Below are 121,896 nucleotides of genomic sequence, written 5' to 3' on the forward strand. Positions count from 1 at the left end.
TAGGGACTTGTCGCGAGACGCCGTTGAATTCTTCCCCGTGCGATTCACTAAATAGACCTGCGCTTGTTTCGGGGCGTGCGCTCCACTTCCACCCGTGACCCTACGTACCTTTTACTGCGTAGACCAAAGCACGTAGCGACAGAGAAGGGGAATGTCGGGTTTGTGAATGATCGGTTTTTGAGGCGGCAGGCAGGGAACGTCAACATTATGGGTGAGAGACTGCTATAAAAACCTTACTGTTTAAAGTTGTAGCGATGCTTAAACGTTGTTTGCTCCAGAGTGCTGGTTTTGGGGAGTTTTGGCAGTTGGCATGTATTTTAGCCACTACTACAGTTGTCCGAGCAACCAACGCCCAGTCGTCCCCCACTACTTGGATGTGTTGCTAGCTAGGCTAAATGTTAGCATAGCCGCTAACCTAACGGGAGTGTCATTTCCTGTCTCTTTAGCTAGCCTTACTGTTACACCACTCTTGTGTTTGTTGTGGTACTTGCTGTTTACACACTTAATTTACGCCGAAGCTGCTGTTAGATGTTGCAAAGGTCCCTGGCTGAGTTGTCTTAGTTTAGTATGGTTGGATTAAACGGCTAACATTATTGGTAACTTGGCTCGGTCGAGGGGCTAACTAACGACATTTCGCTAACGTAGCTACACCATAGTAGCTAACGCAACGGTTGATTGATTGAATACTTTAGTTGAAGTTTGCATAGGAAAAGGCACAGGACAGTACAGATCACTGATACAACTAGGTCAACTAAAAGGATAAAGACCACAAGAAAGCGCAATGGCTTGTTTAAATTGGGGTCCCTTTGTACTCAATTCATACAACTTTGGCTGATTCGGATAATCGGGGTTATTTTAGGTGTCCTTTCTACTGTAAATACCCGTTATTTTGCTTTGTGTTTTACGATAGTATTTTTCTGCATAGTTCTGTGTTTTATTTGTCTATCATCCTATGTTAAAAAGAGACCCCAATTGAAACAACCTCAAAAGCTTTTTTGAGGTATCCTTTTTTTAGTTGACCTTGTACCAGTGAACTTTACTGTCATGAAACTGCACCTTTGTAAACTTCTAATAAAGTCTTCAAACAATCAATGAATTGCAAAACTTTAGGAGATACTATGGACAGTATCAGGCCTGTCCATGTGTAAATAAGCCAAGTGCTTTTCTATGCTCTCATTTTAGTTGATCTTGTACCAGTGAACTGTACCGTCATGAAACTGTACCTTTTCCAATGCAAACTTCTAATAAAGTCTTCAATCAAAGCCTTTAGATCAGGCATTTTCCTTTAACTCTCCGTGGTGGCTGTCTGTCCGTCCCCCCTCAACCTGTGTGTGAGTGATGTGTGAGTTGTGCCCAGGTTGTGCCCTATGATTTGGGAAAGATCAGAAGGTTAGAGATTTCCATTTAATCTGGATTGTGCGGGATCTCGTACCTGGGCCCATTTGATAAGACAATTTTCAAAGGAGCTTTATTGGCATGAGAAAACATACGTTTACATTGCCAAAGCAAGTGTCAAAATAAAATAAAAACAATTGAAAATGGGGAACATATTAAATGCAGTTGGAGGGGGTACAGCATTGTGTAAACAGTCACACTCAACCTGTACTTCAAGAAAATGGAGTGCTGTTGATGAGGAACTAATCATGATTAAACTCATCATCCTCCACCTCTGTTTCAGTCTTACACCTCTCACCACTTCCTCAGACGTGCTATCAGTCATCATGCCTAACCTCACTGAAACCAAGAGTGTCATTTCACAGATCTTCATTTGTGTTCTGTTGCTGTGTTTCAAGTGGGATTGAAGTTTACCCTCTGTGCTCTCTGAGAGATTTCTGCTCTGTTGAAGAGTAGGTAGTGTTCCACTAAACTGATGCTGTAAAATGCAGCACATCCTGTCAGCTAGACACTGCATTAAAACACGTGGGCTGCTGTGGGGGAGAGAAAGGTCAGCAAGAGTCAGAAATCCTCTCCCAGCCTCCGGCTAAGCAAACGGTAATGGTAAATGGGCCTTGCTTGATGGTGCCCGGCATTGACATTAAAAGACCTAGTGGACTGGAACATTGTATCACGCTAGCCAACTATCTGCACTTTTATCCTGGCCAAAGCGCACATCATTTAACTTATTGGCCTGATGGCTTGTGAAACTGATTCCAAAAACAGAATTGCTTGTTATTTGTCAGATGTCTTATTATGTCTTTGACTTTGTGTTCTCTCCTAATTGCTTTATGACCCTGGAAATTCTGCCCTCTCTGCATGTTGGAAACAAATTGCCAAATAGCAGTGAGTATTGTATTATTACTATTGCATTGCCTTGCCCTGCCTTTTTGTGGAATGAATGACAGGACAACATAGAAAATAATCTAAATTCCAGTTTAAGAAATAATAATAATAGCTGTTGAAAGAAATGTAATAGTCGCAACACCTAGAGCATAACCCAAGGTAATAATGTTAAATGTTACGATGATCCTGATAATAAAGTTTGTTTTTCTTGCTACCTTTCAGCAACAAAAGAATCTGGAGGGATATGTGGGCTTTGCAAGCCTTCCCAACCAAGTGTACAGGAAGTCAGTGAAGAGGGGCTTTGAGTTCACTCTGATGGTTGTGGGTAAGAAGTGAACACACGCTATACAGCCCTGACTTTTCCCTTGCTTTGTTTCAATCATTGTACTCATTGTGGTTGGCATTTTAAAGTCTTGTGCTGTGGTTTGTTATTTAGAGTGTGTTTGTGTGTACTGTGTTTGTCTGTCCACACATGTGTTTGTACTGTTTGTGTGTGTCAGGATGAAAGTGAGAGTATGCCGTTGCCGACAGTCGTACACGACTCTGGATTGGTCACTGGTAACTGTCGTGAATTGGTTCAGGAGGAGAACATCCCGGTTCCTTTAGTTGACTTAATCTTGACTTCAGCTCCTTGACTTCTCTTCCTCTCAGAACAGAAACATTTACATTGACTATATCCAGAACTGCCTGCCCCCTCTGCAAGTTAAAATACAAGCATTCTTTTGCAGCACTTGGATGTGGTGGTTGACACAAGGCCAAGACCTTCCTTGGCTAATCAGCCCCTGTTTGGAGGGAAAATGTTTCTTTGGGTCAAAAACCATTTCCTGTGGTGAGATGAACAGAATGTGTCCCCGCCGCGCCTCTAAGAATAGCTTGTCTCCCATTGCGCGCCGTACAGTCAACTTCTGTTCCAGCCTATTGGTTTACAGTGGCACTTGTTAAACGGGACCAATTCTTTGTGTGGCACTCTCATCATTTCGTGTAACCAGCCGCATGCACGAGAAATGGCTTGTCTGTTGCAAAGCTCACATCCTTCGAATTTGCCTTAAAAGCAAATGAGCTGGATAAAGGCTTTGGCCTGTTTGTTTGACATTGACTATTATTAGCAGAATGTTAATACACAGAAATACATTTGCCACTTATTCAGGAAAAAAAAGAGAGGAAATGTTTGGAGCCATATCAGAAATTGGGAGGGGGAGGGGGGAATCACACCCAGTGTGAAGTGAGCTGTGTTCTTTTATACGTTCATTTCATTAAGTGTCCCACGAAGCTTGGCCAATTAGACAAGTGTGGGGGCACGGTGGCGCAGTTGGTAGTGCTGTCGCCTCACTGCTAGAAGGTCCTGGGTTCGATTCCGCCGGGGGACGCTGGGAGCGTGTTTCCTCCTCCGCATCATCAGCGCCCACACCCTAGGTGGAGTTGGCGAAAGGGCCTTTCTGTGTGGAGTTTGCATGTTCTCCCCGTGTCTCCTAAGGTAGATACCCTGACAAAAACATGGCAGTAATCCTGGTTTCTATACTGCCTCCCCCCTGGCCAGCCGAGGCTCCCCAGGCGTGACAGAAACCAGGATTACAGTTTAGGCAGTTGGCACTGGGTGAAAAAATGGGTTACAAAATCGTGGGATACAAATTTTAAAACAAACAAAAAACAATTAGACAAGTGTGGGACTCAAGTGCTGTCACTTTATCTTAGTTTATCAAGTCTTTTTGAGCTGTGCTAACTGCTCCTACATCTGGCTTTATTTGTCCCGTGTCTGTTTGTACGCATGTCCCATCCCACATTGGCCAAGCTTCGCTGGAAGCTTAATGATATTAACTCATAAATAACAGCGCCCACTTCACACTGGGTGTGATTTATTTTATTTATTTATTTTTAGAATTACTTGCTCTCTCTCGCATTCTTAATTTGCAACACCTTGCATCAGCTGGGTGGTGTGAAAGAAGAAAGCTGAGAGAGCTAGAACGGGAAGGTGCAGCACTCGGAGTCGGCAGCAACTGGCACATCTCACCATGCCTCACTGAGCACATGACACATCAACCTGTTTAGTTCCATACAACTCCGAGTGGTCCACTAGAGCAACTAATTTAGAAGCAACTAGAAAATAAAATATCTTTCAAGTTGCTTGAATTTGCTCGCTGGGTGTTGGGGAGAAAAGTGTTAATTTGTGTGTTCAAATAATCGCCTCTTCATGCTTGTTGTCAACACTTCATATACTATGGAAACGGTACCAAATTCTAAATTGAGAAAATAAGAAAGATTGAGCAACTACATGTTGTATTATTTCACGACAAAAATGCATATTGTAATACAATCAAGCTGTCAAAAAAACACACAGACTGTATTTTTCTCCATCATGGCCGATGGTTCCATTTGTATACTCTCTTAGTTACAAAAACACCAAAAATACCAAAACACCAAATACTGCCCATTACTATTGAACATAATTTCGTGTTTTAAGTATGTAAATGACAAAATAAAGTGGCTCTTGCCTGTAATCATGTCAGATACGCAAAACGATTAACATCCATGTAGTGGCACATTGTTATATGCACCATGTATGGACAATAAACTCAACTGTTGCAGTGTGCAAACAGTGAAGTTAAATGCAACCATTTTAGTAAAGGCCCAAGGGTGGCTCTTCAAATATTGACTCATGGCTACAGACCAGAGCGGACAGTCGGTGCCAGTGGTCATTTCCATCCGGCTAATGATCCCATTCATTGCGAGCTCGGAGACCAGGCACAGAATAGCTGGGCATGTTTGAGAAGCCCTGCAGACCGCACAGCGAGCCATTCACTGTGTTATGTTGTTGTCTTTGCCCGTAAAGAAATGCCACTGGCTCCTCAATTAAACTGAATGGACTTTCAGTTGTTTTTATGTTTGGTCTTGGATGATTTATTTAATTGGTTTCCACTCCAAAGGCATGTTTTCACTACAGTTCCGGAATTTTTCCTGCAAAATAATTAGCATAATCATTTTCAACTTGCCGGGAGTTTTGTTTTTTGGGTGTTTTCACATGAGCAAAAATGCTGGCATCGCCATAAAATACATCGTTTTCACTACTAAACCGTCACGGAATGAAAATCCGTGTTGCCAGACTTTGCGAGAGAAATAAGCAACCAGGTGTACGAAAATAAGCCCCAAAAAGTGATATTATCTAGGCCACAAAAGCAATTTAAAACTATAAGCATCGCCACATCAGCTACTTGACAATTACCGATCTAAAAGATCACAACAAATAAAAAGCAGCCAGAAACGATCAATACATACAAGCAACTTTACGGAAATCAAGACCATAGTCGCTTATAATTAGCAAACATGGCAACCAGTGCTTACCACACCGTCTGCGTCTGGACGCTTGATCGCTTGCTAAAGCAGCAGCGAGTCACGTCTGTTCGTCTCTCCTTTTCTCTCTCACCAATGGATTTAACAAGTTACGCTCTTTGAGTTGGTAGCTTCCAACTTTCATCACAGCATAGGCCAAATGAGCGCATTGTGTCTCACTCAGACAAAAAATAGGCTATAGCACCGTAAAAAAAGTTGGTAAAGATTCCAGCTTTTATCACATTACGAGCGCATCGCGCTCCTGTCTCCAGAGCGGACTTGTATCAAAACCCACACAGCTTAATTACAAATAGGCTATAGAATAATTTTGAACCATGCATTGATCTAGCATTAAGCTTGCATTTCTCGAGTCTGTCTTCTGTGTTTGGCTGGCTTACATAACATTCGAATGCAATATGGATTCTGAAGCTTTCAATCCCAATTACAATGCTTTAACTGTTAATATTGGCTCCTTGCGTGCACCTGCTTGTCCGAAAAAAGTAAAAATCACGGTATGCCGTTTTCACTGTGGGGATATTTCTATTCTGCCGGGACTTTAGGCAAAAATTACTAGGTATTTTCCCATCACGTTTGGGACACCAAAACTCACGGAAGACAAAATAAGTGTCCGTTTTCACATGGCGTGAATTTCAAAATTGCCGTCATTTTGGAAAAAACTTCCAGAAGTTTGACTCAGTGAAAACGGGGCTCTATTGTAACGTCAATACTGATCTGTGATTTTGTGTAATACAGATACAATGTATCTTTAAGGAATTCACTTTTTAATTTTCATATGTGTAAGTGTGTTTGAGCGGTGGTCACACCACTCCTAAGTGTGAGTGTGTGTGTGTTTGTAGGTTTGTTACTTTGTTACTACTAGCCCTTACCCGTTCAAAGATATGAGCTCCGAAATGATGTGCAGTGTGTGGGTTATGGGATGTGCACTGTGCACACAGTATATGAGGGATGGAAAGTAACTTCAACTGGTGCTTGCATGCTAATATGTAGGAGCATCAATGTAAGAAATACCCGTGCCATTTAACGGCTACAGAGATACTGTGTACCGATCTGCATGTTTCCCCCCCCGTGTGTGTGTGTGTGTGTGTGTGTGTGTGTGTGTGTGTGTGTGTGTGTGTGTGTGTGTGTGTGTGTGTGTGTGTGTGTGTGTGTGTGTGTGTGTGTGTGTGTGTGTGTGTGTGTGTGTGTGTGTGTGTGTGTGTGTGTGTGTGTGTGTGTGTGTGTGTGTGTGTGTGTGTGTGTGTGTGTGTGGGTTTGTGTGTGATTGTGCATGGCCTGAACAACAGCGCCCCTCCCTTAACATGTGTGGTCACAAAAGGTACTGTAGGCTAAATAGATATAGATACACCATAAAAATGCTAATATACAGCATACGATTTGTGAAAGTGACAAACGGGCTTCACAGTTATGTCAGGTGTGTTCATATGCTTATGGTGATGCGATTTCAGATCAATTGCTCCAGCCACTGAGGAGAAACGCTGTGACAGACACTCACTCACTCAGACATTCGCAAAATTATAGTATAGATAGATGTGTGTATGTAGCTGAGCATGAGCTGCAATACCGCTGGTGGCCAAGTGGCTCTCACACACAGTCACACACGCATGCCCTGAAATTAACTGCCACACACGCGGCCACACACACACACACACACACACACACACACACACACACACCCCACCACTCACTTGAAACTTGGTTTGATTTTTTACATAATGAGAGATAACAGTTTTTCCCAAATCCTGATCTGGTTTCCTTCTCCCTTTTCTATTTTTCCAGGCGAGTCGGGGCTTGGAAAGTCCACATTGATCAACTCTCTGTTCCTAACAGACCTGTATTCAGCAGAATACCCTGGACCTTCACATCGAGTTAAAAAGACTGTACAGGTAGAGTGCAAGTAAAACTGCATTTGACCTATTACACTGCGGCTTTTGGGCAGATTTCGTTTTTTGTCAAATGATTGCTTTACTAGAGCTTGTAAAACGATCACGCCATGTATCCAGCTTTTGAGAGAGGATTGAGACATTGCCAAGATAGCTTATGCCATCCACCATTGTGCTAGTGTGCAATGTGCTAAATACAGATACTGTACACAGAGGTGAAACTCCTTCCAGTGTTCCAGCACTGCACTGCAGTGAGCTGAAAGAGCTTATGTGCCGAAAAATTGGCGTATCCCTTTACGCCTCCAAGGCCAATATGTTCTAACCACAGATCATGGCATTCCGTGAAGCTCACGAGTAGGTGAAAGTTGAAGCATTTGGCTTATGCTCTGCATTTGAGATTTAGACAATCACTTCAGATTATTATCCCTGTTTTTTTTTCTTTTCTTCTAACTGTTGGCCAGACGGATGTACATGTCTTTGTTTATCTTTCCTAATGACATAACACGGCCCAGAAGCCTGGGTGTTTCAAGTGCCAGACACTCAAGTCAACGTGGTCTGTCTGGTTCCTGGCTCACAGCACTGCTATTTCCAGATGCTCATTTGCTCCTCTGGTTCATCAACATAGTTGGCTAATAGCACAGTATTGCAGTGCATGTCAGCACACGTAGCCCAGGCCCATCGTCATTGTTTTCTGTGTCATGTACACATGTTATACGTATTGTACATGCCATGCAAGGGCAGGGATATCTGATGGAGGGACAGTTTGGGACTTTAAAGCCAGACTTTGTCATTCATTGCTATGCCTAATTCATACTTAGTCATACGATGGGTGCGACACATTGAGTTTCTAGATCTGCTACTTTCGGCATGGGAAACCATTGTACAAGGTGCATTCAGACCGGAAGATAAAATATCTTTCTTGTTGCTTGAATTGTGTCATTGTGGTTGCTGCTTGTTGCTATGAGAGAAATGTGCTAATTTGCGTGTTCAACTAATCGACTCTTCATGCTTGTTGTCAATCACTGTACAAAGACTGTACCAAATTCTAAAATGAGAAAATAAGAAAGATTGAGCAACTACATGTTGTATAGTTCATTTACAAAAATGTATCGATACAATCAAGCTGTCAGAAACACACACCTACTGTGTATTTTTCCTCATCATGGCTGATGGTTCCATTACACTCTTAGTTACAAAAACATCCAAAACAAATCTTTTAAGAGCATACTGAAGCACTGAGTGTTCACGTCAATTCAGCCACACTCGATGCAACACTGAACCAAGTTGTGTCTTTGCATTTAATGTACAGTATGTAATCTATCCACTGCCACTCAAACAAATATATTCACGGCCGCTGAGAACACACCTTAAGGATAATGTAAATTCAATGTCACATTTTTATTTAAAAATGTCATGTGTTGACAGAATAATAATTCAAATGATATTTTGTCCTTTCTCTTGTCCTAGGTGGAGCAATCCAAAGTGTTAGTAAAGGAAGGCGGCGTCCAGCTACTGCTCACAATAGTCGACACCCCAGGTTTTGGAGATGCTGTCGACAACAGCAACTGGTAAAGAGCGCCTCCATTTTGTCCCATTAATCACTGGTCAATTTGGCGTGTGGGTGGTTTCAGTTTCCTGACTATGGATGTAATGTGTATTGTGCAGCTGGCAGCCAGTCATCGACCATATAGACAGCAAGTTTGAGGACTACCTGAACTCTGAGTCACGGGTGAACAGGCGACAGATGCCAGATAGCCGAATCCACTGCTGCCTCTACTTCATCGCCCCCTCGGGCCACGGGTGAGTCCGGGAGAAGCATTGCCTTGAAATAGTTTTATCAGTGCACCTTCTGATGCACTCAGACACATCATCAGGTTCAGGATTGTGCACTGGAGTAAAGAAATATAGCCTATCACTTCTCTGGAGCAGTTCAGTGGCCCCCAGTAGAAGGCTGTGATAGTACTTGGCAGCTTCTAGTCGAGTGTGTGAATGTGTTTATTGTGCAGCCCTCCTGGAGGCCATTGTAAATTGTGTGTTCCAAGTCAGATGGCCTGGTGAAGTCAGGGTTAATAATGATCTCACACGAGGCATTCAGAGACAGAGATGACATGGCAGTATTTGTAGCAGATGATAGTGATGCCTTAAAGTTTTATAGATTTCTTTATTAGTCCCAGTCAGCCAAACCTTCTGTAGTTGTACGTCAGCTCTGCTATTACAGCGCTGAATAGTCACTATATGAAAGAGGCTGTACACATTGAGATTGGATCTCTTTCAAGAGGTGTTCAAACTGTGCACGTGGCTGGTTGTAAATCACATGTAGAGTTTCTGAATTTGAGTGCATGACATGTAAATGTACAGCTCAGCACTCACACAGTAAAATCCTCAGTATTAATTAGCCATCCATCTGATCCATTTATCCAATTCATATAATACAGTAAACAGTGATGAAGCCTATGTCCTTTCTTTCTCCTCACTTCTCTCTTCTCTCTCTCTCTGCATCCCTCCAACCTCAGTCTGTGTCCTCAGTAAGACATTGTGTGTACTGTGTACAAGCCTGCCCTCTGTACCCAGACAAGCAGCACTCTAGTATTGAGGATGGTCAGCATATGCTTACTGCTTACACAAACACACAGTCATGCACCAGCTGACCGCTCTCTCACACAACCACACGCAGGGTTGTCAACATTGGACGGTCAGAATCCAGGAGATTAATTTTTGGGGGGTGCGCGGAACTCCCCTACCGGGGTCTGGGGGTCCTCTCCCCAAAACCTCTTAACAGATATATATAGGCCTATTTTCCTGTGTTCTGTTGAATTTTGTGCATGTTTGATACTTTTATCAGGCTTGCTTTACTAGCACTGGTACAATTTCAGCCTTAAAATGCCAAATGTAGGTGAATAATAATGACTTCTCATCTTTAAGTCATTACACGCATATGATCTTTCTTGCATGCATTGCCCCCAACCCTAAAGTGGGGGGTCTGGGGGTCCTCCCACCGAAGGAATGTAACATAGTAGATGTAATTTCCTGTGTTCTGGTGAATTTTGTGCATGTTTTATACGCATGTATTGATGACTGAACCAAAGGACATCTTTAATGATGACTTCTAATTTTTAAGTCATAACTTAAATATGAATGAATGAATGATTTTTCTTGCATTCATTGCCCCACCCCTAAAGCTTGTAAAAATGTTTTACATAGTAGATGTAATTTCCTGTGTTCTGGTGAATTTTGGGAGTTTGATACCAAATCCAGGAGAAATCCAGGAGATTTGCCAATCCAGGAGACTCCCAGGAGAGGGGTTCAAAATCCAGGAGACTCCTGGGAAATCCAGGAGAGTTGACAAGCCTGAACCACAGTAACCTCATGTTACTGAGCGCCAGGCTCAGTACAGACAATCTGGATATTGAGCAGAAAACTGTATTCTGCTCTCTGTGTTCCCTGGAGTTCTTTTTCAGGAATCCGTTAGTCATCTTTAAAAATGGCTGAATCAGACAGGTCTATTTGGGCTAACTGGTTACTATGAGTGACCAGCAATGCTTAGCTTTTGTTTTTTCATATGTGCCATGACAAAGGTCAAGATTTAAAGTTGGCTTCTTCATTGAGTGCATTTATTAATTCCACTGTCACATTTAATACCCTAGCTAGCATCTCATTTTAGTGTCATTGCTGCTTGAATAGGAGTTTGTTCTGTACCATGTCCATTGCTATTGTGTCTGAAAGCCTAATCAAAATGATATGAAGGTAGTTTATTATTATTATACTTAGCTAAATCTTGACTTTGTTGGTAAACATTTAGATGCACCTGACACAAAGCATCATAATGCAGTTTTATTGTACTGCACTATGACCATGATTTAAATAATGATTGAATTAAGAGTTAGTATACAAACCTGTTTACAAGCCTGTGCCTTTGTGTCTTGCAGCCTGAAGCCTCTAGACATTGAATTCATGAAACGGTTGCATGAGAAAGTTAACGTCATTCCGTTGATCGCCAAAGCAGACACCCTCACCCCAGAGGAGTGCACACAGTTCAAGAAGCAGGTGAGTGGTTTACAGACACAGTGTGGTTTTGAATAAAGCCCTCACAAGAAATGAATTAGCTATTTAACCACATAAGCCCTATACCAGGGGTGGCAACCTTTTCGGGCTTACAATCACCCAGTGTCAGACAGTGCTTTTACATGTTATTACTAATTAGAATATTAGAAGCATAGAATATTTTTTATTTAATAATTAAACCTAACAAAGAATGAGTCAATAATTAAATATGAACAATTAAGGTAAGCTATCTGGGGGAGACATCAAACCGTATTAGCGATTGTATTTGGTCAACTCAATTGATCACCTCAGAAGCCCAATCTGATCGCCTGGTAATGGGCAGTTGCTCACCCTGCCCAAAACGTCTGACCATGGTCATTTGAAATTGTTTTGTCTAGGGCAGATCTGGATATTACTGCTGTGTACTGTAAATATCCTCCTGACAACAGGAGCTAATTTGAGTGAGCGTGATATTGTGCTCTAAAAGGGGCCGTACTTCAGTAAGCAATTAGAATTACAATGTATTGTTTAATGAAATAAATCTAAATCTATCTATACATCACCCTTTAGAAAGCATTGTTTCATAGACCATGGTATCCTTTTTCTAATTTATGTTTCCAAACATGCATTAGTTGGGGTGTGATTGAAAGAAACCTTACAAAAAAGACTCTCTGTCCACATGCTGGCCACAGATCATGCGGGAAATCCAAGAGCACAAAATCAAGATCTATGAGTTCCCAGAGACCGATGACGAGGAAGAGAACAGGCTGGTGAAGAAGATAAAGGTAAGTGACTTGGTGAGGTCTACACACATCACGTTACGTGTTGCTTAGTGTTATGTCTTTTGTCATCTAGCAAAAATAAATGTTTTCATACTGCATATTTGTTCAAAGTATTGTTAAAGGACAACTTTGTTTTTTACAACAAGGGTTCATATTTTATGCAAGTGGCTAAATATGTATTTTTAGACACAATAAGCCCATTCCCAAGACACAACGCAATCTTTCATGGGCAGATGTAACTTATGGGGGCTGGTGTAACGAAGAAATTGCCGGCTTATTACGTCTAAAAAGACATATGTAGCCACTTGTACGCATGCCCCCACCCACTGAAATCAAAATACTAAAATCGCTAAAACAATAGAAAGCAGTAAATGAAAACATTTTAACACTCATCTTTTCTTGTCTCTAATTGCAGTCTAAAATATGAACCCTTGTTGTAAAAAAACGAAGTTATCCTTTAAGCCTTTACATTAGTACCGAAGATCAACCAAAGGCTGCATTATTTAGGCAGTATTCTACCAACTACTACTTGTTGTTGCTGTTAGATATCAGTATTTCGGAAAGGACAAAAACTTTGTGTCTTGGGATCAACCAAATGTTCATCAGCTAAACTTAATTTCCTCCCTTGGTCACACGTTAAGTTTGTTTTGTTTTTTGTCTCAGGACAAGTTGCCACTGGCTGTAGTGGGAAGTAACACCATCATGGAGGTGAATGGCAAGAGGGCCAGGGGAAGACAGTACCCCTGGGGCGTGGCAGAAGGTAAGACCAGAATGAACAATAGTGTACTTAAAACTTGCTTTAATGCATGTTTAATATAAAAAAATAAACATATTCAACTCTTGAAAAATTGTAATAAAAAGAAGGCACCAATAACCTTACAGCAGCTGGTCTCACATGATCACAGAGCCGTCAGTCTGAGAACCACTGATTTTAGACTTAATTCCATTCCATGTTAATTGGCCAAGTGAATGAATTAAAATTGTGATGTATTTGTTTTTTCTTCCTTGATCAGTTGAAAACAGTGACCACTGTGACTTCACCATCCTCAGGGACATGCTCATCAGGTAATGACAAATCATTGCTCTCTGTCATCCCAAAATGAACGTAGAGAGTATACCATAGATTATGCCTGGTGCTGTTTAGTACACTTCAACATCTGCCTTTTCCTGCTGAATAAACTACCAGAGGAAGCATCAGTGAACTGTGTGGGTACACTGTAAAACTCTTGAGAGTTCATTTAACTCAGAGAGGTAAACCGAGTGCATTTGGTGCTATTTGTACACACTCCCGGAAGTGTCCATTTGGTTCCGGAAGTGTCCATTTGGTTCCATTTGTATGTTTGTGTCTAATTTATGTTGTGCGATGGTGTCATGGGGCAGAGAACGGCTGAGAATAGTGCTTCAAACTATGTATGAATCAGACTTTAGAGTTGTTTGTTTTTTTACCCACTGTTCTGATTGTCTCTTTGGCTTCTCTCCAGAACTCACATGCAGGACCTGAAGGACGTCACCAACAACGTCCACTATGAGAACTACCGCAGCAGGAAGCTAGCAGCCGTCACCTACAACGGAGTGGATAACAACAGGGCCAAGGGTCAACTGTCCACTAAGTAAGTCCTTGACTGATGGTGTTTGGCCAGAAAGAAGTACATGGCAAGAATTAACCTACAACTTTTAGCCTACCAAGACAACATGGGGCGTGGGCGTACTCATTTACCAATACAAAGGCAAATTCTGTATCCTAAAGAAATATATTTCAATAACTTTCAATTATTGTCCCAATTTTGGGCACATTAAGTATACCGTAGGTGAAGATATAAAAATGTATAGTAGATTTGTAGATCTATTTTCCATGTGAATACAGGTGTGCTTTGAGATTTTGAATTGCTTATTTGTGTGCCTTGGGCACAAAATGTTTAAAAGCCACTGGAGTCCGTAGACCACCTCACCAGGCATCAGGATAGATTACCACCTCTCGTTGGCCCAATGCGGGTGAATGTAGTGGTGATGATTTTCTACTTTATCTGACACTTTGACAGATGGCTATCCATCGTTTGGAGACTCTTGTCCGTTTTGAAATGAGCCCTTTTTCAAAATGTTAATTTATTTCCATGTTCAGGAACTACACATATTGCAACACAGTACATACAATATGTTTGAAAGATGTGCACACTATTAATGAAGGGCAGTGGTTCTCAAACCTTTTAGTTTCAAGGCCTAACAACTCTGAGAGAGTGTACAAATGGAACCAAATGGACCTGGTACACGCTCAAGAGTTACAGACCTGTGAAGGTCAATTTGGAACCCCCTCAAGGTCCTGGACACCACTTTGAGCACCACTGATGTATGGTGTCAGTGCTCTGGCTTTGAATACTTTAGTTCTCTAGATCTTTACTATTTGTTTGGTTTGAGGCTGAGCCAGAGTTTCAAGACACTTTGTTCTGGGTAATTGAACTATTAATGTGAGAAAAGGGAAACTATGTGCTGGATTGCACTGTTTAGTTACTACAGTTGGATTCATTGTTTTCCAGAATGTAGATGAGAAATGTATCTGTTATATGACTGGTTTAAAACATATACGGTACATTGGTTGGCTTATGACCAAAGCCTGTGCTGTTCCTGGTTAGCAGATGCCCTTTCACAGTATTTTATCAGATGGTTTTGTTTAATTTTTTTCATGTTTCATTGAATTATATACGTTGCATACAAACAAGATTTTCATTTGAAATGGTTATTCAAAAGGGGAGGTTTTTCTGCTTTCTAGTAACCGGCTATCGCTCACCAAGCTAAAACTTGTCTTTGTTGCTGAATAGCACTAGCAGCCTCATAATGCTGTCTTAACACACAGCTAAGCCTATTAAATACATTACTAATGTATCAGTTGACAACGCTCTAAAAAGAAACATTGGTATTATTTTTGTTCCTAAGCATTGGCTTTATTCCAATTTGAAGTGGAAAATCTTTTTTGAATCTTAGACCTTGATTGGTAGACAATAGATCTTCAGTTTTATTCTAGTGCATGATCTCATCACTGCATGCTATGTGTGTATTTGTGTTTGTTTTTTAGACTTGACACAGTTGAAGGAATGTAAGTGGTCATTTTTTTTGTTTGTCATTTTCGACCCTTGTTCAAGGTGTTTTCTTGTTTGTAGCCCGCTTCGATTATCTCCCTTTGTACGATTCAGAATGTTCTCTTTTAATGTTCCCCTTTGTATAATTTGGCATCCTTTCTTCTAATGTTACTCTTCATACCATTTGGCATTCTCTCTTCTATTATGCCCCTTCGCATCCTCTTTTTTTCCAATCTTATTGTTCTGCATTCCCCTCAACTTCCACTCTTGGTCGATGTTTTCATGGAACCATTACAAGGGAAATCAGTTGGGAACCAATTTCCGTAGTTATTCTTTTAGGTGTCTGTGTGCCTTTGTATTTCTTGGGGTTGCGTCAAATTTTAATCCAACTCCAGCAACCATCACCATTAGTCCAGCCTAATAACATCCATGCTAACTCTGCAAATGGAACTAGCTTGGTCATCACTAACATTTAATGCAAGCCTTTGCTAATGCGCTTCAGAGTTCAAAGATTTCTTCTTTGCTTCAGCTTTTCGGTCCTCATGCTCCCCCCCTCCCCGCAGGCCTGGTCGTTTGTTTTGGTCGGGTGTCCTTAACCTTGTCCCAGAACCCTGCTGGATCCTGTCACTCCTACAGCCCTCGTCTCGCACCGCGTCCCTTCAACTACTCCTACATGTTGCATCTATCCTGGGAAAGAAGGGCCAGTGTTCACTGTTGGTTCACAATATGTACCATCTAACTGGTGAGGAGGTCACCACTAGTGATGCACTCTAGTGCGAGTCTGATGCTGACTCTATGTGTGCGCGTGTGTTTCCCCTCTGCAGGAGCCCCTTGGCTCAGATGGAGGAGGAGAGGAGAGATCATGTGACCAAGATGAAGAAGATGGAGATGGAGATGGAGCAGGTGTTCGAGATGAAAGTCAAAGAGAAAGTGCAGAAGTTGAAAGACTCAGAGGCAGAGGTAAAACAAATGTTACCGTAGTTGGTCTGTGTCTGTTCTGTCTCTTTACTTTGATGTGAATTGTTGAGTGTGTCATGTTTGTTTGATAATGTTCTGCAGAACACTTCTATCTGTGTGTCAGAGTTTATCTTTAAGCCTATTTGGATTGTTTCTCTGTGTGATTATGAGCACATTGATTGATTTAAATATTTGATGATCAAATTGTGATTCTATGTGTGATTATTAGCACATTGATTATCAAATTGTGAGCATGAGTGATATGTGTACATTATTTATTTTATAATATACACAATGATTATGACTTGACTGCTCATTTTTGTGTGCATTTCACTCATGGTATCTACAAATGAGTTTGAAAGATGCATAAATGTAGGACAAACCTATAAAACCTTCTAACCTATATATAGACCAATATTCCCTCACCCGAAAATCCTTAGTATATTAATGCAACTCTTGTGAACAGGTGTTTACTGTGTATCCTCCTTCCTGTCCCTGCAGCTGCAGCGGCGTCATGAGCAGATGAAGAAGAACTTGGAGGCCCAGCACAAGGAGCTGGAGGAGAAGAGGCGTCAGTTTGAGGAGGACCGGGCCAACTGGGAGGCGCAGCAGCGCCTGGAACAGCAGAGACTTGATGCCTCCAGGTACGGAGGAAGCCATTTAGGCCTAGAATTATTTAACTCTCAAATACCTGGAACGCGCCCGAGTCGCGTTAGATTTGAACCACTTTAACCATTAGTTTATGCTTTAACTATTGAAAAATAGCAGATATACAAGCTCACAGCCCGGCACCGCTGCTATTTTTGAAAAATCGTGAAAATGTGTGCAAGTCTTTGAATATCTTTGACCCGACTTCTAAATCCTTCCTCTAAATCAGCTGTTCTCAAACTTTTTCATGTCAAGGACCCCCAAAATCACATTTTTTCGGCCGCAGACCCTTATCTCAAAATATGTTGTCCCAGGGACCCCCCAGAAGCAGAGATTTGAGTTACAAAAGTTTGCTTTGAAAAATATATATTGAAAAACTTGCACACATTTTCACGATTTTTCAAAAATAGAAGATCTACAAGCTCGCAGCGTCGCGCTGTGAGCTTGTAGATCTGCTATTTTTCAATAGTTAAAGCATTCAATAATTGTTGGCCTAAATGGGTTAATGCTTTAACTATTGTTAGCAGACATACAAGCTCACAGCCGCGCTGCAAGCTTGTATGTCTGCTATTTTCAATGTATCTTTGAGAAGAATTTAGAAGACATTTATAGAATCAAAAATATTCAAAGACTTAAACTAATGTTCATGATTTTTCAAAAATAGCAGATCTACAAACTCACAGCGCGGCACTCGGTGCTGCGCTGTGAGCTTGTATATCTGCTATTTTTTAATGGTTGAAGCATAGAATAATTGTTAAAGTGATTCAAATCTAAAGTGACACAGATTTGCGTTCAGGCCTAAATGGGTTTAAAAAAAAGCTGGTGTCTGTTCCGTCACAGACGACTACAAAACTGTTTATTTCAAATAATAGTTTTCATGGTATCATGAATGAATAGGTATCAGAGAACACTAAAAGTTGTCCTGATGAAGTCTGTATGACCACACCAAAGCAGTGACCTCACCCCTGGAATATAGTTGTAAAAGCTGATGAGTGTAAAACAAAAGACAAAATATTGCTAATAGCTCATGTAGCGGTATATTTTTGTTCCTGTGTGATCGCTGCAAAATGAAAAATAAATAAATACAGAAATATATATGCAAAACATGCAATTGATTGAACATTTATGCCATGCTACTCAATGTGTGTATACTCTAAAGACCTCTGCGTTAGATAGATACTGTAGATGGATACTGTGTAGATATATACCTTTATTAGATAGATTAGTGTAGTAATCCGACGCGGCACGTGTTGACGGACGCAGAAACACAAATTGACAATAGCCTCAGCCTAGCACTGCTATATTGGGTCATGGCTAAAATTCATCCCACAAGTTGATGTGTGGTCACAGGATAGAAAGAAGAATACTCTGATATCAAACTAATCTACGGAGATTTGGTTCCTCCATCTTTTCTTTGACAATTGTGCCACCATGTGTTGGTTCAACTGCCTAGTACATACTGTATGTACTACAAATGAACACTCTAGACATTTAATTCATTTTAATTGTGCTAAATTTACATTTTAAACTTTTACCTTTTTTAAGATGACACAGTAAACATTGTTTGTATCTTTCACTTCCCGCAGGACTCTGGAGAAAAACAAAAAGAAAGGCAAGATCTTTTAAAAAGCCAGTCAGTGGGGCCGCCTGATGACACCCCATGCCAACATTGCCAGTCGGGACACCAGTGTGTGGCACTGCCCCCAACCCCCCCTCCCCTCTCCTGCCCCTCTCTTTCTAATGTACCGCCACCACAACTGTGGTCCTGCTCCCAGCCACTAGAGGGGGGAGGTCTGCATGTACTGTCAGAACCACCACCAGAGAGCTCCGTTGCCTCGGGACTCATCCAAGGAATGTTTACCGTAAAACAGCAACAAAAGATTACATTATACCATTTTTAGAAAGGCCAAACCCATATTATTATTATTATTATTGTTGTTATTATTATTGTTATTACTGAATACTGTCCGAAATCCCACCACACCTCCCTGCTGCTCCATTTTGTTTCTTTCCCAAGGTTGCTATTTAATTAATGATGTCTACGTTTTTATGCAGAGCAACTCAAATAAAACACACACACAGACACACACACAACATGCCTAACTGTTGTACAATCATATTCCGGTGAGTTGTTTACTTAGCAGGTATAAAGAAAGGTGTATATGTGTACGCACACATACACACCTGATCTTCTATGAGGTATTAAATAGAGAAAATGAAAAGGCATTAACTACATTTTTATTGTTTTTAGTGTAACAGGTAAATCGTATCCTCCTACCATTTTTGACGCAGACTAATATGAAACTGTATCAGTGCAACATCTTGAGGAATCATGGAACTAAAAACAGCAGAAATGCACCTTGGGCTTTGATAAAACAGCTGAAGTTTTTATTTTATTTTCCTTTTCTTGTTTTCTCCAAAACAATGTAACTCTTTCTTTACTTCTGTTTAGCTACTTCCACTAGCCTCGGACCACCATTTATAACTTCATAAGTGTTATATTTCAGTTTAGTTTATTTTTATATATAAATATATTTACCGAGCCAGCTGAAGTAAAACATTTTGTAATATTAAGAGAACGATAAAGTGGTTTCTGCTGCAGAGCAGCTCTGTTTCATATAGATTCAGTGAGCCAGGACGAGAATATTTCGGTAAATCTGCACAAACGAGATCAGTGGGATTTGAATAAAATACACCACCACATTTTGCTTTGGCTATGTACTCCATCTCTGTATTTTTAATTTTATTTTTCATTCGTATTGTACAAAGTCACTTAATAAACCTGTGATGATACCAAAGTGTTGAATGGATTGATTATGAGTGTGATGCTGGGAATGGATAGTCCTAATTCACATCTATTGACAACAACCACTAGATGGCACTGCTATGTCTAGACATGAATACTGGCACTGCTATGTCTAGACATGAATACATTAATTAGCACTGGTTGATTATGATTTTATTTTTTTTACTGGCACAACCATTGGGAGGAAAAAATAATTAATGATCCTTTTCTTCACAGTCGATAGTCTTCAGGTAACACCTGTAAGGACGAAATCATCAATTTTCAGACGATCCCATATCAATGCAATGCTGTGTGTGTATCAATGTATCAATTATGCAATTAATCATACCATCCTTTTCCCCATCAGTCCCACAAAGACTTGAAACTTCTGATCTAGAACCAGAGGTGGAAGAGGTACTAAGCAGGTACTTTTAATTACATTAAGTAGAAATACTGTAATTCAGAAATGTAATAACATAAAAAAAAACATTAGCCTAAGTAAAAAAGTTCAGCATGAAAATATAGCCTACTTTGCTGCGAAGTTTAGCCGCCTTTAAGCTTTTACTGAACGGATTAGGCTTCTGTTTTTCTCCTTTCTAATACAGTTATTGGCTCATTTTTACATTTATTGAAATGGATGCATGTGGTAAGTTTGGAGGGAAAATCACTAGCCTATGGTCAAAAGGCAGAAAAGTTAAGATAGTGATACCGGTCAGGATACCTTTGATCTTACCAGACAGTCTGACTCTGGTGGATAGTGCTCTCTTCAAGATATTCACTGGTTCAGGTGGTTGCACATTTCTCTATGAGAAAAAAGTGTCATACATGAATGTTTTTTTTCTTTCTATCATAATAATGTAGCCTACTATCATGTTATTATTAGCCTATTATTAATACAAGAAAGGGTCACCTTATGGGCAGATAACTTATCAGCACTGTTAACCAACATGGATTTAGGCTATTTGGAAAATGTTGGCAAAAAGCTATATTGCTAAACTGCAACAATAATAGACTTACCTGTTTGTTGTATTCTCTCCAGACGTCATCGAAATTAACATCTTGGCAAAATACACTGGTCAAAAGGAGGAGCTGCACTACAGCAAGTTTGAGCATCATTGTGAAGCCGCAAACGGTATCCTACTCTGTGTTATTCCAAAGAAATGTAATGTACAGAACTCTGCACAGTCAGTCAGATGCTGAAAGACGCGTCTTCTCCTTTGGCTTTGATCCGGTCCGGCGTTGCAATGTTTGCGCGCGACCGATGCTTACGCACACTGGATGTGTGGCTGTGGCGTGCTCCTGCAAAGGTTAATAAGCCAATAGATGATCTCATCTCAAAGTTTTATGTCTGAGGCTCTTTGAATTTCACACTAACTTGAAACAAAATGTCCTAAAATAAGAGGAAGAAGTATAGGTGCGCAAAAGTCCTTCCTTATCCTTGAATAGGCAATAACGTTGATAAAGAAAGAAAATAATTGGGGAATCAATCAGGGAGGCGTTATGAGATAGGTGACACACTGGTGTCCCGACTTGCAATGTTGGCATGGGGAGTCATCAGGCGGCACCACTGACTGCCTTTTTAAAGTCTAATGATCGTTATAACAGTGTCCAGACAATCAAAAAATATGTCTGAATGTTTTATCGCGAGTCAATAACATTTATGTTGACAATATGGCACACAGTACACTGACTATCTAGAAAATAAAAACATGGCACTTCCGCAGTCCGCACTTAATTTCAAAAAGGTTGCTGACCCCTGCTCTGAGACTTTTTTTTTTTTTTTTTTTTTTACTTGAGTGGAAGGCAAGCATGTCTTACTACGAAACACAAACGCACGCTGCGCAACGTATTTTGCATTGCATGGGCCACCGTAGCTTAAGCAAGCATGCAGAGGGGGAAGAACGAATGGTGTGCACTGACAACAACACTGACATTCATTCTGAATTACTTTGACTTGCTGTGAGTGTGAACACAAAACATTTGTCATTCAGAATGAACAGACTCCAGGTTCCCGCATTGGGCTGATGAAGATTATTTTGTGGGATAGATAGGTCTACACTTGACTTGCCGAAGAAGAAGAACGATGTCTTCGAAGCTTGTTCTGTTTGGGTTTTGGTTTTGGTTGCTTGTTGTCACATGTCATGTGATTTCTACTCATGCCTCAGTGAAACCGTGGAAGCGTATGATACTGGCTGAAGATGACGAACAGGAGCAGCAGGGTACCTTATTATCCCCTCCGCATGCTTCGAACAACAACATTACTGTGGATTTCAGATGGAAGAAGCATAGAGCCCCCCAGGCCCCGGGCTTTGAGCCAGGGGACAAGGCAGCCCCTTTCAAAGTGGCGACTCTGGACGGAGAGTTCATTTACAAGCCGGCGGCTCTGCAGGGACCTCTTATAATTCACCTTTTCACCAACAAGTCGGGCTTTCTGGAGAGTCTATGGAGCTCTGAGTCGTCTCTCAGTGACCTGGTGCAGTCGCTTCCTCAGAGCGCTCAGGTGCTCTTCCTGTCCCTGGACGACTCTGCGGTCAGCGATGTTCTCTGGATGAGGGAGCAGGTCATCCGTGCAGCAATGCACAGGTGCTTATATAAGCCAGTGTTTCTCAAACTTTCACGTTTCAAGGTCTTACCTTAACTCTGACAGTGTACAAATGGAACCAAATAATGGAACCAAATTTGGACACTGTCAGAGTTACAGACTTGTATGGGTCAATTTAGACCCCCCTAATTGGCCCTAAAGGAAGTGGTGAACCCACAGAGTCCCAGGGATCCACTTTGAGAACCACTGGCTTGAGCTACTAGAGCAGTGGTTCACAAACTTTGACATTTGAAGTTCACCCCTTAACTTTGACAGTGTACCCATTGGGTTCCATTTGTACACTGTTACAGATTTACAGATTTGTAAGGGTCAATTTAGACCCACATAAAGGAACCTAGCTAGAGAGTCCCTGAAATCCACTTCGAGAAGCAGTGTTTCTCAAACGTTTTCATATCAAGGATACCCAAAGTAACATGTATTTGGCCGTGGAACCCCATCTGAAAATATGTTGTGCCTTAAAGTTTTTTAAGATGTGAAAATAGTAGATCTACAAGCTCACAACGATAAAAAGAACTAGAAAAATATTGTTCCTTCGAAACAATTGTGGGCTCGCTTCAAGCCAGAAAACAATGGCTATAAAAGCACAAAATGTCAAGATCGCAGGCAGTGCTCTCTTTGACGTTACTGACGTCAAAGATTGGTCCATTTTGTTCCAAAAATGTGTTGTGCAAAAGTTGACCCGCTGGTGGCGCTATAACAGGCCAATGTGAGAAGGTTGGTATCTGTTCCTTGACCTATTGGGAATGTGCTTGCAAGATTTCACGCACATCCCAGGCTGTGTTCATGATTTGAGGTGTTTTTGGCTTTGGACACTTTATCGCTGCTTGCAGCTATATTTATTATTATTATTTTATAATTTTTTTGTGTGCACTTCATAGGCATGTTAGATAAAGGTCCTTAGATTGCGTGTAGAATGTTTTATGCAAATTGCAAAAAAAATCCTAGAATAAAAACGGATTTAAGCGTTTTACAAACTGCTCAAAATTATATAGCGCCCCCCTTTGGCCATTTGGGGTAAGATTGGTTTCAGTGATATTTGAACTAACCCTCTACACTATTTTGTCATGAAAATGTGACTTTGCTTGTATGTTTTAGAGGCAGAAGAATAATTTGCATAAAAATGCAATATTGTTTGAATTATTTAAAAAAGCATGTTTCAATGTTAAAGAAATCCGATCTGACAGATCTTTAGATATCGGTCCAAAGTTCACGTAAAAAAAGTTTTGTGCACGTGACGCGAAAATTCCAGAATAAAAGCGGGTTTACGCGTTTTACAAACTGCTCAAAGTGGCGGAAAATCGAAGGGCGGAGCTTACTTAACAACGACACAGATGTCTTCCGCTTGAGTCAAAGCACGCGTGTAACAAGTTGCATGTCTTCAAACGAAACGAGTCATGACTTATGCCCGTTTGAAGTTTGAATTTTCAGACGCTTCGTATAGCGCCCCCCTTTGGCCGATTGGAATAAAATTGGTTTCAGTGATACTTTGACTAACCCTCCACATCTTTGCCAAATGCCATGAACGTGTAACTTTGCATGTATGATTTAGAGGCCGAAGAATAATTTGCATAAAACCGCAATATATATTGAATTATTAAAAAATTATATTTCACTTTAAAAGAAATCCAACCAGACAGTTTGACCGTATTGGTCCAAAGTTCATGTGAAAAAAGTTTTGTGCACTTGACGCGAAAATCCCAGGAGGAGATAGATTTTTACTGTTTTTCATATAATTCCGAATTGTGGGAGACCTAAAGGTCAGAGGTCAAAAGTTAGAGGGTAAAAGTTGTTCGGCATGAGAAGACGCATAAGTGTATACAGGTTTCATGGCTGTATGTATAACACAGCATGAGCTATACCTGTTCAAAGATCGCACTTTCGAAGGCTTCCTACAGCGCCACCATTTGGCCGATTGCTATAAAAAATAATAGCACACTTCGCCACTGTAAACTGAACACATTGATGTTTTTATTTTCATTTTCTCACTAAGTATGTAGGAGTAGAAAGGAACCGAAGTTTTGAGGAGAACTTGATATAGTATGCCTGCCTGATAGATAAATAATGACAATATCTAAAGTGTGCTCGCCTTATAGGCGAGCCCACAAATAGTCAGTGTATACTTGTATAGGGTTAAACTGGGGACCTCCTGGATCCCTCTCAAGGACCACAGGGGGTCCCTGGCTGAACCTCACTTTGATTAGCACAGGCGTAGAGTAGATAGATAGCTTTCAGTTTGTTTTGATGAAATGTATGAGAACGCTTGCTCTAATCATTTACTCTAGGATTGATGTTCCCCCATACATACAGCATCAATGGACCGAGTAGTCCAACAAGTTTTCCATGGGATATGAGTCTTGGATATCCGTATTCGGTACCATTAGAGGGGGCAACGGTTGCAAATGATTTTTGTATTGCTTACATTTCTGATGATTATGAAATGATATACATGATACATTTTCACATTTGGTCTTATTCTGATTGAAAATGTTCCGTATCCTTTTACTCATTGTGCACTTGGGTGGGTGAGTGGAGTGGGGGTCCTTAGTCTGAGGCCTCTGTGCCAGGGGGCCCATTCCCATTGTCTCATAATCTGCCTATGATTTACAGTCCACAGGAGGTGCTGTCCAGGTTGCACTTCTCTCCTGTGCCAGTTTTTGCCCTGGGGAACTGGATTCCCCATGTATTCTACTCCTGGAGCTGCACAGGACACAACTGTGGCCTTTCTCAGACTGTTTTCACCTGTGAGGGTAAGACACAGTCTTTGCTAAGAATGTTTGTGGTATAGTTTCTTCTCTTTGGAGACAGTCCTTTTGTGAACGACTTTTGGACCTAGCTTGTGTCAGTGATTCTCAAAGTGCAGTCCTTGAGGGGTTCCATGGGGTTTGAAAATAGCCGATCTACAGGCTCACAACTTGTTGCGGCTCACGATACAGCGCGTTATGAGCACACGTCACACTTTTGCCCTACTCATATCTCCGCCACCGTTGCCCCGATCCATGCCAAATTTTGCAAACACACTCCACTCTTCTAGTGCCACCATGAGGCAGATTCTTGCAAAACACATTTTTGGACATTGCTCCAACAGATTTTGTCCTAAAATCATGCAAAGCGGTACACAGTATCTCTAAAGTCATGTCATCGACATGGATCTGTCCCATTTCCCATATTCCCTCCTGATTGGCTACCATTGCCTTCTAAAGTTTGTGTATGCGACCTGACGGTCGCTTATCTCCAGATTAGGGAGTCTTACTGGTGTTATGCACGCGTGTTATTCACTCAAAGTGAGTTTAGATTACATTCATCTTCTTTTTTCCGAGACAGGGTGGAACATGCCAGTGATCGTCAAGAGATTAGATGCCAGATATGACTGGCTGATGGGGCGGTGGGGTCTGCAGAGGTCATACCAGCTTATCGATGCAGGAGATGGCTGCAAGACCTCCCCTTCCGTGACCGGTGCCGTGGCCTGGGTCTCTGAAGGCGACTGCTCTTTTTTCACCAAGGTTAGTTGACACCACATTCTCTGTGATTCCCAAAGCTGAACTCCTTGTAAGCCTTCAAGAAGTGGCTCTCAATGGCTCTCAGTGTCCACCAGGGGTCTATACTAGGTCCCCTTTTATTTCCCTCTACATCAAATCTCGTTGAAAATGGCTTTATTTTCTACATTGTGGCATTGATACTTTTTACACATCTGATTAAAGTACTTCTGCCAAAACCTAAAGTGAAACAAAAAGTGATTGAACTCATGGGAAATGTTTGCCCACCTCTACAGGTCCAGAATATGGCTCAATCCAATGCCTCTGGTGTCCTTGTTTATGCTCTGCCCGGTAACTCCATTCAGGATATGAACTGTGTGGGCGATGAGTGTTCAGTGTCACTGGGCATACCTGCTGCCATGCTGCACCTGGAGATATCTGTTGCCCAGGCACTCCGGTAAGACCACAACTCTGGAACGACAAGGTCACATCGTCGAGTCACTTTGATAACACAACATCTATGCATGAGGATTAAGAGTTCTCTCCAAAAGCTTAGATGCTGTGATTATTTTTACGTTTTGTTTTTAGGTTTGGACAGCGGGTAAACGTATCCTTCCAGAACACACCGTCCCCAAACTTCTTCATTGCTATAGACCAGCAGGGGCTTCTAGCTGAGATGGGCTGGTTCCTCTACCCCACATTCAAGTTCATCAGCTGGCAGGCCCAGTGGTAAGAAGAGAGCTAGGCTGTGTCCACCAAAGCATTTCTTCCCATTTGAAAATCATCACCACTATTGCGACCAAAAGGTTAGCGTGCCATGTAGGTTAGCTTAGAACAGTTTTAAGACATTTTCACGCAGCAGCTGCGGTCTCGCTTGGATATGCAAGGTCGCACTGTGCTCCTCGTCACATAGAAAAAAGCTCAACATTTCATATGTTGTCACAGGCGGGTGTGCGTGTGCGTGAAAGGAGTACCAGTGCGACAATTTCACAGGAGTGTGCATGCTTGTTGCTCTGACTGTGAGAGTGCCCACGCCTCCATACTTGTCTGCTCGTCTGTACACAGTGCACTGTAGATTCAACAATATGAAAAACGATTGCTGGTGAATCTATTCTCTTTTCTTTCTAGGTTTGACTTCTATGAGGGTCTCCGGAACAGACTCGGAGCCCCTGCTCAGGTGGTCTCAGTGTTTAACAAGACTCTCATGCAGGGAGAGAAAGGAGCAGTTGCTACAGTGGACTTACCCTTTGGTATGTTTTGTATCATGCTGTGTTTTATGCAACATTCATTATTCAGCATCTTCCATGAGGTGCATTGAATACTTTATTAATATGTTTGAAAACAGTACGGCTGTACAGAAAACTGGAAAACTCAAAAAGCCCTGGGGGCCTTGTTTCCATTGTGGGCCATTGTATTCAATGCCACTCACATGAGGCTCCTTCCGTGGAGCTCGCTGTTGTTTGACACTGAGGGCAAGCTATAGGGATAATATTTTTTATGTCCATGTCATTCTGGGTGAAAGACTTAAAAAATGCTCAAACATTTTCAAAAACAATTAACGAATGAATGGTTTATTTCGATACTTTTTTCTTAAGTGAGACATAACAAGAATGTTTTTTTTTTTCTTTGAACCCGATTGAAAAGATATAGACAAAAGCTTGTAGGATAGCCACACTTGTTAATGCCTATCCTTATTACATTTTGTTGAAGAAGATTGTGAAAAACCTAACGAACATAACAAACTAACAAAACAAAACACATACTTTTATAAGTAGTAGAACAAAACAATTAACTTTATTTTTGCTACTTTTGCACAGCATTGTCACCTGACAAAGTGTAATAAAACTAAAACAAATAGATTAAAAAATAAAAAAGTGTTCTGCCCAACAGAGACAATATTAGTGATGCCATTGTGTGTGACTCATTGCAGACATGTTGGACTTCGACACGCTGGAGCTGGATGCATCCCTGTCCTGTCCCAGTGCAAGAGACTCCAGCTGTCCTCACTGGGACCATGTGGTCCAGCTGTTTGTGTGCTGCGACCACTTCAGTTCCTACTGCAACACAGAGCTGGGCCGCTGGATCACTGCCTTCCGCAGGTATTGACCAATTCAGTGGTTCTCAACCTTTTCTGGATCAGCAACAGGGCCCACTTGAAAATCTCTTGAAAAGAAAAGGCTGACACTCTTGTCAAAAAGTAAAACACCAATGTAGTTTTGACTTTCTTTTCTTGTCTTTTTTTATGAGCATTTTCACTACATGTAATTGCATTTTAAAGTCCAAAATGTGTTATTTGATTTTTTTGATCTGAGATACATATGAAAGGTGCACAATAGGAGGTTATTGTTTTATAATCATTCCTACAGAAGGCTATTTGAGTCTTCATACCATTCATTTGAAATAAACAGTGAGAATATCTGCGCACCTGCTGCAGCTTCTTGAAGGGTGTTTTAAGAAACAATACCCTAATAATGAGGTTTAGGACTAGGCAATATATCAATAATGTATTGATATTGCGATATGAGACTAGACATTGTCAGGGATTTCATGGTTTTAGCCGATCTACAAGCAAAACATTTATATAGTCACATGATATTGTCACAAAATTGGTAAAAAGAAATACCATGATCTTTGGGTTTGTCCACATCACCCAGGACACTCAGCCCTGGGTCGGTTCAATCTCAAACCAAGTTCCTGTTCTACGCAAAAAAGGAATCCATTCTGTTCCCTGAAAGCTTTTTGTGTAAATTCCTACTTTTTGAGTAAATATAAATGTTTATTCTTCCTACTAACAACAACATTACATGATAACGTTCCCGTATGTGCATATATATGTTACAATTAGATTGGGTAACTCAGTTAGATCGTGGTAAGAGCGCTCGTTTTGTCGTTCACCACACACCCCTACCACCACCTGGATCAATTCTCCCTTTTGCAAATCCCGCCCCATTCTGCCCTGTTACTATGATGGGACATTTGACCCTGGGCAGATTGTTTTTATAGTGGCAGTGAATGGTATTTTTTTATTTTTTTATAGCCTCATTACAGCTATATAAAGTACCAAAGGAAAAACATCTAGGTGATATTAATAAAAAGGGAAGACAAAGGTACAGTAGTTACATTGCAAAACAGGGGTTTACCCGAAAATATATGTTTTAATTTGTTTAATCCCAGTGGGACAGAATCCTCTTTGCAGATTCTTTTATAGTGGTAGTGGATGGGATTTTTTTTTCTTCATAGCCTCAATACAGCTATATAAAGTACCAAAAAAAACACATCTACGTGATATTAATAAAAAGGGAAGAAAAGGGTACAGTAATTACATAGCAAAACAGTAGTTTTCCCCCGAAAATAAATGTTTTAATTAGTTTAATCCTCTGGATCAGAGATAGAATAGAAATAGAAAGAGAAGCGCATTGCATCTTGGGTAGGAAGAGGACAGAACTATAATGTTTCTCCTCACATAATAGGCTGGCTTTTCGTAATTCTGCCCATTTAAAATATATGTACCCAATCGTGACTCTTAGACCATTGATAAGGTCCATGTGAACTAGTTTGTTGAAGCTTATTCATTACAATGATCGCAAACGCTATGGTCGCGAGCGGCCTGGCCGTGCTCCGCAGTGCAGAACTCCACCCCCGCTTGCAAAAAGTGAATGTATTTTTCTGGTTGGCCAGTCAGGGAGTCTCAGGGACCAATCAGAAGGCTGACAAACGGTGAATTCACTTTGATAGTCTCTGATCAGTGCACCTGTGTAATTCTGCATAGTCACCATGAGATGGCGACAACAGCCATTCACTTGTGTAGTCGTTTGCGACCTAACCCTAACCCTAACCTCCGTGGGGTGAGGCCATATCATTCCTGCCGACGCTACGTTGTCGTTGTTGTGGGTCAAAGCGACTGCTTGTTCCGCCCCGCGCCGCACGACGAGCGCTCCGGTTCTCAATCTAACTATTTCTCGATCTAGCGGTGACATATATATATACATATACAGTGATAAAAAACACCCCAAGGAGTGGGGACTATTCTAAGGCAGTGGGAATCTGTCTTCAATCGTGCAGTTGCTGATGTTGCTGTTGTTGGTTCTGCAGAGGTACAGGACGATGGCTGACGGACGTGTCACCTCTCCTACCCCTGCTCAACAACGGCAGGTGTACCTTCACCATGAGGACGGTGGCCTGGGCCATGCCATGGATGGCCTCCCTCAACCTGTGCTTCAGTAGCACCAATCAAACAGGTACACTTAGGGCTGTCACAATTATTACATAATCGTCTAATTGTGATTATTTGACATAATCGTGATTATTTTTCATAATCGTCATAATCGTTTCCATGTCAAAAATAGTGGAAATAGCAGATCTACAAGCTCACAACGCGTCGCGATGCGACGCGTTGTGAGCTTGTAGATCGGCTATTTCCACTATCAGTGTTCTTTTTTAAGTATAAACTTGTCAAATATGTCAAGTAATTTCTTTGTATATTTAGCTTATGTGTCATATCTACCATGTGCAACTTCAAAGCCTAAAAGCCAAACAGAAATGTAATTGTCAACGACAAAAACACAATTAAATTGTTAATCGCATTCTTTTTAGAGAAAATGTATCATAAAATGGCATAATCGTGACAGCCCTAGGTACAGTCCATTGTTAGGAACGTGTCGACAGCAACAAGAATTCTGGTGACAGATCTTTATAATCCCAGAATAAATATGCTTGTGGGTGAACGTCACAAATGTAACATCCAGACATAATTTGGTGACCACGGCTCTGATCAGCGCAATATAGGATTAGATTTGACCTGAAAAACATTATGTGAGTTTTTCTCTTGATAACCTAGATCAGGGGTATTCAACAGTGGGTCTGGGACCCCTAGAGTGTCCTCAGAGTTACTACAGAGGGTCCTCCAAATCTTGGAGTGATAGAAACTTTTTTTTGAACTCTAGCGTCCATATTCACATTAGCCAAAAATAGATCTACAAGCTCACGTCTCGCGCTGTGAGGCGTTGTGAGCTTGTAGATCGGCTATTTTCGGCAAAGAGGTTTGGTGTAGAGGAGAAAAAGAGCAGACTAAGTACAGAGTGAAAGGTCAAGTTTATTAAGTATTGACGGTTCAAGTGGTTAAATATCTGAAAACACAAATTGACATGAATCCAAAATACACTGATGATCAATCATGCTGTCAAATGATGAAACTATATGGAATCTATGAACAGGTTGTGGGGGTCCCTGCCTCATTTCTCTCTCAACTAAGGGGTCCTTGGACCTGAAAACTTTGAAGACCCCTGACCTACAGTATGTACACATTGATATCTATGACGTTACTTCTCTCACTGACCGTGACCACAAATCTGACAATATTTGGGGTCAGTGACAGAAGTAAAGCTGTGGCTGTTAGGAAAGCTAATGTACAACGTGGCTACTACATGAACACAGATACCATCCCCACTGTGAGAATGGAGTAAAATGGACTGTAATAACACTGTCCCAGAACCATTTCTGCCCATTTCCTCTCACTCAAAGATGGGAGTAATTTCTCAAAGTAGGAAACGGGAATCTCAGTTACGGGTAACGGGAAGGAACAATTTGTCTGTAAATAGTTATTACTGGAAATAATGAGGGCAAAAGACAGGAAATATGTTCAACTATTAACGTCGTACATTGTATATGTCCTCACAAACAGTATAATAGCATCACCATGTAGAGAACATCTCTCCATTACATTAGTAAATAGCACTACCATAGAGAACGTTAGAAAATGATATAGATAACTGTATCTCCTGTTTAATTACATTGGTATATGCAGGGATTCCTGTGGAACTGTGATGTGGCAAGCTGCCTCTAGGGGGTGCATGACATTAATAGTCATCTGGATGATCAAATTATATTAAGTAGATGAAATGGCAATGAAATGTGCAATTGCACCCATGGAACGTGATAGGAATTACGTTGGTGCGCCGCCAAGGCCCCGATATCACGTCCAGGACTCCAGGGACGTGTTACCTGGTGAGCGAAAAAACATCATATCCCATGATGCAACTCGGCCGCCATCATCAGGAAGTGTGTAATCTCCATAGGCTCCTATTCATTGCTGCTATAAAGAAACAGCTTCCATCTCGGAATCTGCTTCCAAAAAAAAAAAAAAAAAAACGCTTCGATCGCTGAGAACCAACTGTGGTGTGTGGCAAGCTGCCTCTAGGGGGTGCATGACACTAATAGCCAGTGTAATGGAGGAGCTGATGTTATAATAAATTAAAAAGAAATATAAACTCTTATACATTTATCTGATCTTTGAGCTTTCACCAAACAAGGAAGTCGGTTAACCTTTTCTTTTTCATGGTCACTGGTAAACATGTGTACATTGTACTGCATGAAATTGGAGAAATCTCCCTTAATAATCATAATCACATAGCATTACCATAGATAACTGTCTCTCCTGTTTTATTGCGTAGCATTTGTCTCTTGCTTGATTATTCTAACTTCATGCATTTTTCTTCTGACCCCTAGCATTTCTTATTGTTGTTTGCTTTAATGAAAGGTTATTCAACTGTTGCATGTTGCTGAGTCGATGCCTAAAAATGTGTGTTGATAATAATAATAATTGGTCACATGCTATTAATAAACAACTTTTCACATACAGATAATCGCGTGGAAAAGCTTTACCCGTTTCGAGTGATGTCATTGTACAGTGGGGGAACCTTTGACAAAAACTACAACAAGAGATACCAGCCAATTAAATTCCGCATCCCACCCTCAACCAAAAAGGTAAAGGAAGAGACAGATGCTTGTTAAATGGTCTACTTTGTTTGATGGGTCACGGTCAATCACATGGCAGGACACATTGGCACATTGTTATAGATAGAAGCTGGTTCAGGTTAGTGAGTGACTGTTGGTAAGTTAGGTTTAGGCATGGGGTTGGTGTGGTTAAGGATCTCGGGAGTGCCTACAGAGCAATGGCGTTTCCTTTACTAGTGTTGTATGATGGCTGCCTACTGCGGTGCCTAGTCATACTGGCTCCATGAACTGATGTTCTGACCGAGTGAGATCAAAACATAGCTGGTTGTTTGACTTTGTTCCCAGTCAGTGTTTTAGGAAGTGGAATCATTATCTTATCCTTTTTCCAACAGTCTTTTGAACATTCTGCAACTTCTCTGTGCCGTCTGTTGTTCAGGTGGAGATGTATGCAGTCATCACAGGCCATGGTAGTGATGAGAACGGCTGCGGGGAGTTCTGTGTCACATCGCATCACTTTCTGATAAACGGCGCATTCAACAACACGCGTATATTTGACTCTGCAGGTGAGAGAAATCACCTTTTCCCCTTTTCCCCAGTTCGATCTCGGGCTCCCCCAGAGTTGGTGTTAACCCATTTAGGCCTGAACACATTATGACGCAATATTTTATCCTTTAACTATTGAAAAATAGCAGATATACAAGCTCACAGCGCGGTGCCGCGCTGCGAGCTTGTAGATCTGCTATTTTTGAAACATCGTGAAAATTCGATTTTTGACCCGATTACATAAGTGTCTTTTGAATCCTTCTAAGATTTTTTGAAAAAACGATGTTTGTATGTCAACAATCTGGCCAGCCATCGTCAAAGAAAAGGTCCTTTTCATTTAACTGGAGCTCAGTTAGTCTGTTCTTGAGAGACTACTATGTCAGTGGTTCTCAAACCTTTTCATGTGAAGGACCCCCAAAATGATATTTATTTGGCCACGGACCCCCATCTCAAAATATTTAGTCCCAGGGACCACCCAGAAGGAAAATTTGAGTTACAAACGTTCGCTTTGAAAATACATATATTCAAAGATTTGCACACATTTTCACGACTTTTTCAAAAATAGCAGATCTACAAGCTCGCAGCGCGGCACTCGGTGCCACGCTGTGAGCTTGTATATCTGCTATTTTTCACTGGTTAAAGCATTCAATAATTTTAGGCCTAAATTAAAGTGTCCTTGAGCAAGACTTGAACCCCAACTGCTCCCGATGTGTACAGTAGGTTGGTGCCTTGCATGGCTTCTTTTGCCATCAAATGAATGTGTGTGAGAGTATGGGTGAATGTAATAGACAATCTATGTAAAGCACTTTGGATAAAAAGCGCTATATGAATGCACCAATTACCTTTTATCTTTGTCCATCAGCCGTCTTTAATGTGTTTTTAAATGAGTTGTCTGTAATGTAGGCTCAGCGTTGGGTTGCACATTGAGGGTCAAGGAGGGAGCGGTCCCCAACGAGCACGGTACCTGGATGTACGGCCGTGGAGGATGGTGTGATGGTCTACAAGTCGATCCCTGGAGGATGGACATCACAAGACAGGTCTGTCTCTCTGTTGCCAAGATGTACATTTTTGAGCGGTGGTCACAACGCTCCTATACGTGGCCGTGTGTGTGGGTCTGTCTGTCTGTCTGTCTGTCTGTCTGCGTGTCTGTCTGTCTGTAGCCTGCAGTAACCTTTTCTGACCACACATGTTAAGGGAGGGGCGCTGTTGTTCAGGCCAGGCCAGACCAGGCACACACACACACACACACACGCACGCACACACACACACACACACAGGGGGAAGGGGGGGGGGGGAACCACCGCTCAGTTCACACGGGTGTGATTTTTTATGATGCATTCCCATTTTTCCAAATGACATTATTTTAATAAGTTTTGTATACTTGACATTATACAGTCTGAGAACTCTCCTGTTGTTCAATGGTTCTCTATAACCCTATTTATTATAATTTATTTTCTTGCTTTAATTTAGCAACTTTTGATGGTAAATCTGGATGATCAAATTATTTTAAGTAGACAACAACATGGGTACAATTGCATGTGTATCTTTATTTTTCCCTCTCCACTCACTGAGGACTAAACACATCTAAGCTTCCATTTCTCTTAAAAGAATGACAAGAGCAGTAATGTGCACTCGAGAGCACTTGAGTGACATAAGCTTCTTAAGGCTTGAACAGCACTTGAGCATTGTGAAGTGAATTGTTGACCATAACGGTCCCACTGTAATCATCGCATATAATCAATTTGTGTAACGATCCTTTCTCAAATACCTCTTTTAAAGACGTAGTTCACCCCCATAATGACATAATTCTATCGATTACTCACCGCATGGAGACTTGAGGTCAATAATATTTTTAGTTTTTGTCACATTCCTTAGACAATAATTTGATTATAATAAATGTACTCCCATTGATTATATTCAAGTCTCCATGGGGTGAGTAATCGATAGAGAAAAAGTCATTTTGGGGGTGAACTACTCCTTTAAGACTATTGTTGTAAATAGGAATATGTTTTAGCCAGCATGTATATTAGGTTTTGTATATGAACTTCCTGTATTGTTTGTTTTCTTCTTCTTTTTCCTACTTTCTTTTAGCTGGACATGACTGGGTATGAATACAACACACTTCTCTACTTCGGCTTATACAGCGGCCAGGACCCCAATCCAGTTCAGAATCCTGGATACATCACCATGTCCTCTTTTCTTATCTTCTATAAATGATGCTTCTCTGAAACACTCCATTTTGATTTTGGGTGGTAAATGAGGGATAAAGGTTGAATGTGAATCAAATCTTGATTAAATGCTTATTTTCCCACATTATTTGTTTCAGTAGATTTCTAATACAGCACTTTGTTTTGATATTTGGTTATATACAATTCTCAAATTGTAAAAGTTATTTACCAAGTTAACCCGCAAAGTCCAGATATATGCACCACTAAAGACATCGTCCAACAGAAGAAGCCGTATGGATAATAATTCCGGGGCATTCCATGTCGTCTGTTCCTTCAACTTAAAAGCTTGTGGATTCTTAGAACAAACTTCTCCTGAATAACTACTGTAGGTCCAACTTGAAACTTCAGGATGAAGAAAGAGTTCTTATTGGGAAGTGGGTGATCTCTGGGAGGTGATTTCTCTTCAGTGGGGGATGAGAATGGCTGCGGGGAGCTCTGTGTCACAGCGGATCACTTTCTGACCAACAGCACATAGGAGAGGGTAGGTAGTTTACGGACTAGGGCATTCACCAAATATTCGAATATCAAAGTCACTATTCGATGTTGTTCACCGAAGTCGAATATTCGCTTATTTAAATTTTTATTGTTTTCTCCTAAAAAAAAAGTCTCTTAAAAAAATTAGGCTGTGACCCCCAAAATAAACATATTTGAACAGGGGACCCCCACCCTGACAAGCACTTAGAATTGTAGGTATTACATTTAATGTGACTCTGTTCCGCAGATAAATATTGTGAAAATATTTTCACAATGTTCGCCTCTTGCTTACTTAATATTTGACAGTTTGGCCAGTCCTGTCGAATATTCGACTATTCGAATACTTTGAGGTCGAATAATTAGAATACTAAAAATCACTATTCGTGAATGCCCTATTACGGACCCATAGGTTCTTTGACGCCACTACAAATCCATTGTAAACCAACCAATAAGAAATGTTATCAATTTCTTATTAACTTTTGTTTTTGTTATAGGTGTGTTTTGTAGAAAAATACAGGATTATGTCAGACTTAGCTTGTGTGGAAATCACCAAATGTTTTGCTATGGTCTATTTAATTTTTTAATGACATTCAGTATTAAAAACATACATACTAACTTGCATTATGACAGTCATACAAAATGGTTACTTTTCTGAATAGAAAGGTTAGTGTTTAGACTTTCTTTTCAACATAACTCCTCAATAGTGAGTAAGTAACATTACAGGTTGACACTAGATCTCTATTCATTTCTATCACCTCTCTTGTAACTCATTTATTTAGCTTAGTTCACCACATCAATGGATACATGAGTTAAGCCATAATTTTTAGCAGTCTGTGAATTTTGACATGACATTTTGGTGAACTGGATCCCTTTATATATCAAGTTACTTTATTATTATTATTAATAATAATAATATGAATATGAATAATGTCTTTAGCAAGGTTCTCAATTAATTGTTCTCCACACTGAAACGTTAATGGTGAAAAGCCAAACCTCTAAACTTTAGATTATAGTACATTTGCATATGAAACCTCCATTTGTTCTGATGAATATGTCATGAGTACTAAAGGCATTTTTGACACTTATTGAAAAGGCTGTTCAACAACAACAAAAGATACAGCCTTAAGAAGTAACCAGGAATGTAATTGTGTCTGAGTTTGTTAGACCTTGACACAGGCTTGTTTGCAGCTCCTTTCAGTCTCAAACTGGTTATCATTTCCTTGACATCCTCCATACCAGAACTGAGCACAGGCGTTTGCTGTAGCGTCATAATACCACTTAGCAACATAGTCCCGACATGGTCCTGATTCAAGAGATAGACTGCAGCGCTCTTCTGGAAACCACAGAAAGATATGAAAAGTTAGATCCTACATCTATGGCATAGAATCCTTTAGACAATGATAACGATACATTTTTCAGTGTTCATTGTAACTTTAGTGTACACCCTATGCATTTTTATTATTTCATATGTCAACAACTCCCAAGGCTGGAATGATTATAATTTTGGTTTGAAGTGGCAAACATCAATTACTTTGACACTATATTTGCTATTGTCTTTGCTACTTCTTTGGGTTGAAACACTACATCATAAAAGCAAGCCTCCGTGTGGAATGGTAATTTTTTCATTTGTTTATGTTTATGGGGGGTTTTACAAGTAATCCAATGAAAAGTGAAAGTATTCGAGGCAGAAATTGTGAAAATAGCAGATCTACATGCTCACAACGCCTCGCGTTGCGAGGCGTTGTGAGCATGTAGATCGGCTATTTTCACAATGGAATGGATCGAGTCAAACTAAATGTAATGCCAACTCCTACAATTCCAAGTTCTTGTGCAGGGTGGGGGGTCCCCAGTTAAAATATGATTATTTTGGGGGTCGCGGCCTGAAAAGGTTGAGGACCACTGCACTACATCAGTGGTTTTCAACCAGTGGTCCGGGGACCACCAGTGTTCCTTGAGACGGTTTCAGGTGGTCCCCATACGGTAGTTGCTTGGAATGTACCTTGTGTGAAGGTGTCTGGGGATTGTGGTGGAGCAGTTGGTGGCAACGGCTGCTGCGTCTTCTCTGGGCCTGAGACGGGGGGTTTCACAGTAGGGCCTTGTGGCCCGGTGGCACCGCCCTGCACTGGCACCACCATGCTGACTGTGGGATTCTTCACCTCGGAAGGCAGCACGCCCTCTGCCATTGGTTTGAATGGGTTTCTGTCAAACGACGGAATTCGTAGTGTTTCTGTCATGCTCCTCTCATCTGTCGTGGTTCCGTGTGGAATGACTGGTTCTCTGCCGGGGCGAGCCGCTGGAGGGCCAGGCTGTAGAAACAGAGAAACAAAAAATATAAACTATAATCTTTTCATTGTTTAGTGTTTTCATGGTTATTTTGTTTACCTTTTGTTTAAACCTAGTAAACAAACTGTATTGTAAACATACCCAAGAGTGAATTTTATCTGAATTGACCCAATATTGGAAACCATGCCACTCTTAGTATTGGCAAGGTATGCAAAGTGCTGAGTGATCTTTATATTTATTATCATGTTATTACCTACAGCAGTGGTTCTCAACCTGTGGGTCGGGACCCCCAGGGGGGGTCGCCAAATGATTTTGTTGGGTCCCCAGATGATTAGCTTAATGTGCAAGATTGTTTTCTCTCTCAACAGTAAACAAACCAACATAAAGTTTAAGTGTATAGAGGGTTTATGCACATTTCTAAAGTGACAATTTAAGGACTTTTTAATAGGCCTACCTATAAAATGACAAATTAAACATTGGCCAAATTGTCAAATATTAAAGGCAGAAATTGAATAGAACCGTGTTAAAATGTAATGCTTCAACTCTTAGTGCTTGTCAGGGTGTGTGTGTGTGTGTGTGGGGGGGGGGTCCTCAGTTAAAATATGATTATTTTGGGGGTAGCGGCCTGAAAAGGTTGAGAACCACTGACCTACAGTATGTAATATCTGTGTTGATTTCACTCACCAACATGTGCACTCTCCTAACGTCCCCTGTAAAGGTAGGGGTGTCTGTGTCAGTTCTGTATGGAGGTTCTTCGATGCTCCCAGCAATCTCATGAGTTCCTGGGGACAGCCTGGAGCTGGGAATAGAGCTGAACAAGGCCTTATCTTCACGCTCACAAATATGACTCAGCAGCTTGCTCTCCAAGGCTGGAAAAACCACAAGGTAAAAGAAAGTGTCATCCACTTTGCCATACAGTGCACAGTCCACTACATCAGGGGTTCTCAACCTGTGGGTCGGTCCCCAAATTATTTTGGGGGGTCCCCAGATGTTTAGCTAAATGAGAATGAGAACATTGTTTTCTCACTCAACAGTAAACAGACCAACATACAGTATAAGTGTATACTGCACATTTCTAAAATGACAATTTAAGGACTTTAAAGACCTTTTTAGTACCTCTGGTCATTGATCAAATTGTTAAATATTAGAGGCAGAAATTGTGAAAATAGCCGATCTACATGCTCACAACGCCTCGCAACGCGAGGCGTTGTGAGCATGTAGATATGCTGTTACATAGCTCTGTTTATACAATGCTCTACCCCCTCCAACTGTAAGGTATATAAATTATGTATATGTTTCCCTTTTTCAACAGTTTTGACACTTGCTTTGGAAATTTAAAGGTATGTTTTCTCATGCCAATAAAGCTCCTTTGATGGAATGGATCGCGTCAAACTAAATGTAATGCCAACTCCTACAATTCCAAGTTCTTGTGCAGGGTGGGGGGTCCCCAGTTAAAATATGATTATTTTGGGGGTCGCTGCCTGAAAAGGTTGAGGACAACTGCACTACATCAGTTGTTTTCAACCAGTGGTCCGGGGACCACCAGTGTTCCTTGAGAGGGACCCAGGTGGTCCCCAGCTAAATGATGGAGAGTTTGTAACCAAATTGACCCTTTAATCTTTAACTCTTGAGAGTGTAAAATTAGTGTATTTACGCTCTCAAGAGTTAATTATTGTTAAATATCTTCATTACTTGATTGAAGTCTACACAATTAGAGAATGTAGAAGAAATGTTATTTTGATCAACATTTGCCTGTTGTCTTTCCAATAAATAAATACAGCATGGAAATGTGGAAAAAATCTGATCCAACAACAACAAAATATCCAAAGTCTTGGGTCTGAGAGGCCAAATATCATAAAATGGTGGTCCGTTGCTCAGATGCAGAATAAATAATGGACCTTGATATGCAAGGGTTGAAAACCACTGCACTACATGGTCACTTGTGGCTCACTTGAAAGTGTTCTGAAGTCTTCGATCAGGTAGACGTGTTCTTCATCAGGGTCGGAGGCCATGAGTTGCAGCTCCGTCTTGAACTCTGGGTACATCGGATCGCTTTGGTTCACGACCCCGATCACGAACGTCTCAATGTTGCTTCCATGCGTCTCCTTAACGGCCTCCTCCAGACTCACAGAGTCCCTCTTATCCGCCTGACCATCCGTAATGACAATGGCCACCTTCCTCACATTCGGCCTGGCTGCCCTGAACAGCTGGTTGGCCTGTTTGATGGCACTGCCCGTGAAGGTGCCCTCGCCCAAGTAGGTCATGGAGCGCACTGCTGCCTTGATCTGGTCACGGGTGAACTCGTGCCTGAGGCTGACCACCACCATGTTTTTATGGCTGTAAAGGACCACGCCCACCCGCGTGGTGTCCCGGCTGACCGAGGCGCGGTCGATGAGGGCATTCACAAAGTCTTTGACCACGTTGTAGTTGTCAGGGCCCACACTCTCGGAGCTGTCAATCACAAAGACCAACTCCAAGGGGCTCTGCCGGCACTTGACTCCACAGTCTGTGAACAGTGAAACATAGATGATTGAGAATAGATGTTTTACTGGATCTCAGGTTAATGTGCCCTGCATTTATGACTTTGCTTTATCATTGGTGTTATACATTGTAAATCCTTCTATAAATATTCGTCACTGTCTGGCCAAAACCTTTTAAGTCAATTTTTGAGGTTTTAGATTTTTTGACATAAATCATGGCTATATTGAACACCTTTTAGTTACATCTGAGTGTTGGTTAAAATAATATTGAACCAATGGAAAGTAGTAAAAAGTGCTTGGGACAAAACCTCTTAACTCCACAGTCCACACTTTCTGCCAAACCAGCTAACTCCACCCGATTGGCCCTCTCTTTTTTTCATAAATATGTGCTATTGAACACCTTTTACGTCTGTGTGTTGGTTAAAATAATATTGAACCAATGAGAAGTAGTAAAAAGCCCTTGAGTCAAAACCTCCTAACTCCACTTGAGCTCATTTTCCCGAAAATGAACATTTTGGAGTTAGGAGGTTTCGGCCCGACAGCAGAGATATGTTAAATTAATAAAACAATCCCTTGACCATGCATGCAGTCAGACAGACATTCAGGCTAAAAGGATATCTCACACGTCAAACCACACCGCACAAGCATGGCGTAAGAGCAAATGGCCGCTGTGTGAACACTGCTTGGTAATTATGATATAACCAATTAACAATATAGTTAAGCATCTGTGATTCCCAGAAAATCCTGAAAAGTATCTGATCAATCACTTACTACATATTGATCTCACTATTTTGACGATTTCTTCTCTCTGTAAAAGAGAGTAAACACAATGTTCTTAAAAAAGTCAAGATGTTGTTCAATGACTTATATGGTTTATGTTGATGAATGAAACGATGTAGGCCTACTTACTGTAAGCCCCGGCTCTCCTTTCTCTCCATTTTTACCCTGTGATTAAATATTGGCATACGTTTTATAATTGATGTTCATAGACAGAGGTCAGTGAAATGGTGATGAGGTCACTAATAAGATAACTGGTTACAGTACCCAAGGTCCAGCAGGCCCTTGGTGTCCATCATCTCCGTTGTCCCCCTTCTTGCCTTTTTCACCTCTGAATCCCCGCTCCCCCTGCAAGAACAATATAGACCAAAACCTTATTATTTTTCGGAATTTCTCATGTTACATGGCCTTTGTAAAGCAGGAAACCTGATTGTGTACATTACAGTAGGTCAGTAGTTCTAACGGACTGATGATGTGTAGAGAGCTGGCATTGAACCGTTTTTGTATTTTTACAAACACAAAATACAAGAAGAACCAGAGTGGAATGTGTCTAAATCCTGGACACAAAACCAGCATCAGTGAGAAACTGGAAGGTTGGTCACAAAGAGTGTACAGTATTGTATACATGAGTGCAAATCCAATTGGAACGATTACCGTGTCCCCCTGAAGACCTTGTCCTGGAGGTCCTCTGGGGCCAGGGATCCCCGGAAATCCTGGATCACCCTGAAACATCGAAGACAGAGCATGTATGTGCAAGGAGGTTAGAAAGAAAATATGTCAAGCATCATGGCACACACTTTGTATTGTAACATAATCTACAGTAGCTGAGACTGACCCATGTATCAACTTAAAATTTCTACAGACATTCAGTAATACCTTCTGTCCTTGAATTCCCTCTCCTGGTAATCCCTGTGGTCCAGTTGAACCTATAGGACCTGTTGAACCCTTTGTAAAAAAGAAAACACCAAAGAAAACATGCACCGGGGAATCATTTCTCATTGAATAGTGTTTGTGATGAGTAAATCTGTTGTTGTTGTTGTTGGTTTGGTATCTTGTCAGCTTTTCATATTGAAAGGAAAAACATTGCAATGAGCTTGCATTGCTGCATTATCAGAGGTTTACTGGTGAAGGCTTACCTTGGGGCCAATCTGCCCAATTCCTGATGAGCCAGGTGGGCCTGGGACTCCAGGTAAACCCCTGTCTCCCTGAACCAAGAGCCATTAGCAAAAACAAAAAGAAAGAAAGAAGGCATTGATGACGGTAGGGCTGTCACAATTATTACATAATCGTCTAATCGTGATTATTTGACATAATCGTGATTATTTCTCATAATCGTCATAATCGTTTCCATGTTGAAAAATGTTCATATATATCTTTTTAAAGTAAAAAATAGAGGAAATAGCAGATCTACAAGCTCACAACGCGTCGCATCGCGATGCGTTGTGAGCTTGTAGATCGGCTATTTCCTCTATCAATGTTCTTTTAGTAAGTATAAAGTTGTCGAATATGTCAGTAATTTCTTTGTATATTTAGGTTATGTGTCATATCTACCATGTGCAACTTCAAAGCCTAAAAGCCAAACAAATGTAATTATCAACGACAAATACACAATTAAATCGTTAATCGCCAATTATTTGAATCGCCAATTAATCGTCATGTAAAATGTCATATCGTGACAGCCCTGGATGACGGCAATGAGGACACATCAAAACATCACTCAAGGCCAGCTGATGACACATCGTATAATTCAGGGCATGCACTGCATCAAACTGCATTAGGAATAACATATCTTAACTCTACTGCATAACATTTATTGTACCTTGGGTCCAGGTAAACCTACGCCTTCTGGACCAACCTCTCCCAACAATCCAGGTGGTCCTACGATTCCCTAAAAAAACACATACACAACCAGGTGATGACTGATGAGTTATAGTCTTGACTTCAAAGCAACAATAGCAGGTGCAGTAAAACATCTGGATACTCACTGGAGGGCCAGGGTGTCCTTCCCCTTTTGGCCCAGGTTGTCCAACGGGTCCTGGTGTCCCTCTATCGCCCTAAAGCCCAACACACCAAAATGTCAGCACCTTCACAACCAGAAGAAGAGTAAAACGGAGTCAAAGCTGGAAGTCAACTGACCTTAGGCCCAGCGATACCGATCCCTGGTTCACCACCAGCTCCAGGAGGCCCCACTTGGCCTGGGTCCCCCTGTCAATATTCAGAACTACATCAATAATGTAACATTATCCTGCTATTGTTTTTGCGATATCTCAGAATTACAGACAAATGCTTGATACATGGGCTTACATTTGTACCAGGTAGGCCCCGTCCTGGTTGTCCAATTGGACCTGGTTGCCCAATATTTCCTGGTTCACCCTAGGGAAGAAGACAATCAGAAGACTAATCAAACACACGTCATCTGAGAACAGTTTTGAAATAGAATGACAGACATAATAGGCAAACATTTGCCAAAAATAGCAGATCTACAAGCTCACAACTAGTAGATTGCTATTTTCACTATTTGACGCATTGACTGAATGATGTCTGATTTATGTTTTTTATTACACAAATGCATGATCATACGCATTTGTATATACTGTATCTGACAAAATTATAAAACACAAAGAAGCTCAAGAGCTTACTTCCATTGTGGTCCTATGAGGCTTTGAGATTAACTACTTAAACCCTTTGGCTTTAAGTACTTAATCTTGAGGGTGAGGAAATAAGGTGTTATCCTGTGTAATTATTCAGTAACTTTTAGCTTCATACCTTGGCTCCCAATGGCCCCACAGGCCCAACAGCTCCTGGCTGGCCTCTGGGCCCCCTCTCTCCTCTGTCTCCCTAGCAGAATGGCACAAGCTTATGTTCTTGTTCTTTGTAACAGTGGTATTAATTAACACAGTCGAAAAACCTCCAGTCCAAGAACTATGATGGCCAATTTATGTTAAAAACAGATTCACTATTACCTTCTCCCCAGGGACGCCTTTTCCAGGTGTGCCATCAGGTCCCCTGGGCCCTGGCAACCCGATGTCTCCCTAGTATCATTTGAACACAAGCACTGAAGCAACACACTTTAACAGTTAAAAGGCAGTAGTAAGTAGAGTAAAAAAGGCTGTGCATCACTCACCTTCTGTCCTGCGGTTCCATCTTCTCCTGGGATACCTGGAATTCCAGGAAGCCCCTCAGACCCCGGGTCTCCCTGGGAAGAAATATATGATGATGATGATGATGATGATGATGACGATGATGATAATAATAATGATAATAAACCTTACTGAGGAATATAGAAGTGGTCCATACTTACTTTGGGTCCTGGCTCTCCTATAGCTCTCTCCCCTGGCTGTCCAGTCTCACCTGGGAACCCCTGGCTTCCCTGAGAATAACCAATACGTGACATGTTTATTATTCTGTCTTGCTTTTAGGAAGAATATTGTCATGTATTGTGCCTAATGTATTGGATGTTTTTTGTAGGCCTTTGGGGACCAGGGACATTGGCAGGGTTTCCCAAAGCGATTTTAGCCCTTCGTATCATGCATGGTCGTAGAGACCTAGACCTGAAACTGCTCACGACAGTCATGTTCCCGGGTTTACATTGGTTCGGGCAAAAAAAAAAAAAAAAAAAGCCTTTTTATCCAATCATTTTCTGTTTTCCCATGTATTTCCGGACCCATTTTTGCAAGGCCACGCCCACATTTCAGTGTCCATAGATGGGGTTGGTGCGCATGGGGAAAACCAGGAAATACATGGGAAAACAGAAAAGGATCGGATATAAAGGCTTCTTATTAAAGAACACGATACAGGTAATTATAGAATGCCGTACCGTATTTAGTCAGGTGAAAGACTTTATCAAGTACTTTGTTTGTAAAATCTGAATGTTGGTGTAGTTGGCTTCAGGTCTATAGGTCTCTACGACCATGCGTGAGCTTCAAGGGCTAAAATCACTTTGGGAAACCCAGCCATTGCCATACACAACCTTTAGTTATGTTTGTCATAAATGCATTCTTACCTTAGGTCCCATCAGTCCTATACCAGGTGCTCCTCTGAGTCCTGCTGGTCCAGCCGGTCCCTGATCACCCTGACAATAAGGAGCAAGGCATTCAAAATGTCAGGTCTGTAACTCAACATCAACATGATTGGGAATTTCTGGTTGGGTATCACTGGATTAGACTACTTGGCACAAGTAGACAAACAATATTAAAAATTAATGAATGTTAAAACAATTACATGGTACTTATTTTCTTTAAAACCTTTGAAAGGGTGTTTTCGCTGGTATACTGAAAAATAGGAATAATTGATTGATTGATTGATTGATTGATTATTAAAATAAACCAAAGAAAATCCACCCATCTGAGCAGGTTTGTTCACAGTCAATTTAGTTGGTTAAGGAATATTATGATGTTAATCCACCAACTGTGTGAGTTATAAATGACACAATAATGAAGAACGTTCAGGGAACACCGGTCTAACACAGTATATAAAACACCTTTTACCTTTTCACCTTGGATTCCTGCTCCTGGAGCACCCACTGGACCTGCAAGCCCGGCGGGTCCATGAGCTCCCTCAGAATAAGAATAATTCATTACATTAAAGTTTACATTTCAACAGAATGATTCAAGCGATGCATCACAGCATCAGTTGGTATCAAAGTGCAGTAGGGTGTGATTTCCCCCTAAAAAGAAATAATTTATATTCCTCCATATAAAACAATGTACATCGCTATATCATATACGTAATACTGTTTAGTTCAGGTTGCCCAAATATCTGGAATAAATATAATTTTCAAACTGGTTTACCTTGTCACCGTTGATTCCAATACCAGGAAGCCCACGGATTCCCCTGGGACCATCATATCCTCTGTCACCCTAAAAAAATAACAATATAATAATATGTTTGTTGTGAATTCTGATTCAAATGAAGTAGTGTTCCAATTATAATTTTTTTCTGGATGGCTGTGTTGGTCAGTGGGTCATTTTCTGTGCACCATCATGCTCCATGTAGGACGACCCCTACTGGTGACCCCAGGTAGTGTCACCACTGGGAATAAAAGGATGAATCCTGCAATTTTATTGAACTCATGGCCTTTCTTTACAGCAGTAACACATATAGGCTAAAATGTCCCCTTTACACAGAATATCTCAAAATCTATCAGGAAGAAACTTGCTGACTATAATTAATATACATTAATGCTCCCCAGAGCCATTGAGATAGAAAGTAGGGCTGCACATAGAAATGTTACTTTGAGTGCGAACTGTGCGATATCAACATTAAGATATCTCATCATTAACAATAGCAAATCACACTCAATCGTCACTATTAAAAAGAATAAATTGAAGCGCAGGGGGAGGGAAGTAGTGTTGTGATGGCTAAAGGTGATGAGCTGAAACTGAATTTGACCCGGATTATACAGATTTATTTTTTAGGTAAAAAAGCATCGTGGCGATGGCTGAAGGGAGTGAGATGAGAGCGTGGAGCAAAATGTGAACAAGGAATAAGATCTTGATGGCTAAAAAGAACATGTCTGTTATTTAGGAATTCTTTGGATGCTAGAGAGGTAGAAATGAGTCAAGTTGAGTATTACTAAAGGAACAACTGAACACCAGCTGCGTAGAGAGCGTATATTTCATCACACACCAGTGGAAACATACAGCTCTTGGACTACTTGAGGTGTTGGCCATTTGGGATTCGCGTAAACAGCAGCAAACGTGTATCACCACAGACAACGGATTGTTGTGGAGGCCAACAAACTCTTCAACAACTACTGTAGACATCTATGTGAACACAATTGGCCCGTGTTCATGGCACCTGTGTGTTGGGTGGGAGGAGTATGGCGAAGGCTCTATGTCCTCTCATTGGCAGGTGAGTCAGTAGGATACAACAGTAGTGATAGCACAGAAATATGTGTGGGGAGGAATCAATTGGCATAACGACTAAATTGGGGAGAAAAATGGGTAAAAAATGATTGGATTCTCTAAATTAAATTAAAAAAAGTAATATACCGTACTGTAGTGTAGACAGTGTTTAGGCCTTGCATCTTTCAATCAAAGTGCTTAAAGGAGTAGTTCACCCCAAAACATGACTTATCAATTACACACCCCTTGAAGCCTTAAATTCATGGAGATATTTTTTGTTTTTGTCTTATTCCTAAGCCAATATTCCAGTCTCCAGTATAGGAGTGTCAATCCTACTGAGTCTCCATTTGACAGAAGACCCGGTTAATAGTTGTGTGTCACCTTTTTCTATGTGACACTCAACGTTGTCACACTCACATATTGCATGTTTTACTAATATTGTGCAGCCTTAATAGAAAGACCTTTGTCATCTCCGTTCACTCCATCTGGCAAATGATTTTACATCATTGGCGCATCATATAAACGAGGAATATTCATATAATATTGAATATTCATTCACTTATTGCCAAAATCAACTACAGTTGTTATCACAGAATTAACTTCACATGAGTCTAAGGTAATTTGTAGTGAGGGATGAAGAAATGTAGAAAACCTTTTCAGCATTTCTATGAAAGTTTCTTCTGACCTTTGTTCCTGGAAGACCCTCTCCTGGTAGCCCTGGGTTCCCCTGTGCTCCAGCCAACCCTGGGGGACCCTGTGAAAACAGCCCTGTCACTTAGCCCATGACAAAGTCACAACAGAATAAAGTGCCCAATGTTGACATAGTGGTGCTGTAGGCCAGTGGTTTTCAACCCTTTTCATATCACGGTCCATTATTTATTCAGCATTTGAGCCACGGGCCACCATGAGGTTTAGCCTCTCAGACCCAAGACTTAGAATATTTTGTTGTCGTGGGTTAAGATTTTGGCCACAATTCCATGCTGTATTAATGTTGGTACCATAGGAGAGATAAATTAAGTAATGCCGATGTCTAACAATAATTTAACTCAAACTCCATTTTAACCATGATAGATTCATTAAAGATTCATTAAAAACACATAATTTTTTACCCCTCCTAATGAATCTATCATGGTTAAAATGGAGTTGAAGTTACAATGGGTGTGTATGGGGAGGGGCCCTGGACAGGGAGGACCAGATAACATTTACATCAAATATCTAAAAACTGAATGAAGCAAATTAAAATCTGTCCAGGGTGTTCATAAAAGCCTGATTAGACGATAAAATGTCCAAATGTTTTTTTGTTTTTCGAAAGTGAAATATCCCTGTAAGTGTAAAATGAAACCAAATGGAGCCGTTATGGTCCATTTGATTTGATTTCACACTCTCAAGAGTTAAAGATCTATATTGTATAAGGCTACCAGCTCTCCCATCATTTAGCCGGGGACCACCTGGAACCCCTCAAGGACCACTGGTGGTCCCCGGACCACCAGAACCCCGAAAAGTGCTGTAGGCTACCAACAGAGAATAACCTCATCTCCATACTCACTGGCAGTCCAGGTTCTCCAATCACCGAAGGACCTAGGGGGCCAGGTCTTCCCTGAATTCCCATTTCGCCCTGTTAAAACAGTATGTCAGCATTTTACAACAGTTTTAGAACAATTGCCACTATTCACTGTTAGACTGTAATCCTATTGTGTGAGGATGATAATAAAAGGTTCACCTTGGCTCCTGGGAATCCAATACCAATATCCCCAGGTGGTCCAGAGGCACCAGTTGCACCTCTGTCTCCCTACAGTGTGTTTGAAACATTGTGGTTTTAGCATGTGATCGCAGTTCATTTCCAAAAGCATACAGTGGCTGTCTGAGACTTGAGTGACACACCAATGACCTTCTTCTGGGTTACGTTATCACTTTTAGTTTTTATTATAATCTTGCAGCCGGGCTGATCAGTAAAGAGACACTGCAACTAGTCGTCACTTTCTTGTTACTTTTTCCTCATTGGTTGGCCTTGGTAAAAGGCCAACCAATGAGGGCTCACCAATGGCCTCCCATGTCCTCTTGTAATATGGCATCTAAACAACTACGCAGCATATGGAATCCAAACATGCAATGTCTATGGTAGACATGTTACTGTAGTATGGTAGTCTAAACCTGGACTGAACGGTTAAACGAACCTGGACCAGCGTGAGAACACTATCGTGAGGATTCATTGATGATTGTGTCTGGTTAACACCCCAAAACATATCTCCCTCTGTCCATAGGGATTCTTTGGATCAATGGTTAAGATATTGGACTTTCACACGGGAGACCTGTGTTTAAATCTCGGGCGTTACATTGGTGCCATGACCTGGATCGGGTTTCCCCCTGGGAGGAGGTCAAAAGGGGGGTGAGTGTAGCAGAGTGACTCACTGCCTCAGCCGGATGGCCTCAAATGTCTAGTATCTCCCTCAGTCCATAGGGATATTCAATGGTTAGGATAATGGACTTTCATGCGGGAGACCCGGGTTCAAATCCCGGGCGTTTCATATATATGTTTAGTAAGAGTTAAGAGTTGACAGTACTTTTCAAGGGGTTTCGCTTGCTGCAAGCTGATACAGTATATGACAGTTATTTCTTGTTTATCCTTTACACTAATAGCTGTCTAAAAATCTGTTGTTACAGTCAAGTAACACAGTCATATTAGGATGTATAAATGAGCCACTACGGTAATGGACATGTCAAGGAAGCTCTCCCCTCTTCAAAGTACCAAATGCAATCTTATTCATGTCATTGATGAAAACAGAATGCTACACACAGCCACAGCTAAGAAAAGGCAGACAGAATCACCACAAAAGATAATACAATTTTAAGAACAATGACCGGCTGAGAGACTATTCCAGATGGCGACGAACATTTTCCCATGATGTGTTGTCAAGGCAACACAAATGTCACTCATGAGAACAGGAATTAATGCTTTTATTTGTGAGCTGGAGTCTGCTTGGAAAATTGGACTCATTTTTCATTCAAAGATATGAATGCGTTTTTTTTTTCTCCACTCTGTCTGTTTGACCTCAGGGGACACTTTAACAACATCCTTCATAACAGCAACAGCTTTTAAACAGAGAAGATACAATCACGGATAAAACTCTAATTATTGACAACGATGCGAACATGGAAGTGAGTTTTACTGCTATTGTTTGGAAATGACATCCATGGGAAGTTGCTCAAACCAAAGACCTCCTGGAGCTCAACAACGCCAAGTAGCCTAAGCCAAAATGTGTTCTGCTAGCCTTAAGGCATTTGAGAGATAAAGAGCGGAACTTTGTTCCTCTTGTAAAATCGTCTCTTGGTGGTATCTCAATGGTGTCTGAACTTTTTCTCCAATCAAATAAATCACTCATTCCTTCTGTAAAAGGACTTCCTTGTTGGACATCTGTAATGGAGGGAGCAGCATTCTAATGTCTTTTGCAGCACATTTTAAAGGTCATTTCATGTTGCATTTCTGGCAAATCTACAATGTAACAATAGATATATTGTGTACCACGTTTTTTTCCCTATGTAGGACACTGGACATAAATAAATGTGGCTTTACAACTTACCTTAGTTCCCGGTGGGCCCTCAGCACCTATGTCTCCTGGATTTCCTTTGGCACCCTTTGGAAGAAATATAAAATCCTCAGTTTGGACTTGCAAAATAGATCCAATTGGGGTAAAATTGTGTACTTTCAGAGTTAAATTCACATTCAGGATTTTTGTATGCACAGGAACAACAACAAGAACAGGTTACAAAGTATGTTAACATATTTTTCATTTTTGTATCATGACAACAGGTGTGACAAAACTTATTTGCCACAAACAATATCTGAAAATAATGTTGACACCAAGAAAAACAACAACAAAATCTTTAGAATGTTTTCTACTTCACACTTACAACAAACATCACCACTACCAAGCGAGAAACACAAAGGGATTAAGCTAAAAAACCCATGGCTTTGATGTCCTTTAGATTCTCTGGTCCCTGACTGTTCGCGTAATAACAACGCTATATTGACACTGTGCCAGTGCTGAAGAGAAGGAAGAGTGGCCCTGGACTGCCCTGTGCTATGTCCCTGTACTAATCCCACCACACAAAGTCTGCTCCTGTCGAAGAATAATATCCTGCAAGCCTGGATTCACTGCTTTTGATAGTCACATTATTTTAGGATTAGCCATAATCCAATATTCACATTCCATAAGTGCAGAGGTGAGAAAATGTCAAATTCTGCTTCCATTTTCCATATGAGGGTGACTGTCCTGTATCTTCAAGCCAATATGGGTTTGCCATTTCTTATGTGGAGAATCACATTGCTCAAATTATGAAAACTATCTTTTGAACTGATGCATTTAGATATGATAATATACATCGCTCCTCTACCTGCTCTCCTTTATGTCCTCGTAGACCAGAAGGTCCCGCGGGGCCCTGCAAATGACAAGGTATTCTATTAATAGGACAAAGATTGTAAGATTGCCTTAAAATTAGATCATGTCAATAGCATTGAACTTACAATATCTCCCTTTTCTCCAGGAGTGCCACAGTCACCTCTTTCTCCCTGAAAGAGCATCAGACAAGCTTGGAATCTATTGGTTATGCCATAAACAAATGAAGGCATATGAAGGAAAGACCGTAGTTAACATACGGTAGGCTAGTTTCTAGCAATAAGTGAACCTACCTTGTTACCCTTGAAACCCGAATGGCCCTGTGAAAGATGTGACATTGCTGAACAGTTGATATTTAATTCACTAGTTGTGGAACATCACCCTAGTTATGCATTAAACTTAAAAGTGGAACATATCTTACCTGTGGACCTTCACTTCCAGGACGACCACTCAATCCATAATCTCCCTGTAAATAAAATGGTCAAAAAATCAATTAATTACAAGAAGACCTGCTTTACATTTAAGCCATTTTCTTCTCGGTTGACCATCCTGTATTTTTGTACAGTTTGATTATTGTTACTTTTTACGAGCGTGATGCCCATGTTGAGAGATGGGTTCTGCCCCTGCCCTTCACAGAGACCTGTCGTTCATTTGGATTATGTTGTATCATGGCTGAACTGACACAGACACATGGCTGAACTGAAACCTTATGTAATGCCACAAGCTGAAACACTGGGTTTATTTTGTTCAGCTTGCATGCTTATTTGAATTAAACAAATAGGCATGGTTTTTTTTATATAACGCATTTCAACAACATGGAAATTCAAAGTGCTTTAAACAAAATAAGAATATACTGTACCTACAGTGTGCAATCTAATGCACTTTTATTTTATTTTTCCTACATCTGGATTTGTATTTACCGGTATGTCCGTATGTCAGTCCCGCAAAGCCTGGCATTGGCTAAGCTTTGCGGGACATGATGAAATTAACTCACTTCACACTGGGTTTACTAACTATCCCTTTACTCCGTGGATCCGACACAGTTATTACACTGGGTCTGACACTACTCCTGTGAGCCCAAAATGTAAGTCAGAATGATGTTCTTGGTTCACAAGCCTCCTTATAGTAATGTGAAATGAATGAAACTAAGACGTACCTTTGATCCTTTTATACCGGGTGGTCCTCTGTAGCCTGCCTCCCCTTTTTTACCCTGGGGGGTGTAATGGTATCGTTTAAGAACTTGGCATATTATCATCTTTCTGATCCTCTTGCATTTCTGTTCCCCATGTCCCCCCTGAAAGTTTGTGTACTTACTGGAGTTCCTGTAGGCCCTCTCGCTCCTTTTTCACACAAACAAACCTGGGCCTGTGGACACTGAGAAGAGTAAAACAATACATTGTCATTCTCCTTATAAGACTAAAAGTGAATGTCGATTTCTTTGACATTTGGGATGTTATTTTCAACTCATGTACTTACCTCTTCAGCCGTAACAGCACCCTGGATGCAAAATAATATTATTACAATGTTAGAGGCACAGTATATTTGGGTCAACATTTATCTGATTTCACAGAGGGCTAAACCCATGTTATAAGACAGCAAACAGAAAACATAATAGAGGGTATACACAATAGAGGGTATGCGCGTGACATCATCATCATACCCGGAAGTTATGCGGTAACGCCTACCGAGTGGCAAAAAAATACTTTCTGGCCTTGACAGCCCATACATCCAAACAGAAGAGTCCTACCTGATTGCATTAAACGACATCAAACAATGTTAAACTCACTTTGCCACTCACTTTGCCACTCGATTTGCCATTCACTTTATGCATGCGAATACCCTCTATGCTAGAACAATGGCTTTGATTAGATATTATGTTTCCTTTACTTCAATGTGATTCATGCAGTCTTTTTCATGGACCATGAACTTGAAAGTATAATATCACGCATTCTTGGAAAGCAGAACAAGCCATGCTATTGTGCGCTTCTAGACAGGTCCTGACCTATTATAGATGTTCGACATTATGGAAAATGCATAATAGGGTGGGAAATCCCCATGTGGCAGACAATTCTGTCATTGAGATTTGAACTCTCTATGAGGACGGGGTTGGCTGAAACAGGACAAGATAAACTAAAGATGCAAAAGAGACATAATAGTGATACCAGTGTGATAGTCTCTCCAGTGCTGCCAGTGCTGTTTGCACTGATTGTCTTTCACCAGTCCTTTGGAACCCATTTCTGTCCTAATCAGATATGAAAAGATGTTTTGGTTTAAAATAAATTAATTAATAAATTAAAAGAAATAGATTCATAGTGGTGATCTTAAAAGATCACCATGCCCACTTTGGAAACTCCTGATCTAGAGGATAATTCTTTTTTTTTTTCTATAATTTTTATCCCACGATTTTGCAACCCATTTTCACCCAGTGCCAATTGTCTATGTAATCCTGGGCTCTGCTCTCCCTCTGCCGCGCCTGGGGAGACAACGGACTGACCTCATGCTTCCTTCAATGCATGAGTAGTCCAAGTTGTTTCTTTTCACCAGACAGGGGGGATTTCCCCGGGATGGACGTAACGCGTGGAAGGAACACGTTATTCCAACCAGTTCCTTTCCCCTCCATCAGGCGCCCCGGCTGGCCAGGGGAGGCATTATTGAGACCAGGATTACTGCATGTTTTTGTGAGGGTATCAACCCTAGGAGACACGGGGAGAACATGCAAACTCCACACAGAAAGGCCCTATCGCCAACCCCACCTAGGGTGCGGGCGCTGATGACACGGAGGGAGAAACACGCCCCCAGCACCCACAGCGTCCCCCGGCGGGAATCGAACCCAGGACCTTCTAGCTGTAAGGCGACGCGCAAACCACTGCGCCACCGTGCCCCCCTCAGGATAATTCAGTTACAACAGGGGTCTTCAACGTTTTCAGGCCAGGGACCCCTTAGTTGAGAGAGAGATGAAGCAGGGACCCCCACAGTCTTATCATAGATTCCATATAGTTTCATGGTTTGACAGCACAATCATCAGTGTATTTTGGATTCATGTCAATTTGTGTTTTCAGATATTTCACCACTTGAACCATCAATACTTATAAAACTTAACCTTTCACTCTGTACTTAGTCTGCTCTTTTTCCCCTCTACACCAAGGCTCTTTGCCTAAAATAGCCGATCTACAAGCTCACAACGCCTCGCAGCGTCACAGTATGAGTTGAGGTGACATTATCGTGCAAAGCAAATTGCGACAACAAGCAAAGGTAGAATTCACTTTAATTCACTAAGTTCACTATAAGATGCAGCCTCTACAGAAGTTGTGGACAACACAGGTGCTCAACGTCCATACTCACAATCTCATTGAGCAGCCTCTCCTCCAACTGAGGGTCAGTTAGACTGTGAACAAACTGCTGGCCAGGTGTGCTTGCTATAGCCCGGAGCTTGGCGCTGTTTTGACTCTGTTTGGCGATGTCTGATAATCCTACAACGAACAGCCTGATGCTATGATCTTTGGCCTCAGCTGCTGCTGCGATGACATCAGGGTTGCGTGGATGGTCGACTCCATCCGTCATCAGCACCGCTATCCTCACGCTGTCTTCTGGGGTCTCTTGGACCACCAGATGAGTGGCATTGGTGATGGCATAGGTGGAGTAGGTGCCATGGCCGATGTAGGCCATGGAGTTGACTTTGCTGTGGAAGAAGTCCAGGTCCTTCCATTCTGAGAACCTGTGTTCTATGGACACAGAGCTGCTGTACTGGAGGGCAGCCAGGCGTACCTTCAGGGTCCAGCCAGCAATCTGGAGCATTGAGAGGCGTGTGCTGAAATGCAGCACAAAGGCCTTCTGCTTCTCAAAAAGGAATGTTTTTGCACTTTCTGAGCTGTCCAGGATGAAAGACACCTGCAGTGAACATGTGTGACCTGTGTGACGAGGGAAACAATTAGCAAAACATAAGACCAATATTGGACGACAACAACAACAACCACCACCAGAACAACAACAACTAGTGTTACGTGAAAGGTTGCAATCACTGATAGAAATCAATCGCTGTTCTTCACCATTTAATTAAATTAATTGTTAAATACACACATCTTTACATGAGTAACACATGCCTGCAACATAACAATGAATGTCTTTAAGAGTTGTAACTGTATTTCTATGTCAATGATATGTCTTAGGCTCTATTTGCAATGTATGACTGTGACAGATCCTCTTGTCCTTATATGAAATTATCTCTGTACCACTTTTACAAGACCGAGTTGGTCTCGTAACACCTGCACCTGTACTTGCCAGTGTGTTATTGTAAAAATCTAAACATTTGCTTTGGTCAGAAAGATTAGCTAAGTAAATCCTATTTGTCCCATGCACAGTCTTACACCCACGACAACCCTCACCACCTGGATACCTCATTTGAGGAATTACCATTTGCTTCATCTTGGCTGTAGCTGTTCCTTTGCAACTTTCTTCTTCTCTGGCCTCTGACTCCATGTAGAGCCAATAATAAAAGGCACAGTGCCACGCCTTTCCCCATGTTTCCCTTTATCAACATTTCCACCTTAGTAGAGAAAGTAAGTTAAAATTATGAGTAAAAGAACTGAAAATCATTGCATCTGGATAAAATAATATGCTAATATCCAGATATTTTCTGGCATGTTCATGAAATTATTTTGTTGTATTTTGCCAGTTTCCCCTCCCCTCCCCTCCAAATAGCATCACTCAAGGAACCATCAGCATTGTTGTTCTTTATTAACACAACCACTGAGTTGTCATTGTGCGTTGTAAATCACAATGAAAAAAAGAAAGAAAAAAAAAGAAAAATAACCTACTGTATGCCTGCTGTATAACAAATTGCAATGCAAAGTTTCTTTTACAGAACAGCTCTGCTAATTGTCAACCATCACTCATGCAAATGCAGTAGGAAATATTGAAAGTCTACCAATAGGCCTGTTGGTAGGCTAATTATCAGTGAGTAGGCCTAGTTTTCTGATCTACAAGATAAAGCACATATAACCTACAACTTTTGCCACTCAAACTGTAATAGAAGAAAACGAGATAGCCTAGAGAAAATATGAACATATAAAAATGTCAAAACGGAAGGCTAATAGAAACATAATTTGTTACCTGAAATCTCATTTAGATCCAGCCATGCATGCTTTTGGTTGAATAAAGTTGAGAATCTCTGGGCGTCATTTCGTTGCTGAGTCAGGTCCTGATCGACGGGCTAACAGTCCATCCACTGAAATGAGTTGCCGTGCTGGGGCGCGCTCTTGTATTTCTGCATTGTCTATCCTGTGGTTGCCTCCATTGACCGTTATGTTACTGTCGTGCTGCTGTGATCAACAAGATGAAGTATTCTCATACACTTTTTGGCCTGTTCATAGCTATTTTATCAAATTAATAGTTATTTGGTTTATTCTGATTGCGTGCGTAGATTAATGCAGTTCAACTCTGAATTGCTGTTCTGTTGCGCATGGAGATTGTTTGGACTAGGAAATTCCCAAACGAGATTGTTTTCTTTTTCCACGACTCCTCGCCCACTAATGTGAAAACCATGTGAGAGCTCTTCAGTCATTTTCGCCAACAATGTTTCCCATGTCCAGGCATAAACATCAACGGGAAAGTGATATTCTTTGAATTACAAGATTATTTTTTATGTTGTCTTATTTCTACAATTTATGCCGCACTTTTTGATATGCGAACAGATGGCATCGTTTTTTAAATTCAAATATCAAACTAGTAGGCTATATATTTTGGTTCTTCGACCAAATTGTCTGTGTTTTATTCACAGCTTTTTATTCAACTCGGAATTATGATCGACATTGCTTTTCTGTTCACGCAATATTCTCGTGGTTGCAGCGCCTCGTAGCGGCCGGGGAACTGTGCCTTGAAATAACTTTCAAGTTCAGTGGTGAAACAAAGTATGCCTATTATAGCCTATCCTACTACGTTTGTAAAAGTATCAATAGGCCTACTGCAATGTATAAATACTCTTTTGCAAGTAACAATCTGGTATTCAAAATGTACTTGAGTAAAGTAGCCTACAAAATATTGACATCAAGAAAGATTTCAAATAGCCTACAAATAGCTTGAATCATTCTGAACTTGTAAATCGGCTATTTCCAAATGGCTAAAGTCAAGTGGTTAATGTATGTTTGTAATTATAATCAAAATCTACAAAGTAGGTCTAACTAGTAACTAAAGTTGTCAAATATTTGTAGGTAAAAGGTAAAAGTACAATAATTGCCTCTGAGGTGTAGTAGAGTAGAAGTACTGGAAATTTGAAATACTCAAGTAAAGTAAAAAAAATAAAAAAAATCACACCCGTGTGAAGTGGAGCTGTGTGTGTGTGTGTGTGTGTGTGTGTGTGTGTGTGTGTGTGTGTGTGTGTGTGTGTGTGTGTGGATCATGTGTACCGATTTTTGTGACATTTGAAGAAAATATGTAGGAAAAGGAGCAAAAAGTGTGTTTTGGAGAAAATTCAAGATGGGGGGAAATCTATCATGGCGCAAATGGGCGTGGCCTATATGGGGAGATGCGTCATGACCCAAGGAATCCAGGGAAAAAATATTTTTAATTTTCCGACCTACGGTTCAAGAGTTACAGGCCAAAACGTAAAGTGGGGTGTTATGGCGCCACCATGCGGCCAAATGACACAATTATTTTTTATTTAATCCTTGAAATCATTATGAACCTCCTCTCCAAGTCTTGAAACTCTAGCCCCTATGGTTTGCGAGAGACAAATAATTGAATGTGAGTTTTTGCGATTCCCATTATAAGTCAATGGGGAAAATTAATTCACTAATAAATTAATATCAATTAAACTATTGAACCTTTCTCTTAGCAAGTTACTAGCCCACGATTCCCGAGTAAGCCGGTCGATTTGACATATGGCGCGAGTGTGTGGTGGCAAAACTGTGGGACTAGTAGCGTGCCGAAGTTTAGGAAGTTCAGGCTACATACAGACACACAGACAGACCCACACGGCCACGTATAGGGAGCCTGTGCTTCACACAGCTCCAAAAATCGAACCTCTGTTCGAAGTGGAGCTGTGTGTGTGTGTGTGTGTGTGTGTGTGTGTGTGTGTGTGTGTGTGTGTGTGTGTGTAGCACCTCTCTGGTCACCCAGGATCATGTGTACCGATTTTTGTGACATTTGAAGAAAATATGTAGGAAAAGGTGCAAAAAGTGTGTTTTGGAGAAAATTCAAGATGGCGGAAAATCGATCCTGGCGCAAATGGGCGTGGCCTATATGGGGAGATGCGTCTTGACCCAAGGAATCCAGGGAAAAAAGAATTTTAATTTTCCGATCTACGGTTCAAGAGTTACGGGGCAAAACGCAAAGTGGGCCGTTATAGCGCCACCATGAGGCCGAGTGATGTAATTTTTTTTGGATTCATTCTTAAAATCATTATGAATCTCCTCTCCGAGGTTTGAAACTGTAGCTCCTATGGTTTACGAGAGAAAAATACTTGAATGTGAGTTTTTGCATTTCCCATTATAAGTCAATGGGGAAAATTAATTCACTAATAAATTAATATCAATTAAACTATAGAACCTTTCTCTTAGCAAGTTACTAGCACACGATTCCCGAGTAAGCCGGTCGATTTGACATATGGCGCGAGTGTGTGGTGCAAAAACTGTGGGAGGAGTAGAGTGCCAAACTTTGAGGCTACATACAGACAGACAGACAGACACGGACGGACACACACACGGCCACGTATAGGGAGCTTGTGTTCCACACAGCTCCAAAAATAAACTCAAACTGTACTGAGTTACTTTACACCAATGGCAATGCTTTCACGTTTATTTGTGCGTAACAGGAACCATGGAATACTTGTCAGTCTTCACCCAACGGAAATGTTTTGGTGTGACACACAACAACCAGTGGAGCTCAGCGGTTACCTCCTCTATCGACATGTGTATCACAAGTTGTAAGTAGGCTATCTCACATTTATTACTATTATCTTATCTTACTTAAACTGCGACAGCATCGTCAAGCTTTCAATTTGACCGACGACGTGTTCTCGATGGCCAGTTTATTAACGCTGGCTGACCACTGATGTTTTAGCTTGTCCTTTCACTTGGTAGCGCTAGCATAAGTTAGCCTGCTTTTCAACTTTCAATCTAAAACCTAACTAAAAGTGTATGGTGGCTATAGCCTATCTTTGTATCCAGTAAGATATGTGATTTCTTTCTAAGCAAGTATTTGTTCATTTCAACAAAGTATTAGTGGTTTTCAACCCTTTTCATCAAGGTCCATTTTAATTAGTCTACATTTGAGCCACGTATGATGAGATTTTTAGCCTCTCAGACCCCTATTGATGTTGGTACCGTAGGAGAGATAATAGGAGGCAAACGTTGATCAAAATAATAATTATTCTACATTCTCTAATTGTGTAGACTGGTAAATTCAGTAATGCAGATGTTCAAATAATCTAACTATTGAGAGCGTAAAATGAAAACAAATGGACCTGTAAGGGTCCATTTTGTTTCATTTTACACTCTCAAGAATTAATGATCTATGAGGGTCCATTTGGTTACCAACTCTCCATCATTTAGCAGGGGACCACCTGGAACTCCCCCAAGGACCACTGGTGGTCCCCGGGCCACTGGTTGAACAGTGGCCTTTTCTGAAATGTCTTTGCAATGATGTACTGTACACATGATGTTTACCCTTATAGGAAGAAGATTCCACTGAAGATAACCTGTCAACATTTGGATCATGAGCGGTTCAAAACCGGACATTTTGTGGTCTCCCCACCACCCTGACCGTTACGTCATCTGTGACTCTGAGCTGGGACTCTACCGCATTGGACCAGTGGGCAGTGCGGAAACCAAGGTCGGCACTCTCCCACTCTCAGAGGAAACCGCTGCTACCTTACTAGCCATTAACTCTGACACGCCTTATATGAAATGTGTGGCCTGGTATCCAAAGCACGAGCCCGAGTGCCTGCTAGCCGTAGGCCAAGCCAATGGTAGAGTTGTGCTCACCAGCTTGGGCCAGAGCCACAACTCCAAATGCAAAGAGCTCATGGGGAAAGAGTTTGTGCCTAAACACGCCCGTCAGTGCAACACTTTAGCCTGGAATCCCGTGGACAGCAATTGGCTGGCCGCTGGGCTAGACAAACACAGAGCGGACTTCTCTGTTCTCATATGGGACATTAGTAGTAAGTTTTCGCCAGAGGCAAGTGTTACCGCAGAGAAGATTCGCCTGTCCTCTGTGGATATGGACTCGGGCACGGTGGTTACCAAACCACTGTATGAGCTGGGACAAAATGACGCCTGCCTGTCCCTCTGCTGGCTACCTCGTGATCAGAAGCTGCTGTTGGCCGGTATGCACCGTAACCTGGCCATCTTTGACCTGAGGAACACCAGTCAGAAGACATTTGTCAACACTAAGGCCATCCAGGGAGTTACGGTGGACCCCCACTTCCATGACCGCGTGGCCTCGTTCTTTGAAGGCCAGGTGGCCATCTGGGATCTGAGGAAGTTTGAGAAGCCCGTGCTCACGCTCACCGAGCAGCCCAAGCCACTCACAAAGGTAACGTGTTGATGTGTTTTATTATCATTATTATGTTCGAACTGACCAGAATAACAATGAAATCATGGTACCATGACACATGGATTCAAATTTGTGCTAAATAATGTCTTGCTCCGGGTTCTCAGGTGGCTTGGTGTCCCACCCGCACAGGCCTACTTGCCACGCTGACGCGGGACAGCAACATCATCCGCTTGTACGACATGCAGCACACACCCACGCCTATCGGCGATGAGACGGAGCCAACCATCATTGAGCGCAGTGTGCAGCCCTGCGAGAGCCAGATCGGCAGCTTTGCCTGGCACCCCTCCTCCCAGAACCGCATGGTGGTGGTGTCCGCCACCAACCGAGTCATGACTGACTTTACCGTGTTCGAGCGCATCTCGCTGGCCTGGAGTTCCACCACGTCGCTCATGTGGGCTTGTGGAAGGCACCTGTACGACTGCTCAGAGGATTGCGCGGAGGGGGCGGAAAGCATGATCGAGAAAGACATAGCCACTAAGATGAGGCAGAGGGCACAATGCAGGTATGGCCACGACACCATCCAGGTGTGGAGGAATCATGTGCTAGCTGGAGGGCAGGATCCTCAGCTGAAATCTTTGTGGTTCGACCTGTATTATATCCTTTTCTAAAGACAAATGGGAGCGAGAGGTTATTTTGTGGGATAATGATGCTGTCGTTGACACAACAGACAATACAGTATAGTATACCAGTAAGACGCCTAAGGGTGAAAAGTACTTATGGTGAGGTCGCGCAGGACAGGGATCTCCATATGGCATAAAAGGGACAAGGATGAATTGTGTCGCGGCAACCACACTGGTTAAACTGTCATATGTCCATATATGGGCATTCCCAGATATGGGCTTAAAAAAGGGATAGTGTGGTTGCCCTAACAGTGCATCATCTGGGGATTAGATGTAGAGGACAGGGATCTCCATATATGGGCATAAAAGGGACAAGGACGTAATTAACTGGGCATCATCTGGGAAACAGATGTAGAGGTCAGCTCCATATATGGAGATCTACTGTAGGTGATGATCCAGTCGTCTCCATGTATGGATATACAGGGTTTGATCTTAGATGAGGTGATGGCACAACAATGTGATGTTCTTAGCTTGTTTTAGCTTGTTTTATTACATACTGTATCTTGTGCTGCTCTTGTAAATGTAATTATGCTGCGCTTCTGCAATGACTGTTACATTTCCTATGTAAGTATCACATATGAAGCAGTGCACAGAGGACATGGAGCTGAAGCTACAGGGGAACAAACAGTCCCTTGTCTACTCCGGCATTAAGAATATTGTAAAGACCAGCTCAGGTAAGAAATTAGATGCATCAGTGGTGTGAAGCTGCCTGATGATGCACAATAATGCATAAGAATGAGTAAATAAGATGCAATTATTCAAAACCAGAAATACTACTTCACCAAGAAGCATCATTTTGTATTTTAAAACAAAATGTGGACGCCAGAGACTCCTTTATGAGATGCAAGACGGGACAGCTTAGGAAAGTAATGTTGGGTTTGGGCTCATCAGCAGTGCAAGTGCAGCATAATAAAAACTTAAAAAACAGTGCAGCATAATAATTAAAAGAAAACTAAAAAACGTATATAACTTATAAAAGTATACTAAGAAATATATTTTAAAAACTAATCTGAATACAGTAATAAAGATCACACCTAGTGTGAAGTGAGCTGTGTTGTTTTTTTACACTGTGAATTACTGACTGTTCAGTCCCCATATCCGTCTTCCTGTTCCACCCAGGCACGACTGAGAATCGCAGGTGCTGGAGTGGCTCTGACCGCCAAACGGACGTGCCACGCTACCTCAGCGAGGAGCGCAGTCTGGCCCTGCGGCTGTGCGGCTGGATCAGCCGGGGGCCAGACATTGACGTTGAGCCCTTTCTGCGCAGCCTGGAGCAGGAGAGTCTTTGGGAGCGGGCGGCAGCCGTGGCCCTCTTCAACCTGGACATCCGCCGGGCTATCCAAATCCTCAACACGGGAGCCACTGCTGAAAAGGGTGGGAGATGTGACAATACCATACCCTCACAGTTGAACAGAAATTTCAGTGATAGATTGATTTATTGATTCATTCATTTCCGTTTTAGGGGTGCAGCGATTAATCATAACTGAATCGATTATTAAATGAGTTGCCGACTCATTTATTAATCGTAATTTAAACTGCAACTAGTCGTTGGAATTTGTATTAATACCGTGCAGGAATATAGGGTCAAGAACAAAAGAATAACTTGAATATTTATTTTTAAATTACCTATTTGAAAAGAGTACTGTTACCCTTTAGCCTGACAAAGGTGTAGCTATTCTTTAATCAAATGTAAGCAGTCAGAAAATTGTATTTATTTTGTTTTTGTCTTTTATTAGCTACCTAATCTGAGCAAAATGTAATAAATTACTGGTTTTGAATGAATTATTCATCTTTAATGTCTTTTAGTTATTCATAACAGTGTCTAAAATATAATTTATAAGGTGATATCTAATATATAAGTGCCATAATCCGATTAATCGTTTAAATAATCGTCAGATTAATCGATTATGAAAATAATCGTTAGTTGCAGGCTGCAGCCGTATTCCGTTCGTGAGATATTCTAGCGGGCAGGATAACAAGATGGTGTCTAATAATGCCGCGGCTTTATTGTGGATTGATGACGTCTGTCTTGTCCAATTTTGCGGGGATGGACTGACAAAAAGTGAAAATATTCACAGAAAAAACATTTTCACAGTATGAGAAAAATATTCTGTTATTGGTACTGACTAGTCCGGCAGTTTGCTCGATTAGCTGTGGACAGACAGACCCTCTTCTAGAGACAACTATACGTATATGTTAGGTGCCAGGCTGTATAAATGTTGCAATGGTCAACAATACAATATTATATACTTTTGTCCGTTTGTAAGTGCAGAAAAGATAACAATTTGGTACAGTACTTTCAATGTGCAAGACTTTTCTTTTCTTTCTCTTTGACTTTGATATTGACCTATCACTTAAAGAAAAATCTTTTATTTTTTATTATTTTATAACTGTCTTTCTTGTAGATGTTTGCAAAGCAGTGGGTACAACCAGACTGCACTCGAATTACATAAATAATATTGTAAGAATGTATTAACTATTTCCTTTACGTCTTTGATCATGTAACAGTTATAGTAAGTAGTCTGTAGAGGTAGAGTCTGAAAAGCCCTTTGTTTACACAGCTTCACAGAGGAAGCTTCAAATGTAGGTCACAAGTTCTTCTGCAGGAGACTCTAATGAGCATTTCCTGAGCATGACTGATGGGTTGATTCATTAGATATGGAGTGTCAACGGTACTTCGTGTGCAATTCCTGTCTTATTTACGTAACACAATAATTGCATCGTAGTATGGTGGTACTCTTCTACTAGGCTCTCGGACTCAACAGGTGTCAATAGTAACAACGTAGTAACACACACACTGAATTACTCCCTTGTATCCTTACCGATTTAATGTTTAAATGATGCATTCGTTTTGAACAGGTCAAAAGTATACATCAAAAAAAGAGAGTTTTAAAGAATTTAGAAACACTGCTCTCTACTTGGCTTTCCAATCCCTCGCTATATTTCCAGTCTCCACTAACAACTCAACACCTCCCCGGGCATACTGTAGGTGACCTGAACCTGAACGTTGTGGCCATGGCACTATCCGGCTACACGGACGAGAAGAGCTCCCTATGGAGAGAGATGTGCAGTTCACTCAGGCTGCAGCTCAAAAACCCCTACCTCTGCGTCATGTTTGCCTTCCTCACCAGCGAGTCTGGGGCCTACGATGGAGTTCTGGTACTGTATGAGAGGGAAAGAACATACTGCTGCTTTTAACTCTCAAATACCTGGAACGCGCCCGAGTCGCGTTAGATTTGAACCACTTTAACCATTATTTTATGCTTTAACTATTGAAAAATAGCAGATATACAAGCTCACAGCGCGGCACCGAGAGTGATCTGCTATTTTAGAAAAATCGTGAAAATGTGTGCAAGTCTTTGAATATCTTTGACCCGATCTTTGACCCGACTTCTAAATCCTTCCTCTAAATCAGCTGTTCTCAGACTTTTTCATGTCAAGGACCCCCAAAATTACATTTATTCGGCCGCAGACCCCCATCTCAAAATATGTTGTTCCAGGGACCCCCCAGAAGCAGAGATTTGAGTTACAAAAGTCTGCTTTGAATGTGCACACATTTTCACGATTTTTCAAAAATTGCAGATCTACAAGCTCGCAGCACGGCACTCGGTGCCGCGCTGTGAGCTTGTATATCTGCTATTTTTCAATAGTTAAAGCATTCAATAATTGTAGGCCTAAATGGGTTAAATGTGTTTGGAACCATTTTTGACAGCTCTACCCCAGTCCAATCAGAAGGAAAGCCATGGAATGCTTTGGAGTTTCGGAATATTGGGGAATTTTGCAAATGGGATATTTCACTGACAAATGTATTTCTGCTCGGGATAATGGAAGTGATATCAGGGTTCTATATATTCCACAAAAGTACATGTAAATGCTCTGCCGGTACTCTTGTATGAACTTAACCAAAAACAAATGTAATCAGATTTGGTTATCATTTCCATTCCTGGTCAAAGCCTTGTGAAGTTAGTTCCAACACAGGATGTTTAGGCTTAAATCCCCTAGAGGTCCTCAGTGAGTTTTAAGTGGCATACACCATAAATCCAAATGCAATGAACACATTGTGCACATTACATATTAGTATTTTTCTATTTATTTTGTATTCTATTTCTTCATTTTGTTACCAAATTAAAAAATAAATAAATAAATAACAATTTATTTATTTATTTTCTCTGATCTTAGTATGAGAGCAGCGTTGCAGTGCGGGACCGAGTAGCCTTTGCTTGTATGTTCCTCAATGACACACAGGTAATAACTTTTCTTAATAACAGAAGTAGATGATGACCTGCCTGGGTATTACAATTACATCACTTTTGCATGTCCAAATAGTCAACATTTCTAAGACAAATAAATAGCAGAAAATAATTATTTACTTGTCTTAAAGTTAATTTCATGTATGGACATTTTGGTTTGAATTTCTTTTTGATGCTTTGTTTCCTTACAGCTGCCTCGTTACATTGAAAAGCTGACCAATGAAATGAAGGAGGCAGGCAACCTGGAAGGCATCCTGCTCACAGGGCTGACTAAAGATGGAGTGGATCTGATGGAGAGCTACGTGGACCGTACCGGTGACGTCCAGACCGCCAGCTTCTGTATGCTCATGGTAGTGAATACACACAGGCTGCTTTTGACCTTGTCCCATATCAGTCGGCTTGCTGATGATTATTTGATGGTAGTGAATACACACACAGGCTACCTTTGACCATGTCCAAAATCAGTCGGCTTGAGCAGTGGTTCTCAACCTTTTCAGGCCGTGACCCCCAATATAATCATATTTTAACTTGGGGACCCCCCCACCCTGACAAGCACTTGGAATTGTAGGAGTTGGCATTACATTAGTTTGACTTCATCTGTTCCATTGTGAAAATAGCAGATCTACATGCTCACAACGCCTCGCGTTGCGAGGCGTTGTGAGCATGTAGATAAGCTATTTTCACAATTTCGGCCTCTATTATTTGAGAATTTGGCCAATGTTTGACCGGAGGTAATAAAAAGTCCTTAATTTGTCACTTTAGAAATGTGCAGATAGCAGATACATGTATACACTTATACTGTATGTTTACTGTTGAGTGAGAAAACAATGATAACATTAAGCTATTCATTCACCTGGGAACCCTCCAAAATAATGTGCACAAGGTATCCACAATCTATATGGTTTTCCCCCCTCTCTCCAGGGTTCCCCAGGTGAGGTTGTGAAGGACCCTAGGGTCCAGTGCTGGATTGAGAACTACCGTAACTTATTAGACGCATGGAGGTTTTGGCACAAACGAGCCGAGTTTGACATCCATAGGGGCAAGCTGGACCCTAGTTCTAAACCCCTTGCACAGGTAACACTAGAGCATTTCTGTTGTATTCATTTATTTTTTTGTTTTATTTAGATTTTTTTTTTCTTGGAAACTAAGAATGTTATTTAGACAGCTCGTTATTCAAACGGATGCTAGATTACTGCACTCGCCTTGTTTGTGAATTCATGCCCACTCTATTCTCTGCTTAATATTCCAATTTCTCAAGCGTAGTCGCTCTGGATAAAAGTGCCTGCTGAATGCCTAAATTGTACATTCTAATTCCTGTAAGGTTAGTTTGAAATCAGTTTCTTGGAAAACTGTGCACAGGGAAACGGGACATTGCTGGCTTTCATGCCAACAGATATGTGCTAACTCAACATGTGCTTCTCTTAACTCAACATGTGCTTCTCTTAATTTATCCATAAAAAAAAAGAAGAAATCCAAGTAGTGGCACTGAATGAAATGTAACTGACCTTCATACTTTGCGTAATTTTCCAACTCAATCTATTCAGTTCATTCAAGTATATATCTAGACTTTTACTAGTCAGACTGCTTACACTGTAGTATACTGTAAGCCCTACAGTATTATACATAATTTATTATGCAACACGTTCATTGTGAACCCTGCATGACGAAAGAGACAGCTGGCTCATCATAAAACCCTTATGACGAAAAAGACAGCTGGCAAATGCCAGCCAGCTTGCTGCTCTACCTTCATTTCACTTGTTCTTATCAGCCGACCTTTGTATTGTCTCTCCTGTGGCGGCCAGGTGTTTGTGAGCTGTAATTTCTGTGGGAAGTCCATCTCCTACAGTTGCTCAGCCATGCCTCACCAGGGCCGTGGCTTCAGCCAGTACGGCGTGAGCGGTTCGCCCACCAAGTCAAAGGTCACCAGCTGCCCGGGCTGCAGGAAACCCCTGCCACGCTGTGCCCTCTGCCTTATGAACATGGGCACGCCCGTGTCCAACTGTCCAGGTGAGCTCAACTAATAGTGTAGTATGTGTACAGAATCTGGATTAACGTGCATCTCAGCATCACCTCACATGGATAACACAAGCATTATCTGGTGTGGGGAGCCATACTCACTTTGATCTGCAGTGAGCCATTTTCCTTATGACAATGATGCCATGTACAAACGTCGATGGGCTCCAGAGAGTATAATGATAATGATAATTGTTTGTATAGACTTAATGATCAAATATTTTTCTTCTGCAAGGCACAGCAAAAACAGATGAGAAGGTGGACCTTACCAGGGAGAACAAACTGGCCCAGTTCAACAACTGGTTTACCTGGTGTCATAACTGTCGACATGGCGGCCATGCTGGCCATATGCTCAGCTGGTTCAGGTTAGAACCCAACAAAATATCAGTGTTATCCAGATAATATTGTCAGATCTGTAGATTCACTCACAGCTAGGTACTGTATGTCTGTGCTTGGGTCAGGGCATGAGCCAACCACGAGCCAACCACTCTGTTTCCTATTGTGTTGACGTGTTACTGGTTGCGTGTGGTTGACCTTAACCTGTCCTCTACAGAGACCACTCAGAGTGCCCAGTGTCGGCCTGCACGTGTAAGTGCATGCAACTGGACACAACGGGGAACCTGGTGCCTTCGGACAGCAGCTAAAGATGGAGGGATCCCGTCTAAAAGCTTAAACACCAGCAAAAGAATCCCACCCAGGCTTAAGGTCACTACAGCACCTCAACTCAGCTAGAACAGAGACAGGGACAAAGGGTTCAGATAAAGAGTCCCTTTCTGGATAATGCTGCTGAGTGATTTCTTTTTTCTTTTCTTTTTTTAATAAGTTATAGCCGTAAGTGAATGTAACATTGTAATATACATCACAAGAAGGGAGGCAGGGTGTGTTTCTGATGTGTTCATGTTATTACTAACCTAATCCATGAAGGAAAGGGAGCAAATGTAGCCCTGCAAATGACAATGTGAGATCCCACTTAATAAACCTTCTTGATTCTTGATTTGATTTGCTCAGGTGCACAACAAGCGGTTGGGCTGCAACAACCTCTTCTGATGATCTACCTGAATCAGGATTATTTTTTATGATCTATTAAAACATATATATCAAGAATAAGTGATCAAGTATAAAATATGATTACGTGCCAATATTTTAGCTGTTCCCCCCTGTTTAGCTGTTGTTTTTGGGGGTTACTAAAGGATCTTCAGATACCTCATAAAGGCATTGGGCCGTGTGTGGAAGGATGGTGCAAGAGGAGGTAGAGAATGTAGTGGTGTGTTTGAGAGAGTGGGAGGTGGGGTGGGGGGGGGGAGTCTGTATTCACCTCCCCTCTCCAGGCCTGTGGTCCATGAAAGAGGCCCCCTAGAAAACAGCAGCTGCTCGGCACTCCGACAAGACCCTCCAGATTGTTCTTCTCATAAAGAACCTCAGCTGCCGGAACACACCATTGACTGAAGGCCCTAATTTAAGCTCTGTCGCGCGGCGGTGTCGCACGCGGAAAAAATAGCAGACCTACAAGCCCACAGCGCTTCTCATCCGCAAAGCGCCGTGGGCTTGTAGGTCTGCTCGTTTTGGCCCGCGACACCGTCGTGCGATGAAGTATGAATCGGGCTTTAGGGTGAAGGGACAGACATGCTGAGCCTGTGCCCCCACTCCCCCATGCACGCACACACACACACACAGCCTCTCTCTTTCTTGCCTTCACTTTCTCGGGTGCCCAAATTGCACCCAGAATATGCATACCACACATCAGTCCATAGAAGGGTGCCGTCCGAGGAGCCGTCTGTGTGTAAGCTGCATTGTAAATGTATTTTCTCATTCTTTACCACCCTCTTATGCTCCAGCTTGAACCCGGGGACTCATTGTAAGTGGGTAGGGGTGGGGGGGCTCCACCAGAGCTAACTAAATCACTTAGTCATGGAGGCTGGATGGGGCATGGGAGCCTACTGTATGCTGCTTTCACCAGGGTTTGGTAGGCCTGCTGCTCTTTTGTGAGCCATATTGGAGCAGGTTCGAGAAATTGTAGTTGCGATAATGAAGATACTCCTGTTTTATCTGTTTATGGGAGAAAAATCATCGTTCTCATGTTTTCCTTTGAAAATAAAAAGAATTGTGACTAATCATAGTGCCTCTGAATGGGATATTTTATTGTGTTATAATATAGATAAAATATAAATTATAATATATATATATTTTTTTACTCTGGGCATCTTCATCTTTGATCTTCACTTTCAATATTTTTTTATATTAGTAATAGAACTCAAAGACTATCCTCTCAAACACTACCAGAACCAAAAATGGCAGATACAGAGAAGTATAGCCTACATACAACAACAAGAAATACTATCGTAATAAGACGTAAACTAAAGGCAAGTGAATTAGCACAATAACTTTGTTATTGTGTAATATTTTACAAGGTTTAAAGAAGACATTTTCAAGAGGAACTTTGTCAGTTCTCAAAACGCATCACTTCAGCGATTGGCTGAAAGTACAATCCATAGACCACGCTAGACCAATGGGTGATGTTACTGTAAAACTCGGCCGTCCAACCACATGTTCAGCATTAAAGAGCGTAACCCGCCCACGTGTATCAGCCAGTAGTCTTGCCGATACAACTGTCATTTAAGTTTGTGGATATGGGGAAGGTAGGAGGAGAGCAGAACGTTTGAAATTATAGAGATATAAAAAAAAAGTGCTTTGGAATTAACTTTTATGTTTTACATGTCAAGATTGTTGAATACGGCGACATGTTTTAACACTCTTCAGGTACGTTTATAACCAAAGAATGCGTCCTTTGTGTCCAGGGCAACTGTAAAATTCTGCTCAACGGCGCATGAGGTGAAATTTTTACAGGAAGCTAACTGTTAACATTATTTTGCTAACGGCCGAAATCTTCCATTCCCCCCTCCACTCCACAGAAGTAGAAAGTTCGGAGATAACGTTTTTCCGAGAGCTTTTTGGCGACTTTCTTGGAGGCATTCGTAGGAGAAATGTCAGCCCCCGGCAATTCGCTCCAGCAGCAGCCGAGAGTGAGACGTAGCAATGCGGGCTCCCCCAGTTCATCATCATCATCCACCAGCAGCTGCCGCTTGCACCCTATCCGTGCTACCGTGCCCTACCAGCTCCTGGCCGGGGGTCAGAGCAGCCCGACACGCACACAGCAGCCTCTCGGCAACAATGGAGCCTCGAACAGCAGCGGATCGAGTCCCTCGAGCCCCGTTTTGAACTGTGGTGCGACTGCAAATGCCAAGCAGAGACTGTCCCCCGAAAACAGGGACTCGTGTTCGCCACCAGACCGAGGTCCAAACTCGCCTGTCTGCAGAGGTAACGTTTTATTGTTATTATGAGTTCTGTTCCTGTGTCGACTCGAGACTAGCACAGCGGTGGGAAAAGTACTCGAATGTTTTACTAAAGTAAAAGTATCAACACTGCAAGATTTGAGTAATGAAAGTACAAAAGTATTGGCATCAAAATTTACCCAAAGTACCAAAAGTAGAAAGTGCTACAGAATGTCCCGTTTCACAAGTTTTCAAATGTGTAAAGTAAAATCTATACAATTGTAGACCTATAAAAATCGCGACAAAGTAACCAGTAGCCAAAGGTGTCAAATAAATGTAGTGGAGACAGTGGAGTAAAATAACAATATTTGGATCCGAGATGTAGTGGAGTAGAAGTAAAAATATCGGAAATAGGAAATACTCAAGTAAAGTAAAAACTACTTTATACTTTAAGTACAGTACTTAAGTAAATGTACTTAGTTACTTTACACCACTGCACCTCGGCTCTCTTGACAGCCTATTCATGCCATGCTACCTCATTGTATCATGCACTCTTTGCTGCTATGGTGTCAAATATCTGACAACCTTTTTTCTTAAGGAAATTAATTATGCTATTGTTGTGACAGTCAGTTAACATAATATCACATCTTTATTTTCAGGATATGCATCCTTAAAGCAAGAGTGTCTGCAGTGTGCAGTGCACTAGCTATTCAGCCTGGCCTGCCCGGCCCAGCCAGACAGAAATTGGACACATAAAAATAGTGAAGTGCTCTATTCAGTATTCACCCCCTTTATTATCTGATCTACTTTTCTTTCTTTTTTTCATAGAGGTGGTCAGTATAGCCCGAGACATGTTTGTATTCATGTCCTATGTCTGTGTCTTGTCCCCCCTCCATGCCATACATTTGGTACAGTAGTATGCATGTAGCTACTAGTGTACACAACATGCTATAGTAGTCTGGTGGACAGTGATGACCTGTGATATGCCTGGTATGTTTCTCAGACAGCATTATGGTGGCCTGAAAAACAACTTCTCAGTTCAGAAAATCCTTTTAAGTCATTTAATTTGTATAGATCAGTCACTTTAACCATTTTGATAGAAAAGCTAGTTCCCTGCCGTGGTGGTGAGTGGTGTGACACTTTGTGTGGGCATGCTGAGCTGTCGTTCCTTTCAGGTGATAAGGAGACAGGGCTGAAGAGGATATGAGAGACCACGCTGCTCTAAATCAGTTTTCACTGCCCCCTTAAATCTTGTTTATGTGACAGTCTCTCCTGCCAAATATCGACGCTGCAGCTGGTTTTTAGACTGGTTGTATTTTCCTGTCCCTTGCCAGCACCATTTTCTCTGGAACAATCATGGCTATTTTCTGTAAACCCTGCGTTTTGCATTGAACAGGGTACACACACACACACACACACACACACACACACACACACACACAAATAACCACATACCATCTGGCGACTTTCTGAAATATCTGAATACAGCTAGCTTTTTCAGTAACAAGTAGGAGACATGGCAAGTGTGACATTGCTTAGGTTAACAATGGCGAGTGTTTCTAAATTTGCAACATTGTCTATGAGTGCAACCAGGTATTTTTTTTTATTACTACAATCAATAACCTTAAGCACACCCAGATCAGGTTGTGAATCACCACTCGCTGGACAAGTGTTCCATAGTCCACCAAATGCATCACCACTGCCTCCTTTAGCCAAATTGAATAGCTTCCTTCCTGACCTGCACTTACCTTTCAACCAAAATGGCAGCCCACTAGACAGAGAGATGCAGTTGCCTTTACTGTAGAGTTGGTACTAACCATCTTTGAGAGCATGCCTCACATACCTCAAATGTGACGACCTTTAACCCTGATCAGTGTCCAGTACAGGGCACAAAGCCTTTCTGTCCACCGCTCACAGTGGCAGGGATACATCCCACAGTAAAGCTATTGCACCGTTGTATGGCAGGTGCGTAGGAGAAACCCCAGATGAAACCACAAAGAAACAAAGAAGCACCATGCACTCTTTGCACCGTCTTCTTCCTTTAGTGACTAAAACTATGTTTTGGTGCAAGGAGCGGACCTTCATCAGGTTACAGAACTTCTTTGTTTCTTAGCGGATACATCCCAAAACTCGCCAGACTCTTTCATTATTTTACTATCCAACTGGATCTTTTTCAGAACACAATTGAACCTCCAAATGATGGATATTTACCTGTGAAAGTCCCCCAGCTTACCAGCTACAGCTCATTTACCAGCATGTGGCTGGTGGTGATTTCCCACCATAATAACATGCCATACATTCCTTAGTCCTCCAAAAGAGATGACCTCTGACCCCAACCAGTGTTCCATGCCATTGATGATGATAGAGACTTGACCTTTCCTCGATTGGCTGTGACCTGCCAGTCCACACAAGCCAGGACTCAGGAGGGAGCCTCACATGGGGTTTATCTATTAGGGCTTTGGAGATTAGGATTTCAAATTGTACTGTTTCACTCAAAGAAAGAGCAGCGTGAAATTATGAATATGACTTATCACCCAGCTTTAATAATGGATGGATGCACTTGAGTTCATGGGTATAATCCAGTGTGTCTGACCATCCCAGCAGTCGCAAATTGATAACTGAAGCTGTGGGGTAGTTGCTTGGTGACTTTTCATTACATTTATTATCTTCAGCTCACTCTGAGGAAGTTTGAATGAAACTTTATTTTTATTTAGAAAATGCTTCACACTAACAGGTTAAAGGCAAAATGTCTAACAGGACCACACACTATGTTGCATTGGCAATATAATAATTATTTGTTGTGTCCCTCGTGTTGTTTTGGCCTGTGAGTTTACAGTTTAAGGGGTCATCAGAATATGAGGACTGTGTGAAGACTATGGACAAGAGGGTGAAATACCATTACATGACCTTTAGGTTAACCACCATGACCTCATCCTCTCGCCACACCGTACCAACAATGAAAGTCCCTCTCCCTGTCAAAGTGCCAGCTGTGCTGAAATGGGCCTGCCTCATTGTCACCCATTTCAAACTGCAGAGTAGGAGCAAATGTGAAAACAAGCATGTTGTCCAAATAAGATAACTTTGGCAGAAGCTTTCCTGTCATTTTTCCGGCACGTTTGATAAACTCAGGTATCGCATTTTTAAACAATTTACAAACTTGTTAGTATACTGCACATACTAATATGTTCAGACCAACTTGAGCTAGCTTGTGGGATAGTGAAAGCCATTCGTAAAAAGCAAATAATGCCAACAAGCTGTTTTAGTGTAGCCTAAGGACAAAATGTTAATCTGCTGGTGAAGGTGAAAATCACAAAGTGTCCATGTATGATCTAATAACCTGCTAATGTATCCAAGAAATATGCAGCTTTAATGAGTCTTGTTTAAAGCCTGGGTGTCCACTTAAGCTTTGACAACTATGACAAACGGCAAAAGATATGAGATGACATTTTAGGGAAAAAAGAAATAACATTAGCCCAACATAGGAACACCAGGGTTGATGCTGTTAACATACATTTAAAATTGTTAAATTGTGATATAAACATACCGGTACTGCTTTTCCCAAAAGGAAATGCACATATTTAATTCAGTCTGTGACCAGAAGCAGGGATAATAAACGTGTACCCACCGGCGATAAAAATGAATGGTAACACTTTCTATGAATTTAGACCAGTTGGGTATATCAAAAGCGGAGGTATGGATTTTCGCCCCATTCCCCCCAGCAAATCGAACCTTGTTTGCTACTATTGCATCTTTCTTGTTTTTATCAGATACTTCCATTTCAGCCACTGGGGACATGGAAAATAACCACAAGCTCGGTTCTGAGAACACTGGCTTGGCCTGTATCAATATTGATGGAAATTTAGCCTGCTTCCTTTGTCTACAGTACTTTAGGGAATTTTACTGTAGCCCAGCAAGTTTACTTAGGCAATACCTTCTGGTGGATATGTCTATGTATTCTCTGTACAAAGAACAACAATGAACCACAGTGTAATTGTGCTAGGAGAGATGCCCCATGTAGATAGCTTAGACATTGTGCGTTAGTCTTGTGTATTAGTATTGGATGGGCCTCTGCAGTCAGTGGCCTGCTCAGACAAGGAACCAAGTGAATGGAGCATGCTTTCTCTTCACCTGCCTAACCCTTAAAAGTTTAGGCTCTCTTTGATATGGAAAGCAAGAAGCTTCCGTTGGCTTTCAACAATCATACAGGGTGTAATCCTGCCTTAATGCGTTTCACCCATTCCTTACTGCAGTCTACCCTGCTCTCAAAAACTCTTGTTTGGGTGCTTTTACTGTGTGAGTTGCTGCAGGAATGTTGAGTGCATGCAGGCCGTATTGATGTGCATTGTGGTGTGGTTGTTTATGAGTTCTTATGTGGGTGGTGTGTGCTTAACTCCTCTGGCTCACACAGCAGACTGCTCCCATAACATTAGATTCAGATACTCCAGCTCTGTCATTTACATTTTGCTTGCTTGCTTGGACAGTCAAGAGCTGCTATTACCCAGACCAGCACTAATACTTAAGAGATTAAAAAACTGACTGTACTTCGAAAACAAGAAGAGATTGGAGAGGCAACTGTTATATCAGGAAAACATGGCTCATTACAATACTGCTTGTTTGCTGCGTTTTCGTGGAGGTTCACTGTAATAATAATAGATTGGTCTTTAAGGGAATTATTAAAACTTTCAGTGAGTTACACTTACGCCTGACTGAAACTTAGTTGTATACTGTGTTGTCCCACCGAAAATGTAAGATCTAAAACCTCACTTTATGAGCTTTATAGATCTACTATTTTCCGTGCGAAGAGGCACAATGTACAACCAAGTATAAGTCAGGCTCAACGGTCGGTTACCCAAATTCAGTCTTTTAATCAGGGACACTGATCATTAAAGCACTCATGTCATGTGACAATACACCAGAGCCATAAGCTAGGTTTGGTCATGGCTCATAGTTTAAGAACACAGACTCCCAATATTTCAAACCATTTTAACAATTAGGCCTATTTTTGGTAGATATTTCTTCAAAACGTTTTAAAGATTCAAGATTTTAATATTGTTATATCTTATATTTTAGTCATGAGTACATATTTAATTTGTTTCCTCAGCGTTGTAGCAGCAGCAGTAACGACAATGGAAAATAAATAATTTAAAAATATCAACAGTGAAACAACAGTGGAGCTCGCTACTGTTAAATCACAAACTCTGGGATCTATATCCAGGGTGCCTCATCATGAATACTTTTTTTGTCCTCCTTAAAATGAAAGTTTTGACATTGAACTTAAACCTAACACCCATGGTGTAATGTTTCATCACAGTTGTGGTGCTTAGAATGGCAAAGAATGTCAATTTTGGTCGCAACGTTAAAGGGTGAAGTTCCATATAGTGCTCTAAGTGCCACATTTTCCTTGAAAACATTATCTTGGTAATGATAATAACAGGCCACCACTACTACTACTACTACTACTACATTTATATGGGTGGATGTTTTCGTGACATTATACATTTTTATTTGACATTCTCCAGCAACGGCACTTTATTGTTTTGGAGGTGCACCAGGGGTGAATGATTACATCCACTTTTCCTTCTCTGCTCTCAATTTGCAGCAGAGAGGGTGAAGCTACAAGTGCGAAGTTCCAGTGCCATTCGGCGGACATCTTCCCTGGATGCCATCACAGGGCCTTACCTTACTGGTCAATGGCCTCGGGACTCTCATGGACCCTACCCTTCCAGCATGAAAGACAAAGCGACACAGGTAACTTATTCATCTGTGAAGAAAACCATCTTGCTTATGAGTGAGTGATGGTTGCTTACCTGGTTAAGTGGTTGGCGGTTTAGACAAGTTAACCAGCCATAGTTTTATCGACTTTGTCTGGCAGATTGCGTTAATATCCTGCATGTTGTCAATGTAGATGACATAACCTAGGTATTAAGTGTACCATCACTGTTAAGCGGGCACAAATGTCCTCAACAGTGCTATATTTGAAGTCATAACACCCCATAATACCCATGTAAGGGCTCTAAGTTGAACCTTACCATAGTTTTCCTGGGTAGCAGCCCACACATCGGCACCAACTAATCTTGTCATGTGACTGACCGCTGAATGCAGTTTCTCTCAAATGGTCTGATTTGGGTTATGAAAGAATATTGAATATGTATGATCATGGCAGGGCCATTGACCAGGGCTGCTCCCTCCTTCCTTACAGAAGCCTTTCATGTGTCTGAATGAAGACCGCAGAGCCTCATTTATATGGGCTTCATCCCTTTAACCCTTCATTCACCTCGCTTTTTTTGTGCCTAGGCCAAGGAAGTGGTGAGTGGGCCGTGAGAGATCTCTTGAACAAGCAGCTTGCAGGGGGAAAAGACAAAAAAAAAAAAAACGGTTTGCTTCTAATAACTAGGTTCTTATAGCAGTCTGGAAAGCCTGGATATGTATGAGAATGAATTAGATAATTCCGTTTAATTTGATTGAATTTCCATTCCTCTAAAGGTTTGGGGATCGCACAAAAAACCTATTCAGCCCCGATACAGACGAGATGGTGTTTTGAGACCCAGTCACTTGATATGTTCTGGTACTTCAGCTACATTATGATGTGCCCTATGACAGCCATATTGTCCTTGTTATGTTACTGTCAGCACCTTACTTTAAACACAGGTATTATGACAGTTGTACATTTGTAATTATTTTGAATATAATACATTTTAATGAAATGACTGGTGATAAAGGTGATGATAAAGTTGCAAATATTATGGAAATATTTGCATACTATTTGACTAAGTCGCAAATTTGCATGTAGGGATGGATGATCTATACGATATTAATATTGTGATGATATATTGTGGACGGCTATCAAGAAGCAGCAACCTCAGAGGTTTATGCTATTAAAACAATATAGTGTGACTGATGTCATATTTGCTTTCTAGATTGATGTTTTCAAAGGATATTTACACAACTAAATCTTTGATAAATACTCATCAGTAATTTCTCAGAAAAGTACTTCACTATTGTAATACAGCCTTTAAAACCAGGAAATGGCAACAGAACATCATAACATGTATACTAGTGGTAAGACTACGGTGTCAGTGACAAGGCGTTAGGCTATTATGTGGAGATGTTAATAATATCCATCCATCTTCAACCGCTTATCCGGAATCAGGTCACGGGGATAACAGTTCCAACAGAGATTTCCAGTCTTCCTTCTCCTGAGCAACATTATCCACTTCCTCCGGGGGAATCCCGAGGCGCTCCTCGGCTAGTGTGGAGATGTACTTCCTCCATCTGGTCTATGGTCTCGGGTGACTGAACTTCTCACCCTATCTCCCTTAGAGATGTTAATAGTATCGCAATTCCTTCGAGGTAGTGAAGTTGTTTGCTGTAGTTGGCATATATAACAGGGTAAAGGTTAGATAAGATAATATGGCCTTTATTAATCCACGAGGGGAAATTGGTCAACACAAGTGTGTAAAGCATACAAATATAATTGTTTGCTCTTACCAGCAATGAGGTCTTGTAGATGGGTGGGCGACACGTTACACGTGTCCGTCTAACTCGCTGAAAGTTTTAATAAGACCAATCTATTACAGTGAACCTTAACAGAAATGATGCAAACAAACAGTATTGTCTCTTATGTAAGTGCATTATTAGATTGTGAAGTGCTTAGACATTATTGTCTACTTAACAATACATTACAGCACATTAATACATAAGATTAAAGTAAGAAAATGGACATTTGTAATGTAAAACATGAACTCATGATGCGGTGCAGTGTAACACGACTGTCCAAGTGTTGCTTGTCCAATGCACAAAATCCCCCGGGGACAGTCGGAGCACTTCCTGTTAACGAGCTATCCTAGACCCTGGCTGTCTTTTATTATAACTCAAGAACGGCACAACCAAGCAGACAAAAGGGTCCTCCTCAGCCCCCTTTGTGGTGCTAGTGTGCTAAGTTCAAGACGGCCTCTCCCTCTGAGCTGTAATGTAGCTCTGCATGGAGGTAAAGATGCTTGCACCTGTCCCCCAGGCTATGGCTGAGGCGAGGAGGAATCCCACTGCTTGCCACCTGGCCCTCGTGGTTGCCCGGCCGGCCTGCCTTTTGTGTGGGAGTGGAGGAGCAGAGGGCCCATACATATGCTAATCACTGTTCCGGGATAGGTCTGTCTGCCCTAGGCCCTGTGGTTAGAGAACACAGAGAATGTCTGTATGAAGATTAGACAGTCAGACACACGCTCGCGCGCACGCACACAAACGCATACACAAACCCATTCTTAGTATTGACTCACTTAATCCCACTATAGTACTGCAGTACACAGTATCTGCTATCATGGACAATCGTATAACTGCATTCCACAGTACCTTTTTATCTGTACATATACTCCATATAGTTGATTTATAGTTTTATGTCTAGGCTGCCTCAGGCAGCGACGTAGGACCCAAACAATCTCTTGAGATATTTATACATTTGAGATGAGCACGAGATTACAGATAGGCAAAGTCAAACCGGTGAACCAGAACCTATGTTCTCATCATGTCGTAAACACGCCAGATGATAGCAGTGGTATTCTTTTCACTTGTCTCGGCATGTAATCTAAACAAACCAATACAAATGCCGCTGCAATTGTGCTGAAGCCCAGTCATTATTTCCTGCATCGGAGCAGAGTTGGATTCTTAAGAATGTTGCCTGCATGTAACCTTTAGTGAGTGGGAATCATAATGTGGGTGAGAGCTGCAGGCTATGGGAAATTAGGCTTTATTTCAGCTGCACATTATCAGGCATCACACCTGGCACCCAACTCTACAAAGCACACAGCCCAGGACGGAAGTTCAATAGCTAGCAACATAAAAGGGAGGTAAATAAAGGTGGAAGTTCTTATGAACCGACACAGAATTTGTTTTGGGTATTTAGGGATGGGATGATAATCGTTATTATCGTTTATCTTGATAAAAAAAGAAAAACGCTCACAATAAGCGTATCGCAGAGATTTAATTTGTTGTGAAATTGTCCTCTGTCATTATATTGCACGACCGTAGTGTCCTGTAATACTTATACTTTTAAGCTGTTCACAACGTTTTGAGAGAAGCCATATGATGGCGAGAAGCGACCTCGCCCTTGGGTGCGTGCACATGGCTGCTTTGGCATGTATTCCCTTCTGCTGAGCTGGTCGAGTCATCACTGTGATGTCAGAACAGGTCAACTATATCTATATGGAGTCTGTGAGGTCAGATGTAGAGGTATTGACCAGCTCCGTATATGGAGATCTAGGTGATGATCCAGTCTCCATGTATGGATATCCAGGGTTTGATGAGGTCAGTGTGATCTTCATATATGGATATCCAGGTGAAGATAGTCAGCAGTCTTGATTTTCAAATGAATTATGTCTTGGCCATATGGGGCGTCCATATATGGGTATTGCTAAATGATCTTAATATTGATGACATCAGGGACAGGGATGTCCATATATGATTGCCTGAACAGGCTGTCTTGGTCATTGAGTCAACAATGTGATGTCACAACAGGTCAGCTACAGACATTTAAGCGTTACCCACTGACTTACGGACAGGATCTGCCGGGTATGAAGCCATCCAAGCTCTTGGAGGCAACCCATAGTCACTTCTCCACAGAAAAACCTGTAGAATGCTTCCAAACTAGTCTCCTATCTGTCACCAGTCAACTGATCATGAGACAATCGTCTAAAAATGGTGAGCCAGCTTTGAAATAGATAGATAGATAGATAGATAGATAGATAGATAGATACCTTTATTATCCCAAGGGGGAAATTTAGTTGTCCAGTAGTAGCCTGTCATAAAGTCACGCGGGGGGTAAAAAATACGTTTAACATACTTTTATATATGTAGCGTAGCGGGGTCTCTCAGGTAAGCGGTCCTTGGTCTGGAAAACATTGAAGACCGCTGTATTAGACTGTTCTGAGTGAAATTAAGAACAGTTGCCTCTACCTGTTTGATCATCACATCCACATTACTAAGGAACTTTTATCAAAATGTTGTTCTGAATGCACAAATAATATATTAGAAATAATTCTCTATTGTCAATCTCGCCCACCCCTAACGCACAGATTCTTTTGTGGAACTATGATTGACTAGCAAAAGGTGTCTCGATAAATAGGTTGTCTAATTCAAACATTTTGCTGAAAGGTAACAGATATTTAGTTCTAGTGAACCATTCTGATTAGCCAAATGTCTTCATTTTCATTTTGGATACCTTTTATAATACTGCATGGGAAATGTAGTTTCAACTTCACCCAGCTGATGCCTGGCTGGCTACTCTGATGTGCCATCAGGGGTGGGAACATTTAGGGGTCAGGGGTCTTGCTCAGGGACACAGGAGGGGAGCCAGTGACCTTCTGATTACCAGACACCCTCTCTACCCACTATGGCACTGTTTCCCGGTCGCAGACCAATTTTAATGGTCGCAAGTAAATATCACTTAAAGTTTTGTTTCCGCATTTTCTTTAGATTTTTTTAAAAGAAAAAATAACAAATTCTTCAATAATTACCGGTAAAGACAAACTTGATAATTTTCCAGATAATTTGATAAATACATTTAATATAATCTAAGAAATTCCATTAAAGAAGTTGTGAAAATAGCTGATCTACAAGCTCACAATGTGGCCCAGGCAAAGGTCTAATTTCTCTTTTGGGTCATGACATGAGCTAAAAGGTTTGGGAACCAATAATGTACAACTGCCTGTAATACCCAACTCGTACTCTACTCCAGGGGCAGGTTGCACCACCAGAACGTAAGTTCTGCCCCAAGTTAGGGAGTAAAGTCCTTACTAGAGGCTTAGTAACTACTAGTTAGTTTGTAACTAAGTGGGTTACTAACAGGTGTTGCACCACGACTGCTTAAGGCATAACGTACGTAACTAGTAATGCGTAGACTGTTCCTAAAGTAAAGTATAGTCGCATAAAATGACGTCATAGCTCCCGAATCCAATGAAAACGAACTGTTTCTAGTAAAGTAAAGCTTGTATCGTCTTTTGTCAACAGACAGAGCTCCGTCTCTGTCAAATGAATTAAAAAAGTATCAATCCTGCAATATAGAAATACTCTATTAATAGCAGACACATTGTGAGCTTGTAGATTGGCTATTTTCAAATGGCCGAAATGTATATAGGGCTTAATGTATGTTTTAAACAGATGGGTTGTTTCATTGTTGAATTAATTTAAATAGCAGATATAATGCTGTCTGCCACGTTAGTAGTGTAGTTGCTCTACTCCCATAGAGATAGGTTACTTAGTAAGGACTTCTTAGTGCTGCCCAAAGGCTGGTGTAAATATTTAGTAGTTACTTAGAGATACGTTAGAGTGGTGCAACAGCTGAAATTTTAGTAAGGCGTAAGTCTTGACTTAGAAACCATTTACGTTAATAATACAACTAGGCTACGTTTGAACTTGGTGTGAGGTGGTGCAACCCTGCCCAGGGGTGGTCAACCACCTGTTTTTGATCTACCAAATAACAAACATTATTCCACATTATTATTTGATGTGAAAAAAAAAACTGTTAGAATTTATCTTACCATTTATTACTCACATTTAATGATTGACTCATTCTTTGATAGGTTTTATTATTAAGTTATTTACGTATTCTAAACTTGTATTTATTCTAATTAGCAGCCAATAAGATGTAAAAGTAAAGCTGGTTGCACACTGCACTGCATGTTTTTGTTGTGTTTTGGAAATCCGAAAGTCGTTGGCCAGGGAGAGAGAAAAGAGAGAGAGAGCAAGGGACTCAGTGCGACAGCTGCGAAAATCGGAAAAAAATCAACCCTGGCCTGAAAATAAATACGAAACGGGTGGCAGTGTGCAGACGTGATTGACATAACGTGAGGTAGATTTTTTTATTCACGTGCTCCGAAATTCACTCCGATATTCGGTCCGAAAAACGCAGCAGTGTGCAAAGACCTTAATGGTGTTTAACAGTTTTTTACTGTCTGGCAGAGGGTGATCACGCCAGCTAAGCGATCACCTGACCAGAAAGGTTGCCCACCCTTGCTCTACTCCTGCTCAACATAATTTATACCTGCTTTAATTTGCCTCTGTGCCTTACTGCCTTTGCCTTGGTGTCGGCTTGTCAAATAGTTTTACGACAAGTAGTGACACTGACAAATGACATCCATATCTTGGTCAATGGTAAACTGATCAATTGCTAAACCAAATGTTGGTCAATACAGTAGGTAAGAGAATGTGCAGGGTGAACTTTCTGAAGAAAATGAGAGTATGTATATTATAATATATGGAACATCTGCAAGTCCTTGTTGTGGAACTTGTACTTAAATGGCCAACCTGAGAACTCTGTAAAACTTGTCTGGCCTTTCAGAGCGAACTCTCTTCTGCATAAAGGGATTAGGCTCGAGCATTAAGCCCCTCAACATTTGGCAGAGGCATCACAAGCCTTTGCATAGGCCATGCACAAAATGTTAATGCTAAAGGCTAGCTACACATCTGCCATCCAGCATGGCCAGGCACACTAGACTCTTTATGAGAGCACAAGCACCCTTTTTAAACCGCTGTCATTTCTGAGTGAAAGCAGTGCCAACAAGCCAGAGAAAACCGCCTGCACTGGTGTTCCTCATTATTCACAGTGTGATATTACATGTCATAAGGCATGGTTGTTACGTTATTTGGTGCACAATAGAGCTTGTTCTGTGTGGGACTATGGTCAAAAATAAGACACTGACATTTAACATGTTTCGTACCAATGTGTCGACCGTAACCTTTTGGACATTTGAGGATTTCGTTTGAGGAGCAGAGCCTCGGTGTTGATATGCATAATCGAGAAGGAAGTACGTGGGCTCAAACAAGTCACTGAAACATCCTCAGTCTGTTTTCGGTTTTGCATACATTTACATAACTTAACCGTTTCCTTGTTTATGCAATAGAGGCCTAAAAGATGTTCTCACTGAGACAGCACAGGCTCTCTTCTCTTTGATAGAGAACATTTTATATGTCAAATTTCAACTCATACATTTAATGTCAAATGTCTGCACGTTTATGTATAGTCTCTTTTGTCTGCAGCAACCTATTACTGTGACTATCCCATAAGCTAGATAAGATTTAAAAAATAAATAGAAATTTATTGAGCTAAATAATGCTACTGGTTTGTAGACTTCACTAAATCTAGGGTGGGAAATAAAGGTGGGTCCATTTTTACACTCGAGTTCAATTCACGCTGGGGATTTTATGGTGTTGATAATTCTCTCTCTCCCTGGTAATTATATTTGTTTATTACTGTATTAGGGCTGTCACGATATGACATTTTACACGACGATTAATTGTCACTCAAATAATTGGCGATTAACGATTTAATTGTGTTTTTGTCGTTGACAATTACATTTCTGTTTGGCTTTTAGGCTTTGAAGTTGCCCATATTAGATAGGACACATAACCTATATACAAATGAATTACTGACATATTTGAGAACTTTATACTTAAAAAAGTACATTGATAGTGGAAATAGCAGATCTACAAGCTCACAACGCGTCGCAATGGGACGCGTTGTGAGCTTGTAGATCTGCTATTTCCACTATTTTTGACTTTTTTTTTTAACATATGAACATTTTTCAACATGGAAACGATTATGACGATTATGAAAAATAATCACGATTATGTCAAAAAAATCACGATTAGACGATTATGTAATAATTGTGACAGCCCTATTAGTTAGTGCATTTTGGAATTTGCCAGCCTCGGAGGTCCATAGAGCAAAACATTTTAGATGTTTATAACATATCTTAACTTGCTAATTAATGTGTATGAACATATAGGCTTAGGTTTTTCCAGGTAGGCACTAGCAGTAACTGCCTTGTTTTCCCTGAGCTTTCATCCTCTGTTGACTGTTTTCCTCTCATTGTTTCCAGATTTTCAGCTTTGGTTTAGAACACACACACACACACACACACACACACACACACACACACGCAGTAATAAAGATTGTTTTCTTCCTACATTTTAGTTGAATGTTTTTGTGATCATCATGTAGTATTTTAGGTGTTTAACTCATCCTATCATCCTTAGTGACCAGTAGGGTTGGGTATCGTCGGCGATACTTTTAATGGTATCGATTCAATGACGTCGATACTATCGGTATCGGTTCATGTAAAAACTAACGATACCTTCTTTCGATACTTTTGAATGCACCCCTTGCCGGTCGCATCTGTAACAGTTGGGCTACTGAGAGTTGACTGCTTTAGTAGGCTACACTCGTTACTGTGAAAATAGCCGAGAATAGCCTATAATGTTTATTATTATGATAATGATCCAACGTCTATAAAATAGCCCATAGAAAAAGGCAAATAATAATTATTATAATAATAATAATAAATAAAAAGTATCGAAAATGGTATCGAAAAAGGTATCGTATCGATTCCCAGGTATCGAATAAGGTATCGTATCGATTAAAAGGTGAACGATACCCATCCCTAGTGACCAGGTTATCAGCTGGCCTCAAACCTGTGACCTTTCGGTTATTGTCACCACTACACCGCCCTGCTGTCCAAAGATATGTGTCTCTGTCTTCCTGCAAAGTTATTAGGTCTTGGGCTTGACCAGGGTATTCTGTTTATTAATGTTAATGGGACACTATCATGCTGTTGATGTACATTCCAGATAGTTGTTGGTTGGTGATTGTCATAGTGTATAGAAACAGCAGTATTTACAGAGCGAATTCCCCCCTCGGTCTGTTTTGGCCATTCTCGATGTCACTGCAATTCCCACTATGTTGCTGTAAACACGGCCAGTAAAGTCAATGTCATCACTACTAAGGGCTAAAAAACAGGAAGTAAGGGTTCTAGTTTTCACATTCACAGATGTTGCACCAGTGACATCACCGGAGTAAACTCTTCAGCACAACATACAGTAGCTGCTAATGGAAGATTAGCCCTACAACAAATGTAAAAAAAAAAACATGATAGTGTCTTTTTTAAGATATGCCGTTGTGGTACGTTTTACATTATGAGCAATGTTTGTGAGAAATGCATCAAGTAGTAAGTGATGAATAAATGCCACATAGAAAAACTCATTCACTGTCAGCGTGTGTCTCTGTGATTTCGCCATGCTTATGTGTCTACATGTTTATGTGTTTCAGACTCCAGGTCTCTGGATAGATGAGGGAACAGATCAGGGAAGTCCCCACCAGCGGTCGGCCTCCTGGGGCAGTGCTGACCACCTCAAAGAGGTAGGTTCACCCGTGTCATCTCCCAAGTTACAGCCTCCTCCGCTAACGGACAATGAGTATAATCTCAAGTGAAATGGCACAATGCAACTGCGTCAACACCCTGGTGTTGCCTGACAACCCTTAAGTTAGACCAGAATAGCTGGTCTGTTGCAAAACATTCAGTTAGAGTATCACTGTTGACATTTATTATGGCAATACAAACACACGGCCAATTCTGTGTGTGTTTTTGTCATCTTGAGGTTTGTCCCGTTTACTCGAAATGTGTTTTATTTGCCGGGACCTGAGGTCAGCCTAAATATTATGCTGCCGAAGGTTGGGTTTTCACTCCCGTCTATCTGCCTGGCCTTGTGGCCAACCAGTCCACCACATGCAGCTATTAGTTCTCCAGCTCCTACAAACACAGTCTAAATTTAACCTGTCTCCTCTCTGCTCTTTCCCCGTCCATTGCACCCTTACATCTCAATGTGGTCTGTTGTGTTTTTTTAAAGAGCTTGTCTGCAGGGTGCAATGCAAGCATCATGCCCCCTTCAGCTTGGCCCTGTTGACACTACAGTGAGGAGGATGAGTCGCGATAGCTCTTATCTGTTCTGCCCTGCAAATGCCTTTTACTGCAGCTCTCGCAAATGATAAAAGAAAGAAATACCCATGGTTTTTATCCCTGAACTTTGTCTGGTTCACCCCCCCCCCCTCCTCTCAGTGTCAACAATGTCTTGGCATATTGTGAGCTCTGAATTATAAGCTTACTTACATCTGTCTTCAGAATAGCTTTGAGATATGAAGTGGTGAGGTTTCCAGTGCCAAAGAGCAAAACTATTGTAAACTTTTTGGCATCTTGCAATTACTTCAAATAAACATTTTCAGAAATCCAACTACAACCACATGTAATGACCGGTGTATAGAAATGCATGACGTTGTAATGATCTTCGGGTGTCACTGGGTTCCCGTGCCTTGGGATTTCAAGTTCATGGTTGTGGACGGTGATTTAAGGTGCTTTTGAAAGTTTGAATGAACTCGGTCAGTCCTCTAGATTTATGTCAACGTGACACGTAGCTCTTGCATTCCGGCAGTACATGGGTCCTCCAGACAGTCCCAGTGTTCAGTTTCCTATAGGCAATCCCATTGCACTGGTCTGCTCTGCACAATCAATAGCACAGTGCAGCCAGGAAATAACTTCTCTTTCTCATTTTCTGAGATTACTCTGGGATTGCCTGGACTTGTCATTATCGACTGCTGCTCCTCTCGCTCAGGGCTCAGCAGATGTAGGCGAACTTCACTGCCGTTCTGTGTAACCTCTGCAGCCTACATGTGTGGGAGGACAGCCTATATGAAGAGGCTGTTTCTTTGTAGACCGTGTAGCCAGGATTACAAGCATCAAAGACCACACCTTTGTCTGCAAGCACAACTGTCTGTTATGCATATATATCTGTCGGTGTCCCATTTGCATTGCAAATATGAAATTTCACTTTTTTTTTTTTTTTTTTTTTTCAAATTCTGTGATGTCCCTCCTATACAAAAAATGTCTTAGTATGGAGCTCCATCCGCCAGGGAGGGAATATTTGCCATGTTTTCATGTTGTATAAAAGCGAGATTTGTTTTATCCTAAATAATGTTGTAGGACCTTAACAAATACAATATATCTTTTGTAAAGCATAACATTTCCATAAAATGCCCATATACAGCATGAAGTCTGTCTGTGACCCTTTTTATGCCCATGTTTGGAGATTTCTGATGTCATTGTACTGATGCTATAGGCTGGTCTCCCAAGTACTATGATAATGGGGTACTGCACTATGTACTCAATGGGATTCTCCTATTATAATATATATACTGTATATACTGTAGATGGATAATTATATGGAAATGTCTTCTTTTTTTTTGCATTGATGACCTTTTTTTTTTTTTTTTCAGAGACGTACGACAAAGATAAAACGAAAAATAAATAAATCTATGAGAACTGTGAAACTGTTGAAATTAGACATAATTGTAGCGCCTACAAACCATGCTGGGCTTTTCTCCAGCAGATCGCAAAGCTGAGACTGCAGTTGCAGCGCAGCAAGCAGGTCAGCCGCCAGAGCAAAGACAGGGAGCAGAGCATGCTTCTGCAGCAACAGGCACAGCACAGCAACGCATGCCACCCTCAGGTGAGTCACCCATAATATGCACACGTTAACCCATTCAGAACGGGTACACTGTATTGTGTGTCATTATTTTTTTGCTTTAACTATTGAAAAATAGCAGATATACAAGCTCACAGCGCGGCACCGAGTGCCGCGCTGCGAGCTTGTAGATCTGCTATTTTTGAAAAATTGTGAAAATTAGAATTTTGACCCGATTCTATAAGTGTCTTTTGAATCCTTCCAAGGTTTTTTGAAAAACCTATGTTTCTATGTCAGCAATCTGGCTCGCCATCGTCAAAGAAAAGGTCCTTTTCACTTCTCAGTTAGTGAGAAACTACTATGTCAGTGGTTCTCAAACCTTTTCATTTGAAGGACCCCCAAAATTATATTTATTTGGCCACGGACCCCCATCTTAAAATATTTAGTTCCAGGGACCCCCCCAGAAGCAAAATTTGAGTTACAAACGTTCGCTTTGAAAATACATAATATTCAAAGATTTGCAACACATTTTCACGACTTTTTCAAAAATAGCAGATCTACAAGCTCGCAGCGCGGCACTCGGTGCCGCGCTGTGAGCTTGTATATCTGCTATTTTAACCACGTTAACCCTGGCGGCCCTATTTTGCAGTATGCCATTATAGGCGAAAATCTTACGTTTTCAAAAACATTTTAATACACACACACAAAACAATCAGAAATAGCAGGAAATACAAGATGCTTTCGCACAACAAAGTCTTTAAGGCTTAGGTGGTTACTGGTTAATAAACTCACACATCATGTTACTTTGTATGATGTCATCCATTCAAACCCCTTTTTTTAGATCAGTCCTGAAAAGTTGGCTTTTTCAAGGCACAATTGTTTTCACACAATGGCAGCAATACAACAGGGGCTCTCATAGTCACTCTGAACCAATGCCATGTGCATGGCACATGTACTGTACATGTGTGGTTGTAGAGGGTAACCGCACCATGTAGTTGACTCAAAGTGATAAAGGCTCTTCATTTCAAAATGTTTACAGTTTACAATAATTTGCATGCATAAAACACACTTGCCAACACAATTAAACTTCAAAACATGTATTTGTAATGCCAAGGTCTTAAGATGAGAGAAGGTTTGAGAAGTACTGCTCGATAGTCCAGGATACGATAGACCACTGTTTCCCAAACATTCTCCTTTAATTATTATTTCAAAATATATAAACATTCCCCAAAAAGCAAAGGTTTTCACGAATTAAAAACAAAATAATGTTTTTTTCCCCCAGTAATTTCATGAATTTTCAAAGAAATTCTATAAAATAAACACAAATGTTTAAGAAGTAGTGAAAATAGCCGATCTACAGTACAAGCTTACAACGTGGTGCAAAGCGACTGGTTGTGTGCTTGTGGATCTACTGTTTTCACTAGTGTTGGGTCCCGCGCAAACGTCTAATCTCTCTTTTGGGTCACAAGCTAAAAAGTTTGGGAACCACTGCGATAGATCACATTTGGTTGTGGACGGATCTGTTTTGTTGCATTGCTTTTGATAGGAGGTCTAGTAGTTAATGAGTCCCCATTGTGTGACCACTGGTGACATGGGTGAATAAGGGAGGGAATATGTCTGGGCATGTTCTCACCCCATACTTGTGGTTAACTCATTAACAGATACCCAGCGAAAACAAACATCGAGCGCTGTGGGAAAGTGAACGTATACAATACTACGATGTACATTATCTTCATCAGTGGTGTTCTGTGCGTAGATAACATACATTTTTATGTTGTCATATTGGATTCATAGCTGAATGGGTTGAGAGGCTGCCTGGGAAACAGAAGGTCCCCGGGTTGGTACACACATCACGGCCTATGGGTCAGAATAAAGTGTCCCTTAGAACAGTGGTTCTCAACCTGTGGGTCGGTCGGGACCCCCAGGGGGGTCCCCAAATTATTTTGGTGGGTCCCCAGATGATTAGCTTAATGTGAAACATTGTTTTCTCACTCAACAGTAAACAAACCAACATAAAGTTTTAAGTGTATATAGATATATTTCTAAAGTGACAATTTAAGGACTTTTTAATACCTCTAAAATGACAAATCAAACATCAGCCAAATTGTCAAATATTAGAGGCATTAATTGTGAAAATCTACATGCGTTGCGAGGCGTTGTGAGCATGTAGATCTGCTATTTTCACAATAGAACCGTGTTATACAAAATGGAATGCCTCAACTCTTAGTGCTTGTAAGGGTGTGGGGGTCCCCAGTTAAAATATGATTATTTTGGGGGTCGCTGGCTGAAAAGGTTGAGAACCACTGCCTTAGAAACACGCCCTCGAGTGCTGTATTAATGGTGCCATGGCATTGGTACAACATCCTATTGGTCAACACACTGGTGAATTCTAACCCTAAACCTAACCCGGCACCCACTGTTCTTAATAGTTATTTTTCTAGATTGATATTCCTATGCATTTGTTGTATTGTTGTTGATGTACTTACATTATCTTGCTTATTATATTGATGTATTACCTGCTTATTTTAAGTCGCTTTGGATTAAAAGCGTCTGCTAAATGCCTAAATTGTAAATAGTTAAGAATACCCCCTTTCCTACTTCAAAAAAGAGTTACACTCCTGGTTTCAAAACCGTATCCATTACATTTGGGGGCGTACAGATCAAGCCGGCACACTTGCTGAAATTAATTGCGTTTACAGTTTGTGATCAATGTCCGGTACACGCATCCTTTTTTTGTTTTTTATTCTTACGCCTTGCATTTGTATATTTATGTCCAGTCCAAGGGAATTCCCTCAGCCCTGTCAACTATTCCTGTGCCAAAATCCTTCATATCAAGAGTGCCTAGCAGTGTAGAGGGCATCAACCATGAGCTGGAAAATGTCTTCATCAGAGAGGACTGGGAGCATGGGATGCAGGTGAAGATCTACTATACACATTAGATGAACCACTTACACCCTACACCATACATGGGCAACTGGCGGCCCGGGGGCCACATGCGGCCCCCACCTTCACTTAATGCGGCTCTCAGGTTAATATCTGAATACTGAGATATTGATTTCAGCTGTTACAATTCCAAAGTTGCAAACATGACCCGCTTTAATTACTTCAGTCTATATTAGTAGCCTAGTATAGTAGTATTAAAATGTTTTTTTTTTTTTATGTCCAACGTATTTGTTTTAGTTCATAAAGTTAACATGAGTATAACTGAATGCATTCATAAAGTTAACATGAGTATAACTACCGGTAAATCATAATGCATTCGACATTAAATCAAAATGTTACATTTCAGGATTACTATTCAAAAGAAGCAAAAATAGCAGATCTACAAGCTCAAAACGCATCGCAGCGCGATGCGTTTTGAGCTTGTAGATCGGCTATTTTTGCTTCTTTTGTATGACATATAGTAGAATGACAAAGTACGACATAACAATATGCATTGTGGCCCTCTGGAGTTAGTGTGGAAATATAGTGGCCCGCTCCATCATTAAAGTTGACCATCCCTGCCCTACTCTGTTGACTGGGATCCCCCAGGGGTCTGTACTTGGCCTGCTCCTCTACACCAAATCTCTTGGCCGAATTTTCACCGAATTTTAGCAAATGTCTGCCGAATGTTCGCCTATTATGGCAGGCCCAAAATAGGACCGCTAGGGGTTAAGTGGTTAAACACATGACCTGAGTTTTTCTCTTTTTACACCGAATCCCTTTACCGAAAACAGCCAATCTACAAGCTCACCAAGCTGCCATCAGTGTAGTAGTATTTACAATAAATGGTTGCCTTTAACCTCACAGTACTTAACACTTATGTTGCAATGATTTTTTCTCTTCAATGTCTCGCGTTGCCATGGTTACCATAGACTTCCATGTAATTGTGCAAGTGTGTAAAAAGTGCACGCCCATGCCTAGATGATGCACCACGTGTGTAGATGCTGTTCACAGCTTTCAAACAAAAAAATCCGCTTGGAAATCCGTTCAGGCATTCATGATTTATCAGCCATTATGTTTTCTTCAGATGTAAACAAACATGGCTGCCATGTTTGAAAGAATGGGTTGGTATGGGGGTTAAACATGCAATTTCGCGATCGCGATCATGCCTAATACATTTCTGGAGGTCCAAAAAAAAAATTTGAAAAAAAAAAAATTGAAAAAAAAAAAAAAAAAAAAAAATCCAAAAATGGCCCAAACTCGGGAAACTCGGGGTTGGCACAGCACTAGTACCAATACAAACTCGGGAAACTCGGGGTTGGCACCATATGTGTTAACAACAACTGGGAGTTTCCACCCAGATCAACACAATTTATAATATTCACATGACAGCAAGTGGGGTTTCCCACACCCTGTCATGTGAATATTATAAATTGTAGCCACGAGAATATGATCTATGACTTAGAGAATTTATAACATACATTGAAAGGTAATTTAATGTAAAATGGTAAATGGTGCATTTATATAGCGCTTTTATCCAAGGCGCTTTACATAGATTGTGCATTACATTCATCCATTCACGTACACATTCATTCACCGGTGGCAGAGGAAACCATGCAAGGCACCAACCTACTCACCGGGAGCAACTAGGGGTTCAGAGTCTTGCTCGAGGACTCTTCGACATTAACTCAGGGGGAGCCCGGATTCGAACTGGGAACCCTTTCGGGAACCCTTCGTGCTCTAATAACGGTTTCTCTACCCCTGAGCTATGTACATTGTGGGCAAATTATTTGCAAACACTATTCTTGCCAGGTTTGAAACGCACATATGCGCACACGCACACAGATATGCATTCAGCTACATTATGCAATGATACAGTCAGACGGTAAGACACACGTGTATTCTGACTCGTACTGAATTAAATTGCAGAGAGGCAAGGAGAGCTGTAAATTTTGCCTGATGTGGGACAGTAAACCTTGTCTGCAAAGCTGCTCTCAGAAATACACACACACATACACACACCATGACAGATTTACAACCTGCAGTGCAGCAAGCCCTTTTCAGCTGTTTCTGAATCAGCTGTGCCCTATTGCCCAAGAAGAACACTGTACATCAAACTAAAGTTCTCAACGGGCCTGAAAATGAAGGCCCGGCCCTAACTGGGCCCTACGTGGCTGGCACGAGGCTCTGCCTGGCCCGAACAATTACCATACTTTAGGCCCTAACACCTGAAAAAATTGAACATGTTTTGCATGCTAGCAATGCTGTTGTGTGTAACAAGATAGTAAAAACAGGAGAAAGTGGCCTCAGAGAAACCGGTTGTCCCGCCCCCCAAAAAATCATAACCGGTTCTGCTTCCGAAAGTTCCGGCCCCAGAATGGAAGCACTAGCTCTAGGTTACTTAGTAACCCCGGAGCAGCGCTCCGATTTTGGATGGTTATTTGTTTTTAATCAAATCTAATTGATTAATAACTTGATTAAAAACTCGCAAAGACATCGAGAAACTCGGGCTTGAGTAAATGAGTTAATAACAGGCGAGGAAGGTCGGAGGCGACAAACTAAAAACCCAAGTAAAGTTCACTTTGAGCTGCATCCAACACACCCACTGCCATTTCCGTCTGACTTACCGTTAGGCCGCTTCTGTTACCATCTGTTTTGGTCTCGTCTCAGCTTCTCCATTTGCCGTTGTAAACACAATGCATGCATTATAAACACATTCAGTGACAGTTGTCGAGTTCTTCTCATTCATATGATATAACGGTGCATAAAGCAGTAATGCATGACCTCTCACTCCCCTACGCACGTCTTGACCTTCCAGGCTATGGACGTGTTAGATGGCCGCCGTGCACCCTTCCCTCCTCATCGTCACAATGGCGGGGACACGCGTGACACAGACACTCAGGCCCCTTCCAGTGGTGACTCCAGCCCCTCGCCCTGCCCCTGCAGCCCCGACCTCCAACACTCTCCCTATGGAAGCCCATGCTCTGCAGAAGAAATCGACAAAGGTACTCATTCACTGCCTGCCAAATGCAGCCTAGATGGTATGATGCATGCATCGCCTCAAAGGCCAGTTAACCACTTTCAACTTGGAGCCCTTGTTTTTTTTTGTTTTTTCCCAAAACAACTACAATGGCAGAGGCAGATGTACAAGCAGACACATTGTATCAAAATGTATAGGGCTTAAGTGATTAAACAATCAACTAACCAATACCGGTAACCATTTGTTTTTTTAAAAGTAAAAAATACAGACAATAGATTTGATTGCTGTCCTATAGAAAATAGATTTGATTGCTGTTCTATATTGTGTGTAGAAAACACATAACCTTTGTCCCTTTTCCATTATGTTTACAAACAAAATATATCAGTTATTTATTTGGATTTATTTTGATGGGATTTTTTATTATTATTTTATTTTTGCTCTGACTCTGTATGCAAGTTGAAGTTTAAAAAAAAAGAAACAACCATTACTGCAGTCTTATCATACGTTCCTTTGTGTTCCTGGATCTTTAGTAAAACGTCTCTTATGTGAAACTGTTTCTCCAGACAGCGGATGCAGCTCTCCACTCCCAAAGTTTGCCACCTCTCCCAAACCCAACAACAGCTACATGTTCAAACGGGAGCCTCCTGAGGGCTGTGAGCGGGTCAAAGTGTTCGAGGAGATGGTGTAAGTCTTTGCTCTCTTCTTGGCTTTTCTTTCACAGTAGATACTAGGGCACTGAATAGTTGGAAGCTTCACTCATAACACTGACATTCCTCTTCTAAATCAACATCAGAACATCTCTGCAAAACACACGTTTGAACCTCGAACCGTTTGTTATGTAAAAATGAATTTGTTTTGAAATGAACATCCCTCAGCGGTCGCAACTTGTCGATTGCTGAACCTTTTAACTTTGACGAATGAACCAGGATCCTTATTTTCCTCATTTAAATCTATAATGCACTCTAAGCATCTGTTTAGGTATCTGTATGAAAAGACTAACATATATACAGTAGCTAGGGGTAACTGAAAACTATATTTCATATGTTAGAGATTGTAAACAATGTTTATTTTTTATAATTTCTTATTACATTTTTGGGGGAATAATTAGTGCAATGGTATATCTGTGTGATAGTGTATGTAATGTATGTTACAAAAAATGATGGTATGTTAAAAAAAATCACGTTGGGTTAAAAATAGATTCCCCAACAATAAGGGCATGGTCACGCGTCTGAGTCAGCTGCATTGTAGCCAACGAATGCCAAGACCTCGGACGCATCAATTTCCCATGTTGACTTGTGGGTTGTCGGCAGTGCCGGTTTTGTGGTGCGTAGTTAATTTATCTTGCATTGCAGTAGTTGGCTCACTGCCAAGTTTTGTCAACAACGGTGCTTCTTTAACTCATTGCATGCCAGGCCCGATAGTCCCGAGATTATTTTAATGTCTTTCCCTGCCAGGCCCGATAGTCCCGAGAATTTCCGCCATTTTGAAAAAAAAAATAATAATTTTTCAAAAAAAAAATTTTTGGACCCCAAAAAATGTAGTAGGCATGATAGAAATCGCGAAATTGCATGTTTAACCCCCATAGCAACCCCATCTATCAAACATGGCAGCCATCTTTGTTTACATTTTAGGAAAACATAATGGCTTGTATCTCATGAATGCCTGAACGGATTTCCATTCTGATTTTTTTGTTTGAAAGCTGTGAGCAATGTGGACACACGTGGTGCATTATCTAGGCATGAGTGTGCATGATCCGTGCACTATGAATTACATGGAAGTCTATGGAGACCAGAGGCACCATAGAGTACGAAGGTATTGTTAAATGGCGGGGAATGTGTTAAGGGAATAGATAGGTATTGGAATCAAACCGTATTGGAATCGGTGTTCATACTGATAAAATAAAGACACGCTAGGCTACAAAATTAGGTCGTTTCAGCCCATACTGATTGAGACCATCTGGGCACAAATCTGAAGCCTGAGTTAATAAATACATTTTCATTGTTAGGTGTGGTGCTGTTTGTATGAAAGAGAGAGATTTATCACTCGGCCAAGGAAACATGGAAAGTTTCTCTTAAACTACTGGCCACATTGGTTTGTACATTTATACATTACCTGACACGCATTAATATACCTAGAGACCCTTTTTCTGAAGGGGACTGCCCCATGGTTCAAACTCCCGTTGGTCTGAACACCGTCAGCAGGTTAGCTACTCACCAGCGTCGGCAGGTTAGCTACTCACCAGCGTCGGCAGGTTAGCTACTCACCAGCGTCGGCAGGTTAGCTACTCACCAGCGTCGGCAGGTTAGCTACTCACCAGCGTTAGTTTTACTGAGGTTAGGGTTAAGGTTAGGTTTAGGCATAGTTTTACTGAGGTTAGGGTTAAGGTTAGGTTTAGGTGGTCGGACCAGTTCAAACCAACGACATGTTACCTTTTCTAAATTCAGAACATGAATGGAAAATAACTTTTCAGACATCAGTAGACTAGTTGACCAGTCAGAACTGAAGCTTTAACACTAGGCTATTAGTATCTATTTTATTGCCCGGGGTCCCCCAGGGCTCTCTATTTTTCTCCTTTTTCCTGCTCTACACAAAACCTCTTTACTGAAAATAGCCATCTATAAGCTCACAGCGTGTCAAGTTGTGAGCTTGTTGATCTGCTATTTTCACCAAATATTTGCCTATCATCGTGACATGCCACAGAATAGGGATGCTAGGCTTCAAGTGGTTAACATGGCTGGTGTCTTAAGTACATTTCATAGACACTATTGTATTCAGACACTGTAATCACGGGTAATAAGCTGGTCTTCTTTTGCCCTCAGGTCTCTCAAGTCAAAAGGCTTCCCCCTCTTCTCGTGCCCAGACAAAAACAAGGTGAACTTTATCCCCAGAGGCTCTGCCTTCTGTCCTGTCAAACTCCTCTGCTCCTCCCTCTTCTCCTCCGTCTCCCCCTCGTCCTGCGCCACCAGCGCCCCTGGTCCCCATGGAAACGACAGCTTTAGGTCTCAGGTGAACCAGGCTCGGCCCGCCCCGCCGCCGCAGCCGCCCACATCTCAGTCCTCAGGCACAGACGCAGTCAAGCCCACTGACGGAAGCACAGGCAGCCTGAGCATCGAGGCGGGCACACGCGTAGATACAAGCACAGACATGAGCAAAGATGACCCCACACGCATCCTCCTCACCAGCTAGTCCTCAGGTACACATGGCCGAAGCACCTGCACATGCAGCGATTCACCTGCACAGGTGCCATGGCCTGGGAAACAAAAGAAACCTTGCACTAGTCACATTAACCATATTTTCTTTTAGTCAGCAAGGAGTACCCAAGGTCTGTTGATCGCAAGGTTGAGTTATTGCATAACGTGCCGCGTTGGTTGCCACTATCTAAAACGCCATTTACTTAGTACCATGAGCGCATTCATTTTTAACCTCCATGATACCACTGGGAGTCAAAAAATTACTGAAGAATATGTTTCAACTTTGTGAAACTAAACTGGCACCAGCATGTCGGCTTGGTCCTCCAAAAACATGTGGGTCCCAGTGCTGAGAGGGCTCCAGGGGGTCCCCAGCAAAGTTAGTTTGAAGGAGCTGAAGGAGTCACCACCTACAACAGTCTTATCACTGGCATCACATAGCATCTCTATATACAGGTGTACATGGCTATTTGAAAATATATTTTCAAAAAATCTTGAGTAAGTTTGAAACATTTAGAATATTTTAGAAACATTTTAAAGGGCCTACACCATGAATTTTCATTTTTCCAATTTTTATGTATTTTCTTGGTGTCCCACCAGCAACTTCTATCCTCACAAAGTCCTATTTCTGACCATTGTGTCTTTCTCAGTTTATGGGCAGATCTATGTTAGCATGTCTCAGAACGGTCCTGATTGTGAAATGTCAGATTTGTGATGTCACAAGGCCTGAGAAGGAGGCAGGAGGAGCTGGGAGAGGGTTGGGGAGGGGTGGGCAGGCCTGAGAAGGAGGCAGGAGGAGCTGGGAGAGGGTTGGGGAGGGGTGGGCAGGCCTGCTGAGCAGGAGGTGGGGAGGAGTGTGGGGCCAAATCTGGCTCAATAGCGCAGTCCTCCCACTCAGGACAAGGTGGTACTGCAGCTGAAAATGCTCTGAAAGCCAGGCAGAAATGACAGGGGCTCTGTATTCAGGAGTGGTAATTTAGCCTCAAACCTTTTCATAAACGTTTTTGGGACACAAACAGTGTTATATAAATTATTTTTAAATGCATGGTGTAGGACCTTTAACAGCACCAATCTTGTATGGGGCGTCTGGCACAAAACATCTTCAGATGGACTGTGGCCAAATACATTTAATTTGGAGGTCCTTGAAATGAAAAAGTTTGAGAACTACAGATTTACAAGACCTGAGAATCCACAGACCTTGAGGGAGCCCTCCCTTCACCCATCACTAACCTAGCCTTTTCCTCTGCATGGCGACAGCATCCATAGCAAACATAGCTCTGCTTTCTTTTACAAAAGCTAGAAATGACTATTCATCCTATTGTGTTGTGTAGCCAGCAGTTTTGTCAAAATAAAGTGGAACAAGATTTTTTTTTTTTTTTTCATGAGGAAGTGACGGGGCAAAAAAACAAAACAAAAAAAAGATAAAAATAAATATTGCAATTGTTTTATCTAACCAGCTTATTTAACTGTTCAATGTTGCCAGCTAATATCTACAGTGCATATAAGCTTTTTTGATGAAATGGGGAAACTATTGAATAATGCCTGTTTATACTAGGAACATATTGGGATCTCTTAGGACTTAGAAGTACAACGCAATTCTTCGTACTTCCCAAAATATTTACGATTGTAATAACCTGGGTCAAAATGATAAAGGCTGGCCTTTTTTTTTCTCTTCTTCAAGTGCTAAAGATGCACTTGTCTTATGGAACCCAGAAGTCACAAAAGTGCAAGTTCCAACGGGCAATCAAGGAAAGACCAATTAGCATGTCTTGTCTTAAGTATCTTTGATAATAAAGAAGACAAGGTATGCTGTCAGAATGACCAAATAGCCAGCTACAAAGCACAGAACTACCCTACACAGTAGAACCCTCTGTTAATTAAGCACTGTAAGGGTTACACTCTGAGATAAATGATTTTACTGTGCAGCCTTGCTACACCCCCCTCCCCCCCAGAAGAATAAACTCAGGTTACATGGAATGTTCTCATGCTTGAATTGGTTGCCTTTCCTCAGTGTCCATGACGTTGCTTTTACAGTAAGACATTCCGTAGACTCCAAACACAAGTGCTTTTTACCGGAGAGGCCAAACCAGTGCTGAATCAAACTGATAATTATCACAGGACTTGGCTGCTTGATAATGACAGGAGGTACAGGACAGTGACTTTTGCATTGACACCTGCAGTTGTAAAACGTTCTGTGTGCGAACACACATTCCATAAGTTCTTGACGCATCGGTTTTACCCACAAGTTCTTATTTAAACAAAGCTACCACCCTTCCAGAACACGGAATCGGTCATTATTATCCATCTGGGATCAAATATAAAATATGTACCAAAGTCCAATGCAAAAACAATGAATGTGCCATTAATTTGGCGTATAATAGGCGGCATTTATTTGCCTGAAGCCCATGTGTTTACATGTGTTTAGTTGTGAAATGAATATACAACAGATAAACACTGTGAAACACTGAAAAAGAATGGATTGGCAAAGGCTAAGCACTTCTAAGTGGAATGATAATCACCTATTTTCACACGTTAAAACAATCATGAAAACATTGTGTGCAATTGATATATATATTTTATTTCTCTAGATGAAGCTAAACTAACAGACTGAATCACATGATTTAAGCATTTGTTCTCAAACTTTGTCTAGTAGTTAATCACCAGAACCTGTCGAATGAAATTAAATAGAGAAGATCCTTGTCCACACCTTTATTGGTAGGAAAATGAAGTTGGCAATTTGTCATGACAAAGGTGCAGTCTGGCAAGCCACTTGCACACAGAAACATAAATAAGACTATATGCAACACATTCCACACAAGCCTAAGTTTAATATTCTGTTTGTTTTTGCTCACAGTTCCAAGAGGTTGAATCATACTAACTCAGTTTTTATTCACATGCTCATTGTGCAGTGCAGAAAAGCAACGTTTGCCATGTTTGGCACTAATATTTCAGTTCTCTTGTGTATTACATGTTTGTTTTTATGTAGAACTTGTGTTTTTCAATAAAGTAAACAAAAATCTGTCAGTACGCGTTATTCTTTTTTTCAAACACCTCACCCATACACAGATTATCACCAGTACTTATAGGCTTAACATTTACATAAAAGGTAAGGCAACCAATACATTTGGTTATTAAATGCTAGTCATATGGCTTGAACATCAAAACTTGAATATTAATGAACCAGAGTTGCAAGGAAACATGATTAATAAAACTCATAAATATAAATTATTTTTATCCCATCACTAATAATATACAGAAAATTATTCTGGTATATTATAATATAAGTATATTGTGTTGCCCACTAGATTAAGACATAATTCTTGTATACCAACTGAGTGCAGCATTATAGTGTGTTTTTAGTAGATCAAATGTGACTACTGTGGCGATCAGATTCACCATCACTATTATGGGTGGTGCCTTGTGAATGGTGCCATTAATGACATATGGCAGAGAAGCAACAGTATAGGAGAGTATGTGACAGACTGGCTGGGAAAGAGAGTCAGGCATACTGTACGCCGAGACGAAACACAGACTCTTTCCAGACCATGTGCTGAAGCAGCATAGAGGGTAGTTTGCCTGGATGAGGAGAAGTAACCTGAGAGGATAATTTGAATGTTGGGTCGAGACGTTTTCAGACAGTGGATTGACCAAGGGAGGGTTTAGACCGTGACCAGTATGGAGGCTGGAGAGTCAGAGCTGCCATATTTAAAGGAGTAGTTCACCCCCAAAATTGACTTTTTTCTATTGATTACTCACACCATGGAGACTTGAGTTAAATAATATTGTATTTTTATTTTGTCGCATTCCTAAGACAATAATTTGATCACAATAAATGTCCCATACGGAAATCAATGGGGGTAAATTTACCATAATCAAATATTTGTCTTAGGAATGCGACAAATACAAGAAAACATTTAAGTCAAGTCATTTTACTCATGCCATGCATGAGTAATCAATAGAAAAAGTATGTTACTCCGAAATAAATGAAGGAATACATGAAATAATTAACAAGTATGTATTGTATGTGCAGTCAGTTATCATTATAATTCTATCATATATCATGCAACACAACAAGCAGTGTTGCCATATAAATTCAATTTTACAGTTTTAACTGAACACTTCTGATCTTAGTGAAAAGGGCCTGAAATCTCATCACAGTGTGGGTTTGATCATTCAGGGTTTGATTGCTTATACCTGAATAGTCAAGACATGCCCCTTCATTAACATTATGGTTGAAGAAATACAGAAATAGGTGAGGAAATACAGAAATATGTGGAAATAAATGAACACAAATACAAAGTATTTTGTCACACATACATACCCATAAGTTTTTGTCTATTTCCAAATTATCCTCCACCTTTATTTCTATATTTATTTATTCATTATTTTATCTATTCCTTTATTTATTTTTAAATATGCCAGCTCTGGCCCTCCATGTGACACAACTTCCTCTTAACGCTTCTGTTAAATTACTGTGGAGTCTTGTATGTAAACTGAACTGCTAACAAAAGCATTGCCATGGAGCGGTGTGAGACATGAGTGCTGGCTGAGGAGGAGTTGTGGATACTGTACTGACCAGAGGAATGTGTCTCTGGCAGTACATTATACCACAATACAATATATCGTCACTGTCGGGCAGAAACCTCGTATCTCCAAGTTTAAAATGTGTACATCTTTTTCGTAAAGTAAAGCCCTGCTTCATCACACAAGGCCATCACACAAAAGTAGTGAAAACAGCTGATCTGCAAGCACACAACGCCTCGCGGTGCGAGGCGTTGTGTGCTTGTAGATCGGCTGTTTTCACTAGTTTAAATCATTTTAAAAATTATAAATACAAAGCAAACGGTTTTGGACATTTCCACCTGACAACGACGATATGTAAACACAATTGCCTTTAACTTTGAATCATAAGTATTTGAATCATAAACTATATTGATGAATATCTCACATTATGACACTGTGGTTACAACGATCACACATTTACTCCAAAACGTGAGACAACAGACATGCAAACGTGCAATAATTGGGTGATGTATATACCTAATGATGTCACTCATAGCTCACTCATATATTCTAGAGGGCGATCGTCACAATTATTCTAACAATTAAAAGGTAATGATGGACTAATTTAAAAGCATAAATCTCAATATCAAGGCCACTTCGATATTTGATATAAAGATGAAACATCATTTGGTTGCACCGTTAACCTGCCAACTCTGTCAGATTGTATCAAATAAAACTGGGTCAAAAAGCACATACAGTAGATCATTATTTTAAAGCATCGCAGAAATTCATGTAGTGTTTTCAATTATAGATTATAGAAACGATAGATTATATATACCATACCTGCAGTGGTGGAAAGTAACTAAGTACATTTACTCATGTACTGTTTTTAAGTGCAATTTTGAGGTACTTTTACTTTATTGGAGTATTTCCAATTTTCAATACTTTTACTTCTACTCCACTGCATCTCAGACACCACTATGTCTGAGATATACACCACTATAATTATAATTATTAATATTTGAAAACTTAAGTTACTTTGTAGATTTTAATTATTATTACAAAACATACATGCTTTTAATACATTTTATAGATAATGATACATTCTGCTTAATGAGTACCTTTACTTTTGGTACTTTAAGTATACTTTGATGCCAATACCTTTTGTACTTTTGATTACCGTGCTTTTACTTGCAACGTTTCTACATTGCAGTATTGATACAAATTTCTTTACTAAGACATTTAGTACTTTTTCCACCACTGCATTCCTGCCAACATTCCTGAATCCTTTCTCCTGCTGTGTTTCTGAATTGTACTTTCTCCTGAAAATATTCAGAATGTTATGAATACTATCACTATGTGGATACTATAGTGAATACTATGTGGATACTAAGTGAATACTACAGTATGTGGATATTAACCCATTTAGGCCTGGGCATATTGAATGCTTTAACTATTGAAAAATAGCAGATATACAAGCTCACAGCTGCGAGCTTGTAGATCTGCTATTTTTGAAAAAGTCGTGAAAATGTGTACAAATATTTGAATATATGTATTTTTAAAGCGAACGTTTGTAACTCAAATGTTGCTTCTGGTTGGTCCCTGGAACTAAATATTTTGAGATGCGGGTCCGTGGCCAAATAAATATCATTTTGGGGGTCCTTCACATGAAAAAGTTTGAGAACCACTGACATAGTAGTCTCTCAAAAACAGACTAACTGAGCTCCAGTTGAGTGAAAAGGACCTTTTCTTTGACGATGGCTAGCCAGATTGCTGACATAGAAATATAGGTTTTTCAAAAAACCATAGAAGGATTCAAAAGACACTTATGGAATCGGGTCAAAATTGAAATTTTCACGATTTTTCAAAAATAGCAGATCTACAAGCTCGCAGCGCGGCACTCGGTGCCGAGCTGTGAGCTTGTATATCTGCTATTTTTCAATAGTTAAATCATAAAATAATGATACACAAAATGTGTACCCGTTCTAAATGGGTTAAAAATGAATACTAGGTATGTGGATACTAAATGAATACTATGTGAATACTAAATGAATACCAAGTCAGGCCAAATATCCTTTCCTTTTCACTGTCTAATGTTGGCAGTGATGTTATTAACTATTATACTAAGTTAACTTGTATACTTTACTGGGCATTTCTGGCACTCTGGGATTTTCTCCAAAACACAGTATGTTGAGTGACCTGAACATTTCTCCGTTTTGTCTGAAAATGTTTGTCAAGACGTTATTATAACTGTTGGCAAATGATCGATAACGTTAGTCACACCATAGAATCGTCTCATTTTAGTTAATATTTCCAAGATCATACGTGTTCATTTAACTGTAAACGTGTGAATCGAGTCAATACACTCCAGATTTGACTGTGTGCGACACTGAAATAACCAACGACAGTATGTAGACTAGAGCAGTGGTTTTCAACCCTTTTCGTATCACGGTCCATTATTTATTTGGCATTTGAGCCACGGACCACCACTTGAGGAGATTTAGCCTCTCAGACCCAAAACATATAATATTTTGTTATCGTTGGATAAATGTTTTGTCCACAATTCCATGTTGTATTGATGTGGAGAGATATTAACCGGCAAAACGTTGATCAAAACAACAGTTTTCTAATTTTGTAGAATTGTGTAGACTTCTTGTAAAGGAAGTAGGCCTAACATAGATGTTTAGCAGTAATTTAACTCTTGAGAGTGTAAAATGAAATCAAATGGACCCGAACAAGTCCATTTGATTTCATTTTACACTCTCGGGAGTTAGAGATCTACTGTATAAGGGTCCATTTGGTTACCAACTCTCCATCATTTATCTGGGGACCACCTGGAACCCCCTCAAAGACACTGGTTGAAAACTACTGGACTAGAGTTGTGAAGTCATTTTTGAGAAGAAAAGAAAAAGATGCATGAGAAAAACAATGATCATTAGATGAAGATACCCGTTTTACATGGTTCTGCTGTGGTGTTGAAGCAGAGCTAGGCGTTGTGTAGCTCATGCTCTGTTCCCATTCTGCCCACTGCGTCTGGATTAGAAAGGGGATCCAGGTCAGCGAACAGGTTGAACCACGCAGAAAGGTCTTTGGAGGTCGCTGTTGTTGCTGAAAAGTGGGGGGAAATGTCACTAAAGCAGGGGTCTTCAACAGGGTACCGACAATTTAAGCGATTAAATGTCACATTAACACGAATCCAACATCGACTGATGACAGTGCTGTCAAACAAGGCAATGAATCTACCTATGAAATTGATGAAGATTTGCAACACAGTTTTATACAACATGTAGAGGGGGTCCCTGCTTCATCTGTCTCTCAGTTAAGGGGTCCTTGGCCTGAAAACTTCGAAGATCCCTGCACTAAAGTCAAGCTCCCGCAGGCCTTTATTGTACTTCATTAAAACAGAATGTTTTCTGAAAGCCACGGTGGACATTGGATGCCTTTATTTGCCTTGTGTTGAACTCCCATCTGCCTGAGAAGTTAGGCTTATTCATGGAAATATATTTCCACCCCACAAGTCGTCTGAAAGTGCCCATAAACGCAGGCTTCAGCCTGGAAACACCACTTTTTTCTCCTTTATTAATGTTTTACTCGTTTTGGCCATGAACGTACCTTTCGCTGCCGTCCGAGAATGGTTCTGATTGGCTCCAGATGATTGCTCTGTTGCCGGGGAGACGGGCTGTGGAATGCTCCTGGCCCAATCTGAAATGGAGATGGAGATTTAAGAGTCATCAACGGGGGACACTTAACACGTCAAGCCATGATCCAGTGCATAAATCATCATACTATCTCACCACAGCGCTGATGTGGACAGACGGTGTAATCGTAATCCAGTGGTTCTCAACCAGTGGTCCGGGGACCACCAGTGGTCCTTAAGAGGGTTGCAGGTGGTCCCCAGCTAAATGATGGAGAGTTGGTAACCAGATGGACCCTTATAGAATATTTAACTCTTGAGAGTGTAAAATGAAACCAAAAGGTCCTGTAGTTAAACTATTGTTAACATCTGCATTCATTAATTTACAATAAACTAGCCCTTACCCGTTCAAAGATATGAACTCCGAATGTATGTGCACTGTGTGGGTTATGGGGTGTGTATATGAGGGATGGAAAGTAACTTTAACTGGTGCTTGCATGATAATATGTAGGAGCATCAATGTAAGAAATACCCGTTTCGTTTAATGGCTACAGAGATACTGTGTACCGATCTGCATGATTTTTGGACATCATCTGTAACAGGGCCAGACCCCCCCCCCCCCCCCCCCCCCCCACACACACACACACACACACACACACACACACACACACACATACACACACACAGAGCTGGTTAAACATGTTGCCTCATGCTAGATGCAGAATAGATATGCCTCATGCTAGATGCAGAATAGATAGTAGATACACCATAAAAATGCTAATATATAGCATATGATTTGTGAAAGTGACAAACGGGCTTCACAGTTATGTCAGGTGTGTTCATATGCTAATGGTGATGCGATTTCAGATCAATTGCTCCAGCCACTGAGGAGAAACGCTGTGACAGACAGACACTCAGACAGACAGACAGACAGACAGACAGACAGACAGACAGACAGACAGACATTTGGAAAATTATATGTTTGATGTAGAAGAATTGTTGTCTGTTGTCTATTTTGATGTTGCCTGTTATCTGTCCTAATGGTACCACATCAATACAGCATGAGAGGCTACAATCTCCTCAAGTGGTGGTCCGTGGGTGGCTCAAACACTGAATAAATAATGGACCTTGATATGAATAAGGTTGTAAACCACTGGTGTAATCGACAATAAATCAGCATCGGTACATTTCCTTTAGCTTACAAAATACCATTTGACATTATTTAAGACAAAACTGTGTATATCTAACAATATAGTTGTAGTCAAAAGGAACAGAGAGGTATGGTCTGACAGCTGTATGTTTACATGGGGACAAGGAGGACATTGCAGTTAATTTATTGTGACTAGTAGCCAGCTTGTATCCTATAAATTAACCCTGACTGACATACAGTAATAGGTGTTTTCCTCATACTATAATGATAACCTATAAAATACTGCCAGTAAATCATATGCACAAGCTTTAATTTCCTTACAGCTTTGTACTGTAGCTGTATACAATTCATAGCACCTCAAAAACCCCTCCCCCCCACAACCAGCTGAAAATAGACAAACAACAAAACCAGATGATGTGCTGGCAGTAAAGGTCGCCCGGAGTGGGACGAAATGGAAAGGGATTGGCAATTAGGTACGCTTAAGCAAATATAATTGCCAGGTTATAATAGGCCCTTTCTATTACTTATACAGCTGTGGTTTTGACAAATCATTTCAAGGCTGCTTTTCTCCCCGCGTGGAAAAAATCCAGCATAATGGAAAAAACAGCTCTATTTAGTTGGCTGCATGTTTTTGGTTAAAGCACTCATTCATAAAAATGAATTAATTCCGGGCAAATTTAGCCGAGCTAGGTGGTGAATTGGATTAAGCTAACGATGAACAAGTTTGTGATATTTATCCATGCTTTATTATACGGTAATGGAAATGGTTAATGGTACTCTATCGCAGTGATTCTCAACCTGTGGGTCGGGACCCCCAGGGGGTCCCCAAATAATTTTGTGGGGGTCCCCAGATGATTAGCTTAATGTGAAACATTGTTTTCTCACTCAACAATAAACAAACCAACATAATGTTTAAGTGTATTGAGGGTATGCACATTTCTAAAGTGACAATTTAAGGACTTTTTAATACCTCTAAAATGACAAATGAAACATTGGCCAAAATGTCAAAGATTAGAGGCATAAATTGTGAATTGTGCTATTTTCACAATAGAACCGTGTTATACAAAATGTAAAGCCTCAACTCTTAGTGCTCGTCAGGGTGGGGGGGGGGTCCCCAGTTAAAATATGGTTATTTTGGGGGTCGCGGCCTGAACCTCTGCTCTATCTTAATGGTTGCAAAAGACCAGTCCAATCTAGTTTCTGTTATCCAAATATTATATTTTTTGCTGATGAACACACACACACACACACACACACACACACACACACACACACACACACCGTAAGATGAACTCTGACCTGAGAGGGAAGACTGCAGGTTGTTTAAGCTCTGGTCCAGTAGATGAGACGGGAGGAAGCAGGAAGGGGAGGTGTTCTCCTCCGCCGGTCCTCCTCCTCTACCTGACGCTGCACTGGTCCCGTCCTCCCCGTCTCCAAACACCTCCCTCCACTCGCGCGAGAACTCGCCCTCCTCCTCGTCCAGGGAGGTGCCGCCCAGGATCTCATTCAGCAGGGCCATGCCGTCCTTCTCCCCGCCCTCTGGTTCCTGATAGGCTGAGAGAAGATCCCCACTGTCTGGGAGGAACCAGTCAGGTTCAGCGTTTTGATGGACGGGGATGTGCAGAGGAAACTTCAACATCAGCGTTTGTACCGTGTTAACCCATTTAGGCCTGAAAAATACCTAAAAATGTCTTCTAAATCTGTTTTCTACTAAAACGTTTTTTTTTCTGAAAAGCATATGTTTCTATGATCAGTGGTGCTCAAACCTTTTAACAGCAAGAACCCCTAGGAGTATATATATTTACCGCCGACCCCCATCTCAAAATATTTTTTGTTCCACGGACCCCCCCAGAAGCAAAGATTTACGAAAGCATATACAAATATATTTAAATATTTGCACAAATGTTCACGATTTTTCAAAAATAGCAGATCTACAAGCTCGCAGCGCGGCACTCAGTGCTGCGCTGGGAGCTTGTATATCTGCTATTTTTTTATAGTTAAAGCATAAAAGAATGGTTAAAGTGTTGAAAATCTAACGTAACAAAGATGCGTTCCCCGGTTGTAATTAAAACATAAAATAGATATCATATAAGGCAGTATGGATATGGATGATTGTTGTTACACGCTCCCCCTGTTGGTGCCTTCATGTCATGTCACACTAACTTTCCTTCTTTGCCTCCCTAAGTTATTTGTAGTTGCGTGTGGGTGTCATGCACCAAAAATAGACAATCTACAAGTTGGTTGTGAGCTTCTAGGTGCAGTATTTTTGGTGCGCGATACTGTACTCTAGGATTTACTCAGGTGTTCCTCGTCTGTTCTGGTTGAACTACGCTTACTTTAGGAGGCCAGGAGCACTCAATTCCTTTGTTTCCTTTGAAACATTGCTTTCTTTTCGGGAGAAGATGGGGCCGCTAGTTTAGTTTTTGGGTTTACTTTGAATTAAAGATTTGTTTTATTTTATGTTTGAAAATTGGAGATGAGCACTCCGGGTTTGATGGCCCATTGCGTGGTTGGCCTGGAGAGCTGCCCTTCCTTATGTTGATTTTGGCTGGCCTATCTCTCCTCTTTTCTTTTCTATTTTGTGATGTTTATTTGGTTGGTATTGGTGATATTTTGTTTCAATAAACCCTTATCGCTTTGGCTTTCTTTTTCACTTGTTTGTTTATGTTATTGGCTTTTCATTAACGACAAGCTGTTTTAGAGGTTGTAACCTATGATATTGAGACACAATGTGCTCAGCTGGATACCTGTTTGTCTGCTCATGTTCGTGTCTTCAAATACACGTCCAGATTTGGCTTGTGCTGCAAAGGTAAGCACAAAGCATGGAAGAAAAAACCTTGAACCCCTTGCAAAGAAAGGTTTTTACTCTGTAACGTAGGTGTTTGTACACTTGTGACATGTACTGTATTGGGGAATGGGCTATTATATCATCTGGAAGAAGTACTACTAGGCCACTTTTATATTCTAAAAAGAAATGTGATGTATGTGTGTAGAGAGGGAAAAAAACAACACAACCAGGTGCTCACTGGAGAAAATAGTAGTTGAAAGTATCAGAGGTGCTCCTCGATCAAACAGGATAAAATATATTTAAATAAATAAATAAATAAACAGTGGATCCAGGCACACAATAACAAAAGAAGATAATAATTCGTTAAAACAAGGCAAAGGCCATCACGTGCCAAACACAAAAGGTCTTCATCATGGTGAAAATGATTTTCTTTTTCATGATTTACTGTATTCATTTTAATATTATGTTACCTTCTCTGGGTTCTTCATCTGTATTTTCTGTCTCTAGTGAGATGAGTCTAAGGGCAGACATTGAATATAACAATGCTTACCAACAGTCTGTTTCAGGTATAAAAGGCGATACAGGCACATTGAAGCTGATCAGGGTTATTCAAAAATAAACATAAAAAACTGAGCGGTGGTTCCCCCCCCCCCCCCCTGTGTGTGTGTGTGTGTGTGTGTGTGTGTGTGTGTGTGTGTGTGTGTGTGTGTGTGTGTGTGGCCTGGCCTGAACAACAGCGCCCCTCCCTTAACATGTGTGGTCAGAAAAGGTACTACACCACAGGCTTGAGGCTACATACAGACCCACATACAAACGAACAAACATACCTACACACACAGCCACGCTATGGAGACGGTGTGACCACCGCTCAAAAATAAAATACTGTATGTACATAATTGATCAGGTCTACTCATTCTTTCACAAGTTTAACATTTTAAAATCTCATTGGACAGGAAGTTTAGCGTTAAATCAAAAATAAGACTATGATTTTCATTTTGTAGGTGTCGTTTTACTCACTGGCCATCTTTGGTCTCAGGTTTCACTGCTGACTTAGATTTTATTTTCTTCTTCCCTTTCTTTCTAGCCAGCTTCTCCATCGGATCCTGAAGGCTCTGCATAAATAAAGCAAGACTTCCTGTATCTGACAAGATTGTGGGTCCCCTTACTAAAAATGACAGACGCAGAATCACACAGCATGTGTTGGCAGTATACTGTATATATAGCCTATATAGCCTAGTATAGTAAGGCATATAGTATACAGTACATAACTATATGCGAACTGTAGATGACAGTGTAGCATGGTTATTACATAATTCAGATTCAGAATATGTTATCCATCAAATGCCAATCTTTGGCAAGAGCTTATTCAGAGACAAAATACAAGTTCAAATAGAAAAATAAAACTTTAAAAACAGGTAAACCAAACAGCAGCAGAACTTCAAGTTTCTTATTTGAAGGGGTTATGGAAGTGTGGACAAAGCTTTTTTTTTTTGTATTTTTAGTTGTTTCTGGCCAGTGTTCTTTAACTCATTAAAACCAGAAAAGCGTTTGTGTCACTTTAGATTTTTGCGTTGGCTATTCAAAACTAGCAGATATACAAGTTCAGCTTGTACAGCTGCTATTTTGGAAGATTGTAGAATCTTGAGAGTGTGAGAACTACTGGTTTAGAAGGCATTTGTAGAATTGGCCTCAGGTCTTAGAGGAATAGTTCACCCCCAAAATGACTTTTTTTCTATCGATTACTCACTCCATGGAGACTTGTTTACAATAATATTTTTTATTTTTTGTCGCATTGCTAAGCCAATCATTTGAGGAGACTCTTTGTATGCCCATTGATTCCAGATGGAGACACAGACCGGAATCAATGGGGGTAAATTATTATAATCAAATTATTGGCTTGGGAATGCAACAAAACATATTTGTCTCCATGGGGTGAGTAATCGATAGAAATAAAACAACGTTGCAATGAGAGTGGCTTAAAAATGGTATGATGTGACCTTCCTCCCGAGTCCTGACTGACCGGGTGTGACCTTTTCTTGTTTCTGAATCCATGGTATAGTATGACATTGTTTATTTAGTGTATGATTTTAAATCTACATTTCTGGGCATTTCTGCTTTTTATATAATTTAAAGAAAAGTAGAAAGAGACATGAAGCTAAGTGCAAGATAACCTGCAACACGTTTGAGACTATAAACATTAAAATTTTGCAGTTGCCGTCAAACATTTCCATGTCAAGGACCCCCAAATTGATGTATTTGGCCGTGGATCCACATCTTAAAAGTACATATTTGTGTTCATTCTTATTCCAAAAGGTTCAATAGATATAAAAGTATTAGGGTTCAAGTGATGATGTATGATCCTTCAGCCCCTAATGAAGTACTCTTACCTTGAGTGCAGAGATGTCATAGTGCTGGCATCCCTTGAAGTTTTCATGAATGGCAGCCATGGTGTGCGATGTCTTCTCCCAGAAGTGCAAAAGTGTTGTCTGGAAAATAGATAAACAGTAGCAATCCCGATATATGTGTACAATGTACATTGTTTAAAGAAATATACACTTAAGTGAGGCTGATAAACAAATGGCTGTCAAAAGTATAGGCTTCTTTGAGACCTACTTTCAACATTGAGTTTTCCTTTGTTTCTAACTTAAAGCCACTCAATGCAACTGAACTCTTTATTTATAGAGCACATTTAATAGCTGAACAGAAAACGAAATAAATAAACAGTAAGAGGCAAAAAGACAAAAACACACGGCAAGTGAAATAAAAAAGAAAGGGTAAAAACAGCAATACACAGTAAGGGCCACAGATACAAACTCAGAGTTTAAAGCCAAAGGAGAATCATTAATAATGATTTAAAAGCCTCTAGTCTAGTGAGTATGAAGGGGCAAAGCTATTCCATAGCCTAGGGCTAGGGGCAGCCGGACAGCTGGACAACCAGAAGCAACTGATTAGCCGAGCTCAAGGTTCTAGTGGTGTGCCAATGTACAAGTTCAGAAATGTACAGAGGAGCTAGGCCATTGAGTGCCTTAAAAACAAACAATAAAAGGCTTAAAATAAATTATGCCAAGAGTCAGGGGTGAAACAAACCGTTAAAAAAAGTTGTGGCTCCTGAAGCGATTTCTTAATTCCCAATTTCAGGGGGGGTTGAGGTTACACTACAGTATATCATTGGCTAACCAATACCACCCTCCAAGATCCTTAGCCAAACCTTAACCACACCAAACGCAGGGCTCTGGTTGTTCACACAATGCATTGTGGGTATGTGATACTGTTGGTTTGGCAAACACCACTTTAAAAAAAATCACACCTATTGTGAAGTGAGCGGAGCTATTTATGAGTTAATTTCATAAAGCGTCACGCAAAGCTTGGCCAATGCGACCCAACAAACTTTGAGCACTTTGTGCCAAGATTCAGAGCCCGGACATTTTTTGGGGCCCGGACAAAGCCAGATGTTGGAGCTTAGCTCCTTCCAGGAGCACTGCTCAAAGAAATAAGACGGGTCTAATAATGACATGGCTTGTGGATCTCAGACCCCATGTGGCCAGTCTTCTGTGATGTCATTCATCTATGATATTGGGCAGTACTAGTCCGTCCATATTTGGAAATGTTTCAGCCCAATTTGACCTCCAATGACAGTATACAAATTCAGTTTTAAAAGGTTTATAGTTTATACATTTATAATATATGATAACTATTCTTAAATAACATTGGATTTGTCATGTACCTGGTATGTAGTTAGGACATGAGAGAGGAGGTTGCAACGACTGGCTCCCAACAGGTCGACTTTCTGGCATACGTCATTCTTCAGTTTGTCAAAGCTTGTTTTGGTGGACCGCACCTGCGTTTGAACCTGAGATGGCGAGAGATGATTGGGAAACATTTGCTCAACGGAAGATAGTGCCTTAACACCTTCTCAATGTAGGTTACAGCTTTGAACTGTGAACACACAGATACGCCAGTTCAGGGCTGTGCATGTCAGGGCATGTCAAACAAAGTGTCAACAATACACGGCAGGTTGCTATGTATTGTGCTATGTATTGTGAACCCCTTAGCTTGGTGCTGAACCTGTTTACTTGATGAAGTATGCCCTCTAGTGGTTATTTGAGCAAATTTTGCTTTGCAGAATTGTGCTCTGCATGCATGGTTTTTAATGGCTTTTAATGGCCATAATTGACTCTCTAGAACAGTGGTTCCCAAACCTTTCAGGTCGAGACCCATACGAGAGACCCATAAGAGACGACTTTGCCCGAGACCCAAACTAAACTAAACATTTATTTGTGTGTCCACGACCCACAAATGGGTCCTGAGTCTGACCCAGTGTTTGGGAACCAGTGCGTTAGTTAGACCAGGGGTTTTCAAAGTGGGTGACCCTAAGGTGACCCTAAGGTGCCGCGACGGCAGTCCAGGGGTGCCGCGAGATCATTTGATAATATTTGGAATTTATTTGGACACTTATCATTTTAAACTTGAAGTACAAAGTTATTTTCAGTCAGTTCTAACCAAAATGGCTATCATCTCAACGTTTTCCTCGCAACATAATCACTAAAATATGTCGGGCAGGAACCTTGTATCTCCAAGTTTCAAATGTGTACGTCTTTTGCCCTGCTTCATCATACAAGACTGTCACACAAAACTAGTGAAAACAGCCGATATTCAAGCACACAACGCCTCGCTTAGTACATTTTATAGATGATAAATACAAAACGAACAGTTTTGGACAAGGTTTCCACCCGACAAGGACGATATGCTATAAATATAAGGTGCTGGGAGTGAAAATTATAATGTAGGGCTGCCTCGGATTAAAACAAATATTTATCGGAGACTTTGGGAACCCCTGAGTTAGACCAACCTTGCGGAACTTCTCCATCTGTTTGTGTGTGTCTGGATCCAGCTCCTGGGACACATCTTTCATCCAGAGTAATGCTCCTCTATACTCCGTCCTGGACTGCTCCATGCGGTTCACTGTCAGCCAGGTGTCCGAGATGGCTCGGTAGCGAAACGTCTCCACTTCCTGGTAGAGGCGGCACAGAGGGCTGCGCAGGGCCAATCTGTAATCGGGGAACATCTTAAGGGGATTATCACTCAAAATCAACAATTAACCAAAATGTATTATGGAGTCATCTATTTTAGTACTGTCAGGTGAATATGTTTCCTAGACAGAAAGCAGGGAAGAAACGGTCTCTATAAAGAGCCTTTGCATCCTCATTAGTTTTAGATAATGATATTATCATAAACTCATCAGTTATGGAACATATTCACTAGAACATGTAATTTAACTCCAATTTACCCATCGTGGGTAAACTCAAAGTCACCATTTCTAATACACTGTGGAGCTGTAGGTCTGTCTGACATGACTGATGTTGATGTTGATGTGGATTCTCTGTTTGTCTCAACACTGTACAGCACTTTGGTCAGCTTCTGTTGTTTTAAATGTGCTATATAAATAAAGTTTGATTTGATTTGATTTGATTTGATTTATTTTGAATAGTGTTGAAAACAGCAATGTTTTCTCCTTTCAGCTGTAAAAAAAGGATTATAGGCTACTGCAAGGGTTTCCAAACCTTTCAGGCCGCGACACCCCAAAATAATCATATTTGAACTGGGGACCCCCAGACCCTGACATGCACTTGGAATTGCTGGCATTACATTTAGTTTGACTCGGTTCCACAGAGACATATTGTGAAAATATCCAACTACAAGCTCACAACGCCACACACTGCGAACAAGGTGTTGTTTTTTTATTCATTTGACAGTTTGGCCCATTTGGTATTAAAAAGGTCTTAAAAGTTATTCGATTGTAACTTAAGAAATGTGCAGATACCCTCAAAACAATCTTGCACATTAAGCTAATCCTCTGGGGACCCCGCAAAATAATTTAGACCCCCAGTTTGGGAACCATTGGGCTACTGTATTAATGCAACTAGCAAATCACCCATTGCTTTTCAAACAAGTACACTCTATTAGTACTATCCAACCATACCTCTGCTGTGAGGAGAAGCACAGAGCTTTTCCGGTGGCCTGCATGATTTTGCCCGCCCGGGTTTTGTCCTGAGACCCTTGGGAACGGAGGAAACGACCCAGCTCATTCTCCTCTTGGGAAAGGACTGCACAAGGAAGAAGGCGAATTACTCATACATTTCTCCAGAAACTGGAATATAGAAGCTGTTTACACAGTGATATTGACATGATAATGACATGACACTGACCATGATACTGACCTGATACTGACATGCATGGGACCCCTATTTGATATTACTTTTATGACATTAGGTCTGAGATTGTACAAATGGAACCAGGTCCATTTGGTTTAATTTGTACATTTATTATGTACTACAAATTAGTTAGTTATTATTACAAACCATGACTAAATATGATACTAACCTGATACTGACATAATACTAACATGATACAGATCATGACTAACCATGATACTGACTTGACACTGACATGATACTGACCATTACTGTCCATGATACTGACATGATATTGACATGTAACATGATACTGACATGATACTGACAGGATACTGATCATGATATAACATGTGACATGATATCAACATGATATTGACATGATAGTAGTAACCATGATACTGATGATGTCAATATCATGGTCAGTATCATGTCCCAGGACTGTGACAGGGCCTGACATCCCTGTAACAGGACTGGGACTGGGCCGTGTCACAATGCTGTCACACAGGAATGTCAGGGCCTGTCACAGAGATGTCGGGGTAACATGTTACCATGTTACCATATGTAGACGTTTTCACTGTGTCCATGTGTAATTAAAAACATCACACCCAATGTGAAGTGAGCGGTGGTCGTGCTTGCATAACGTCTTCAATTGGTAATTGGTGATGTAATACAGGCTACACACACACACACACACACACACACACACACACACACACACACACACACATTGCTATGGCAAAACGCTGAGGAAAAAGACTAGGATATAGGTCTAGGATGTAATTGGTGATGTAATGTGTTGTAATATGGCTACACACACACACACACATTGCTATGGCAAAACGCTGAGGAAAAAGACTAGGATATAGGTCTAGGATGTAATTGGTGATGTAATGTGTTGTAATATGGCTACACACACACACATATTGCTATGGCAAAATGCTGAGGAAAAGTGGCTACAGACACACGCACAGCCACTCTATGGAGCGGTTTACCACCGCTCAAAAAGTAAGAAGGGATGAACATACAGCAGATTCTCCTCTGGTACTGTTCGATGACCTTCAGAAGCTCCATGCATGTTCTCTGAATAGAGTGGAACACCTGCAGAGATACAAACAAGAGGACAATGAAAACAGACACGCCTTGGGTTTAATTTATACTTCGTTGTACGATGGTGCCGCTGGACGGCAAATAATGGATTTTAGGCAAGTTCCAACATTGCACTACGAAGTATAAATAGCAGACATGTAGTGTGGAATTCACCGACACCTGCCTGTAGAAAAAAAAGAGGAAAAAAAAGAGGAAAAAAAAGAAGAAAGAAAAAACAGGGCAGGGAAACAAACCTATACCTTCAATGATGTCACAGAGCATCCTGAAGGAACCCAAGTACCCTGCACCCACCTCACACATCAGCAACATTATGAAAATCACATAAACAAAAGTGTCTTGGTGAAAATAAAAAATGTTAGTACGTTTTCCACGACTGTCAGTCTAGGGATAGGACGATATACGTACGTACCTTTTACCAATTATAGAGGGTTTAAGTGGTATCGGATATGCAGCTCGGCAAATAAAAGATGAAATGATGCATGATGCATGATAGAGGACGATATCACAATAAATTAAATCTCCACGATACGATTATCGTGAGTGTTTTTTTATCACGATAAACGATAATAAGTGACCCCACAGCTGTCTGTGTTCACCCTAACCTCCAGCTTGCCGTCCAGATCTGCATCCGAGGCGACCACATGTTCGTCCTCTTTCTTCCCGGTGACCTTGATGAGCGTCTGCTTGGTTTTCCAGTACTTCTGCTGGAACTTGTTCACCACAGAGGAGTCCTGGCTTTGGATGAGACCATCACCATACTCGCGGGAGAAGCCACTGCAATGACAAAGTGGCCTCTATCAGTGGTTCTCACAACATGGGAGTTCCAGGGGTCCTTCAGGGGTTTCCAGGGGGTCCCCATGCTAAATGATTGGTAGTCAGGGACCAAATAGACCCTGCATTTATAAATGGAACCAAATGCACTGTCCCTTTTGGTTCTATTTGTATTTGTACACGCTCAAATGAACAGTTACAGTGTACAGTATTTGAAAGTGTATATTGGGGTCCCAGAGAAAAACAAATAATGTCAAATGGGGGTCTGTGGCCTATTAATGGATAATATCAAATATTGGCATTAAAAAAGGTTTTGAATCACTGGTCTAATTTATATTATGCAGTAGCCTTGAAACATGACATTCATATCTAAGGACCATGCAGTTGCTCTCACAGAATTGGATGTTATTATGGACAGGGGTTGTTCATCAGCATTATGTTACTCAATTGAATGGAGGTATAGGCTACAGTATACTCACTAATGTCCTCCATCCATATTTGAGAAACACCTGTGGGCAAAAAAATAAATGACATACAGGTTGATTGATGATTGATGATAGTAGACCTATACTTTATTAGAAGTTCGCACAGGAAAAGTATAGGACAGTAGGCCTACAGTTCAGATACAAGGTAAAGGATTTATACCACAAGAAAGCACAATGGCTTGTTTACATTGGGGTCCTTTACTCAATTCATGAAAAACATCAATGACAGACAAAGGTAGTTATAATTAAAATGACATAAGAATAAGATGTAGGCTACCTATATGGCTAGGTTCATTTTTGCCAGACCCAGGGGGTCGGCCTACATAAGGCTTTGTCGGTCTGTCGGTCGGTCGGTCCCTCTTTTCCTCAGTGTGCCTGTGTTTGCCTCTGACTGCTCATCTGCCCCTCCCTTCCCTTGCTCGGCTGATTGCCTTGAGTGCCGTCACCTGTACGGGACCAGCTGAGTTGAGTTGGCTGATGAGCTGCTGAGACTATAAATTCCTGTGTGTTCATGTGTTAGTTCAGTGCTGCAAAACATTTGCCCCACAGCCATACTAGTGAAAACAGCCCATCTACAAGCTCACAAACATTTCCAGCTGCTCAGCCTATAAAATCCTGTGTGTTCATGTGTTAGTTCAGTGCCATAGGCCTACTAGTCAAAACAGCCGATCTACAAGCTCACTACGCTTTGTTGCTGAGACTATAAAATCCTGTGTGTTCATGTGTTAGTTCAGTGCCATACTAGTGAAAACAGCCGATCTACAAGCTCACTACGCTTTGTTGCTGAGACTATAAAATCCTGTGTGTTCATGTGTTAGTTCAGTGCCATACTAGTTTTCATTGCGGGTCTGGCACAACCAGGTGACCTGGTCTAGTTATTTCTACCAAACGTTCCAAACCGGAATTAAAGACGAACCGGTGATGATTATTAGCAGTGAACGAGCTGTTCAAGTGCACCACCTGCTGTCCATCATCATTCGAATAGAATGGGATGGAAAAATCACAACATTACATAAAGCGCTGTGTAGCCTATACAGCTAATACGGTGCTAATAAAACAGCCATGGCAATTAACAGATATGACATAATCGTATGATGATCGTGCAATGCAAGGCAACGCAGAGTTTTCAGCGCACCACCGCATCGCTAAACTGCATTACAGATGGAAATACCGCATTGTAAAGGAATAGAAGGTGATGTAGGCATACCTTATTGCTGTGTCGACAGCATAACGTGTAGAAAATGTCCTTATATTAGTTCGATCCTATAGTATTCGCAAATATATAGCCTACTGTTAGGCCAGGCCTACTACACATGTGTAAACAGCTGCTTATTCTGAATGCCTGCGAGAGAGATTGATGACGTCATTCACAGTGGTGGAAAAAATACTGATATGCTTTACTTGAGTAAAAGTATCAAACTGCAATGTAGAAATACTCTGTTACAAGTAAACGTTCGGAATTCAAAATCTAGACCTGAGTAAAACTGCAATGTAGAAATACTTTGTTACAAACAAGTCCGAAATTCAAAATATACTTGAGTAAAACAACAATGGAACAATCACATGATATAACGGAAGCTCTGTGAAGTTGGCACCCCATATGTTGAAAACATTAAACATATATAAAAATGGTGTCATTCTTTAGTGCTGAATTTGTGCTGAATTGTGCCGTACATTTTATAATTTGTGCTGGTATCACTTTTTAGTTATTCTACACACCGCTGTTCTGCTGCTCCTATGTTCTACCATTATCTCCATCGCCCTCTGCTGGCCATACCACTGTAATGCTGCTAAATCTGCTAATTCATAACCATATAAATATTTATATATATAAATATATATAAAAACACAATTGATGATTTCAACAGCACAAATTAGAGCACATCCAGCAAGAATGAGACCCTTTTTTCCCGATTTGGAGCAAACTAAATTGGGGGTGCAAGGCTCAGCAAAACTATAACTTGAAATATCTAAAAAATGATACCAGCACAAATTATAAAATTTACGGCACAATTCAGCACAAATTCAGCACTAAATAATGACACCATTTTATTATGTTTTCATCATATGGGGTGCCAACTTCACGCAGGTTATAACGGAATAGGCCTACTATGTTTGTTTGATTGATTGATTGATTGATTGATTGAAGACTTTATTAGAAGTTTGCATAGGAAAAGGTACAGTTTCATGACGGTACAGTTCACTGGTACAAGGTCTACTAAAAGGAGATCCATGAAAAGACTAAGCTTATTTCCACTGGAAACCATTGAAGTATCTCATATAACATTGAATGACAGACAAATAGAACACAGTACTATGCAGTAGATATGTAAAGAAAAACAAAAAAGAAGACAGTAAATCTAAACCAAACAGTATATACAAAGAAGGGGCAGGGGAGGGGAGGGTAGGGTTGGGCTAGGTTCATGTAGGTGTGTATTGGTTCAAATCCAGCCACCTCCACCTACTGCAGGGGTGTCAAACTCAAATGCACAGGGGGCCAACATTTAAAAAAATGGTACAAGTCGAGGGCCGGACTGGTTCAATGTTTATTTAAACGTTGCAGTCACAGGCCCTCAATACGCGCCAATGCACTAGCAGTGCATTGTGGGACTTGTAGTATTATGGTGGTGCATGTGTAACAGAGTGACTCATTGAGTCAGCCTGATGGCATCAAAAGTCTAATATCTCCCTTTGGTCTGATGGGTAAGATGTTGGACTTTCATGCGGGAGGCCTTGGTTCGAATCCCAAGCATTGCATGTGCAATATACCAGTGGCCAGGCAGTGGGCCAGTTCTAATGGTAATTAAATATCATCTTGCGGGCCGAAGATAATTCAATCACAGGCCTGATTTGGCCCCCGGGCCTTGAGTTTGACATATGTGACCTACTGTTTGAGAGAGAGTATGGACGGAAATTCAAATCAGAAGGAAAGCTATGATATGGTAACCATTGATCCAAAGGGATACCTTTGTTGACGGAGGGAGATACTAGATACACACACGCACGCACGCACGCACGCACGCACGCACGCACGGACGCACGCACGCACGCGCGCGCGCACGCGCGCGCACACACACACACACACACACACACACACACACACACACACACACACACACACACACACACACAATAAATCAGTGCATTCCAAGGTTTTGGTCTAGTATTCTATATATTTTATGACCACTAGATTGAGCTGTTGTATTAAATAAGAAAGATGCCCAAGAGTTAGTATCAGACTAATAATATACCAAAATAAGAAGCCTTATTTTCTCTTAGACAAGTTGTGTTTTCGTGTCTTCAGCTAAATAAGCCATGCAGGTAGGCTATTTTGAAGTTACAGAATCCAGCAGCAGCCACAGACAGAGGGGAGAGTATATGACCAGTGATCATGTGTGGAAAGAGTGTGTCAGTGAATGTGTTGCGTGCGTGCATGCGTGCGTGTGCGTGTACATGTGTATGTGTGTGTTATTATCAGGATAGCCTTGGTAACCAGGGCCAGGGGTATCAAAAGTAGGCTAGTATCAAAATCTTCTCAGTAATTAACTAGTAACTAAAGTTTTCAAATAATT

The 121,896-nt window shown here is 41.0% G+C and overlaps 6 protein-coding genes across 8 annotated transcripts; 4 read left to right on the forward strand and 2 right to left on the reverse strand.

Annotated features, from left to right (window-relative positions):
- Positions 1–2,508: 2,508 nt before the first annotated feature.
- septin7b (septin 7b) lies at positions 2,509–19,791 on the forward strand. Of its 2 annotated transcripts, XM_080720954.1 has the most exons (13): positions 2,509–2,605; positions 7,402–7,508; positions 8,973–9,073; positions 9,171–9,305; positions 11,432–11,549; positions 12,239–12,331; positions 12,992–13,088; positions 13,342–13,393; positions 13,810–13,938; positions 15,396–15,416; positions 16,224–16,359; positions 16,858–17,000; positions 18,591–19,791. In XM_080720954.1, the coding sequence occupies exons 1-13, from the start codon at positions 2,596–2,598 to the stop codon at positions 18,628–18,630; spliced, it is 1,182 nt and encodes a 393-aa protein (XP_080577080.1). In that variant the 5' UTR covers positions 2,509–2,595; the 3' UTR covers positions 18,631–19,791. The 2 variants fall into 2 exon arrangements, with proteins under 2 accessions (XP_080577080.1, XP_080577081.1); XM_080720955.1 differs by lacking the exon at positions 15,396–15,416.
- Positions 19,792–21,706: 1,915 nt separating this feature from the next.
- Positions 21,707–35,424, forward strand: LOC308305228 (uncharacterized protein). The gene is made up of 12 exons (XM_080749976.1): positions 21,707–22,372; positions 24,999–25,138; positions 25,713–25,891; positions 26,161–26,321; positions 26,453–26,593; positions 26,993–27,114; positions 27,795–27,963; positions 29,957–30,102; positions 32,502–32,626; positions 33,033–33,159; positions 34,043–34,176; positions 35,231–35,424. Exons 1-12 carry the CDS (start codon positions 21,873–21,875, stop codon positions 35,354–35,356), a joined length of 2,070 nt encoding a protein of 689 aa, XP_080606102.1. The 5' UTR covers positions 21,707–21,872; the 3' UTR covers positions 35,357–35,424.
- Positions 35,425–37,001: 1,577 nt separating this feature from the next.
- On the reverse strand, positions 37,002–56,158 carry col28a1b (collagen, type XXVIII, alpha 1b; the record flags this gene model as incomplete). Its single annotated transcript, XM_080741827.1, has 29 exons — positions 37,002–37,174; positions 37,841–38,147; positions 38,809–38,993; positions 40,076–40,630; positions 41,376–41,412; positions 41,514–41,549; positions 41,649–41,729; positions 42,036–42,104; positions 42,258–42,326; positions 42,518–42,586; positions 43,201–43,269; positions 43,367–43,435; positions 43,518–43,586; positions 43,686–43,754; positions 44,148–44,219; positions 44,345–44,413; positions 44,506–44,577; positions 44,683–44,751; positions 45,385–45,453; positions 45,869–45,937; positions 46,172–46,240; positions 47,913–47,981; positions 48,774–48,842; positions 48,948–49,016; positions 52,778–52,831; positions 52,936–52,995; positions 53,098–53,118; positions 54,964–55,529; positions 56,032–56,158. 29 exons carry the CDS (start codon positions 56,156–56,158, stop codon positions 37,002–37,004), a joined length of 3,381 nt encoding a protein of 1,126 aa, XP_080597953.1.
- Positions 56,159–59,487: 3,329 nt separating this feature from the next.
- On the forward strand, positions 59,488–69,499 carry mios (missing oocyte, meiosis regulator, homolog). Its single transcript, XM_080737552.1, has 12 exons — positions 59,488–59,539; positions 60,290–61,149; positions 61,275–61,764; positions 62,366–62,464; positions 62,910–63,164; positions 64,780–64,949; positions 65,970–66,035; positions 66,232–66,390; positions 66,962–67,114; positions 67,843–68,047; positions 68,289–68,418; positions 68,607–69,499. Exons 2-12 carry the CDS (start codon positions 60,331–60,333, stop codon positions 68,695–68,697), a joined length of 2,637 nt encoding a protein of 878 aa, XP_080593678.1. The 5' UTR covers positions 59,488–59,539; positions 60,290–60,330; the 3' UTR covers positions 68,698–69,499.
- A 1,183-nt stretch (positions 69,500–70,682) lies between these two features.
- glcci1b (glucocorticoid induced 1b) lies at positions 70,683–98,433 on the forward strand. Of its 2 annotated transcripts, none has more exons than XM_080747627.1 (9): positions 70,683–70,810; positions 70,963–71,368; positions 76,922–77,070; positions 86,417–86,506; positions 88,525–88,647; positions 91,380–91,517; positions 94,343–94,529; positions 95,068–95,188; positions 97,324–98,433. In XM_080747627.1, exons 2-9 carry the CDS (start codon positions 71,035–71,037, stop codon positions 97,688–97,690), a joined length of 1,509 nt encoding a protein of 502 aa, XP_080603753.1. In that variant the 5' UTR covers positions 70,683–70,810; positions 70,963–71,034; the 3' UTR covers positions 97,691–98,433. The 2 variants fall into 2 exon arrangements, with proteins under 2 accessions (XP_080603753.1, XP_080603754.1); XM_080747628.1 differs by having other exon boundaries at positions 88,528–88,647.
- Positions 98,434–105,181: 6,748 nt separating this feature from the next.
- Positions 105,182–118,335, reverse strand: ica1 (islet cell autoantigen 1; the record flags this gene model as incomplete). Its single annotated transcript, XM_080747474.1, has 13 exons — positions 105,182–105,303; positions 105,808–105,897; positions 108,279–108,554; positions 109,727–109,780; positions 110,238–110,284; positions 110,785–110,879; positions 112,155–112,253; positions 113,492–113,617; positions 114,617–114,815; positions 115,748–115,871; positions 116,987–117,059; positions 117,671–117,842; positions 118,319–118,335. The coding sequence occupies 13 exons, from the start codon at positions 118,333–118,335 to the stop codon at positions 105,182–105,184; spliced, it is 1,494 nt and encodes a 497-aa protein (XP_080603600.1).
- Between the last annotated feature and the right edge of the window lie 3,561 nt (positions 118,336–121,896).

This window comes from Nannobrachium achirus (genome assembly GCF_963921795.1).
Source record: "Nannobrachium achirus genome assembly, chromosome: 2".
Taxonomy (NCBI): Eukaryota; Metazoa; Chordata; class Actinopteri; order Myctophiformes; family Myctophidae; genus Nannobrachium; species Nannobrachium achirus.

What these genes read in the sequence shown, in the direction of transcription:
- septin7b (XM_080720954.1), top strand. An exon ending in GCTGTCGACAACAGCAACTG is followed by an intron (nt 9,074 to 9,170) that starts GTAAAGAGCGCC and finishes TGTATTGTGCAG; the next exon opens with CTGGCAGCCAGTCATCGACC. An exon ending in TGAAAGACTCAGAGGCAGAG is followed by an intron (nt 16,360 to 16,857) that starts GTAAAACAAATG and finishes CTGTCCCTGCAG; the next exon opens with CTGCAGCGGCGTCATGAGCA.
- mios (XM_080737552.1), top strand. Translation starts at nt 60,331, where the DNA reads ATGAGCGGTTCAAAACCGGACATTTTGTGGTCTCCCCACCACCCTGAC. An exon ending in TGTTCCTCAATGACACACAG is followed by an intron (nt 66,036 to 66,231) that starts GTAATAACTTTT and finishes GTTTCCTTACAG; the next exon opens with CTGCCTCGTTACATTGAAAA. An exon ending in CATATGCTCAGCTGGTTCAG is followed by an intron (nt 68,419 to 68,606) that starts GTTAGAACCCAA and finishes TGTCCTCTACAG; the next exon opens with AGACCACTCAGAGTGCCCAG.
- glcci1b (XM_080747627.1), top strand. Translation starts at nt 71,035, where the DNA reads ATGTCAGCCCCCGGCAATTCGCTCCAGCAGCAGCCGAGAGTGAGACGT. An exon ending in GTGCTGACCACCTCAAAGAG is followed by an intron (nt 86,507 to 88,524) that starts GTAGGTTCACCC and finishes GCTTTTCTCCAG; the next exon opens with CAGATCGCAAAGCTGAGACT. An exon ending in TGCAGAAGAAATCGACAAAG is followed by an intron (nt 94,530 to 95,067) that starts GTACTCATTCAC and finishes CTGTTTCTCCAG; the next exon opens with ACAGCGGATGCAGCTCTCCA.
- LOC308305228 (XM_080749976.1), top strand. Translation starts at nt 21,873, where the DNA reads ATGTCTTCGAAGCTTGTTCTGTTTGGGTTTTGGTTTTGGTTGCTTGTT. An exon ending in ATCAGCTGGCAGGCCCAGTG is followed by an intron (nt 26,594 to 26,992) that starts GTAAGAAGAGAG and finishes TTTTCTTTCTAG; the next exon opens with GTTTGACTTCTATGAGGGTC. An exon ending in GGATGGACATCACAAGACAG is followed by an intron (nt 34,177 to 35,230) that starts GTCTGTCTCTCT and finishes ACTTTCTTTTAG; the next exon opens with CTGGACATGACTGGGTATGA.